The 144,179-nt window shown below is 41.5% G+C and overlaps 5 protein-coding genes and 1 long non-coding RNA gene across 17 annotated transcripts in view; 2 read left to right on the top strand and 4 right to left on the bottom strand.

Annotated features, from left to right (window-relative positions):
• dab2ipb (DAB2 interacting protein b) overlaps window positions 1-21,246 on the top strand; it is a 161,531-nt gene extending 140,285 nt beyond the window's left edge. For 8 of the 9 annotated variants that reach the window (XM_026173343.2, XM_080304153.1, XM_080304155.1 and 5 more), the window contains 8 exons: window positions 237-473; window positions 597-798; window positions 2,224-2,411; window positions 4,784-5,660; window positions 8,871-9,008; window positions 14,841-15,043; window positions 15,147-15,234; window positions 16,968-21,246. In XM_026173343.2, coding sequence (XP_026029128.1) covers window positions 237-473; window positions 597-798; window positions 2,224-2,411; window positions 4,784-5,660; window positions 8,871-9,008; window positions 14,841-15,043; window positions 15,147-15,234; window positions 16,968-17,135 — 2,101 coding nt within the window. In that variant the 3' untranslated portion in view covers window positions 17,136-21,246. The remainder of the gene's footprint in view (window positions 1-236; window positions 474-596; window positions 799-2,223; window positions 2,412-4,783; window positions 5,661-8,870; window positions 9,009-14,840; window positions 15,044-15,146; window positions 15,235-16,967) is intronic. The other variant, XM_080304154.1, reaches the window with a different exon arrangement.
• Window positions 21,247-24,643: 3,397 nt separating this feature from the next.
• ttll11 (tubulin tyrosine ligase-like family, member 11) lies at window positions 24,644-53,349 on the bottom strand. 3 transcript variants are annotated; one of them, XR_013910341.1, is made up of 11 exons: window positions 52,228-53,306; window positions 40,756-40,855; window positions 39,613-39,746; window positions 36,613-36,903; window positions 36,213-36,497; window positions 35,940-36,035; window positions 35,742-35,854; window positions 29,830-30,075; window positions 28,812-28,991; window positions 28,403-28,509; window positions 26,105-26,135 (listed from the first exon to the last, which is right to left on the bottom strand). XR_013910341.1 is itself a non-coding variant. In XM_080304157.1 (10 exons), the coding sequence occupies exons 3-10, from the start codon at window positions 39,742-39,744 to the stop codon at window positions 25,825-25,827; spliced, it is 1,581 nt and encodes a 526-aa protein (XP_080160283.1). In that variant the 5' UTR covers window positions 39,745-39,746; window positions 40,756-40,855; window positions 53,210-53,349; the 3' UTR covers window positions 24,644-25,824. The 3 variants fall into 3 exon arrangements, 2 of the variants coding, with proteins under 2 accessions (XP_080160283.1, XP_026029121.2); XM_080304157.1 differs by lacking the exon at window positions 28,812-28,991 and having other exon boundaries at window positions 24,644-26,135; window positions 53,210-53,349; XM_026173336.2 differs by lacking the exon at window positions 28,812-28,991 and having other exon boundaries at window positions 24,644-26,135; window positions 52,228-53,300.
• Window positions 53,350-60,975: 7,626 nt separating this feature from the next.
• Window positions 60,976-68,215, bottom strand: dipk1b (divergent protein kinase domain 1B). Its single transcript, XM_026173335.2, has 5 exons — window positions 67,707-68,215; window positions 65,521-65,655; window positions 63,615-63,722; window positions 62,356-62,532; window positions 60,976-62,108 (listed from the first exon to the last, which is right to left on the bottom strand). Exons 1-5 carry the CDS (start codon window positions 67,773-67,775, stop codon window positions 61,296-61,298), a joined length of 1,302 nt encoding a protein of 433 aa, XP_026029120.1. The 5' UTR covers window positions 67,776-68,215; the 3' UTR covers window positions 60,976-61,295.
• A 942-nt stretch (window positions 68,216-69,157) lies between these two features.
• On the bottom strand, window positions 69,158-75,912 carry LOC113025509 (small ribosomal subunit protein uS2m). The gene is made up of 9 exons (XM_080304158.1): window positions 75,268-75,912; window positions 74,873-74,989; window positions 74,651-74,771; window positions 72,556-73,901; window positions 71,824-71,922; window positions 71,539-71,596; window positions 71,272-71,358; window positions 70,711-70,777; window positions 69,158-69,691 (listed from the first exon to the last, which is right to left on the bottom strand). Exons 1-4 carry the CDS (start codon window positions 75,290-75,292, stop codon window positions 73,355-73,357), a joined length of 810 nt encoding a protein of 269 aa, XP_080160284.1. The 5' UTR covers window positions 75,293-75,912; the 3' UTR covers window positions 69,158-69,691; window positions 70,711-70,777; window positions 71,272-71,358; window positions 71,539-71,596; window positions 71,824-71,922; window positions 72,556-73,354.
• ppp1r26 (protein phosphatase 1, regulatory subunit 26) lies at window positions 75,410-91,335 on the bottom strand. Of its 2 annotated transcripts, XM_026173333.2 has the most exons (5): window positions 90,987-91,335; window positions 78,509-81,849; window positions 76,286-76,400; window positions 76,080-76,165; window positions 75,410-75,976 (listed from the first exon to the last, which is right to left on the bottom strand). In XM_026173333.2, exons 2-5 carry the CDS (start codon window positions 81,778-81,780, stop codon window positions 75,919-75,921), a joined length of 3,531 nt encoding a protein of 1,176 aa, XP_026029118.1. In that variant the 5' UTR covers window positions 81,781-81,849; window positions 90,987-91,335; the 3' UTR covers window positions 75,410-75,918. The 2 variants fall into 2 exon arrangements, with proteins under 2 accessions (XP_026029118.1, XP_080160282.1); XM_080304156.1 differs by lacking the exon at window positions 90,987-91,335 and having other exon boundaries at window positions 78,509-82,306.
• Window positions 90,191-92,281, top strand: LOC145429983 (uncharacterized). Its single transcript, XR_013910345.1, has 2 exons — window positions 90,191-90,722; window positions 91,825-92,281. It is a non-coding gene; the product is annotated as an uncharacterized LOC145429983 (long non-coding RNA).
• The last annotated feature ends 51,898 nt before the right edge of the window (window positions 92,282-144,179 follow it).

The raw sequence follows: 144,179 nt of genomic DNA, 5'->3' as shown, positions 1-144,179 counted from the left end.
TCTTTATATAACACCAGTTTAAAGTAAAGACCCTACAGTGTCAGAGTAAAAAACCCCGACAATCAGACGATTAGCTTTGAGCAGCACTTGGTGACAGCAGGAAGGAAGAACTCTCCTTTAACAGGAAGAAACCTCCAGGAGGACCAGGCTCAGGGAGAGGCAGCCATCTACCTTGTCTGAAAGTCTACATTTGGATCTCAGAGAGTAACTTCTCTCCTCTCTCTAATCGCCAACAGTGTCTTTCCACGAGAACTCAAAGAGGTTTTTGCATCGTGGCGGCAGGAATGCAGCAACCGAGGTCGACCGGACATCAGCGAGCGTTTGATCAGCGCTTCCTTGTTCCTGCGGTTTCTCTGTCCGGCCATTATGTCCCCCTCGCTTTTCAATTTGATGCAAGAGTATCCCGACGATCGCACGGCACGCACGCTCACGCTCATTGCTAAAGTCACGCAAAACCTGGCAAACTTCACCAAGTAAGTTTCTGCTTTTGTTGTGTGTTTTGAAAACACCTTCTATTGTTAGAGTAGAATTGTGGACTTAAAACTCTGCTACGTTGTTTTTCCCCCGTTTCTCTTTCCTGCCCCTGTTCCTAACAGATTTGGTAACAAGGAAGAATACATGTCCTTCATGAACCAGTTCCTGGAGCACGAGTGGACCAACATGCAGCGCTTTCTGCTAGAAATCTCAAACCCAGAGACAATCTCCAACACAGCGGGCTTTGAGGGCTACATTGACCTCGGCAGGGAGCTCTCTACATTGCACTCCCTTCTTTCAGAGGTGGTCTCCCAGATGGACCAGGTACTTAAAAATATGTTGGTCATTAGCTGTCCATCAAGATCTGTGTGTGGTCAGCCGTCTGCGCAAGAGAGACAAAGAAGAGAGTGCAGGCAGGGTGGCGTGAGCAAAGATGGGTGTCAGGGGTGATTTGTGACAGAAGCATAGCCGTGAAAGGGAAGGTTTTCAAGACAGTTGTGAGACCTGCTGTGATTTACGGTTTGGAGGCAATGGCGTTGACAAAAACACAGGCGGTGGAGCTGGAGGTGTTAAGACTTTCATTAGTAGTGGCCAGGATGGACATGATTAGAAACTGGACAAAGGACGTTGAACTGCCAGGGAGGAGGAAAACGGGAAGGACACAGACGGAAGAAGTGAAGGAGGACATGCAGATGGTCGGTGTAACAGAAGAGGATAGGGTGAGGTGATCTGCCTAAAGGGGAGCAAACGCAGCTGATGTGCCGCTGCCCCTTTCAGGAAGAGATCCGTGAGTGACAGGGAGAAGCGCTAATGGGAGCAGCGCAGCATATTGAGTTGGGGATGGCAGCTGATCAGACATGAATGAAACATTCTGTCACTTTGAAATTTCTTCCTGAGTGATGACTCTCCGATGTAAACATAAATCACAGCACGGCCATTGATTTAAACTTAAAATCAGGACTTTACCACAGCTGAGCAGGCGGCCTGAAAAATGGCTCGTGACGACAGGTTAACGCGCAGTTAATGGGCCACATTAGAGTCAATATTTCATAGTCCTTCTGTTGACTGACATGGAAAAATGTGTACATAAAAGCAGATTTATTGGAAATTTGGCTGTATTGAAAGACCAGCATATGTGAGCACAGAGAGAGGGAAGCAGATATAAAGCAGACGAGATTAGCTTGCGCTAAAACACAAGGGTGGAAGTAAAAACCCACAACAAAGCCGTATTTATTGGTTTATTGATTTTTTTTTAAATTATTTTTTTTTATTGATTGATTAAAGGTGAGATCCTGCTGCTCAGGATTTCATCTCTCTAGTGTAGATCAGTATGTTTATCCTACATCATCAGTAATTTATGATGGCATTACATAAACAGTGCGCCGGGGGAGAACACACTGAGGCCGGGGCGAGGCATGTTCTGGGCTTATAAGGACATTTCCATTAGCCGTGGTAGCAGATGGGAAGCTGGTGGTAGCAGATGTTTTTTTTTCTTACTGTAGATCATTCTACCTAACCCTTTCAATAATTCAGAAATCAAAGTCTGGTTGAACCCCACCCCCTGTCCATCAGACTGCAGTTTAATTATTCGATGTGGCGTGGGGGAAATAATGTCTCAGAAATATGCAAATTACAAACTCAAACAAACTGCACTTTAAATAAAATTGAATTAACGCTGCCACTGAAGTGGTCCGGAGCAATATTTAACATGGATTACATTTAATTCTGACTTCTTATTATTATTTGCAGAGTGCAGCCTCTAAGCTGGGTCCTCTGCCCAGGATCCTGCGAGAGGTGAACACAGCTCTGTCTAACCCGTCCAGTGTCCAGATGACACCCGGCCAGTCCTCCGAGCAAATGGGCTCGCCTCCTGCTGAGGCAGTCTGCAGCATTTCCACCGGCCTGCAGAAGATGGTCATAGACAATGACCTTTCCGGGTAAGACATTTTAAAATATAAATACACTCAAATTTCTAAAAAGAGAAATGCGAAAAAAGTGCTGAAAAAATACCATGTTTGTGCAGCTGAGGTATATTTCACCACACCGTTGTGGTATCCAAAGAGTCAGCTAGTACATGTTTAAATTGCTAGAAATAGAAAAATCACTCAACATCTATGCCGCAGAAAAAAACGAAGTGGTCCTGAAAGAGTCCTTTCATCACTGAACAATTAAAAATAAATAAATAAAAGGGATCTGCCAGTGACTCAGCCTTCTCCTAATGATATAGACTTGAAGCGTTTTGGAACATTTGTTCAATTTTTAGAGAGCTGAATACCCTTAAGTGTAACATATAGCGCAGACATGTCTGAGTTTGTTTACAGTTTTTAATAATGTACATCTTCTCCAGCTCCAACACTAGCAGCCAGCTCTGGGCATATTTGATTACAGGTCGGGTCTGGAATTGATTTGAGAGATGGGCTACTTGCAGGTAGTAGATGTGCTGGAAGGAAACTAATCTCTGTCACTTGCAGACTGATATCAGTCTGATATCAGTCTGCAATTTCTCGTAATGCAACAATTAACTGTAAAACATTTTTGTAAATCTTATATCTGTTGCCTTCTACAGAGGCAAGTTGCATTTAATAGAAATTCACATTTGCACTCAGTAACCTTTCTGTTCCACAGGAATATAACCACAATACAAGCAGCTAGCAGCCACTTGAGTCGAGTCCCCTCATGTTGTGCTTATTGACAAAGACTCATTCAGACTGATGGCAACATGTTGGTGATCTGCGTGCATTTATAAATGAAACAGCAGTTATTTGCAGTCGGTTCACGTCAGAGTGGGACTGTCTGCAGAAAGCCTCGTACCAGGTGACCTGTGCAACTGTCATGTGGTCACAGAATATAACAATGAAATATATTCACCAGCCAGAAGGTTGACATGTGTGTTTTTACTTGTGTGAGTAAGATATTAGCTTGCTCTGAATCAGGATGTAGTTTTATCAATGTGAGTGTGTGCACTAGTTTTACTTTGAGCCGATTTATTGCAAGTTTGCTTGGCTAATGTTATCACAGGACCCTGGTACATGAGATGAGCCATCTTTTTCATAGTATTTGAAGAGTATTTTCATTTATTTAATAAAATATCGATATTTGTGAGCCTTTCTCGATACAATATTGCAGAGAGGCTCTCTGTTGAATTGAAGTTGTCAAACCTACAAAAAACTAGTTGTTTTTTGGGCCATAACTCTCTAAGTGTTGGCCAGTTGTGACAAAATCGTACACAAATGTCTATGGATAGGACACAATTCCAAACTTCACTGATTTCCGGAGCCACGTAATCTTGAGGTGGTGATGAGAGTTGAGTGTCAGTGTCTTCTCGCGCTTGGCAGTTTTGCCGAGTGCTAATGTTTGCCAGGTGAGGCAGCGACACAGTGAAAAGTGTCACCTCTGCTTGTTTACATCAGCCCGATGAAATCCTGTTTACTTTCCAGTGGATGAATACTCACTCAGACGGCACCTTGTCTCGCTTATCCCCTTGTCCTCTCACTCGCTGCCAGAACAATGGCAAGGTGACACTTGAAAAGATTAACATAAAAGCAGAGGGACCATCACCAGAAAATGGCTCAAACAAATGAAAAAAATAAAAAATCCAGCGTCTCAGGCAAAGATGAGGAGCATGAAGTGTCAGAGAGACGGTATCATTACGCCTATCAGGCATCTGGATCAATAGAACTAATTAAGCGATGTCCCTGTATGACCTGATGTTAGAGCCCTGCTCTTGTTACTTTATCACAATAACTATTTGCTCGTGTGTGTGTGTGTGTGTGGTGTAACCTCACGAGCGAACTGTGAGACTGAAATTCAAACGAGCTCGCTGCCATTCTGTCTTAATTGCTTCTCATCCACCAAAAAATAGGATGAATGTGTCAAGGTTTAGAAAAGGAGAGCGAATGAGCAGAATGAAGAGGAGAAAGGAGTTAAGGGAGGGAAAGATAATGGAACGCTGGGAGAAGGACACCGAGAGCAGGAGAGGAGCGTGATGTGAATGATAGAGATTATTGGAAGATAAGTCACATCTGTCAAGGTAATGGTCTTCTGGCAGTGAAGCCTCCATCTGCTATCAGAAGAAATGTGAGGGGACGGCTGAAACAAATCGTGTTTTCCTAAAAGATTGATTTATTGGATTCTCTTTGATTAGATTACATTACATTTGTCTGTTGTGATTAGGTGGTTTTAGCCCATTTTAACACTTGGATCCACTTTTGTGGATACTTTAAGACACATTTTATTTTTGCTCTTTTTGACCTCATGTTGACGTAGATGGATGGTTATCGTTATGGCTTCTGATGTGCCTCTGTTTCAGATTGGTCGACTTCACTAGATTACCATCACCCACACCAGAAAATAAGGATCTGTTCTTCGTGACAAGGAACTCAGCTATCCAGCCTTCCCCTGCACGCAGTTCAAGCTACTCTGAGACGAATGAGCCAGACCTGGGCATGGCCAATGGCAGCAAGAGCTTGTCCATGGTAGACCTCCAGGACCCCCGCATTCTGGATGGTGGCACAGTTCCTGGCTCCTCAGATGCTCTGGGTGAAGGCCCAGCTTCCGGGGCAGGCTGGTCAGCCATAACCTCACAAGGCAACATCCCCGGAGGTCCCACCATAAGGCGGCCAGGCCAGACCCCCACCACCCCAGGCACGGAAAGCACTCCTGGCCGACCCGCCCAGCTGCTAGCCCCGCTGTCCTTCCAGAACCCTGTCTACCAGATGGCGGCCTGCTTGCCCGTGTCCCCGAGGGGACTGAACGACTCGGGTTCAGAGTGCCACAGCTCGGTGAGTTCCCATAGCAACAATGAGGACGGGCCAGCAGGAGGCAAGCACTCCTTCTTGAACCACGGCGGAGGGGGCGGGGGGAGCAGCGGGGACGAGTACACCAGGCGCTCTGGGGAGTTCAACCGCCGGCAGCTGTCCCTCACGGAAACACCGCACCAGCCCGGCGTCCCCAGGCAGAACAGCGCCGGCCCACAGAGGCGAATAGACCAACCGCCACCTCAGAACATTACTCGTGGCCGCACCCCACCGAATCCGCTCAACAGCGGACCCTACCCCCGGCCCTCCTCCGGCAGCATGATGACGTCATCGCCCGACTGGCCCGGCAGCGGGGCTCGATTACGGCAGCAGTCCTCCTCCTCCAAAGGCGACAGTCCTGAGACCAAGCAGAGGGCTCAGCACAAACAGGTACCGCTGCATGCAGCGCGAGCTGCAAACGTAAAATGCACAACTACTCGGTCATGTGAGCAATCTTCAGCACAGCCAGCTATAGCTGCCTCACTGTATTTAATCACTTTAAATTACAGTAATATACAAAGTTGCTGTTACAGAACACCCATTTATGTCATGCACGTCAAAACGGGCTGCGTGGGTGCTCGCAGACGCTGCACATTGTGCCCTAATGAACTATAGTCACTGTGCATGTAATAATAGTAATTTGCATACAGGCAGCTCATCACCTCACCACTGTTTTACTGGTTACGTTTAATGGGTTGAGAACGAGGGTGGCGGAGGCACAATTAGTATCTTATTAACGAGCAGTATGTGCTCAAACGTGCTCTCTCCAGACAACGGGAAACAGAGCTCGTGGATACAAACAGTTACAGTAAATTGCAAAGTCATTATTGGAAAGTCAGGACTTTGGGGTGTAATCAGAAACACTAATCAATTTTTGCCCCAGGCAAACTGGCTGAAGGGGAGAACATCTGCATAATAGCTGTAATGCTTTGCTCTCCCCAGTGTGCTAAAAGTCTACAGTATCGCCCCAAGACTGACTGAATTAATGAGAGCAGCAAAACAAAAACTAACAAATTGAATTTGTAGAGGGCTCACTCACAGCTATCATTAAGCAAGACGACTTTAATACCAGTGTGTGTAGATTGATGGATTGATGCATTAAGTTCCAGGCTGGGAGTGTAGCTCTAGGAATGCTAATATTTATCAGTCACTTTGCGACTGTGGTCCAGCTATAAATACACCGATCAGGCATAACATTATGACCATCTGCATTATGTCCACTTTTTGCTCCCAAAACAGCCCTGACCCTTCAAAGCTTGCACCCCTCTAGACTCCTGAAGGTGTGCTGTGGGATCTGGCACCAAGATGTTAGCAACAGATCTTTTGAGTCCCGTACACTGTGAGGTGGGACCTCTGTGGATACTTCTTTGTCCAGTTCTGGGGCGAGGTTTTGGAGGCCAAGACAACGCCTCAAAGTTGTTCCTGAACTATTTTTGCTTTGTAGAGGGCGCATTATTCATCTGAAAGAGTGCACATGGTCTGCAACAGTGCTTAGGTAGGTGGTAACATCCACATGGATGGCAGGACCCAAGGTGTCCCACACTGCCTCTTCCAGCTAGCCTTCTTCCCATAGTGCATCCTGGTGCCAGGTGTCTCCCCAGGTAAGCGATGCACACTCACCTGGGGATGTAAAAGAAAATGTTGACTCATCAGACCAGGCCATGTTCTTTTATTGCTCCGTGGTCCAGTTCTGATGCTCGCATCAGTGAGCCTTGGTCGCCCATGACCGTGTCACTGGATCACCACTGTTCCTTCACTGGAGCTCTTTTGATAGATACTGACCACCGCACACTGGGAACACCCAGTCCCCATGCTTGCCCATTTTTTTCTGCTGCTAACACATCAACAAAATGATGAAGACATAATCAGTGTTATTCACCCGTCAGTGGTCACAACGTTATGCCTGATCTGTGTTCCTCAATTATCTGACTTTTACACACATGGCACCAAAAGATGAATCCTTATGTTTTTCTTTCCTTAGCCATGCTAAATATCTGAAAATGGACTGCACAGTTTATAATAACATTACCGTATTTCCCGGACTACAAAGCGCACCTGAATATTAGCCGCACAAGCTAAAATCAGGGGAAAATCCTGTTTTGTACATACATTAGCCGCACCTGACTAAAAGCCGCAGGTGTTTCAATGTTGACTTATCATATGTAAGAGAATATGCACAAAGGGAATTGTCAGGAAAGAGATGGCTGTTTGGAGACACACCCCTTTTATTAATATTTTTGAAAAACAAGTTATGGGTACATATTTGCACATGTAGTACATAACAGTAACCTATAGCACACCAGGAAAATAGATTCGGCCTACCTTTTAGGCTCAGGTGCAGTGACACAGCTTTAACAAGAAGAAAAGTCAGTCATTCACCATCTTTCTCTTCTTCCTGCGCTCTAAAACCACCAAAGTCCTCTTCTCCAGTGTCGGATACTAACAGGCTCAGGATGGCTTCGTCATCCACTCTCCGCTTCTCTCCTTCGTTGTCACTTTCAAAACCAAAGAAATCCTCGTTGTCAGTGTCAGAGTCGAACACCCTCAGAAGGGCCGTGGCGGTGTCCTCCTCTCCATCATGCAGCAGTCCAGCCCTTCAAAATCCGTTGGTGATCGTGGATGTTTTCACACTTTTCCACGCTGTCAGAATCCACCGGTGGAGTTGAGCATAACTTGCTTTTTGCAAGTTTATCGCCGCTCATCATCCACGACTCCCGCTGAACGCGTAGCGCTACTTTGAAGTTTGTTTTTCGCGCTACTTCGTACGGCACTACGTTGCCTGGCGGACGGACATGTGACTAACATACCACTCTTGAATCCCGATCCTTCCGCCAGGCAACGTAGTGCCGTACAACAGCAGAACAAACAAAACAAATCGTCTTACGATATCACAAAAATCATGGAAAATCCATAGAAAAGCCGCACCTGACTAAAAGCCGCAGGGTTCAAAGCTTGTGCAAAAAGTAGCGGCTTATAGCCCGACATTTACGGTAGATGTTTTGTTGCTACTGCTGCTGTGGGACAGTATAGTGAAGAATCATTAATGAGAACACGAAAGCCAACAGCTTAGTAAAGTTTCACTCACATCACATGTATAAATATGTGCAGTTTGACGTGTTTAATTCAGATACGTTTTCTCTCAAACTGCTTAAATGCAAATGAGTGTCTGACTAAAATTATTATTATTATTATTTTTAAAAAGCAACAACAAACAAAAAACCTCAGCAGATAGTAATGTTACATGACTGCTAGCCTGTGCCTCAAGGTAGATTTCGGCGCAGGTATTGAATCTTACAGTGTTTACTTTCCCTCGCTGCCAGTGTGACACTATAGCTGCTCTCACTCCCACGTGTTTAAAAACCTGCTTCAGAGAGCGTGTGCTACAGGTTTGCGTGAGCCTGTATCCATTCCACCTGCTGCTTTCAGTCCAGATGAGTCGATGCATTTCAAGCTTCTTTTGTTTTTTTTGTTTTGTTTTTTTTCTGTTGTTTCTGTGGTGATATTGCAAACTCCCTCCTCCCCCTCTCCCCTCCTGCTCGTCACTTGCTCTCATGTATGTGTGTGTATGTGTGTGTGTGTGTTTTGTGTTGGTTTTACTAGGCCCCCTCCCCAGTGAACCCCAGTGCGTTGGACCGCACAGCAGCCTGGCTATTGAATATGAATGTGCAGTTTTTAGACCATGAGGGGATGGAGCCCGAGTCACTGAGAAACAGAGAGGATCTAACTCAGGTGGAGAAGGTAACCTGCCATCCGACCCCCTACCCCCAGCACCCCCCCTCCCCTCTCCTTTTTCACAAACCACCACAACCTTCAGCCCTGACACCCCCCACTGAACTGTCCTTTCTTTTCTTTATCACTCACACACACTTCCCTTCCTGAAAAGCCCCCCTTCTACACTCAATTACCTCACGATTTTTTTTCTTTATTTTGGGGGTTTTATTTTCTTATTTAAACTTTGCCCTTGTCTCTGAGCCAAATTGTCACAGCAAAAAGCCACAGTGTGCATATTTCCAACATAAAAGTAAGGGAAATGGCTTCATTTTGTGCAAAATAATACAATTGAAAAAAACTGACTTTTTGGTGATAGTCCAGCTGTTTATCTGCGATGTTTTTGGACATTTATGCAGCTGCGGGAAAATCATAGCTACAGCAGGAGGTAGTTATCATGAGCAAATAATTGTGAAGCTAAATATAGCAGGCAAGAATATCAACAAGCTCCAGTGCTGACAGCAGCGGCTTCATTAATCTCATTTTCTTGATGAATGCGTTAGGCTTTTTAGTAAAATCCGAAAAGCTGTGAATATTAGAGTATATATTATTATGCAGTTCTGTCACATTTAAAAAGCTAAACTTTGAAAATAACTAGAAATGAAGTGTGTGTGAGAGTTAAAATCTCCCTTCACCTCCAGAAAAAACCAAAAAAATGTCCCCTTAATCCTTTCTGGCTATGTTTAACACAGAATTTATTGTCCAAACCAGGTGTGTCCGTGTGCATGTGTGTGTATCCACATGCAGCATCCACACAGACGTCTTGCAGCTTGTGTGTGCTTGCATCGGTGTGAGAGACGGGGACATAAAGAGGCTTTTTGCTGCTTCCTCTGCCTACGTTCGCTGCTTCTCTGCTGAGCTACCTTTACAGCCGTTCACTCTCAGCTTCCATTCTTTGGTTGGCTTGTCGCATGTCCCACCCACCCTTCTTCTTTTTTCTTTTTCTTTATGTATTTTTTTGTAAATCCATGATGAATACAAACCTGTCATTCCGGCGTAGCTCGTGCGTTATGGAAGCCAGCAGCCCCGGCAGGGAGAGCGACCAAAGAAGGCAATAACTTCAGTGTTAACAAAGAAAGCCACAGCCACCTTAAAATAGCAGAGCCGCTAACAAGACAGGAATCGTTCGAGAGTGGCTTAGACGCTCCTGCAGCTAATGGTCTATACAGTCTTCACTATACGGACATAATAGACCCATGTAAAAAATAAATGCTACGTGTATTTTTACTTAAATAGAGCGTTTGCTGACTACCTGCACAGTGTGTGTTTCAATATAACAGATACGTTTACATTTTGTGCTCATTTTGTTCTCGATGGTTAATTTAATTTGTGTCAACGGTATCCTGGCAATCTAGTTAGTAGTGTGAGTATCTAATCAATTTGATTAATGAATCTCTCCTGTTAGGATCACTCAATGCTCACTCCCCCCAGCACCTGAAAATGATTTTGACACAGAAGGAAAAGTAGGTTAGAACATCAGCTTGGTCGAAAAATGTAGATTTAAAGTTTCACATGCTATAAGAATAAGAATAACTTTATTTATCCCGAGGGAAATTCTTTTGTCATGTACATGCTCAAAGCAGCAGGAGAGACAGAGGAACAGATGAATAAGATATACAATATATACAGTAAGAATAGTAGTATACGGTAATATACAGTAGGATAGTGCAAGACATAGTATCAAATAACTCTAACGAAGTAATATATATAACTATATCCTGGTGAATAAATAACTTAACTGTCAGTGCAGGCGATTCTACAAAGTGCCAAAGTATTGTGCAATAGAATAAAGGGAGTAGCAGCATATGATGGGGGATGAAACAAATATTCAATAAGGTACTGTTGGGTAATATTGAATTAGAATTAGAATTAGAATTCAACTTTATTGTCATTGCACATGCACAGGTACAGGGCAACGAAATGCAGTTTGCATCCATCCAGAAGTGCTTAGTGATATAGATATATTACAATATATATTAGCAATAATATAGATATGTGAGTATATTACAGAAATGGGTCTATTATGGTATGTTATAATGTACACGGTATGAAGTATGTTGTGAATATTCTATAACTATAAGTATGTACAGGCTGTAGTGAGTACAAGCTATGTACAGGCTATGAACAGGATATAAATATGAAAAACTATACAGAATATGAAATAAATAACTTTACAGAAATCTGAGATATACAGCTATACAGAAATGGGAACTGTGCAAGTTGTAAACAGTTGTAGGGTTAAAAATTATCGTATGTACAGAATGATTATTTACACAGAGCTATACAGTAGTGCAGTTAAGATAAGTGAGATATAATTCCTACAGAGGCTGTATAAAGTGCTAGTGGTGCACAGTCTGAAAGGGAACAGAATAACATTGGTAATAGTCTCAGGAAAATCACCTACAGAGTGAGGAAGAGTTATACAGTCTTATTGCCACTGGTACAAAGGATTTACTGTGGCGGTCAGTTCTGCATTTCGGGGCAATGAGGCTTTGGCTGCGTTTGCTCCGATGGTCCACCATGGGGGCATGCATGGGGTGGGAGGGGTTGTCCATGATAGAAAGAAGCTTTTTTAGCATTCTCCTTTCAGACACCACCTCCAGGTTCTCAAGTCTGACACCCAGGACAGAACCAGCCTTTTTAATCAGTTTGTTCAGCCTGTTGGCATCAGCTGTCTTCACCCCACTTCCCCAGCACACAGCTGCAAAGAACACGACGCTCTCCAACACCGAGTGATAGTTTACAGTCCAAGCGTACCCCCAGGTACCGGTAGTCCTCAACGATCTCCACATCAGCCCCTCTTATGGTGACAGGGTTAGGAGGAGGAGCCTGCTTCCTAAAGTCCATAATCAGTTATTTTGTCTTTGTGATGTTAAGTTGTAGGTGATTTAGCTCATACCACTCGACAAAGCTGTCCACCACACTCCTGTACTCCTCCTGTCCATCCCTGATACAGCCCACAATGGCAGAGTCATCCGAGAATCTCTATACAGTCGCGTGCAGAAGTCTTGAGGCATCCGTCACTTGTTTATATTTTGCTTCCAAACTGACCTATGACTCATTCAAGCATAAATACGCAGCCTGTTGCAAAAACACATCATTTTGTTCCAATTTCTTCAGTTTAATCTACATGAAATGCCAAAGACGATACAAATGGAATTTTTTTGCACCAACAGTGATTCCCACTAGCCCAAACCTGATCATATAACGACACGGTGTGCAATATGTTCCTAAAAAAATGAGCTAACTGGATGTGGAGGACAAGGCCTAAAAACTATCTACTAGCAGATATACAGTATCTGAAACTCCTTAAGAAATAGGGTGAAAAAACCCAGCAAAGACCTGACACAGGACCTGAGACCTTTACACAGTACTGTAAAACTGGTCTTGCCTAAGAAAGTACGGGGGCTCAAAGTTGCTGGAAGAAATGATGCAACGTTTTGACTCAGGGACTGAAAATATTTATAGTATGTATTTTTTTTCAGGGCTGCATTAATTATACTAAATTCAGTTCAATTCAGATTTATTTATATAGCTCCAAATTACAACAACAGTCACCTCATGCCACTTTATATTGCAAGATAAAGATACAGAGAGGACCCCAACAATCAGATGACCCTCTATGAGCAAGCACTTGGCGACAGTGGGAAGGAAAAACTCCCTTTTAACAGGAAGAAACCTCCTACAAAAACAGACTCTTGGTTTTTAACTATGCTGGTTAGTCTAAAAACCACAAAATTGAACAAACCTCCTTCCAGTGTTTTCCGTTGGGCTTCTATTTTGACTTAACTGTCCTGTGAGAGCTACACGGATGTCAGCAATAATAGAAATATAACCCAGGAATGCCATCAGGCGTAACATCAGGACAACACTTGCACAGATGCATCTGTCCAGATCGCCTTTGTTTCCCGAGCTCTCTCTTCTTCTGGTCTGTGTTATCAATATTCATATGTGTTAATTTTTTTTAGCCTGCTTGAATATCAGATGCACATCTGCAAAGGGAGACAGTATGACTGAAATAAGTCAGATCTTCTTTGTGTCTTTGGCTGAAATACATCAATATTTAGCGGCGCTTTGCGTTGCAAAGGCACAGGGTTATATTTTAGTAAAATCTTCATGGCGATAAATATTCAAAAACAAAACATTACGTGTCAAAATAGCTGCTTGAACAAATGTTCTAACCCTTTCGACACATACAGAGAGAGAAGAGGATGATGAAAGGAGGTGATTTTTTTCTTTTTTTTCTGTGGATAGCAGAAAAGGTTTGACAGCTGCTACAGCTGCTTGATTTTCTTTGGGTTCGATGGAAAGCGAGAACGCCGGTAAGAAGACAGCATAAGGAAAACATTGGGTCGATGTTTGCTGCATTTGAAGCAGACCAGTGCAGGGACCGAGGACAGAACAAAGGAACTTCAGATACAGCAGATGTCATTTGTTCTCAGGGGATCTAGTGACAAGAACATCTGGGATATCAGAGATGGAGAGAGAAGTGGAAAAAGGGTAGAGCAGCCGATGAATCTATGGAGGTCACTCGTACTGCTGGGAACAAGAGGGCTGATGGGGAAAATATCCCCATGGAAAGCAGTAGTGTGACATGGGTAAATAAGAGTGAACGGGTACAGAGTGAGCGAAGTCCTCGCTTTGTAATTGGATCTGATTGTGCTTGCACATAGGGGTTCATCTGATTGAGGGGTTTCTCTTTATTAATGTAGGGCCTTTCCTTATAATATAAACAAGGCGACTATTGTTGTGATACGGCATAATATAAATAAAATTATATTATTATAAATTAGCAGTGAGGCTTGAGGAATGGCAATGTCGGAGGTTCTGTCCACAGGGTTAGGTCGTGTTTGTAGTTGGTTTCTCAGTGTGTGATCTTTGATGTTTTAAGCGCACAGGCTTAAAGACTGGTTGGTGACTGCCTTGGCAACCGGCAATCATTAGACAAAAACGACTGGATGCAAGTCCAAGAATTAGTCACTAGCAGGTTGCCAAAAATGTTGCCCATCCCAGCTTTAGACTGTTTAGACATCAAAAAATGTTTGATTCCTCTACTTGTTTCCTTTTCTCTGACGCATAGGCTGTGTATTAAAGATGGCCATAGCTGCTGAGTCTTAAAGCCAATATAAGCCTTAAAACTGCAATCTTTCTAATCGCCAGCAGGGGGCGAATCCCACTTTGAGCATGTCTGATTTTAAAAATAAGTGTATGGGAAAACGGGCTTACAGCCCACTGTTAATTTTATGAAAAAGTTTCAGAGCTATATGATGTCATGGTGGCTACATCTGTCTTTTATATGCAGTCTACTTGCTGAAGAGAAGTCTCTGCTTCACTGGTTGCATCCTTTTCTTATCACCTCCTCTTTATTCAAAATTCCCTTTTTCCTCCCTTCTCTCTTGCTTTGATTTTTCTTTCTTTTTGCCAGTTACATGTCTCAGTAGGTCATTGGTTTCAGATCCAGAACAGAGGCTGCCTTTGGAAACCTTCTAACACCACTTAGTATTTTGGGGGGCAATAAAAGCTTAACTGGGCTCCTCAAATGCACCGTGATGTCAGTCAGTGTTTTTCAATGTGCTATCATGACATTCCATATAAAATGTCCCACAGTAATTCCCTCTAGACCAAAATTATACTCCATCTCAAACACAAAGCAGCACAGTCCCAGGTCTGATTGAGAGATTGCCGTTTTTTGTTCTCGTCTCGTGGTAATGAAGAAGGGGACCCCGCTGCTAGGGCTGATGATAACGTTGATAACAAAACGCGATGATGAGAGTGTCCTCAACGCTCCGCTTCTCTGTTCAGTACCAGCAGGAGATCGCGGTGCTGCAAGAGAAACTGCGGGCGTCGGTGCAGAAGCTGGAGGAGTACGAGGCCCGTCTGAAGGGTCAGGACGAGCAGGCCCAGAAGGTGCTGATGGAGTACCAGGCCCGGCTGGAGGAGTCAGAGGAGCGCTTGCGCAGACAGCAGGACGACAAAGACCTCCAGATGAAGAGCATCATCAGCAGGCAGGGGAAAAGAGGAAGAAGAGGCAGATTTGCTGAGATGTATTTTGGGATGCAGCGTTTCACAGCCCCTCTAACTCTGCCCTGTCTTTGTTTATCTTCCCAGGTTAATGTCGGTGGAGGAGGAGCTGAAGAAGGATCATTCTGACATGCAGGCGGTGGTAGACTCTAAACAGAAGATCATCGACGCACAGGTCAGTCCACTGTAGCGACCCCACCGTAGCGACCCCACCGCGGGCTGCGTATGGCTTTGTGGATACTTTTCATCTGCGCGTTTTAAATTTGTATGTGCTGTCACTTGCTTCTCCTACATGAGGAAACAAAGGGTCACTGAAATACAAAGAGATGTTTAATTCATAGCTGTCTAGCTGTGGCATTGACAAGCTTGGATGGCTGAGCAGAATTTCTCAGCTCCCTCCCACTCCTCCTTATAAAACAAAAGTGTCTTATCTGGTTGTCTGTCAGCATGTAGCACCTCTATAATCCACAGTGGTTCATATTTGTGTAAAATTGCATGAAAATCTAACTTAAAAGAAAAACTGTTCTTTTTGAGCATTTTTAAGGAATTTTGAATGTTTGTCGTTGGGTTTGTAACTGTCACCAGAGAATGATTGTGCAGGTATGAATTTTACCGGCTGTATAAAAGGATTAAACCGTCCTGCTTGTGTGTGTGTTAGAGCTGTAAGTGCAAACACCAGCACACAATTAAGAGCAAATCTGCATCTTTGTAGCTTAGGTGTTTCACAGCGTCTTTGACAAAGAAATGCAACTGATGTTTACACAGACGCAAACATGCATTGGCAAATAATCTCTGTCACACACACAGTAATGAGAGTTTGCATCTACAAACACGTGCGCTGCAGTAAGGCAATGAACTGTCAGCCTCGGTACACAAGCGCAGATAGAAGGCAAATAAAAAAGGTCATTGCAAAGACGGGGAGTGAAGACTGCTTTAGTGGACCGGGACAGGAAGTTGATGTATTTTTTAAAATGCAGTTTTTATCTGCGTTAAACTACACAGAGTACACTTAAAACTTCACCACAGGAGATCAGTCAGGCCTCGTGAACGGGGCGTGTTTGTAATTAGCCATTTACAACAAAAGACTGTATGTAAAAGATGGACATAATCACAGTGATTCTACCCACTGGTTTGTGGATTTGTGTTTTAAAGCCTCTAGCAGCATTAGCGTATTTGGCTGCTGGCAGGTTGGTCTTTTGGAGCCAAAGACCACCATATTTATAGACGAGGGTGTTAGTCAATGCTAGTTTAGTTAGCAAGCTGCATCCATAGTCTTCAGCTTCACAACACAAACACATGCTAATAAATGCTTAATAGCATACAAAAAACCAAACTAAAAAATTTCTACTAAAACTGAATGACAGTCTTGGTCTTTATAGCCAGTCTTCCTCCCCTCAGCCCCAACTGGTCGCCACAGACGGCTGCCCCTCCCCAAGCCTGGGTCTGTCAGAGGTTTCTTCCTGTTAAAAGGGAGTTTTTCCTTCCAACTGTTGCCAAATGCATTCTCACAGGGTGTAACCTGATTGTTGGGATTTTCTGTTATTTTGGAGTCTTTACCTTAAAATATAAAGCGCCTCGATCCAGATGGGAAGCCTACGCAGACAGTTAGCAGCCTAGTTAGCACGTAGCTGTCACTCAAAGCAGCCACACCCATGTCAATCTAACCCTAAACCTTAATAAAATATAAACATGACAGTTAGTTTGCAGTTTGTTTGCACATCAGTGTCAGCTTCACTTTACCGCTCATTTAAAACAAGCTCATGACATTAACAAAGCTTGGTTGTAGAGCAGATATCAGCAGGTTAGGATGGGGACGAATAAGAACGTCACGTTTCTCCTCCAACTGATGAGGAAGCTGTAATATTGGAATTTTTTCCCGGGTCTTACTGTGTTCATGTGCATTCACAGGAGAAGCGCATAGCATCACTGGATGCTGCCAACGCCCGTCTGATGAGCGCTCTCAGCCAGCTGAAGGAGCGCTACAACATGCAGACGCGCAACGGCATCTCCCCCACCAACCCCACCAAACTGCAGATCACGGAAAACGGAGAATTTAGGAACAGCAGCAACTGCTAAGAAAGACCCGGCGTCTGCCCCGAGCGAGAGTTGACCGCCCGAGCGTGTACAGCTGTTCAGCGCGTGGATGTCTACGTGCATACGTGGATGCATGTCTGTTTGAAAGACTGCGAGACTGCAGGCGTGTGCGTGCGTGAGTCTGTTTTATAAGCCAGACGTTTCCTTTTTTTCTTTTGTTTTGTTTTGTTGGAGACAGTGTAGGAGTGAGGGCGCCACTCTTTTGAGGGGCCAGCCAGAAAAGGCAGAACTTCAACGCTGACGGACAGATCACCAGACGGCCTTCATTTATGAGGGTGATGGCCAGAGGAGGTGGGGCGGAGCTTGTGTGTATATATAGAACTCGAAGCTGTTTGCCAATGGACGCACGTAGTTTGCTGGGACAATTCACGCCGCTGTCAAAGCCTGGGACGAACCACTATATACCCAAACACAGTGACGACCGCCAGACACGGTCACCCTCGCAACCCTCCTCTCTCGTTCTTCTTCTCGTCCTTCTTGATGACCAGGTGGATCCACTTCAAAACCAACAGCACGTACTGAGGATTATCACTTTAGTTTCTCGAGAGGATTACTAGTGCTTTATTTTAAAGAACCAAATAAGAGCTTATTAAAAGAAAATTGATATTTTTAATCCAAAACAATCTACGTTTCCCTTTCTGCTGCCGAGTGTGTGTTCCTGAGCATCCCCTGAACAACCCCCTCCCCACCCCCCTCCTTTCCCTATGTAGTGCACTTTGCGAACAGCTATTGGTACATGAAAGGCCTTAAGTAAGGAACACACCTCGACTTTCTCCCACATCTCCCCAGCAGCTTTTTTTCTGCAAAAAAACAAAAAAAAAAAAAAAGTTATACTGGCACAACTCATACTGTGGATTTGTAAAGAAACAAACGTGTTACAGATGTATTATAAACACTTAACTAAATGAATTCTATGTGATACTATATTCATGAAATTTTAAATAGATGTATGCAGTTTTTTTTCCTTCTATAGATTATACACACATATACCTATATTTGATAATCTCAAATATAAAAGCAGCCCTTTATTTCTGAGTTTTATTTTTCTTCTCTTCCGATGGAAAGACTGTCGCGTGTAGCTTGCTTTGGAGCCCTGGAGAGAGGGAGGCCACGCTGCCGAGCAGTCGCGAGCACCTCGGTCGTCCTTCAGAGTAATCCCACGACGCGTAACCCTTTACATACGGCGCGAGAGACGGGAGCGATCTGGTCTCACCCGGTGCTCATCGCTGCTCTTGAAGGCAAAGATTATCAATCACGAGTTCTGTGCGTGGTCTTTTTCTGATTTTCTCTAGTTGCACAAGAGCTATTGAGAGATGCGCTTAAACGCGCTCGCTCATACTATACACTGGACTGATGAGCCGTTACAAGGCGCGCCCCCTACACCCCCAGTCCTGACATTTTTTGCGCTCTCGATGCTTTATTTGTCCGTGGTTATGAAGTATGCTGCATCCAAACTGTGATCCCAGTGACATCATCGTTGTCTCGCTTTTTTTTTTTTTTCCTTCTCCCCCCTCTTACTCCCACCTTTCTTTATCTTGTTCTTCTGAATGTGAAGATGCTAACTCACAGTTGGTCTTAACACAGGGTTTGGTCCTTTTAATCCCTCCATCCATCCCAACCATCTCTGTATTTTGGATATTTTTGTAGCTGTTTTTCTCACTCTGTAACAAACTATACATCAAGCGTGAGGCCGCGCATGCTTCATCCTTGCTCTATAGCCAATAGTAGCGTCACCATTTGTTTTCTCTGATTGCTAGCTGAACGATGATGATGGTGATGATGATGATGACGAGAGGCTTTTTTCAGACATGACGTGAATATATGATGTGTAACTGAGTGTATTAAAAGGCTGGGCAGCCTGGGATAGTGTAAATAAAATGCTCACACTATTTTTACCTAATGTTAACAGAGCTTTTTGTAAATGTATCTTGTGCTCAGACTCTGCTGTACCATTATGGATACTGTAAATATGAAACAGCTCAGTCAAGTCATCTGTCCTCATTGGGTAGAACTATACAATCAAATTTAACCTTTCAGTGTTCTCTGTTTAAAGTTGTTGGTTTCTTTTGTATTTAGAGTGTGTTATTGCTAGCCAAAAAAAAAAAATAAGTCGGAGTTTGACTCTTGGGATGTACTTCTTCATTGGTTACAGGCCAAGTCGAGTCCAGTCTCGAGATTCAAAAGCACAATCCTGTATTTCTCATCAGTCTAGCTCTATGCACTTTTACGTTCAGTGGTTGATGTTTGTAATTAGCTTTTTTTTTTTTTTGGTTGTTGTTTTTTCAGGTGATTAAAAATGTGGCAAAGTTTAAAATTGAAGTAAGGGATTTTTATGATATGGCGAATTCACAACATTTTGTATGAGATTCTCAACGATGTGACCCCTCCTTGTGACCCCAAATTGCCTCAGACTGATGAGTTCACACGACTTTTCACATCTCACCCGACGTCTAACCGCCTGTAGAAATATCTGCATAGGTGAAAGTCAGACTGTGTCACTTTGACAAGTAGAAACAGCTCTTCAATTTAGATAGCAATAAATACGCTGCGTACTGTTTTCATTGGTAGCATTTGCTGACTGTTTGGTACCATTAGCAAATTTTTTGGCACATTTTACGGTTAAAGGCACATTAGTGAGTCTGTTTTCAGACTGTGGTGCACTGGTGTTACTGTTAGTACAGAGGTCAACAGTGGGGTTCTGGAAGTAAGAATCTCATTCATATTCTCCTCAGAGATTTTGATTATGAGATATATCATAACCCAATAAGTATTATCCATCAAGGAAGGAAGAAGGATCAAATTGTTTTTTAGTTGTTTTGTTTTAGTTTAGTTTTTTGTTTTTTTTGTTTTTTTAAAGCTCTTTGATGGGGAAGCTGAGATTTGGGAGTTCTTTCACTCTTAAAAGTAACTATGTACAGTCAGTCTTTTACAGTGTTTTTTGAGCCACATCATCTTTTTACAGTTATATGGCTTGGTTCAAGGCTTAAAACTCTTCATATAAGGATTTCCTGAAACATCACTGGAGAAAATGAATGGGAATTCACTTCTGGAACCAGAGCCATTAAAATCATGGGCGACACTGTTGCGCTCGATAGCTTAGCATTTCTGCTAAATGCTCGACTGTTTAAAACTCTACTATTTGGCTAATTACTTTACATGGAGCCCATTAAAGGGAAAAAAATAAATTTGATAATATGTCATTAAGGCAGATTTTATAGAGTAACTAAGAATAACTTTGATACAGTTTTTCTTTCATAGGTTTGGGCATTAGCATATATAAAAGATATAACACACAAGATTACAATTAGCTAATGTTTGCAGGTCAGTTTTACAAAAAAGGTACCGTACTGATCAGTAGCTTTGCACTGGCACTAAATCACCATGAAGTTGAGGGATATTTGTTATTTGACCAAATTATTTGGAATTTTGGTGTTAAAAAATATAGTATGTAGCTTAGCATTTTAGCAACTAGTAAGATATGTACCAGTAACTAGCTTAATAGCATTAGCTATTCTGAATTAAGAAATAGCTCATGCTTTTTAGCAAAAAAACAAACAAACGTATTTTAGCAGTTTACCTGTAGCTGTTAAACTATGAAAGTCACATAGTCTCACTTTGAAGTTTACAATAGTTACACTGATACAACCTTGCCACATTTATCCCACCAGTACTTCTTAAACAGATACAAGTAGAAGAGGCATTGCAGTTTTTGGTTTATAATTCGACTCCTCATGTTTCAGTTTTGTTTTGTGTTGGTTTTTTGTTGTTGTTGTTTTGTTTTTTTTATGGTCTACTTTTATAAATCAGGAAACCATGAGGTCTCTCTTCACACACAGTTCAGCCAATCCGACTAAAGATGAATTGAAATATAAAGCTATAAATAAAGTAAGAGATGTTGTATGTTTTCTATTATCTTGTAGAAAATACTTTTGTAAGTATGTTGAAAGTATAAAGTATTTGCTGGATTCTGCTTCCTTTGACGACAGTGACAAAACAATAATGTACAGAGGAGTTTGTGTTGACAAAATGTGGCTGTGCAATTTATGTACATTTGCAACTAGACCTATTAAAGTTTTATTTAGCTATTTTAAAATCGTGTGCCTTTCTGTCTTTTGTCTCATCGCCTCACACGTGCTGGTATCCATCACACTTATTCTGCTTCTCTGATAGAATAAATGGAGCTTAGTTTGACAGTGTAACAGATGAATCACGTGTTCATTAAATACTCAGGCAGGCTGTGATAGATGACAAACAGCTAGAGAGAACATATGCTCAGTAGCAGGGTCCAAAGGCAAAGGCAGCTTTTTTTTGTGGAAGTACAGTTTAAGTAGTGTCTGTTTCGCTCAGCAAGTCTGACCTACATACTGCCTGATTGTCATTCCCCACATCGGGTAAAAAATTAAAACAGGCCTGAAGCTTGTAGCAATTTTGTTGAAATTCCTGTAAAGTGAGCTGAAAATTATATTTTTTTTAAAAAACCTCATAACTGTTCTAAGTGCAACAGAAAGAAAATAGAAATGTACTTTGAAAATATTCAAATTGTATTAGGTTTATTTGTAACAGCCAACCACACGAACTGGTGTGTTTTACAGGAAAGGCCTTCTTGTTCTCTGTGAAGCTCACTTATTTCTTTGCCCAAGTGGAACAAGTGTCTCCCTGCAGCAAAGGCACATGTTTAGCATGTCAGGCTTCTAAAAACTCTAAACTACAAAAAAAAGCATTATTACTACTAATAACTAGAGATGGCACGATACCACTTTTTTTTTATGTCCGATACCGATATGAATCCGATATAGTGTTTTTTTTAATCAAAACGTTTTTTTAATATCTTGCTGCATTTTGTATAAGTTTATACCCAAGTTTAAATAAATAACAACACTAAAGCTATTCTGTTATACCTGTATGTAAAAAATACACTGTGTCCAAAATATGTCATAGTTCAGCAACACTGATCAATCTAATAAACTAAACCTGCACCATCCTCCCTATTCTGGTATTTTAAAGAGTACTTAGCAGAAATATTAAGCAACCTAACTAATAGGGTTGCAAACTCCCAGCAAAAAAAAAAATAGGGAACCACCCCCCACCCTCCACCTCATGATGCTTAATCGATGTAATCAAATTTAATTTGATGCAGGGGGGGAAATGCACAGAAATAAATTATTTTTCAAGAATAATTAAATAGATTCAACATCTTTCTTCAACAGAATTGCAGAATTCACAGATGGTACTTTCACAAAGGAAAAAGTACTATAGCTTACTAGGGTATATTAGACTTAACAGTTACTATATACAGTAATGGACTTCTATACATCAAATTAAAACTTTGGGTGTAAGAGTCAGATAATTATTTATTAAAAGCTAGACATTTTAAATGAGAATAAGAAAGAAAAGTATGTCTTTGGGTCCCCTTTTCCCTGTTCATGCCCCATCGGCCCCCCTGGCTAAACTTTGCTAGATCCGCCCCTGCACAGTTACCAGCCGTCAGCTACGCAGAAAATGATCCTGGTGTAGAAAGTAATATTAAATAAATTCTAACAACAGCTTATCAAGGTTAAATGTGCTGCTGTTGTTCAGCCGCTGGTTTCCTCTTTCTGGTGCAAAATGGGCCAAAAACAAAGAAGAGAGACGGACTCCGACAGAAAAGCCGATCAGCTGATCATTAAGCAGTTTCAGGATTGAAGTAGCAGCAGGAGAGAGAGAGAGAGAGAAGAGGCAGTCGCTCCACATGTCTGTTGTTAAGCTTAACATGGGAATGCTTTACAGACATTCAGAGATAATGTTATACACTTACTTTACTTCTCTCTGGGATCACTTTCTCTGAGATGAAATGCTGGTTTGGTAGCTACACTACAAATACACACAGCTGCTCTATCACGTGCTACAGTTATGAGCCGAGTTATGCTGTGTAGCAAGTTTTGTGAGGTCCTTTATTGATATTTAATGGATCGGATTACATTTTTTATTTCTCGCCGATATCCGATCCAGTAATTTGGGTCAGTATCGGACTGATACCGATAGGTAATATCGGATCGGTCCATCTACTAATGACTAGCCTTACCGGTGCCCAGTGGTCAGATTCAGGATTCAAAGATACCAAAAGTTGAAAAAACACAGTCACCTGCTTCAGATGAGATGGTTTCCCGTCCAATGCGGAGTGCATACATCATTTCCCCTTCAATCCAGTTTTGATCTAACTAAAATGCTTCATCAAAAAAAAAAAAAACAGACACTTCCTGGATATTGCACAGTGGATCAAAATCTGCCCAGATTTTTCTGTATTCATAATAACTTTAATTTTGAAAATCACAGCTAGGAGCTCGTGGAAGATCCTGAATCCAGCAACCAGCTGGGGCTTTTCTGTGTGGAGTTCTCCCTGCGTCTGTGGGGTTCTCTCCAGATACCTGGCTCTTTGCCACAGTCCAAAGACATGCACATTGAGCTAAACTGGTGTCTTTCTGTGTTCCTCACAATCATCTGGCAACCTAACCATACCCTATGCTAATGGCTGGGATTTCCTAGCTAATTAGCGCAACATACTGAAAATTGCCAAAGATAATACAGTTTGACAGACTTAAAATAGTACTGTTTCACCAACAAAGTGATTCCCAAAGAGCTATTAGCTGAAAATGTGGCATTTTCCAGCATGGTGTGCACTGTGTCATTAAAAACTTGAGGAAGTACAAGACAAAAAGAAGTAAAAGAAGTAGCTAACCTTAAAAAAACAACAAACAAACAAAGCTCCAATTGATGCATCTGGTGTTAAGGAAAGGAAATGGAGAAAAGGCTGAAGTTGTGTGATTATTTGTGTTTCATATACCATTACTTCCATTTATATTTGAACATTTGAATAATACCCTGCATCGATTCTCAATTTGTCTAGCAAAATATAAAAAAAAATGAGGGGTGCCACAAGATTTTTGCACGGTACTGTATGTGACGAGCCTTTTCATTTTATAAACGAGAAACCCACAGGCTGGTCTTAACACAGAACAACAACTAACAAAGCAAGCACAGAGTGATGAACTTGAATTTAAAGATATAATTGTAGTGACACTCTTCCAATCTGTGCTTTTACACACACCAACTGGGGTCATGAGCAAGCGCTTCGGAGCACCGCTGGTTATTAGCAGCAGCGACAAAAGAACCGTGATGACTAAAGATGGCGGAGCTGCAGCATCAGCTGGCACTGGCAGCCTCTGCAACAGAAGGTCGGGGAAACATTGGCAGATGGCTGTGCTGCGAAACAGATCTGCCGTCTTAAGGCGAGTAAAAAGCGAGCCGTTTTTAAATTCATCCATCAGCCTCGTTGAAGACGGCGGCGTAAACAACTCAGAGTGCCAACCCCGGTGCCATTATGTGCGACAAATGGTGCCCTTTAATGAGCTCACAGGTGAATTCGCTCATAGGTGCTATAACAATAGCGCACACACGAGTCGTACATTAATATCAGGTCGTTATCACGGCCGCACGAACCCACACATCTCCAGTTCAAAGAGCAAAATGTGTTTATTTCGTTTGATAGTGTTATCAATACATGTCATTCATGTTATGTGCCAGTGTTTAATAACTCATACATCTACTTCACATCATGAATACAGTAAATAAGTTAGCCCTACAGTATGTGTAGCAGAAATCTCTTAAATATTTAGTTCAGTCTGTTTTCCACAAGCTGCCACACTGCACTTCTTTCATTGGTTTAGTAATTTTAGCATAAAAGAAAAAGACAAGCGACCTTCCAGCAGCAGCTGCCATGTTACTCTGGAATTATGAGGCATTCGGCTTTCTAACCAAATCTCATTTAAGAATCTGTGAAACATTTTCGCCATGCAATTATTTCTAGACATCTACGTCCAATGGCAGTTGTGTGGCTACATTGTAAAGAACATAATGGCTGGAGGTCTTGCGGCTGCCTGACTGGAATAGCTGCTTGAACTGAAAGAGGATAAGTGGCCGCGCGGCCCTTTTTCCCTTTGAATACTTATTCACTTAACTCGTCGCTAATGGGCTCGTGGAAGGCGCACAGCTGAGCCGCTCACTGTCAACAGGCTTTCGCCGCTAAGCTAAATGCAAATAAATACAGCGGTGACCACACACGCGCACACACACAAGTTCAAACAGTGAGCGCACAAATGCCCAGTCACGTCCATTTCTGTGCAAAAGTAATATAGCTGAAATATTTGCTGTGCAAATTCAAGAACATAATACACTGAGGATTCTCCCTTTTCCTTATTTTATGTGTGATGTGTGGAGCGTCTAATGTTATCCCTGAAAAGAAAGTTTGTTTTACCATAAGGGTTACCAGACAAATGTGAAAGGGAGGCATATAGCTGCCTTCTAGAATCAGTAAGTCAATTAAAAGCAGCCATTTCCTCCTCCTGACCGGATCGTGTTCTTCATATATGATCCTACCGGGAGGATGGGAGGAAATGCACCGACCTCCTTATATCTTCTTCCATTTCCATTCCAACAACCCCCTGCGGGCATCTTCCTCCTCTGAAGAAAAAGCAATCAGTAAGAGAACAGTGCTCCTGCGAGTCAGCCAGCAGGGCATCGGCTCGTCCTTCTCTGGGGCTGCAGAGGAGGGGTGGACACCTAACTCCTCTGCTCCTGTGGAGAATGCTAAAGGCAGTGTTTGGGGGGGGGGGGTTGGATGACTAGTTCCCTCTCATCAGTTCTCCACATTTGCTCTGAGCGAGCGTGGCTTGAATCTTTGATGCCGGTAGTCCTGGCTGGCCGCCCTTCGGAGGGGAGCCGGAGAGCTGAGCTGAGGGTTGGCGAGGCACGGCGCCTGAGTTTTGACGGTTCGCGGCAGCGCCCTGCTGCAGCTCAGAGAGCGCCTCTCCTCGACGCCCGACTGAGGCCCGAGCTGAGACTCGCACAGCTCCAGCAGTGACACTACCTGCTCCCTCAGTGCCAGGGATTTGAACCTGCGAGCTGCCAAGTAGAAAAAGGCTTCGACGAACGCCTGCAAGCCCATCCCTGTGAAGCAGAAGGCCAGGTTCATTAAGTCAGTAATTTCATACTGCTACTAGGTGATAAACTAGCAATTCTAACACAAAGAAGAGCTTGACATTTCCCTAAAGAACCTTAGCAGCTTTATGAAGATCAAAGCATTTTTTTGTTCAGCAACTATGAAACCGCTGTGAGTTAGATTAGCTTAGCAAAAAGATGGGAATGAACTGAGGAAAGCTAGTCTGGATTTGTCCAAAGGTAACAAAATCTACCTGTCACCACCTCTAAAGGGCCCTAATTACCTTGGCTGTTATGTAAAGACCTGCCAGCGAAGTGGAACACATGGGCAGATGAAGAAGCTTCTAATGATCCAAACTGTTCTGACAAAAAATATCAAGCTGGGTTGTTAACAAGGCGTTTGATTGCACATTAGAACAGAGAGCGGGGCTTTGACCGAGGTCTGTGCTTCTGTTTAAGCCAGATAGAATTATAATTTTACACAACTTTCACTTTTCACTTTTTCAGTCGAGACCTTCGGCCCACAGTTAATGAATGTTGAAATGTTTGCTGTCACAGTCACAGTTCTTTAAAAAAAAATGGTTGACTCATTGTGTAATGTAACAGTCCTACAATGGTCTTATCGTTATGAAGGTTAGAGTATTCAGCGTTTGCTCCAATGACATTTTATAGTCTTACAGGCCTGGAGACTGGTTGCCGACCCCCTAGCAACCACCAATCTCTAGGTAAAAGTGTATTCCCTGACCTGGTGAGTGTTTGCTGGAAGGTTGCTGGGAGGTGTTAGTGTGAGGCTGGTTGAAAAGGCACAAAGGCTTGTAGTTGCTTTGCTCGCTGGCAGGTTGCCATGGTCGCCCTGGGTTTGTGTTAAAGACCCCAATGTGGTCTGCAAAGACTACTACTACTTGCCAAGCGGTAGCAAAGCTATGAAAAGTGGGAAATAAACTTGAAACAGAGATTGTTCGCCTTAAAAGTGAAACCTGCACCTTTTGAAAAGTGTTGACGCAACAAAGGGACAACTTTTACTTTGAAGGCACAGATTCTTCATTTCCAGTTTCTGCTGCACTTCTTTCAAGTTTCACTGCAGCTCAGAGAGAAAATGCTGAGGTTCTGCAGGCAAGTCAGCATCTTCCATGCAAACTATGGGCAACAGAGGCAATCTGCTAGCTACTATAGCACTCCCTTAGAGACCAATTTAACCTGGTGTAAACCCCTAGCAACCACCTGCTAACCAATCATGTAATACACATTTTAGCAACTGGAGGCTGCCAGGGGTCACCAGCCAGTGAGGCCTCACGCCTGAATTACGTTTCTACGGTGAATCTATGGCATAGCCTATGCAAGAGGATGACACCATTGCCACATTTATACTTCCACAGTTTTGTACTTGTAAGGATTTACAGTAAGTGTTGGGACATCTCTACGATCATTAACATTAACAGGGTGAACAAAGTGTATTAACAGTAATGCAATACAACGTCTGAATATCATTCTCTTAGATTTGAACGATATCATCTAAACCTTGAAAGTGGATATTTTACAGTAGTTTGTAGGTTGAGTAGAACAACTTATATATGTAATCATAACACATAAGAAATGTTTGTTGTACCCTTGAAGAGGCTGGCATCATTTTCTAAAGCATAACTCAGTTAAATGATTTAATGAGACGAGAGGAAAGTCCAACCTCCATCTCTGAAGACTCTCACTTGAATTTTAGGTTTTACAGATTTTTCTACTTTCTCTGTTCTCCACCTAGAAATCGAAGAGATCCATAGTGCAAGAAAACATTTAGATGTAATTTTTTTAATTTGTCGCATATCCCAAGTCTAACTGGAATAGATATATTTGTGAATTCTAAGTTTTATCCCAGTTCTTGGTCCATTATAAGTCCTCCAGTGCACCCACACACACACAATAACAGACGCTGACTCCAGCCTTCCTGAATACGTATGAGCTTATTCTAAATTCAGTCCACAATCTCCTCCGTACAGGCCCCTCCATGCTCGTCCATGTGATCTCCATCCATCCGCTCCGCCTCGCAAACATTCCTCGGAAGGTGCAACGTCTGAATAATTCATGTCGGGTAGTCTTCTCCATTGTCACAGTGTGATCTTTGCTCATTTCAATTACAGTGTCAGAGGAAATCTGACAAAGAATGACAAGCAATTATCTCCAAGCACAGTATTTGCGCCGAGTCTCGAGGACACCCGTGCTCTCTGTCCTCCACATATTTTTTCCCTTTGTGATAATTTATTGTGCGTTTGTGAGTATGGCATTACCTGCTTCTCTGGAGTCGGGCGTCGCGCCTGACCAGCGGCGTGTGATGTCTATGTAGAGGATGTCCACTGAAGCCATTGTGAAGTTGCTGCCACTTAGTTTACAAGTCCTGAAAAACATTACAGGAAATCTAAAATAAGCTCCATAATGCAATTCTTAGCTTACAAACACATCGTGTGGTTGCTCTGAAACCTGTAGAAAGCATTCAACATTCATGCTTCCTTTAAATAAATGAAGGGAGATTCAAAGACCACAACCACTGAATGTTAGATTCCAGCCTTGCTCCTTAGATATGGAAAAATATTGATCTCAAATTTATTTATATATATATATTTATATTATGTAAAGCATATCATCGAAATTCCAGATTTGCAGTTTTATGTTGAGAAGCATGAATTGTGCAAGATTTACCCTAAAGCAGTTTTCCACAGCACGGTGAACCCCCTTTGGCATCTTTCCTCCTGCATGACTCGCCTCTCTGGGATTCTCTCTTCATGTCACTTATTAACCTCTTTAGTTGGGAGATGTTCCACCAGGTTCTTTTGTTAGCACCACACAACTCTTCAGTCATTTGTTGCCCACGTTCCAACACTGCTGAATCACTGTATGTGACTTTATTTACATACAGCTTACATGGGCAGTTATGTATAAAGAAACACATGTACTTTTATAACAATAAGCACTGAGTGTGTTAACCTTCAGCAGCTCATTCTCTAGACAATCCTTTCTTTAAAGACAGAACAAATTTTGGGGTCAACTTAACCACAAGGCAGATATGTAATGTAAAAGCGAGGTCAGAGGTCAAATGTAAAAAGGTATTTAGATTGTGATATCAGAATCCCCATATACCCGTATCACTTCCTGTGTATTACCAATGCAAACAGAGGCAGCAGGACTGTAAGCATAGTTTTAAAGATGAAAGAGATTTTTGAAACTTTGCCTTATTTGACCTTAAAGAGGTCAGAAGTCCAAAGAAACATGATATTTAGATTCAACCATCCATCATTCCCTACATGCCTATATGCTGTCAATGCAAACAATGGCAGTGAGAAACAGTTTTAAATAGCTCTATATAGCATTATTATCACTCTGACCTTCAGATCGATCACTCTATTGATTTTGAAGGAGAGGTCAGAGGTTAAATGTCACATATTAATTTAAATCTTTATTCTGTACTTTATATAGCTTGACAATACACACCACGCTTGTAAGAATCATAAGTTATAAGGCCTTGTGTCAATTTTCTACCAATAAATCATTAAGGTGACTTTGAAGACGTTGGTGGATTTAAGACACATTTTAATGGATTGTAAGAGGTGCCCGCTGTACACCCCTACAAAGCTTCATGAGGATCAGAAAGAATGGCACACAATCAAACACCGCCAAAAACATAACCTCCTTGGTGGTAGTAATAAATAATAGTACCTACCTGATGAAGGTCCGAAAGGCAGTGGGGCCAAGGCGCATGTTGCCCTTCACACCAAGGAAGCGTATGAAGAGAGCTGCGATTCGCTCCACTAGCCGCAGGTAGTTGAACTGCTTGGAGTACTTTGGGTAGACCTGCTTCAGACACAGCGAAGGCAAAGTTCCCGTTTCATCTTGGCTCTTCTCTTGTGTTTCTTCTTCCATGGGAATCTCTTCTCCTTGTTCAAACCCACCGGCCCTCTGTTGGGGACTGTTGGTGTAGAGTAACAGGAAAAAAACAAAGAAAAGCAAAACAGCTTTAATTTAAATTAATGAACGGATTCATTTTCAAGCTTGGTGAACATTAAACCAACAAGGTGCAGATACAAGAAAGAGATTCAAAACGAAAAGGTTGATTTCATATTGACGAAAAAGTTGATACTTGTCACTAAATTTGGAAAAGCAAATAAGTTAAATGGTCCAGACAGGATTGGTCGTTTGATAGAAGCAACATGAGACTCATCCTCCACCGGGCTATACACTGTTCTCTATTACTCAGTAAAAACATCAACTCAATTTCAACCTTAGGTGATGGACGAGCTGTGCTTTTAGAAGTTCATTTATGATGCTTTGAATTAAGCAGACCAACATAAAAGCACTCATACCAGTTTACTTAAAGTGACCAAAAGAAGTCTGTGAACCTTTGATTCAGTCCATCGACCTCCTGTTACACAAAAGCTGGATCAGAAAACAGTGTACTGAAGTGCTTCCATGCAAGCAATGCAGTACCACCTTGTTATCAACATACAGACTAAAAACAGCCTGAATAGCCTGCATGTTGCTTTATAACACCGGTAATTAAGCTGCAATTCAATTTTATTTATACAGCGCCAAACCACAACAACAGTCCCCTCGAAGGTCTGTATATTGGAAGGTAAAGACTCTACAGAGAAAACACCAGCAATCAAACCACCCACAATGAACAAGCAGTTGGTGACAGTGGGAAGGAAAAACTCTTAACAGGAAGAAACCTCTGGCAGAAGCAGGCTCAGGGAGGAGCTGCCATCTCATTAGGGGTGAGGGGGGGAGACAGGAAAAAGACACACTGTGGAAAAATGGTCCATTAATGGTCAAAACTTTAAAAGAGCAGAATCCTGAACATGAGTTTTTTCCACTGCTAATGCACGTTCAAGGTGCCCAATATTTTATCAGATGAAAACAAAGCTGCCTTTTTTCAGAAAACAAGTGACACCAAGACTAATCCGTCTACTTTAAAATCTCACATCCTTCTGCTTGTCAGACGAAACAATGAATATATGAATATTAGATAAATGGAAAACTGTGATGGATAATAGTACTATTTTTTTAATTCTCTGTTATAAAGATAATCCTTAGGGAGAGAAAAAAGTCAGCTATGCTTCGTTACCATGCTGCAAATTCAAAATCCGTCATGTCATGTTTTCTCCATTTTACTGTCACTCTGTCCCTTCTACCAGCTATCCCACTGTAATATTCCTGAGGGACAGGATGCCTTTTACAGGGAATTAACGTAAACTGCAAGGATTCTGCGTTTCTGTCCTTGGGAGCTTTTTTGGGTGTGTACACACTGTGCTTGACTGACAACCTCCCTCCTCTCACCTGGCAGGTCAGAACAAATTATACCTTCATCATTCCTTTTTGGAACATGAAATGCTGCGACCTTAAAACACCCCTATAAAAGAAACTTAACTAAAAGCCAGAATAAGTAAAGAACACCTGTGCGAGTTTGCAGCAGGGGCTAAAAGCACAACTGCAATCGTGCACATGTGCATCAAGAAACGCATACAACAAAAGGCAACACTCAAGGGGATAAGAACACCGCCGACTTTTTATGAGGCCGCTTCGTTCTCCATGAATTAGTAAGCAGTGTGAATGGCACTGAGCGAGCGCTGCTGAATGTTTAATAGAATCAATCATCCCTCGAAGCCAGGACGCCACCCACATCTATTTAGACAGGACAGGCTCTGCTAAAAACGGACACGTCTTCAACAGAAGCTGACAAGCAGACAGACAGTGAGGCGAATGTCTACAAACATTCCTGCAGAGGGAGAGAAAAGCTGATGGGTGGTGAAGGAGAAAAGGTGAAGAATGGGAGGTTTTTAAAAAAAGACACACAGAAGGCAAAGCGTATGTACCCAATTTGTTGTCATTAACTGACAATGGGAACCTTTTTTATCTTGATGTGTGTGTGTGTGTGTGTGTGTGTGTGTGTGTGTGTGTGTGTGTGTGTCCGAGGTGTTCCCAGTAGGAAAGCTGGAGAAAAAGCCTAAACTTTAAACACAATTCACTTCCCTCATCTTTCTTTCCTTTTATGCAGATGATGCTTTTCTAATAATGTGCCTCGCCCGCTATTTTAGGTATGGCCACAGATCTCACTTTTTTTTTGTTCTCGCTGCACTCACCTTTCATAATGGCTCATAAATCACTCTCAGAGACATCATACATAGGATTAATGAGCTGGGGGAGAGAAGTGCATGTCTGAGAGTCACTGATAGCATCACCCAGTTCTTCTTAGAATTCCTCATTTATCTCCTCGCCCTTCTCTCCAAAATGCCATTTACCCCCCCTCCTCCCTCCACCGCCAACTATTCTGCCATTTCATATTTGCTTTATCTCTCTTCTATAAGCCTGCCTCAATCATTTAAACAGCAACACAGCTTTTGGGGTATTTTTTTAACTCAGCTGCTGCTCTTTAGCGCGTGTGCCTGGTCAGCTCCCCCCGTCATTTCACTTCATTTTAAACCAGTAAAATTCATACTTGGCTGAATTCAGTCTGAACTCTGTGTTCTGACTGACTGGATCTCATCCATCCCACTGCAGACCAGCTGTCAGCAAACACAATGCACGTATTTTCTTATTGGCAGACCATCTGTGCAGTAAACAGATTACTTAACCTGCCATAACAATGTTTGTGCTCCAGAAAGACTGCTTGTTAATAAATCTCAAATTCTGCAGAATTTTAGAAAAAGAGAAAGAGAGCGAGTTCCCTCTGCTAAAACACCAAATCTGTATGAAGCAGAAAGGATTTCTCTAACAAACCTATAATCCACTAGATCCCTGAGATTTTTAATTTTGAGTAACTGTGACTTCAAAAACTACAAAATACCAGCCAAACCATGATTAATTCCTAGTTCTTAATGTCCATAAGTATATTACTCCTAATGCCGCTTTAGACTTTTTATCCAGCATCATAAATAACAGTTTAACTGGGTTCTGGCAAAAGCACTGGAATAAGTATTATCGGATACTGGAGCACCTGCATAGTCAGTGTACAGTCATAGATCAGATTTGACCCGTTCAATGCATTTTACTTTAGCAGGACTTTCTCCTGTTACACTGACTAACTGTTTAGTTCCACATCTGTCCACTCGAGTAGCTCGAGACACCAACCGTCTGCCACCTACAATCCACATCTTGCGTCAGTTGATCTCAATAGGTCACATGATAGGGTGAGACAAGGTCACAGCAGTTTCAACCGAAACCTCTGCAGATAATGACCCACACCCTTTGTCACAGCTTGGTTCATGATCAATAGTGAATCAACGTCTGCCTTAAGGGACAACTTCCACTAGGGTTTAAATACGTGGGACTTTCCACCATTTGGTCTTAGAAGCGTCTCGGATGAGAGCTGAAACATCTTCAAGAAATGTAAAGAAGTTCAGTCGCTTTTCTTTCCAAGCTTCTTAGACTACCATGACCTGGATGACTGAGAACCTACACAGACATACTGCCATTTAATGTGTTTGTTTAGTTTGTTTAAATCACAGCAATCGCACTGTGTGGAGCTGAATGATTAAAGAGTTCCGTTTTTGCAGCTGTGTTGTTGGCTGATGATTACATTTTTCGGCGCTGAGCCAATCTAACGGCTAATTTAATAAACATTAGCAATGGCTAGTTGGGACATGCTTACCATTACTCTCTTCAACCACAAGACTTTGTCACCATTTGCACAGCTGACAGAACAATTCCCTGTAATCACAACGTAACTTAAAGATACTCTGAATCTTCTTGCTTCCTTTTAATTATGCACCATGGTTGGATAACTGCTGTTAAAATAATCACGTGCTTAAATAAAATATCAGGATCATTTTATTACGTTTTCTTTGGTGCTGATTTGAGATATCTTTTCTGAGATGTACTTAATAATTTACTTACAACTTTGTTACTGGTACCCAGCTGCATGCACATACTATTATGTGAAGTTCTAAGGGTTCTGAGCCAATATAAAACAAGCAATAATGTGCAAAAGTCTTGACCCACCCCTCTCTTTTCTTTGCTAGGAAAATGGGAAGTATGTGCAGCACTTTACTGAAGTGGAAATACAGCATATAAGGCAAAAACAGCACAATTCTAACAATATTAATCAATATTTGGTATGACCACCTTTACTCTTGAGCACAGGCACATACGCGTCTCTTAGGCAAATTTTCTTCTCTTTTCTTTTAGTCTTCAGGAATATCCCACACTGCTACAATAGTGCTCCATTTCATTATTTTTGTATCCAGGTATGCTTTTACTGCACTCACAGTATATTTGGGATCATTGCTGCACTAAGGGATGAAGTGGATTCATAACTCCATTAGATCTGTTGCCACTGATTTTCAGTCCAGTTCTCATCTAATTTGGCGTAACCTCAGCCAAGGACATGACTTTCAGATACTGCTCATCTTCTGCAGATAGTCTTTTATTCCCCCAACTTCTTTTGTCCTTCACTTTTCCAGTTTCCTCAAATTCTTTAAGGACACACTGAACACCATGCTGAGATATGCCACATTATTAGCTGATAGCTCTTTGGAAATCACCTTGTTGGTGCTTTTTATACTTAAATGTTTCATAAATTAGTGTTCAGTGACCTAACAAAAAAAAAGAGAGTAAAAAAAGCATTCCTTCGGAGCTGGTCAGGTACAAAGACTCGACTGAAAATGAGTGATGAAGCAGCCAAAGTCCAAAGAAAAACTTTGCAAGATCTTCAAAAAGCCTGGAGAACTATTGCTCAAGAGTACTCTAAAAATAACATAGTCTGGATCCTTGGAAGCACAATATGAAGACACGAGGGTTGACTGAGACTTTTGCACAGTATTGTGTAAGGGACTTTAGATTAAATGATCAGGGGTCTTTGGCTTTTCAATATATAATAATGTGTATGGTAGTGTATTAGCTCAATGAATGAGTTAAGAACACAGATGCACAAAAATAGAGCAATGCATGGGAATCTAAGATTAAATTTAAAATAGGCAAATCACATTAACATGTTAGTGGTCATGACTTTAGTAGTTATGTGGGCAATGTGCCTAACCAGATCTTTTTAACGTGCACAACAAAGCAGAATTTCCGATAAAGAAAATAATCTGAGGAGGAGAGTAAAGAAAAAAAGGTGATGGAAGGATGGGCAAAGTGAGAAAAAACGGAAGAAATTGAGATGGTGGCCGAACAGAAGCTGTAAATCCTATTGTCATAAAAGAAAAACAGACTGAGGGTGAGAAAACAAAAAAAAAATAAAAACCTAATGTAGGAGGAGATTTATTGTCAGGCACCACACAGGGCCAGTCAGCCAGAGAGAGATTGAGCCACCAGACTTGTACAGTAATGTGTGAATTTCCACCACGGCTCAGCTGAATTTAATTTTTCCATTTAACAAGCTTAGGGAGAGCTGTTGAGCAGTGCAGAGCAGGACTCCGAGGAGGGATGGGAAGAGTGAGATATCATGTCCTTAAAAAGTGAACATGCAGACAAGAATGCAAGGACTTCAGGCTTTGCATGCGTCTGTATGTGTGTGTGTGTGTGTGTGTGTGTGTGTGTGTGTGTGTGTGTGTGTGTCCGAGGTGTTCCCAGTAGGAAAGCTGGAGAAAAAGCCTCAACTTTAAACACAATTAACTTCAGGCAAGTCTATATATTTACACTGTGGGTTTCTTGTGGCCTGGATCCATTAGACGCAGAGTGTCCCTGATCACGCCCACTTTGACCTCTTCATCCACCGGACTGGGAACATATTCAAAAACTCCGGGTGCCACCTAAAAAATGCAAGTACTGCTTACAGCAAAAAGAAATAAGAGGCTTTAAAATATGATGATGTTGCTGCTGACATTTCACTCTTACCTCCTGCTCATGCTCGATTCTCATACTAGGGTTGGAGTTGACTTCTAACAGTACGGGCTTTAGGTTCTTCATGAGCAAGATGTCAAAGCCTAATATCTGAAACACACCCACAGAATGTCAGCAACATACTTTCTATACCGTATATATTTAAAATTCTCAAATATATACAAATAATGAGGATTGATGAAAAGGTCATTAAGGCTTAAGAAAATATCTACGTGTGATCAATATAAAGTGGATCTTATCTGATTATTTTATTTATTGTATAATTACTTGGAAGCACGTGGGTCCTGGTTTGCCGGGTGGTATGTCAGCCTGGTAGTAGACTCTAAGTTCAGGCACCACGGCGATGACAGTCTTGATGACAAGGGCGATGATGTCCGACCACACCCTCTTGATGTCGACACCTTTAGCTGCTAATCTGTACAGCACGCTGGAGAGAGTGCGCTTGCTGCCGGTGCTCTGGCTGTCTGAGTGCACGAAGTTGCCGCTGTGGACGTTGAGCGAGTAGTTTGTCAGGTGCATGAAGACGTGGCTAAGATTCTTCTGACTTGGCTCCTTCACAGAAACACACAAAAAGACGAAACAAAGAAAAACAAAAAGAAAAGAACAAAATTTGTTACCTTTAAGGTCACGGCTTCACAGCACAGTTTGCTGACACCATCGTGGCTACCTGATACAGCTCGGTGCAAAAACGTGTCAGTCCCTCTTTGGCAATGTAGATCTCCAACGGCTCCAAGGACTTTATAAGAACGTAGAGCCGGATATCGAACTTAAGTTTGTCAATAAGTAACGGCTTTTGGATGTACTCCTGGACTACGCCCTGTTTGGCCTGCGAACCCGTCATGAGCTTGAGGTCACTAGGGTCACGGATGAGGTAGATACCGTCCCCCTGAGAGCCCCCATCTGGTTTGACAATGAAAGTGGGATTCACTGTAGCATCCTTCTCTTTCACCATGTGAATCTGCAGCAGAGGGAAAAGGTACACCAGTGAGTGTGAGTCAAGGAAGTTTAAACATGTTTCTATTGTTGATGTTGTATCAAAACAGCCTGTTGAAAGACCACACGAACTGGGAACGTAACAACTTGTTATGAAACACATAGAACCTGTAGAAAATGGTTATTGTTCACCGTCTCAGCAGCAGTAGCAACAGATAGGTGGAGAAAAGTTGTAAATTATTCAGGTGTTTCTTTTTGTGAAATATACACTGCTCACAAATTTTAGAAAAAATATTTGTCTTTTCTATACTGATATGGACTGGTTAATGAGTCGGGAATGAAAGGATTGCACATTGTTTCTTCATCCTCTAAGAACTGCCTACATAATCTCACCACACTGCCGTGCACCAGCAGGAACCCGGGATCCAGTGCACCAACCTTACAATGGGCCAAAAGATTTCATTCCTGTCCCTGGTAGAGGTCTGTGAGTTCCACCATGGATATGCCTCCCCAGACCATCACTGTCCCACCACCAAACATGCTGTTACAGGCAGCATCACGTTCTCTATCGCTTCAACAGACCCTTTCGCGTCTGTCAGATGGGCTCAGGGGGAACCTACACTCATCTGTGAAAAGTACAGGGCACCAGTGTTGGACCTGCCAATTCTGGTACTCTATGCAAATACCAATCGGGCTCCATGATGTTGGGCTATGGCACTATAGGACATCGGGCCCTCAGGCCACCTTCATGAAGTCTGTTTCTGATTGACTGTTCAAAGACATTCACACCAATGGTCTGCTGGAGGTCATTTGTTCTTCCTGGCATAAAGGAGCAGATACCCGTCCTGCTCATGGGTTAAGGACCTTCTACGACCATGTCCAGCTTCCTGGAAACCCTTGAGGCAATGGTACGTATTGCTAGGATGTGCCATCCTCTGTGGGGTTCATGTTACCAGTAGTGATACTGGCCCTGGCCAAATGCAAAATTCATGGAAAAAACATAAAACACAGTCAGAAAAGATGAAGAGGGGGAAAATATCAGTGGCCTCCACTGTCTCATTGTTGCCCCTCTAGTGCATCTGTTGTTAATTTCATTAGCACCAAAGCAGCTCAAACTGATTAATAACCCCCCTCTGCTACTTAAATGACCAGATCAATACTCCACAAGTTTAACTGACCTGATGCTATACTCTGATTAAACAGTGTTCCCTTAATTTTCTATAAGCAGTGCAGTTAAATAAATTCATTATCTTAACTTGCAGCTGCACAGGAAGTAGCAATCAAAGATTTGGTTAATCTGAGGTTTACAAACAACTCACATTTCACTCGCTGGGCCCACGTCCTCATTTTAGGTTTGACACCGTTTTAGTAGATAAAGGTGGATGGCTTAAACATGAATTGAGCTGTGGTTTGGGGAAGGCCTCGAAGGGGACTGGCGGCGGCAGTCCCCTTCGAGATCCCCGTGTACCAAATAGAAGTGAAGAAGTGGAAGAAGTGAAAAGGGGAGGGAAGGTGGGGCATGTAAACAAGAACGAACACCTTGTAGAACTGGGGGATCATATATAGATAAAAACCGGAAGGAACGTGTTTGGAGGCGTGGTCCCACTCGTGAAATTCAGATACTTTATCTCCATTTACCTGCATTACCGATCCTTTCACCTCCACCTAAAAGATGAATATTCAGTCTTTCAGTGAATTATTATTTGTCTTCACTATACATTTGTCTTCAGCCTGATTTGTTTTATAATACTGAGTCATGGCCTAAAGGTTTTACAATAAGATAAAAAGCAATATTCTGGTGCCCTCTGCTGGACATAACATACAGTTGCAATCAAATCTCAATTAGAAGAACTGACCACGTATTCATCTGAATACATCATCAATCTATTTTAATATTTTGGAAGAAAATACAACTTTTTTGTAATTAGATATTCCTGTAAATCTTAATATTGCATAAACAGTACATGCAGATAATAAAACACACATTTTTATTTACAAAACCAATAAAAATATGAGTAGACTACATAAGATCAGCATCTGTGTTCATCATTTGGACTAACTTGGAGAACTTGAAAGAAACACTGAGTCATCCATGAGTGAACCAATCATCTATATTTGTATTTTAAAGCCATTCCCAAAAGGTAAATAAGACTCATTTCAATAAATTTATTGAGGTCATTGCTGCTGTGTTTGGACTCACTTTGTAGGACACCTGGTGCACTAAAATTAATACAGCTACTGCTACACTTATCACTGGTATGCTTCTACAAGGCCTGCTGTGGTCTGCCTTTGCAGCTGACTCAACCTACCCATTTAACAATTTGACTTGCTCTCATTTTGACCAACATCTAGTTTTGGTTTATGGTAATAACAGCTCATCTGTCTCTTTTAGCTTTATTATTAACACAAGCAAACTAAATTGCCCCCTTGCTTCTTATTTCAAACAAGACACTATTATTGCTGCTTCCCCACATGAGAAGAGGTTTCTGGACTCAATTTACCAGATTAAAGTATAAACATTATATCTTGGAAGAACTCCAATTTCCATTTCTCACCTTTTGTCATCATATTCACATGACTTTAGCTCACTGAAATAAGCTAGCCACACATAGCTTTCATGTTTCCCCATCAATAGTTACACAGAAAAACAGTTAAAGACGCTTAACAAGGGTTTTCATATCCAGTGTCATCATTTTTATTTGTGTCAATTTTCTTTAATTTATTTTGAACGTACCTGTGTGGTAAACTGTTGGTACTCCTCAGGCAGGATCCAGGAACGGGGATAGAAGTCGTATTCTTCTGGGAACAACTCCTGCATAGTCCGAACTGCTCTGCTGAGGTTGATCTTTCGCAGCATTTCGATCATTCCTGCACGGACAGTTTTACATAAGAAACTGAATACACGATTGGCACGATTTACACTCACTGGTCACTTTGTTAGGTGCACCTCCTCAACTGCTCATTAACACCAATATCTAACTAGCCAATCGCATGGGAGCAAATCAGTGCATTCAGTCATATAGACAGCCAGGTAAAGAAAGGTGATTTTAATCATTTTCCAACACAGTTTTGAGCTGATCGGAAGGCAATGAACTCAAATCACTAGTTACAACCAAGGTATGCAGAAGAACATCCCTGTACGCACTAAATGCAGCAGAAGACCACAACATGTGGCATTTGTGTAAGCTAAGAACACGAAACTGAAGCTAAAATTGCGTTCAACAAAATTGGACAACAGTAGGTTGAAAAAACGTCGCCTGGTCTGATGAGTCAAAGACATCCACCCCAGTGACCTGCTGGAGGTCAGAATTTGGTGTAAACACCATGAAAACACGTATCAATCCTGGTTCATATCAAGTTCAAGCTGTTGCTGGTGGTGTAATGGTGTGGGGAATATTTTCTTAGCACTCTTTGGGCACCACAGCCTACCTGAGTATTCTCGCTGACCATGTCCAGCCTGTTATTACCACCATTTACCCACCTTCTGGTGCCTGCTTCCAGCAGGATAAAGCTTCATGTCATAAACCTCAAATATCCTCAAACTGGTTTCTTGAACGAGAAAATGAGTTCAGTGTACTCAAACAGCAATGTGGACCAATCTCTCTGAGGAGTATTTCCAGCACGTTGTTGACAGTGAGTGTAAACTGTTCAGTAAATGTAGCCAGTTTCACAATAAGCAGAATGATTGCAGAGAAGGACTATTAACCATTTTAACAACCCTTGTTGGCTCAGAATAAAGTGCCTGGGGTAATGTAGGACAACCTTATAACCTGGTTATGATAACAGAATCCTGAATCCATACTGCAATAAATAATATGCGATTTGCTGCAGGTGGTAGCAAGATAAGAAGAGGTGAGAGGAAGAATCTGTGAAATACCTGGGAACTTGTTGACCTGCCCTGAGACGATATTTTCATTGTCATGAAAGGAAACGCCGTGCCAGTAGATATCACAGGCTGTTCGCCTTCCTAAAGGAAACTGAGGGGGGGGGGAAAGCAAGAAAGAACAGTGAAAGGGAGACATAGCAGAGGGCTGAAAACATACAGAATGATGAGAACAGTTCATTAAGGAACTCGTGTTTGCAAACAAGAACAAAGGCTAATCTACTCAGGACATTAGGAAGGTGTTTTGTCCTCGCAGTGAACCGAGAAAACAGGGCTAATCTTGCCCAAAGATGGCAGGTAAGTGCGTGTTATGTTGTGAAGAGCTGGGAAAGAGGAGGAGAAGTGATACTATAAAGAGGATTTACACAGCGAGGAAATCCTGCTGGCACAGGGTAAAGGACAGTTTAGTCCTTTACACCTCATCTGCTCACTCTCACGCACACACTCCAAACCACACAGAAGCCACCCAGCAGAGGTGTGGGGAATCCATCCAGATATTAATAATAGTAGATAGTAGCAGTATTAGTACACACCAGTGCTGGTATTGGTATTGGATTGACGCTAACATGATAGATTGATACTTTGTTTGTATCCTCAGTATGTAGCCCACTGAATTGTGTTACATAAATAGTTTTTTTGGAAATGAAAAAATACACCTCAAACATGCACTATGAAAAATGTCTAAAACCTTTTGTATTGACTTGACAAAAGCCAACTTTATAAGTTAAAAGTATCGGTATTGACAGTGGTATCAGCAATACTGGCCATGTATTTATTTTTATATAAAATCTGCAGTATCGCACAGCACTACCTAAAAAAGCTACATAAAAGCAATATAAACAAACAATCAGTCTGAGAATGAATTATGTGCACAATCTTTAGTTTTTCAGCCCTTAAACTCTCAGCTTTTTATACTTGTGATACAACTTTAGTTAATAGGAGAGTTATTCTCTCACCACTATTAAATGTGAATTAAAAAAATAAAGCTGTACAAAAACTGTAGATAAACTTAAAATCTTAGAATTATCCAAAAGTCATCTGCCATATTATCCATGTAGACAACAGCACGACTCAACACTGAATTTGCTCTCCACTGTCTGCGTCCTACATTCAGGAACGCTCAAATAAATAGTTTATTGTAAAGATTCCTCACAGCTGTTAAATCAAACACACATTTTAGAGCTGGCAAGTTCAAAGTATTGTAACGATGGTTAAGTGTTATTGTACATGTTGGTTATCTTTGCACACTGTTGTTGTTCCTTTAAGATTCATGTTTGGTTGTGCTGCAGGAAGTAGGGAGGGTGGTGTGGAGGAAGGGGTGGGGGGACCTGGGTTCTGTGTTGTGTGGGTGCCAGGCTGAAGAGAGGTGTAGCACGAGGGCGCTCTCCCCTGAGTTAGCAACCCGCTTGCTTATGTGCCGAATAAACGGACAAACTGAGACCCAACCGTCTGGTTCTTGTGAACGTTACATTGGTGTCAGAAGTGAAGAAAGAAAAAAGAACCCCAGAACGCCCGACACCCTGTTGCTGGCGACGCTTGCCGTTACGAGACGAGGATGTTGCCGGGCAGGATTAAGAAGGAGACGGAGGAGAGGGAGGTTCGTCCGCGCTCGCCCGCCCATGGAGTGAGGGAAACGGCGCTGCGGCTGTCTGCCGAGGCTGGATTTTCTCCAGGTTTGACTAGGCTCGGGAACTGTTCGCACAGCGGCCGCGATTCCGGCGGGAAGGAGTCGACCTCGCTTGGCGCGCCGTCACGTGATGTAAACAAACATGGCGGCGCCCAGCAAGCTGCAGCGCATATAAAAACGCCTAAGTTCAGCGGCAAGACGCCATGGGAAGTGTTTATCGCACAGTTCGAGCTGTTAGCTGTTGCAGCTGGCTGGTCTGAGGAACATAAAGCTCTCCAGTTGGCTTTGTGCCTGTGTGAGGATGCAGCTGCATGCCTGCTGCTGCTAACCGAGGAGCAGAGGGGAGATTATAATGCTCTGGTCGGAGCACTTCAGAGGCGCTTCGGGCAGTATAACCAACCAGTGCTGCTGAGGTCGGAGTTCCACAACAGACGCAGATTGCCAGGTGAGCCCCTCCGCATTTTGGCCCATGAAGTCGAGTGCCTTTGCCGGAGGGCGTATGACAGCATGCCACCATCAGTGCAGGCGGAGTTAGCTCGGGACCAGTTCCTGCAGGCCCTGAGCCCTAAAGAGCTCCGTATGCAAACTCAGCTTGCTCGGCCGGCCACACTCAGTGCAGCCCTGGAGCTAGCGTTGGAGAGGGAGATGCTTGCGGGATCCTCTGGGGGCGCTGATGACGCACACGTGGTGAGGGCTGTGTCAGCACCTGTGGAACAGACGGAGACGCCAGCGGGCCTGTGCAGTTTGGTGCAGGCGGCTTTGCTGCAGTCGCCTTCCCCTCGGGCTGGCCCACACCGCCGACCGCAGAGCTGCTGGGGATGTGGACAAGTCGGACACCTCATCAGGCAGTGCCCCAAGCTTGCAGCGGTTCAGGGAAACGCCCATGGGCCCGTGTAGGCGGGAGTACACGGGCCTGGGAGAACGACATCCCCACTCCACCGCCACCCCCACCTGGTGCGGCCATCGCTGTGGGCTGGACCCAGGTTGGCGGCTTTTGCCATGTTCCAGTGACGATTGCGGGGGTGTCCTGTACGGCCCTGCTGGACACGGGGTCCAATGCAACGCTGGTCCGACCCGATGTTGTCCCACCCGGAGCTGCTGTGCAACCGACTAATGTGCAACTTAAGACTGTGACCGGTGATCTGGCCCCAATGAGAGGGAGGGGAGTGTTCCAGTTCAAGGTGGGGGACCTCGGTGTGTCTTATGCTGCCTGGGTGGCTGACGTGCAGGACGCCTGCATCCTTGGGCTGGATTTTTTACGAGCCATTGGTGGTGTACTGGACTTAGGCAAAGGCTTCCTCGCACTCCCTGATGGGAAGAAGGTGCCGCTTATTCCCCCCCCGGTCTGCACAGCATCTGCCACGGCGTCCACCTCCACCGCAGAGACCCCTGCAGACCCGCCAGCAGAACAGCGAGCGGAGGAGGAGGAGAGGCTCTCAGCAGTGAGGAGTATCTGGTCAAAGAACTGTGAGGGGCTGACTCCACAGCAGCAAGAGAGTCTATGGCAGGTACTAAAAGAGTTTAGTGACATTTTTGCCCTGAAAGAAAGTGATGTTGGCTTGACACACTTGGTAGAGCACGTCATTGAGACCGGGGATGCCCAGCCTATTAAAGTGCGCCCCCGCCGCCTGCCCCTGGCTCATCAGGAGGCTGCAGACAGAGAGTTGTGTGAAATGATAAAGGCGGGCATCATAGAGCCATCTGATAGCCCGTGGGCCTCCGCGGTGGTGATGGTGCCTAAGAAAAAAAGTCCTAGGATGCGTTTCTGTGTGGACTACAGACCACTCAACAAAGTGACGAAGAAGGACTCTTACCCCCTTCCCAGGATTGATGAGTCTCTCGACTTAGTAGCCGGGTCCTCCTGGTTCTCCACCCTGGACCTGCGGAGTGGCTACTGGCAGGTGCCACTGTCCCCGGAATCCAGACCGAAGACAGCCTTCTGCACTAACAGGGGACTATGGCAGTTCAAAGTCCTGAGCTTTGGTCTTTGCAACGCTCCTGCGACCTTCGAGAGGCTTATGGACAGTGTGCTGGCTGGCGTCCCACGGCAACGGTGTCTGGTTTACCTGGATGATCTTCTAGTGCACGGGAGCTCCTTTGATGCTGCCCTGGATGCCCTGAGACAAGTGTTGGAGAGGGTGGCGGCTGCAGGCCTGAAGCTGCATCCCGACAAGTGCCACTTCATGAGGAGGGAGGTGGAGTTTCTGGGCCACAAGCTGGGTCGTGAGGGCATCAGCACTTTGGAGGAAAAAATTCACACCATTACCGAGTGGCCCACACCAGCAGACCAGAAACAGCTCAAAAGCTTCCTAGGACTGGCGTCTTATTACAGGAGGTTTGTGAAGGGCTTTTCCTCCATAGCCGCACCACTCTTCCACCTGCTGCAGAAGGACCGTGACTTCATCTGGACCCAGGACTGTCAGCAGGCGTTCAACACCCTCCGCAAATCGCTGACAGAGTCCCCAGTCCTCGCCCCCCCTGACCCCACCCTGCCTTTTGTCCTGGACACTGACGCAAGTAATGTGGGGCTGGGAGCTGTGTTGTCGCAGGTTGGGCCGGAAGGTGAGAAGGTGGTGGCGTACTTCAGTCGGGTCCTGAACAGGAGTGAGCGGCGCTACTGTGTCACACGACGAGAGCTGCTGGCTGTGGTGGCAGGGGTGAGACACTTTAAGTACTACCTGTGCGGCACAGCATTTGTTATCAGAACTGATCATGCTGCCCTTCAGTGGCTGATGTCCTTCAGGGAGCCAGAGGGACAGGTGGCTCGCTGGCTGGAGGAGCTCCAAGCCTTCAATTTCACTGTGGAGCACAGAGCAGGGACGCACCATTCTAACGCAGACGCCCTCTCTCGCCGCCCATGTGCTGCAGCTGGCTGCCGTTACTGTGAGAAGCGAGAGGAAATAGAGCGGGAACTCACGACAATAGACGGAGCAGCACAGCTCGCCTGCAGGGCTCTTCTGGTGGTGGATGCAGCGGAGTGGAGGGCACAGACCTGCTGCCGGTCCTGCAGTGGCTGGAGAAGGGGGAGCAACCCCTTTGGGATGAGGTCACTGGGTTTTCCATCTGTACCAGGGGGCTATGGGCCAAGTTTGCAGCTCTCAGGCTGAAGGAGGGGGTGTTGGAGCGTGCCTGGAAGGATCCTGCCACGGGGGAGGAGAGGTGGCAGGTTGTGGTGCCAAGGTCGCTGAGGTCAGCGGTGCTGGAAGCCTGCCATGGGAGCACTGGCTCCGGCCACTTTGGGGTCTCTAAGACTCTCCGCCGCCTCCGCCAGGGCTATTACTGGGGTCAACAGCGGAGGGATGTGGAGGACTTTTGCCGCAGCTGTGATGCATGTTCCTCACACAAAGGGCCACAGGACCAGTCCCGGGCTCAGCTTCAGCAGCAACCAGCAGGGGCTCCAATGGAGCGAGTAGCTGTGGACGTCATGGGCCCATTTCCTCGCACAGACAGAGGAAACCGCTATGTTCTTGTGGCCATGGACTATTTTACCAAGTGGCCGGAAGCATACGCCATCCCAGATCAGGAGGCTGAGACTGTCGCTGATGTATTAGTGGAGGGGATGTTCAGCCGCTTTGGAACAGCAGAGACCCTCCACAGTGACCAGGGGCGTAACTTTGAGTCCAAGGTATTTGCTGCCATGTGTGAACGCCTTGGGATTAAGAAGACCCGCACCACCCCACTTCACCCCCAAAGCGATGGACTGGTGGAAAGGTTTAACAGGACGCTGGCCCAGCAGCTAGCCATCCTTACCTCAGAACACCAACGGGACTGGGACTACCATCTTCCCCTTATCCTCATGGCCTACAGGTCGGCAGTGCAAGACTCCACCCAATGTACGCCTGCCCTGCTCATGTTAGGGAGAGAGCTGAGAACTCCTGCAGAGTTGGCTTTTGGGAAGCCCCCGGACGCGCCAGAAGCACCACCAGGCCGGGACTACGCAAGGAAGCTGCAGGACCGGCTGGATTCTGCACATTCCTACGCCCGGGAGCAGCTGGCGAAGGCAGGCCTGCGCCAAAAGAGGAATTATGACATCACCACTAAGGGGAGGCACTTCCGTGCTGGGGAGCTGGTGTGGGTCTACAGCCCAAAGAGAAAGAAGGGACGGTGTCCTAAACTGGATAGCAGCTGGGTGGGGCCTTGCAGCGTCCTAGAGCGAGTGGGGGAGGTTGTTTACAGGGTGCAGTTGCCTCCTAGGGGGAGGATAGTAGCGCTGCACAGAGACCGGATGGCCCCCTACAGAGGGCAGTCCCTCCCCTCCTTTCCAGAGGGACGTGTACAGAGCGTCCATGACCCTGCTCAGAGGGGCCCCCAACCGGGGCTGCGTTCCCCTCCCTCGGACTCTTCACCCCAAAGCCCCGACGCTCCGCGCCCACCTCAGGGGCTCAGGAGGTCAAGGAGGGAACGTAGGCTACCACCCCGCCTCAGAGACTGTGTCGTTCCCTCGGGGACGAGGAACTTATTGCTGGGGGGGCAGTGTAACGATGGTTAAGTGTTATTGTACATGTTGGTTATCTTTGCACACTGTTGTTGTTCCTTTAAGATTCATGTTTGGTTGTGCTGCAGGAAGTAGGGAGGGTGGTGTGGAGGAAGGGGTGGGGGGACCTGGGTTCTGTGTTGTGTGGGTGCCAGGCTGAAGAGAGGTGTAGCACGAGGGCGCTCTCCCCTGAGTTAGCAACCCGCTTGCTTATGTGCTGAATAAACGGACAAACTGAGACCCAACCGTCTGGTTCTTGTGAACGTTACAGTATCAACATGGAGCTGGGAAGAACTCAGTCACAGAGGCTGTGACTTTATTACATCATATGGGCTTTAACAGATTACACTGGTAAGTAGCAGCACACCATCGCGAGCCTAAATTCAACTTTGACTCGACCCACTCTGCTGCCTCGCTGCAAGATAAACATCTAATTAATGACTTAGTGAGAAACAGAGTGACCAGTTCTAAACCCTGCCACACAGATGCCAGGGGAGTGAGGTCAAATTATTTAGAGCAGGGATCACACCATAAAAATAGCCCTGTTGTGTTTGCATGGACTGGTTAGCATGTGACGTATGGGAAAAGTTAGCTTTCAGAGCCACTTTTTAATGGGGGAAAAATAAACTTGGCTTATAGGTTGCTGCAACATAGATATTTCAAGTTGCACCCAATCTGTTATGCCTCGAGTAAACAGCATTTATAGTTTCAAACAGAAGCTCCAAGGAAGCCTTTAGGTGTGAAGTATTTTGAAATCCATACGCATCGATTCAGAACGTCAGCTTAGTCTGCGGCATCCTCATGAAAATCCCACGCATATGTTGACATACACTGTCATTAGTCTAATATTCCAAGCTGACCCTCACGCTGCCATCCTCTCTCCCACAAAGAGGACTAAAAGTTGATTGGATTAGAGGAGCTTTAAGGCTAATGATTTCCCACTGTTTAAGAGAATGCCATATGCTGAAAATCAGCTGACAGTGATGTAGAGACGTGGCAATCTGGATGCACCTTAAAAGCCTCATCAGTCTCTAAAATGTTGACAAACTTCATGAAATTTATTTCAACGTGTTGCTGAAACAAATTTCATAAAGTTACGTGTCTTACAACTCACTGAAAGGGTATTTATTCAATAATGGCAAAACCAGCCTGCCTGCTTCAGTTTCAGCCCCTTCAGAGTGGTTGACAGCTACTTTCAAAATGACACAAGATCTAAAGCACCACCGGCTTACGGGCTACGGTGCGGACCAGGTGTGGTAATGTATAGGCCTTCTGTCTGTCATTTTCTGCAGGAGCTGTAAGCGTCGCCGCTCGGTTGCCGTGGCTAAGGGGAGCGTTTATTTCGCCTGTCTCATCAAATTGTCTTTTTTCACCTCTCATGCATAATGAAAGATGGGTAATAATGCCTGATAGCAGGTATTAATTGCATCACATTCAAAATTAACAGATGGTGTTTACAGCTCAGATTAAGAAGAATGGGATCAAGTAGGCTGCGCATAAATGTTTGAAAGGTGTCGATTAGAACACATCAACAGCCATCCCCTGTAATTTCATACATCGGACCCATGTGGACTGAAATTCTCAGGCTCCTGGCAAAATTGATGGCAATCCTGTCTTGTAGCATCTTGATTAGGGATGGGTACCGGTGTCCGGTGCCATGATGGCACCGGTTCTGACATAAACGGTAGTAACCAGACCGAAAAGCAGCGCACATTTCGGTGCTTTATTTCGGTGCTTTTTTTTCCCTGAGCTGTGATACACTTCTAGCCAATCGTTTTACGTTTCCGAGAATAGTAGGCGGGGCCAGGTACGTACGTTCTGTTAGCGCAGAGCTACAGATTAAAAATGCCCAAGGCGAAGCGGTTAAAAGTCTGGCTGTACTTCACAGCAAAATATGCAAACTCAGCAGCCTGCAACAAGTGCTTTAAACTGATACTGTGATACTGTCAAAGGAGGTAACACCAAGAATCCGATGAAACACCTGGCGACGCATAGCGTTTTTTTAAAAGCCGAGAAATGCGCCGTATTTGATGGCAGCAGAAGCCGTTCTTCTCTGCGTGAGTAGCTTAATGTTGTTCTTGTGTGATTTACGTTGAGTAGGCTAACCACGTTATTACATTAATGCATGTAAGGTGAACTAGCAAACATCATCATAGCTACATGCGGCTGTCTTCTTGTTTGATGGCAGATGCTCCCTTCACCCTGGCCAAAAAGGCTAAAATGACCAAAGAAAAAGTGGAAAACAGTTAAACATGAGAGGTTTTTGGACAAAGTTTGTGTTTTTTCCATTGATTAAGCACTGCTTCCAGCCAAGAGTGATACCATATATGCCCCATAGCTGCAGAAAAGGCTAACATTGTTATCTTTTTACAGAAAAACAGCTGAACATGAGAGGTTTTTGGACCAATTTTGTGTTCTCCATTCTTTAAGCACCGGTTCGAGCACCGTTTAAGCACCAGCACCGTTTCAAAAGTACCGATTTGGCACCGGTATCGGATAAAACCTAAACGATACCCATCCCTAATCTTGATAGTTAAAGGATAAAAAGTGATTATACTTTGCAGCTACCAGTTAGCCAATTTACTGATTTTGGTCCACGAAACAACTGAAAAAAGTGGCTGTCAGGCAACAAGCTGTGATAAAAGCATTAAACCTTTCATTCAAGTTAGGCTCTTCGGGCAGAACTGCACCACTTGATGCTCAAGTTTTTTCACTTTCCAAGATCTCTACAGTGGCAAAATGAGGACCAGTCAACTTGAATTTCTTTTTGGTGAATTGGACAAAGTCACAGGGAACCAGATGTAACAACAGGGTGGGTGGAGTTGGTAAACGCCTGCTCTATTAAATGTGGTGCATCTGTCTGCCTCTGAATTTTATCACAGTATAGAAAGTAAGTAGAAAACCGCCAATAATGTTTATAGAGATATAAGAAGGAAAAAAATAAGAAGTATATTCTTCCTCCCCTCTAGCCACTCACAGATGGCTGCCCCTCCCTGATCCTAGTCCAGAGATTTCTTCCTGTAAAAAGGGAGGAGACTGAATCAGATTCTGATACATTTTGGCAGTTTAAAACTGGTTCTTAATTCACTTCAGTTTTATTTCTGTAGTGCTAAATCACAAAAACAGTCACTTTAAGGTGCTTTTTCATTGGAAGGTGAGGACCCTATGATAATAAAGAGAAAATCCCAACAAACAAACCCCCTATCAGCAAGCACTTGGAAGAAAAACTCCCTTTTAACAGGAAGAAATCTCTGACAGAACCAAGCTCAGGGAGGGACAGCCATCTTCCGCAACCAGTTGGGTTGAGGTGAGGGAGGCAGGACAAAAGAAATCCACTGAAAGACAGCATTATATTAATAATAACTAATGATTAAATGCAGACTGGTGTGTAAGCACAGCATTGAAAAGGTGAGTGAACAAGAAACACTCAGTGCATCATGGGAAACCCCCAGCAGCCTAGCATAACTAAGGAAAGGTTCAGGGTCACCTGATCCAGCACCAACTACAAGCTTTTTCAAAAAGGAAAGTTTCAAGCCTAATTTTAAAAGAAGAGAGGGTGTCTCTCTCCCAAATCCAAACTGGGAGCTGGTTCCAGTGAAGAGGGGCCTGAAAGCTGAAGGCTCTGCCTCCCCTTCTACTTTTAAATACTCTACAATGACAAGTAAGCCTGCAGTCTTAGAGCAAAGAACTCTATAGGGATGATGCATTGCAATAAGGTCCTTAAGGTCCCTGGATTTAACAGGGAGCCAACGAAGGGAAGCCAATAGGGGAGAAATATGCTCTCTGTTTCTAGTCCCTGTCAGCACTCTTGCTGCAGCATTTTGGATCAACTGAAGGCTTTTCAGTAAGTTTTTAGGGGAGTCTGATAATAATGTGGTTAGCACCGTTGCCTCACAGCAAGACGCTCCTGAGTTCAACTCCACCACCTGGCTGGGGCCTTTTTGTGTGGAGTCTGCATGTTCTCCCCGTATTTGCATGGGTTCTCTCCGGGTACTCCTGCTTCCTCCCACAATCCAAAGTCATGCAGTTATTGGGGTTGGGTTAACTGATGATTGTAAATTGCTCATAGGTGTGAATATGAGACTGAATGGTTGTCTGTCTCTTTGTGTTAGCCCTGCAACAGACTGGTGACCTGCCCAGGGTGTACCCTGCCTCTCCCATTATGACAGTTGGGATAAGCTCCACCCCCCCCCCCCACCCCCACCCCCCCCCCCACGACCCTGAATTAAATTACAGTAGTCCAGCCTAGAAGTAAAAAAAAATAAAAAATGCATGAACTAGTTTTTCAGCATCACTCTAGGCAGGATGTTTCTAATTTTAGAGATATTGCGCAAATACAAGAAAGCATTCCTACATATTTGTCTAATATGCACACTGAACTACATATCCTGGTCTAAAGCAACTCTCCGCTACCCACCTCATCAGATCTCTGAGTTTATCTTGTGCTTTTGTAACATGTTTATGTTACCGATTATAACCATAAATAGAAGTATAAATACAAGCCAAATTACTGAATACCATCTTCATAGTTCCTGGTACAGTAAGTGCCTCCAGGAGTACATTTTGCCATGATGACACACGCACACAGGCAGGGAGACATGACTCAGAAAAGGAAAAACAACACAAGCCTTGTTGTCGCCGTTGGTAAAAAATCCACATGACATTTCTTTTTTTAAAAAGTGCATTTAGCAGTGAAAAACATACAGCAGCACCAGCACTGACAACAGTCGCCTGTCTTTAGGAATCCACTCATTCCTGCATCAGTTCTGCTGTTGTCATGTGTTTCCTCAGTTTTTTTACAACCTCAAACACTCCTACACAGATTCAGTCCATCATCTGAATATATATAAGTTTTGTGACTTATATTTATTCATAGAGGTACGCCCTGTAATAAAATGGCAGAGGTGGAAAAGTGAAGAGAAGACTGTCCACTGCGGTAATGGTTATAAGCAGCAGTAGTTACAATTATAGGATTCTTTTGGGACAGCTATTAAACAGAGAGTAAAATAAAGTATTCTAACTTGTAGTGGTTCAGCACAAAGTGAAACCCAGAAGCCTCAGTTAAAGGATCCACCAGTCACACCAGTTCTGGCACAACTAAGAAGTGACTAGAGATGCCAGGCGGTGGATTAAGGTAGAACTAAATACTTCAGACATGGTTCTTGTTGGCTCGTGCTTACACAACAGTAAGAAACCAGTTGTTACACATGGGCAGCCACCTAAATGAAGCTGATGTTTGGGCTTCCCTCTGGATGTTTCCATTAACTGGTGCTTGGCTACACCAGCTGTCCTGTTACCACAAGAGTAAAACTTACACAGCACATAGGTACAGAAGCCATAAGAAGACAGTCCATTTGTAACACACCTCTTTCCACTTTAGCTGCTTGATGCTTATCTTCAGTGCCTCCAGAGAGGTTTTGGCTTTTGAAGTGTCTACCGTCACAGGTCTCCTCTTCTTTGCAAGCTTGAATCCCTCCTCTCTGCGCATCTCTTCGATGTTTTTGGATGTGTGGATGGTGACATAGTTGCCATTGGGCTCTGACTTCCGCTGCAGTATCTTTCCAGTTCCCTTGACTTGAAGTGTCCGCTCATACCCCAGTCTGTTTAAGTTTTTCTCAGAGGAAACTACAGAGCCTTGCGATGCCACATCAGAAGTGTGTCTCTTGTCCTCTCTGCCGGGCTTACTGCGACTTTTACCTGTTTGTTTGCAGGGAAGAGAGGTGCTGGATGCATCTGTGCCGGTGGGATGATCTGGTGAGACAGAGGCAGAAGGAGAGGAGCCCGGCACCTGCTCTTCTGTATCCACTCCCTCCTTCTCTGCATCTTCGCCAAATGATTTCATTTGCTCGACTTGAACCTTGACATACTGATCACTCATTATGCGAAACGCGATGTGTGACGCCTCTGGCCAGGGCACCGCTGTGCCACAGGGTGCAGTAATCCGACGCCGGCGAGCTAACGGTGTTCAGATACAATGAAGTACGCATTGCTGGCTTAAACGGCCAATTAACAAATGAAAGCCATTTCTCTGCGGTCAGCTCGCTTACCAAATAGAGCAAAGGGATGCCCTCAGACGTACACGTTACTGAGCAAGATAACGCTTGACCATCCCAGGCTTGACAGCTAGCGTGTTAACCGGCTGGTCACAATATTTAACTATCAGCTTCGAGAAGCTAGCGGTTCTCTCGAGCTGGCAGCTAGAGGCAGGCGGCACTTGTAGCCAACACTGCTAGCTCCTTAAAGGGAGCTAAACCCGACGTTAGCCTGTCAAACTTCATTCGGCTAACGCATGGCTCGGAGCCCGGTTAGAGACACTAAGCCTCAACTCATGATAGACTTTATCTTACCAGCAACGATATCTACTTAGCATAGCAGCGCCCAGCGTTACGACGGAGCCCACAGTCCACTGCTCTACGGTATGTGTGTGTGTTGTCCTCCCTGTGTTGTTAAGCAGCAGAAGCCAGTGTACAGCGCGTCGCCCAGCCTCCATCTGGTTTGGAACCCAGCTGATGCTGCCTTTGGGGTTCCTCGTAATTCCCTGTATTCCCATAACGCTCATCACCGTATTATTTGATCAAATGAGAAACGGTCGCCTTTCCCACACCAAGTGGTTTACAATCTGTAGCTTTAATTACGGTGAGTATGTGTGTTTAATAATCTATTAATTCAATTTGGTGATATTGCAAAGCCAGGGGAAAATGCTCTGACAAAGAAAGTCTAAATTCCATTCATAGCGAGGATAATCTGTGCACCTTGAAGCAGGTGCCTTTCCCATGTATTTATCTAGTCTAAAAACCATGTATAGTTGTAAAGCTATGCAGTGACTGTGTGCACTGTGAATAACCTCTTCTTCGATATCAGCACACTTATACACTGACAAATGCTCTGGTTATTCTAGAGCTCGGTCATCTCTCTCCATGACAATAGCAAAAACTCTGCTCCTAACACAAGCGCAACACATTTCCGGAGCACTAGTTTTCCCCAAACTGTTTTCGGAAAAGATACCACTATCTATCAAGAATGGACGCAAGTAATTCCACACCTCATGGATTAAAAAGTTTGCTGGAGAGTTTATCCAGAGCAGCTCTCCTGGCGCAGCCAGATGACATCCCACGGTTCCTGTGTGCACATGTGGAGAACATGATCAAATTCAGCGACGATCAACAGTTAAAAGACATCATCGAGGTCATCTTCCGGTATCAGTGCCAGTGGGGTAAATGCGATGTTTTTAATGTTAAGAAGGAGTGCCCTAATGGAAGTCCTTCTTGTAGAGACAAACTTGGAAGCTTTCTTTCATCGGCTCAGGGCACCTATGTTAAGTTAACTGTATTTCAGTTTATTACTGGGAAATAAACACTACAGAATTGTCAGTCAAATTTACTATGACTGAGAGTGTAATTCCTCTGTAATTAAATGGAATTTCAATGCATTTCATTTGAAATTACAACGTAATTATATTTAACCACACATATCTAAAAGGGCTACACTAGAATAAGAGGGTGACAGTTTTTATTTTTTTTTATTTTTTTTTCTTACAAAAAACAAAGAATACTACTGTAAGTACATGTAAGTACTTTTAAAAACTGCATAAAAGGAATTGTAAACACTGCATAACTTTACATATTTTATAGGAAACAAGAAGTACTTACATTGTAGGTAAATAGTGGATAAATTATTTTAAATAGTGCCTAAACTGTGGGTGTTTTACAGGAAAAGGACGCACAAAGTATTCTGTAGGTATTTTTAAGTAGTAAATTTATAAATTTATGTGGTTTATGGGAAAGAAGAAATAATGCACAGTAAGTCTCTCCCTCATATATATATATATATATATATATATATATATATATATATATATATATATATATATATATATATATATATATATATATATATATATATATATAAACACATATATATTTTATATATATATATAAACACATATATATTTTATATTTATATATATATATATATATATATATATATATATATATATATATATATATATATATATATATATATATATATATATATATATATATATATATAAACACATATATATTTTATATATATATATAAACACATATATATTTTATATTTATATATATATAAACACATATATATTTTATATATATATATATAATTTTAAGTACTGCAAGATTTCTTTGCAAAAAAAAAAAAAAAATTTCCCCTAGCTTACATTATAAGTTTGTTGCAGAGCTGTATTGTGGAATGGTTTAATATTTCCTAACTTCCAGGTATTTTATAGAAAAGGAGACACTCCTTTCCTGTGCACCCCTTTTAAAAGTTACATTTGAACAGGGATTGTGAGAGAAAAATAATAATTAGACTTGGCTCAATTATTATAAAGTAACATGGGCCTGCAAATTCTGGCGATATTTATTTATTTTTTTTGCAAGTTGATAAGGGAGAACAGTCTTCATCACAATTTTATAGGTAAATCAAAGGACAGTTGAATAACAGAAAATGTACCGGCATAATGAATGTTAAATAAAGATGTAAAAGGGCAAGTGTTATCCATTCCATAATATTGCTCACACTCCAAAAAGTTTACGCCCCAACATTCCCAGATTTACGGTTTAAATTGTTAGTTTTTCTGCAAAATTACCATGAAATTACTTACACAGTTCTTACATTTACATGCAGTTTAATTAGTTCTTTGTATCTAAAAGCCTGACTTGTTACACCCTTATTCTAGTATGTATTTGTAGGTAAATATAATTACATTATAATTTCAAATAATTATACATTGAAATTCCATTTATTTACAGGAGAATTACATCTTTGGGCCCCTTGGTGGTAGTATTATAACGTGTTACCAAACTTCTATTAAAGTTTTAAGTCTTTATACAAAAAGTAAGGTTTGAAAACACTTTTTTCCTCAGGATTCTTTAAGTGCCATGTCCCTGCCTAAACATACACTAGTGTAATATAATGCTTTCAAAAGCTCTCACTCATGTTTTAGGATATATGGGTTACTTTCTTTGCTTTAATTAATCTTTCCTGACCTTTGCAGAGCAAACCTTCTTCAAAGATAAAAGGAACTGGACAGAAACCCCAAGACCATGTTCAGAGAAGTTTCCTATATCCACATCCAGTGCATTCTCTGTGTTCCCCGTGTCATCACCCCCCAGGAAGAATAGCAAGTCTTTAGTTGATGCTCCAAGCCATCATGAGAGTGTGTGTCCAAGTACTAAAGAAGATCAGCTCCACTCCAGAAAGCAGATTCAAAGACCATCTGTTCTGCCAGTACTCCCCACTCAGAAGCCTTCAAAAGGGTCAGGGACAGAAATCAACCAAAGAGTATATCTGCTCTCTGGCTGATTTTCATTACCATAATAAAGACACACATAGCTCACCAGCTGACCAGAGCTTGGGGTCAGTTAGCACCGACAAAGGGCCAACACCACAAAAGGATCTGGGCCTACAAAATTTAAAAGCAATGCCCGGACCATCTGTGATACAAGTTCCTTACAGACCTAAAGGAGGGTATATAGTAGATCCAGAACTAGAGCCAAAGAGAGGCAGGGCAGGGCCTTTTACAAATAGGGGGGCCTTGCTTTTTGGCAGAAAGAGCAATGTGCTGGACGGCCTAAATGTCCAGAACAATCCTGAGTTGTTATTCGTCAGTCAGTCAGTCAGTCAGTCCTCTGAGGAGCATCGATTCTCCCCTGGTTGAGGTGTCTTTACCAAGAGGGATTGACGTGACTTCAGTGTAGCAACTTACATGGCCTTACCTTGTGTATTAAATATGATGCATTCAGTGATGCAGGTGTTTACATCCTTTTTCTTCAACTATATTTCTTTGTCATATCATATTATTTTTTCCTCCCAGATTACAACCTCTGAGTTTTTATGCAAGTCATCCTTCAGCTTTTTCTGAATTATTTCCCTGTGTGTAAAAATGTTTATATTTCGACTTCACCTGCAAAAAATGCCTTTATTTTAAACTCAAACTTAAACTCAAAGAACTTTATTGTCATTGTAGTTATACAACGAAATTTGTTTGGTAGCTCACAGAGGCCAGCAGCAATAAAACAAGAAGCAGCATTGTAACATAATAACCAAGTAAATGTAGTAAAAGTATAAAATATAAAGTAAAAAGAAGGCACTTAGCACAGTAAATAAAAAAAAATAAATAATAAAAAAAAATACTAGTATTTACAATATGATTTGATATGATATTTGAGTGCAAACAGTATAATATAATATAACAGTATTTACAATGTGGTAGTTGAGTGCAACGTGAATGTCCCATAAAGTGTCTAAGATAATAAGTATAACAGTATTTACAGTGTGGTAATTTAGTGCAAACATTAATGCCCAGTAAATGACTTTGTACATTAGCAGCAGACATGACATGGGGTAAAGGAGAGAGAGGGAGAGTTACAGTAGCTATTGTGTGTTGGGGGAGGGGTGACACAGGCTACAGCTCTGGGGAAAAAGCTGTTCTTTAGTCTGTTTGTGCGGGTTCTGATTGCCCTATATCTCTTCCCTGATGGGAGGGGTACAAAAAGTCTGTGACCTGGATGGGTTGGGTCCTTGATGATGCAGCTAGCTCGCTTCTGTAAACAGCTAGCATAGGCCGTGTCGAGATTCGGGAGTTTGGTTCCAATGATCCCCTGGGCAGTTTGGATGGTCCAGGTCAGAGCTCGACGATTTTCTGCAGTGCAGCTGAAGTACCACACTGTGATGCAGTAACAGAGGATGCTCTCTATTGTGCTCCTGTAAAAGTTTACTAAGCGCCGGATTGGCACATTTGCTTTTTTAAGTTTTCTTAGGAATAAAAGTCTCTGCTGTGCTTTCTTCACTAAGTGGGATGTGTTAATAGTCCATGTGAGATCTTTTGTTATGTGTAGGCCCAGGAATTTAATGTCATTCACCCTCTCAACTTCCTCACCATTTATGTGGAGGGGTGGTAGTGTTGTTTTCTTGGCTCTTCTGTAGTCTACAATGACCTCCTTTGTTTTGACAGTGTTCAGAATCAGGTTGTTGTTTCTGCACCATTTGATTAGATGTTGGACATCCTCTCTGATTGAGACTTGTTGTTGTCTGATATCCTTCCACTATTGTGGGAATAACTCTCTTAAAAATGGTTTGGGAGTTTTAAATTGAAATGTAGCATCTGTCTCGTTTGATCACTGAACCTCCTTAACCAGTGCAGTAACTGTGCAAAATAATCTGTGACACTTTGATCTTCTAGAAAGCTGCAGATCATTTGGTGTGTAACGCATCATCAAAAATATTCAGTAGCTTCGCTCATCTGTCTGTGATGTTGAAGCGGTCACACCTCACTTTCATCTTTGCTGTGAATACCATTAACATTTCACATGCAGGGAAAGCCACAGCACTGAGCCAGGGGCAAGTGCTACTCTTTATCATACACTGCTAAAAAAAATAAATAAATCAAAGGAACATTTTTTAAATCAGCTTGTAGCATCAAGTCAATTAAACTTGTGCTAGTACCTTTGCTTTGTGTCCCAGCACAGTCCCAAAAACATAGAGGAGACTCCAGGAGACAGGCAGTTACTCTAGGAGAGCTGGTTGCTGATTGGCATTTGCCATAGAATACCAGAATTATCATGTCCACCACTAGTGTCCTGTGTTTTTTACAGATGACTCCAGGTTTACCCTGAGCACATGTGAAAGGGTCTGGAGAAGCCATGGAGGGCGTTACACTACCTGTAACAACAGCAACACCAGTTTGGTGGTCGTTCAGTGATGGTTCAGGAAGGCATATCCAAGGAGGGATGCCCAGACAAAGGCAGCCTTACAATAGAATAGAATAGAATACTTTTTATTTGTCAATTTCTTCAAATGTACTTGCCATACAAAGGAATTGAAATTACGTTTCACACTGTCCCATGCGTAGACATTGACAACAATAAGGTGCAGATGCACAACAAAAACAGCCCTAACAATAAGGTAATAAATAGTAATATAATAATATAAATAGTGCTAAAAGAAATACTAAAATATATATATATAGCAGCAGGTGTGTGCAATTGCAATGCAAGTCAGGAATGTTTCAGTTCTTGGTTCAGAGAGTGTTTCCTTGTTGGAGAGTGTGCGTGGGGGGGGGGGGGGGGGGGGTGTAGAGTCCAATCTGTCTACTATACTTCTGCCAATCTGGTGATTCTGCTGGCTGGGAGCCGGGAGGGAAGAGAGTTCAGCAGTCTCACAGCCTGGTGGATGAAGCTGTTGGTGAGCCTGGTAGTGCGGGAGCGGAGACTTCTGTATCTCTTTCCAGAGGGCAGGAGGCTGAACAGACAGTGCGCGGGGTGGGTTGCATCGTTGACAATTGTGATGGCTTTGCGGGTGAGGCGAGTGGTGTAAATGTCTTGCAGGGAGGGGAGTGGTGCACCAACTATCCTCTCAGCTGTTCTCACAATGCGTTGTAGAGCTTTTCTGTTATAGTCAGTGCAGCTACCGCCCCACACAGTGATGCAGCTGGAGAGGATACTTTCAATAGTGCCTCTGTAGAATGTAGTCAGGATGGGTGGTGGAGCACTTGCCCGCTTGAGTTTGCGCAGGAAGTAGAGGCGCTGTTGTGCTTTCTTGGCCAGTGATGCTGTGTTGGTGGTCCAAGAGAGGTCCTCACTGATGTGCACCCCCAGGAACTTGGTGCTGCTCACCCTCTCCACCGCAGCGCCGTCGATGGTCAATGGGGGGTGACAGGTGTGGCCTCTCTGGAAGTTGACAATAATCTCCTTGGTCTTACTGACATTTAGCAGGAGGTTGTTGTCTCTGCACCACGTGGTCAGGAGCTCAACCTCTTTCCTGTAGTGGGTCTCATCGCCCTTGGTGATGAGCCCCACCAGCGTTGTGTCGTCCGCAAACTTCACAAGGTGGTTGGAGCTGTAGGTTGGTGTGCAGTCATGTGTCAACAGGGTGAAGAGCAGAGGACTGAGCACACAGCCTTGTGGAGCCCCCGTACTCAGGGTGATGCTGTTTGAGACCTTGTTGCCCACACGCACCGCTTGAGGCCTCTGGCTGAGGAAATCCAGCAGCCAGTTGCAGAGGGAGGTGCTGAGGCCCAGTCTGTCCAGTTTACAGATGAGTTGTTGTGGTATTATGGTGTTGAATGCTGAGCTAAAGTCTATGAACAGCATTCTCACATATGAGTCTTTCTTGTCCAGATGAGTTAGGGCTGGGTGGAGGGCAGAGCAGATTGCATCTGGGACCAAAATGAACATTTTGAACCCATTATCAGACTCTATGCTTGTGCCATGGGTTCTGGGTGTCATGGGTCCCATTCACTGGCTCCCACACCCACCTAACCTAAATCCAATAGAACATGTCTAGGGCGTTATGTAGTGGTCCATCCCATGCTGCCAGGATGCACTCAGGCTGTTCAGAGGCTCAGTGATGTCCTGGTGTAAACCCTCAGGACACTATCTACCATCTTATTAGGAGCATGCTCTGATGTTGTCAGACATTCACACATGCACGTGCGGGTCATACAAACTACCGAACATTTAGAGCTGCTGCAATTACATTTTTGTCAAATGCACTAGCCTGCCACATATTTTTTTCACTTTTACTTTGAATTCAGCCCTCAGTGGGTTAATCATTTTCATTTCCATAAAATGATCCAGCATCCTTTCATTCCTAACATGTTACCCTGTCCATATCAGTATAGATATCCAACATAATTGTTTTTCCCATTGAGATCTGATGTGTTTTCAAAGCGTTCCTTTCATTTTTTGAGCAGTATATATATATATATATATATATATATATATATATATTCTGCAACCTTTTAAGAAACCAAGTCTAGGCACAAGTCCTGAGATCATAGACTTGGTACTCAGAAGACCAATGAACAAGTCACTTGAAATTGATGTTATTACATCTGCAAACATTTATGTGAACAACAATTTTGTGGCATGATCAGGGACACCTAATGTCAACGATGTCTGCAGTTCAAGTGTCATCCTTTCAGAAAGATTCTACACGTGGTAACTCTCTGATTGAGATGCAAACTGATTTATACAAAAGAAGCTGCGATATTCTTCTGATATTTCTAGCTGTACCACTCCCAATTGCACGTTACCAAGGACAGAAAAAAGCAATTCTATGAAACCACAAATAATCCAACATGTTGCTTCATTTATTTTAAAAATGGATTATTTACATCCAGAATCTTAGAAACAACGTTACAGGCAGTGTCCTGAGAATATTATGTGCAAACAGACCCATTGGAACACAAAAGCATGATAGGGATTATAGTGGGAATAAAGCCTGCTTCACATTGTATATTCAGTAGTTCACAGTTTCCTGTTATTCACAGTCAGTGTAGAGTGAAAATACATGATTAAACACGACCCTCTAAAACATTTACTGCAAGCGTCATAACCAAAAACCACCTGTCTTCATGTAACAATTCATTTATAGTAGAGCATCCGTTTTTCAGGAGTACTGAGTGTTTGAAATCTTCTTCCACAGTAACGTCTTCAGGTTGTTGAGCACTAGTGAGTGGTGAACCTCCATTTGGCTTGCCAACCCGCTGAGTGTCACACAGGTGCGCAGCTGTTTTTCCAGATCCCCACGAAGGTCTGAAGGCGCTCCGAAAAGCAGATAGTCCTGCAGCAGCACGCACACTTTAGCGAGATTAGGCTGCACAACCTCTGTGTTACACTGCTTCACCAGCCGATCGCAGGTGGCCGTGCAGTCCCGCCCATACGTGCAGTCTGCATTCGTCTCACATCGCCGTCCCTTCAAAAATCCCCGCACAACAGCTTCTGATGCCACGCTGCGAAGGTTGGCCATCTTGCAGTCGTACTTTGAATTGTAGCCAACGTGGTAAGGATTGGCGTCACATATTAGGAAGCTCCCGTAGGAGCCGTGGAAGACCTCTTCCACAAATTCCAGCAGGCCAATGGTGATGCGAGCTCGGCGGGGCCAAGCTGGCGCGAGCCAGTGGTTCAGGCTGGAGCTCAAGGCCTCTGGGACGATAGACTGCAGGGAATTTGGCACCTCGAGCCTGTAGAGTGAGTTGTGGCTTACACGCTCCGTCACATACAAATCTCCACAGAAGCCCAACAGTTTCGGGGTGTGCTCCTTCTCCTGCAGCGCCACCATCAGGAGGAACTCGTTGATCTGGAGGAGAGCCCAGATAGACTTGGCCTCTGCTAGTGACACTTTGCCATCTTGGTTGACATCAGCAAGCGTGATGACTCTGTCCACCAAGGTGCTCAAAGATGACTGTTCACCGAGGTTAACCTGCAGGAAGGAGGTGAATGCATGTTATAAATGTGTTGTAGATACAAATATAAAAAAAACCTTGACAATAAGATCTTGGCCTGTATAAACACGTAACATAAAAAAGATCTCTAGATCTGAGCTCATTTGGATGCACTAATGCATAACCAATGTTTCCTAATAGGCATGTGTAGTTTTCTATTAGCATGTGACTTCTGTGGTGACAGTTGTTCACTGTTATTATAAAATAGTCTATCGGCCTGGAAACCTTAAGGAAACTGTGCAGCATCTCTTTAAATTCATCCATCGAGGTTCCACGTGTGGGTTTGTCAAACAGGCTCATCTCCTGTCGCAGCATGGCGTCGGGCGCTCCGTCAGTTTTCACCGGATCTTCAACGCCACATTTAATTACCACAGGCTTCTCCTTCCACAGTCCATTGTATACCTGCAAATATGAAAATATGACTTTAGTTAGATGAGGAAGAATATGTCCAAAATAGGTCCAGAAGGAATTTTTAAATTTTGTTATGTTTTTTGTTTGAGTGTGTGCCACTCTGTCTGTGAACACAATAGCTGGGAGGGTTATTGGTATTATACAGTTCATGTACTGCTAATACTACAATTCCCAGAATGCTCTGTTCGTGTTTTGGCACGTCAGTCACGACAGGACCCATTAGCACCCTCTCCTCTGTTGACCATAGTCATAGCAACCATGCAAATACTGCCATGCTAACTATCCCAAAATGGCAAAAAGAAAGGCAGAAAACAGGAGCTTTCTGGACAGGTGGGAGAATATGATGAAAATCTGATAAATGATAAAATGATCAAATTTAATTCAGAAGGCTGCAAATACAATTTTTATTTAAGAAATGAATTCCACTGATGTGTTATCTAATTGGAATTTCGATTTTGCATGTGTGCAATATTAAGTTATATATACATTTATATAAGTTATATATATTGTTTAGTATTAAGCTTTGCTTGTTCCAGACTCAGTTTTTCAGCAAAACTTGTTTGAGTCCATAAGAAAAGATTCCTTGTTATATTTGGATTATATATTATATTTATCCTGGACCAACACTATTATGATGACACAGGAACAACACCAATATGGTATATCAGATACACCCACTACCCATACAGTCACTGGATGTACCTTGCTAACCAAGATTGCCACTGTTAGCTGGTGACTCAGCTTTAGAGCCAAATATGGAATGGCCCTGAAAAAACCCCAACTGTGTGTGACAATCTAGTGGCTGCAGTATGTTTTTTATAGACATCCTTTAACACTGACAGTCATATCGATACTATAATTAGTATCAAATATGTCAAATCATTTACTTTTTATTTGTTACTACAATTGCTGTTATGTTTTTTTCATGTTCCAGTAAAAATTATGAGGCAATCTATAATAAAATTATTGATTAAATTTAAAAAAACAGATGTGCACTAACATGAATTTGGAAATATATTGTTCTCTCAAAGGCTATTCTTCACGCATGTGTAAGTTGTGAGTGTTTGTTTTACCTGATGTGTGGAGGAGGTGGACATGCAGCGCTGCAGAGTTAGCGTTCTCTGGTCACATAGTGCCTTGCAGGATGAACCTGATATTATGCCTCTTCTATAATGATCACACTGCAGAAACCAAAACAGAAATTGCAGGAAACAGAAATAAGCCTCTATTTATGCATCCAGTACTTGAGCTCTCTATATTTAGCCCTCCAATGTCTGTTTACTTAAAGGGAAAATATCTTTGCTAGAGGTCAGGTGAATCTAACCAGATTTGCCTAACCTGACACACTGTTCTCCATGCTCCTTCTTGCCTTTACGTACCCTTTTGACTTTGAGAGACGTGCATTTCTAACACGTCATTGCAGAGCTTCTACTTTGTGCGTGTCCAGTAGCATTTTAGTGTGGTTGTACTGCTCAGACTGACATAGATCAGGGGCTTCAAACTCACTTTACATTGTGGGCCAGATGCATCCCACTTTGATCTTAAGTGGTCTGGACCAGTGAAATGCTTGAAGTCTGTGTGACTGTGTCTTAAACATTTAAGTTCAATGTTTCTGTTATGGATTAATGAATCAGAGAGAATGCACGATTTCAACAGGTATGTTTACAGAAAAAAAAGAAAGGCTCATCGAGAAATATGAAGCTTCTTTCAGTTACACTGGATGGTTTCGCTTACCCTTCCTGATGCAAACCGCCCATTTATCCAAGCTTGGGACCGACGCTGGGAATACAATAACTTGTGACCTCCTGAGGCTGGGTCTGTGTCTCTAAATATGGACCTGACACCAGGAAAAACACTAGGACATGTGACTTGGGTTCAGGTGGTTAGTTAGCAATCTCAGTGGAATTCCTGGCTTTTCCCATCCACATACCAGAGGTGTATTGGACTAAAGAAACATTGATCTTGACGACCAGTAAATGAGTCTTAAGTTTATCTTAAACTGCTACATTAGTTTAAAAATTGCATGCTGACTATGAAGTTTTGTACCTTTTATAATTAGCAGACAAGAAAGAAAAAAATCCCATTTCCAGCTATGTCCTTTGAGATTTTTCATGGATATGGAATCAGAGAGTGCCAGTTTTACTTCTTTCCTAGAAGGATGCTATACTTACTCATGTAAAGTGGTGTGCATGAAATTCATCAGAATGGAGTAACCCACTGAGTTATATTCAGTATGTTGTCACAAAGCAGCAAAGAGCCCAGCACCATGTGCAGTTTACCTGACATCACCTGACCGAGGAGACACATTTCTCCCAAGTCCCCAACACAGAACGCAACAGAGGGGAACTAGACATCTGTGGGTCTCACCTCAGCAGCACAAAACTAGTATGGTATGAAATCATTTTCTTCATTTATGTAAATACAAACAGTCACATGTTGTCTGTTATGTGGTTAGTGAAACTGTAGTCAAATGAGCTAAGACCAAACAGCTAAACTGATGTTACAATCCTACAGGTGGGTAGTGGGGTTGTGTCCTGTAAGAGCACCCTGGTACCACAAGTTTAAGACACTGGCCATGCACTCTTCCTCAAAACACAGACCTCGTGTCCCTCTGTTCCACTGTCTTGCCATGTACTTTTTAAAACATATGAAATTATTATTTATACTGTTGTTTTTATTCTGAATTCTTTAGTTTTTGTCTTGGGAAAAGCAAAAGATCTGCTCTTTCCAGTGATTGTGTTATGATTTGAATTAATGTGATTGTAGTTTTTGTCTTGGTTACCCTGAAAGCTACCTTTATTGTCGTGCAGTAGTTTGGAAAGCCTGTAATCTGTGGTTAGGACTTTACTCACTGCCACAGTCAGTATTTTTATGCCACATTCACAGATATCCCACACTATCAAATTTATCTTGATTTATAGGCTTGAATTCGATTAAACCATGTAACTGAGTTTTATTTAACTCAAAGATAATACTTACGATGACCATGTGGCAAACATGCCCACGGCACAGCTCAGAGTAGGAGGCATACTGCATGTAGACGATCCAGCTGATGACGAGGATGCCCAGCCATGCCAGCAGAAGGTACTTCACTTTAATAGCTGGAAGGCGACTCTGTGGAGGTTGGTAGAAAATGGGCGCATGGCAGGAAGAAAAGAAGTCTAATTAAACCCAGGCTGTGAATGAATGAATGAACAGCTGGTCACCCAACCTTAAGGTGGAATTGAGACACTCAACTACATGAAACTAAGGACTTCCTGATTTTTTGTATTTTGCACATTTATATTTGCAGATTTGTCACACTTGCATGTTTCAGATCATTAAACAATTTCTAATATTAGACAAAGACAAACCGAGGAAATACAAAATGCAGTTTTTAAATGTGGATTTCAATTGTTAAGAGAAAAATACTGTCCAAGCCTCCCTGGATCTGTGCGAGAAAGCAATTACCCCTTAAAACTAATAACTGGCTGTTTCACCCTTGGCAGAAAGAACTGCAATCAGGCGTTTGCCATAACTGGCAATGATTATTTCACAGCACGTCACTGTGGAGAAAACTGAAGAATTGTTTTAATTCAGCCACATTTGAGAGTCTTTGAACATGAATAGCTTGTTGAAGGTCAAAGTTTCTCAATTTTGACTTTAACAAGGCAACTCCAAAGCTACATTTTTTTCTTTTTTCTTTTTGAGCCTTTCACAGGTGCTCTTAAGCTTCAAGGCACGAACCAATGGCTGGAAATTCTCCTTCAGGATTTTCTGGCCGAGAGTAGAATTTATGGTTCCATCACTTATAGAAAGTCGTCCAAGTCCTGGAGCAGCCCCAGACCATCACACTACCACCACCATGTTTGAATATTTATCTCCTTGGAACTCACCAACGGACGCCATTTTTCCTCAATCTCTGATTGTCGAATCAAGAACTTTGACCTTAACTGAGTTAAGTGAGGCCTGCAGTTCTGTTTTTGCTGGTCTGTATTCTTTTGTGACCGCCTGGATGAGTCGCTGATGTGTTCTTGGAGTAATTTTGGTAGGCTGGACACAAGTCCCAAAGCCTTAGAAATAGCTTTACAATGCTTTCCTCAAAGCTTTGACTTTGTTCCTCACCTGTTGTTGTTTCTTTAGATTGTAGCATCTAAATATAGTCATTTTTTACCTTAATGAATAAAATCATCATTTAAAAAACTGCATTTTGTATTTACTTGGGTTATCTTTGCCTAAAATTAAAAACTGTTGATGGATCTAAAACACTTAAGTCTGAGAAATATGCAAAAAAAAAAAAAAAAAAAAAAAAACAAGAACCAAGGGCAAATACTTCTTCATAGCACCGGCATAGGAAATAGTTTAGTAATTGATACTTATCTCTTTGATTTTCTGTAAATACTGAATAGTTTCCACTCCTAAAAGAAACAAGTAAATTAGAATAGAAGAGACTTCCTATTGTAGATCTAGAGATGTACCAGTATACAGCCAATCACTGGTATTTTTTAGACTGATAAATAAGATGACATTTAGACTGATGTTTGTGTGTTTGTTGTCACATCTCTGTCTAATGTCCGAAATAGAAGATGGAAATGTCTGGGAGAAAAGGGAGGATAAATAAGAAAATAAACAGCAATAAACTGTATCAGAACAATGAGTTAAATTCTTCTTTTAAATATCAACATCAGCCTAGACTTATCACTATTTGTGCATCTCTATTTACTGATTTTTGTATAATGGGCTACAAACAGCAGCTGGGAACCACTGATTTGAATGCTCTGCAATAGGATAGCTGCGGGAAGAGCGGGCATCACATGCATTAACACAAAATGTAATGCTACACAAAAGTGTAGTACTAAGCAGAATTAGCATAAGCAGAATGTTTATGATCCAACTTGTACTGTTATTAAATCATGCTTTTACAGTCGTGTATGCACTGCAAACCTGTGAACCCGTGGCTGCAAAATTCTGGGGTATCTAGGTAAACAATGAATGAACCAGCAGCCTGTCACCTGACTATAGGATAACGCAGAGATAACTACCATACATTGCGCTGCACTTGTATTCGTTACGGGGGGTTTCATGCATGCATGTGAAGTGAACTGACGGTTTGGTCAGTGGTCGTGCATGCTGCTGGTGGATAGTTAGTGACAAAAAGACTGACATTGTGCAGTCCATTAGCCTACCTGCAGGCCTTTGGATAAAGGGCAGAACAGCATCAAATGGACCAGTCTCCGCAAAGCCCGGGGCATCATGAGCGACTCTTTTTCGGAGGCAGCAGAGCGAGAAACCAGAGTCCCGTCTGATCACATTCTCGCAGCAAACCACGATACGCGTCGCATATTTACTGGTTATTACAACGAGCTGCTTTTCGAGCTGTTTTCTTCTCTTTGCTTGCCTTGATCACAGCGTGTGTTTTCAATAGAAATCATTCAGCCGCTCAAAAAATATGATGAAGAGTGTGTCCTTGAAGCTGAGCGATATTTCAGCTCCATCGGGGCCACAGAACGACCGACGCGGCCCAGAATCAGAGATCCTCAGCTATGATCCCCGATATTTTCCGAATATTAGACCAGCAGCACCTTCACCGTCCAATCAGATCAAAGAAGGCATCAGTGTGACAAAGAAATAAGCGCTGCTTGGACCCGACGAGCGCACAGCCTCAGTTTCCCAGAGACTCGCTGCTGCGCATCTTAAAGGGAGAGGCGTCAGAGCTGACGGGATTTTATCTGCCGACGGGAAATCTTACCGCGCCTCCTTCCTTGCAACCTGCGGCTGACAAATTGAAGGAAAGCCCCGAGAAGGGATAGTGCTGTCCATACTGCATTTTGCATTTTTGGAGGTGCGTGTCAGGTTACCTCGTAGGGTTAAAATGAGTTTATGCGTACATCACAAGTCATGGCATAGATTTCCTGCCGAAGGGATAAGATGATAGAAACAAAGATTCGATCCATTCATGCTAGGCTTGATCCAAAACCAATAACGGTGTTGGTATCGGCACTATCGTTATTTGGATTGCTTGGCTCACATCTACTGAGGGGATTCAATGACTCTTTCATATTGTGGAGGGCATGGCATGGATCCACTTGTCGCTTTTTGTGCTGCATGAGTCCAGAACTTGTAGTGAAACCTCCTCAAAGAAAACCAAAGTCAAAAGAATTGATTTCTTTGCAGTGGGTAGAGCTAAAGTGCTAAAATCACTACCTGCCGGAAGAACAGGTGGATCATCTAAGTGTGGTCTGGGTGAAAAAACAGTGGAAGCAACTCTCAGAGGTGGGGAAATGACATTTGCTGCCGAACCATAACATAACTGAACAACTCGCAGGCAATCTTTCCTACATAACGCAAAACCTTTCTGATCTTGCCTCAAGTTCAGCACTGATCCCACATTAGTCTGTGTGCAGTCATTTTTGCCCCATGTGCTACACTTCACACTGAGCCACTTCAATGCATGATGACATTTGCTTTCCTTGTTTTTTACTACAATGAATTCTATTTAATTTTGCAGTCTTTTGCTAGTGCTCCTAATTTTTACATACCTCTGTAATTAAGTCTTTTCATCAGTAATTCTTTGAACTTTGTTTGTTTTGCTCTTCCCTATTAAGCTATATTGTTTTTAAAACAGACATTTTACAACTTTCAGGAAAATAATTTTATTTCATGTCAATTTATTTTATTACATTTTCTGTTTCATGCATGTCAAATTCTACACCAGCTAAGTAGTCAAGTAAAAGCTCCCATTACATATTTTCCGTTTGTAAATGTGAGCAAACAGGAAAGGAAATCATCATTTCCTAGGGAATGGATCGACACACACAAACACTTGCCTTTATCATATGATCATCAGAGTGATTTGATTGTGGGAAAAGCTGATATAGCACTCACCACAAATGCAATTGCCAAAGTAATCTTTCATATGTGATTACGCGCAACGAGGACATTACGCTTCATATGCACGTAATCAAAATGAAAAATACAACTGAAAAAACAATGTCTTCAACAGTTAAGCAAAAGAAAAACAAACTAATGGAAGTAAGGCGGATGAAATGCTCGAACAGGAAATCAAGAAATGAAGAGAGAGCAAGCTGAATGGAGGAGTCAGGTGGTGAGGAATCGTTAGAGCTCCTGGAAATAACATCGTCTCCAACCCTGAGGCACACTGGGTAGTCACCTGCGAAGACAAATCATGTAGGAGTTTGTTTATGTCCATTTCAAGTTTCAACAAGCATTTCATCACTTCTCAGGTTGCAAAAAACCTGTATGTTGTACTTCACAAAGGGAAAATGTTTGTCTCTTTGGTGGTTGGTGGCTGGAGGTTATTGGTTGCTGTTAAGTGAAATTGGCTGCAAAGAGGGTTGTGCAAAAAACCCCTCCTTGCGACTGTTTTGGCTAATTACCAAAGCAATAGGCTACCCGTAGTTTTTGTGAAAGACACAAAGAGCAGTAAGGAAACTGTGACAAGTGAAACACAAACTAGAAACAGAAAGTATTCCCCTTCAAAGTAAAAGCTGTGCCTTACTGCAGCAACTGACACATTTCACTAACACACTTTTACTTTGAAGGTGAGTGTTTTCTGTTTCTAGTTTGTTTCACTTTTCACAGTTCACTGCTGCTTAGTGAGTACTAGGTGTTTGCAAACAAGTTGGCATCTTGCACGCAAACAAACTACTGGCAACTGACATAACCTGCTAGCAACTGAAGCAAATTTCACCCAGCAACTATTCACAGAATAGAGACATTTCCCTCACTAGTGCTGGTTGGATGATCTGATATCCTCGTGTTGGTGTTGTTCCCACATCATCATAATAAATGTTGTTCCAGGTTCAACATTGCAAGTGACCAATCACATTGTTGTGACATCATACTTTTGCAAGCCAAGCGATTCATTCATTTATGAAATTCCAGTGTTGCAAGCACAATATCTATAATTCTTATCGTTTATTAACCCTCTGGGGTCGCCAGCGCATCCGGCGACCCCAGAGGGTTAAAGAACAGTATCCTGAAATGTAAAGAATTCAAATTGCTGGATCGGCTTCGTGTTGGTTACCCAGGGGGTTTATCAGTGTGACTGAAGCCTAAGATGATGCAGACATTTGGACTCCTAGTCCCACTATGTCACAGGGTCAAGAAATGTTGGACAGCAATGCCTCAATGGGCAGACTGAATGAGAGCAAAAGTATTAATTCGTACCTTCCTGAAGCCAAGCCGCTGCTGCTCCACAAGCGTGTCTGAACCATTAAAGTGCAAACCTTGACATCTATATAATGGAAACATTCACATTGACATTTGAATCCAATTAACTGTAAAGGCAATTCAAAATTGTATGCCAAAAACTGTCATGTAGTCCTCTTTGTCATTTATGGACAATGAGGACTACATACATACATTTGTTACATTCAAAATATATTCATTATATACTAAGTAGCCACTTTGTTAGATACACAGCTATAAATCTGACTGAATGTATCCATAATGAGACCATGTATACAAAAAATAAGCTTTAGAAAGGTAGAGTTGTTAAATTGATTTAAATAGCACACAACTACTGACTGGCAGGAACACAACACCTTCATGGTAGATTGAGAGTAAGTATCTGGCCCGGTTCCATACCCAAAGCCCACGAAAGAGTGGATTTGAGCTATCGAGAGCCCGTTACTTTCTGCCGACTTACTGCGCAACAGAGGCACTGGAGCCAGGGTTGCGTCTCAAGGGGCAATAAAGAGTCAAAAGCTTTTTAACAAAACCTGTTACCATCCTGTGAACGGCCTTCACTTCAGCTCAACCGCCTTCATCTGCATGAAGGTAAAGCAATGGCACCTCTTCTCTCCTCATATTTATCTATATAAACAAAAAAAAAAAAAATAAAATAAGATATGCTTCATTTATCCCAGATCTGCAAAATTCTTGTATCACAGCAGTTAAAAAATTAAGTTGGACACAACATACATAAAACAAATATGAAACAACACACGAAACTATTCCATTTAAAATCACAGCGATGCAAATATTTTTACATACCAATGGAAGTTTTTCGTTGCTTCATTAAAATCTGTTTTCCAAGAGCTGGACGGTACATCTGCAAATAAGAAATAAGTCATTCGTTCAAATGACAATTAGCTGAAACATTTTTGGTGAGTATTTATTAATTTTTTAGTTCATTTCATAACTTCCTTGACTAACAAATGTTAGTCACTTACCATTAATGTACAGGAAGATTACAAGCCTGGGCTAGTGTTAAAATCCCTATCTCCTACCACTCTTCTCCATCATACTAACCTGATAAAAAAAGAAAAAAACACTTACCCTGACCAGCCCCCTCTGTCTGTGGCCTTAACGTTTTCGTTCCTCTTAGTAAGACTCATGTGAACATTTGCCTCGCCTTCAAAAAGTTGACTGGAAGAACTTACACACAAAAAAGCGGAACTTATTTAAATTATTTATTTAAACAGTAACTTATTTAATATGTTACTGTTACCCATACATCTAGTTACAGTTTCACAAGAATTGTGAGACCGACAAGCCCGCCATCAGCTGCAAAAGGACGAGCCCTACATATCGTATGAGTTCGAATCTCAGACACTCATTTTATTTTACCCCGATTAGCTTAAAAATCTTACTTCAGCAAACAAAATAATGCTTACTTAGCAGAATCAAACGATGGCAATTAAGCTTTAAATATTTGGGATAAAGGCTGCAAGTTGTATTAGAGTGTAGGATTTGTGTTTCACAGCGTGCGAGAAAAATAACCGACTTTAAACAGCAGTAATGATATAAGTAATAAGGCTTTGAAAGGAAATAAGCTTTGCTATTGTGATTGCTCTTGACGTCTCCAACAGTCAGTCTGCAGGTTTGTTAAACATGTCGGCGCTCGCGAGCGTCAGCCTGAAACCTTGAAACTGCTTGTTGCGGACCGCGGTTACAAACAACCGAACAACTGAAATATGACTGTATATGCAGGAACACGTCGACCGTTGTGGTAGTACATCATAAAATGCAAGCTAATAAACTTCTTCCCACTCACATACACCCACTCACCGTTTTGACGTGACAGCTACTTATCCACCTCGTGGCCATAGAAGGTCGCTACAGGATACAACTACGGAAGCTGGGAGAAACTAAACTTAACCAACTGCCGCAAACGTCACATGAAATAGGATACACTATACAGCTGATGAGCTACACATTAAAGACTCAAGGCTTCAGATTAGTTCATTCAATATCCATGTATACTCTTCTTTAAATGATGCTGCATCCCTCCAGTGTATGTATATATGTATTAATCCTGCTTGTTTCATTCCTAACTAGATGAACAGGCATTACTTCAGTGTACACTTTCAGAAACTGCTTTTAATTAATGTTCATGTGTAGTTCATAGGTTGCTTATGTTCTGCATCACTTGGCTGACTTTCTGCAGAGGTATTTTTGTTTACAGAAACACATTTCATGGCCTAAACACTTACATAGACCGCAAGAGAGCAAATACAGTTGTGAAAATGACTCAGATACTTTTCTTTCAGTCTGCAACTGCAAATGATCATCACTCTCCCACGCCAGGATTTCAACAATGGATCACCACTTTGTTATTTCAGCGATTTACAGCTGTGATATTCACATAAATTTGCACCATTGTTAACTTTGAGCCATATTTTACTGACTGTTAAACCAGATGTTTTCCAAGTGCAGATGTGTAATGGAAGGAGGAAGCCAAAATTTATTTCAAATTTGTAGTGTATCAACATAAAACAGGATACACTACACAGTTGATGAGCTTCAGATTAAAGAATGTAGGCTTTTCAACGTCTCTTGTTTTTTTGTTTAAATTTAAGTATTAATATCATGAGATCTGCGAGGTGGGCGCTGACAGACCATGAATGAGCTCCATCTGTTTCCTTCTGTCTTTGGCACGGTTGATGGTCATCTTAAACAAACGACAATAGAGCTCGACGGCAGCTGGAGTGTCGTCGTTCCCGGGCACGGGGTACGTCACCAGGCTGGGGTTGCAGTTTGAGTCCACCACACCCACTGTGGGAATGTTCATCTTGGCTGCGTCTCTGATGCCCACGTGCTGCTGAAAGACGTTGTTGAGAGTTGAAAGGAATATGATGAGATCCGGTAGGCGGACTCCTGGGCCGTACTGGATGTTGGCGTTGGTGAGGAGGCCGCCCTGCCAGTACCGCGTGTGCGCATACTCTCCACAATCTTTGGCCGTGGTCTCTACCAGATGGCCAAACTGACGCCGCCTGCTGACAAACAGGATGATGCCACCGCGATACGCTATGTGGGCGGTGAAGTTGAGGGCTAGCTGAAGGTGCTCCATAGTCTGGTCCAGATTGATAATGTCATGATCCAAACGACAGCCGTAGAGATACGGCTCCATGAGCCTAGAAACACGGAATTATAATTTAGAAAAATGTCACTTGAATCACTACTGCTGAATAAAATAACATAGCTCTAATAGCTACATTCCTGATGAAATGATCGACCAAGTAACCAAAACATTTCCTGCTGCTGGAGCTTTCTGTTAGAAGCATTTAATGACAATAGGTTAGTTATGGAATAGTTAAAAGAAATGCCATCTGTATTAAAACAACAAGTTTGTATCTCTTCCTTCAAGGTTCTAGGACCTGTGGTATTTATGCTTGCTGTTACCATTAATAACCAGAAGTGTTACCAAACAGAAACTTCCAATTTAATAAAGAGGGGTTTAAAGCATGAAGATTTATGGCATTTTTTATTATTATTAATAACTCCCCACTTTTTATCCACAGGAGACTACCACTAGGAGTTCTGGGCAAATGACACTGTTCAAGATAAAAAAGTTATACTTTATTCAGCCATTGCATAATATGCAGACAGACTAAGCAATAGACAGAAGGTCTAAAATCTAACATGTGCCAAGTAGTGACTGAACACGCCTCTATCATGTGAGATTAGTTTCACATGTTGGGAATACCTAAACCCCACAGGACCCCGACCCCCCCCCCCCCCCAAACACTAAGGTAGAAGTTATAAAGCCTTGACCCACAAAGAAAGACAAGTGTCTCCAGCTTATTTAATTACAGACTACAAACAATTTGTAAATATACGGGGGTGCAGCGCACTAAAACGCTGAGATAAATATCACACCAACCTGTGCCTGCAACCTTTTTTGTGACCAAGATGCACTCTGGCGTCGAATAAGTCTTTCAAGGAGAAAAGCTCAGCCACACGAAAAAAGTCTGCTTTCTCGAGGGGCTGGTTTAATATTTTTTCTGTTAAACAACAACAACAACAAATGACAAGTAGTAACATAAATAAAATTCTTGAAAAAAACAAAAACCAAGTGTTGACGCCCTTGCGTTATTTAGCTCACCTGTAACATCGCCAGCCTGGGGTTGAGGTGGCTTCGCAGACGGTGCTGTCACATAGTGATGTCCACCACAGGGGGATGCTACGGTGGCAGCCCGTGAGTATCGGAACCCTAAAAGGCCTAAATATGGAAAAAAAAAAGTTAAAACATCGGTAGTTAACTATCATGAAGCGAATAATGCTTGCCAATAACCTAGCGCAGGCGTTCAATTATTGCCATTAATTGTAATACAGCATTTAGCTGTGGGCTAACATGCTAAACTGTAGCGTAGCGTACACGAAACTCAAAACTAAACGCAGAAATAAACACAAGGTAAAATGTTGGATTGGCTCTAAATCTTCTGAATATTTTCCTTGAACTATTTTCTAAATAAAAAACTGTAAACGGTTTTCAGTTACCTCTCGTAAGTGCCCGGACAGCCATGCTTGCAGAACCATGGAAGGTCAGCAAACTGCGACTGCGCAACTGTAGTTCACAGAATGCCGCAAAGTAGAAGCTTGTCGTGATGTGCTTGTGTAAAAACTACAATACCCATTAACCCACCTTTTCTCGGCTCAACTTTATTGAAAGAGTTGGAGCGTCACAGGCAGTACCGTTCTTGTGTCATTTAGCTATGAAACGTATTCAAGAACATAAGCCAATGCTTGTTGTAAGAAGAAAAACTGTTAATATAAAACAAATGTTTGTAAATATAGACGCCACTTCTAACAAAAAACAACAGTGGCATCATGAGGATAAGAACAAATATATGGTACCTCAAACAATATAACCCCAAATCAAATTTACTGTGCATTCGAGAAAAAAATAGAAGAATTCAGCTAAGATAAATGCTGAAATACTCAAGGTATCCCTGAGTTCAGGATCCATATTTAATCCAAAATTAAAATTTAATGCCCTTAGTACTGTTATAGAACTTACCAAAACTTTACATACTTACTAAATACTTTAAAAAACAACAACAACTGTAATACATAAACACTTGGGTCCATAATAGTTTTTCAACAATCCATACACGCGCTAACAGCAGGCAGCATCTTCCAGGTGCATCTTTAAAAGCCAGCTTTTATCTCACTGTGTATGCTGAGCTTGCTGAGCGCGTCCAGTTTCCTGCAAAAAACCAAACAAACAAGGAAACTCAAGTTGCAGATGAGTTTTCTTTGCGTTTGATCGTTCACTGTTGAGACAAAACCATTTGGGTGCGATCACATACCCGCTTACTGGAACAAACTGAAGTTTCCTTTTGACGTGCTGCACAGCCTTGCCGTGCACAGAAGAGTTAATGAGGGAAGTTTTCTCCTGCAAGCATTGCATAATACACACTTCACACTGTGGATTTGAACTGTTTTTTATAAAGAACTGAAATCATGATGTTTGTAACTGACAAACAAACGCTGTCGTGTTTCCACATAATTGTACCTTCTTGCACTTTTCAGCCAAGTATCTCCTGTTGAACATGCTGCCTCTCTCCTCTGAGGTAAGAGCTATGCAAGGCCTGAAGGTAATGCCGGGATCAATGGCACTGGATAAAGACCTGGTAAAGGCAGAGTAGGATATGCATCAGACTACTCCTGCAGTAATCTTTAATAATTCTGTAAATTATAAAATTTAAGTCAAGAGGCCCACTGTTGCTCAGATTCCAATCTTTATTACACAGATGCACTTAAAAGACACGGCAAACATTTCTGTCATCAGAAAGAGTAAAAGAAAGAAGAAGAAGAAAAAAAACACTTCTTACAAAATATTTACAGAAAAACTGGATATGCACAGCATGTTCAGTAATGCCTTTTTTATTTCATAAAGAAAAATAAATAGCCTTTTTCAAACAGGAAATCCAGGAAAACTTTAACATGACAAAAAAACCCCCAAAAACAAGCCACACAAAATATCAACTTTAGCAAGACAGCGAGGGGGAAATGTGGTACTTATGGAATCTGGAGCAAGACTTTATCCGAGACTACTAGAAGATCTATCACCAGCAACTCGGCTTTAAATTTTCTTTCATGAAAATCAATTATAGAACAGACAAAGACAAGAAGAGCGCTGTGTGTGAAAAGCAAAAGGTTGGTGGTAACTTGGTTCCTGTACCCATGATATTTATCTTAAAAATAAAACAACCCCCTACCCAAAAAAAGTGGCTCACAAGAGTCAAAGTAATAATTGAAACATAGTGGCTGTTTCTGCTTTATACTTAAAAAGTAGAAACTGACTGAAATGATCATCATTCAGAGTGCACAGAATTAGTCTGAGGTAAGGGATTAAAAGAATAAGACAAATGTGAGAAGGAAAAAAGAAAGGAAGGAGACTTTTCAAGATGGTGCTGACAGTATAAAAACACTTGCTGCACTTGAGTGAAAAGGTTGTGAAAGTGTCAAAAGATCTAATGATATACACTGTGCAGAGTGCAGCACATGCTGGACAAAGTAAATTGTGTCATTGCAGACACAGATGAGAAAATTCAGAGGAATAATAAACCAATAAACCAAAAAGTTCACTTACTTTGTATTTTAGTCTAAATATATTTTAAGGTTTGTTTAAACAGTATTGAAATCTGATTGGTCTTTTTTTTTTTTTTTTTTTTACATTAGATACACAATTATGCCCTTAATTTCATGTTAAAAATATTGTTTGGGGCTACAACTAAAACTTATTTTCAGTACTGACTGCTCAGCTCAGGTAAAGTGATTCTATTTGACATTGAAGAGGAAAAAACCCCACTTACCTAACACACAAAGAAATGAAATGCAGCAAATAACCCTATTTTAGGAAGTTTTGGCATTTTTGCTCAAAAAAATGATTGTTTTGGGGTTTTCTCTCACTTATGTTTTCACCCTAACCACTGCAGCTTTAGCACCCAGACGTTTAACTTTGTGCCATTTTGATTTCCTGCACATGTAAAATAAATGAAAACCATAATCTAGGCAGTGATGGAAACCTACTACAATAAATAAGAATGCACAGTGAGATTTCAAACCAATACCAGGACCACTGTTTAAAAAAAATCTAGCCAATGTCCAGGTTATATATATATTTTTTAAACAGTTTATACAAACCTGATGAGACACAAACAATAACCACTGACCAATGCCATCTGTGTCATTTGATTTGTACTGGCTTATTCAATGGTCCATCCCTAAATTTGATGTTGGAAATTACTTTTAAAGTCTTAATAAGGTAACTAATGTAACTATTCAGGGCTCTGGGTTTCCTACTGGAAGATGGGAAAAGATGCAACCTAAATTTAAACATTTTGGACTCAAACCTAAATCGTTATTCTGCCAAACTGAGACTTCTTTTCCTTGTCACGTCTTCTTTTTTGTTTTTTAGCAAAAATATTTAGGAACATGTAATTTTCTACCGCTCATTCGTTTCTGCACGAAAGTGTCACTGTATTGCTTTTCAAACGATCAACAACAGATAACTTATGAGCACATATAAAGTTTTCATTGTGGTTCCACAACTGTGAAATTGTAAAAATACATAAAAAAAAGTCAGTTTTATGATAAAAAAAAAAAAAATCAATAAACATTCCCTTATAAATCAATGAGCTCGATCAGAATCTATAATATTTGACAGGACACCATTAGAGAAATCAGAAAATGATGACACTATGGTTTATAGTGGTCAAAGAAAAATACTTACAATGTGGAAAAGCCCTGCTTCTTTTCTGGATTTCTCTTCTGGCCTGATTCACAATCTGTCTCATCTATAAACTCTTCCTCTTTTCTTCCTAGATGCACTTCTTTATTATCTATCTTCATACCCTCGCCTTCGCTCTTCTTCTCCCTTAGTAAGTTTGCTCTCTCCTTAACCTCGCTTCTTTCCCTGCATTGAACCTGGACGTGATTTGTCCTATTAGCTTCCAGTTCCACAAACACACTCTTGTCCTTGGGCATATGCACCGTACTCTCCTTCTCCCCTTCGATGGAGCACTGGGACCTCTGGCCGGCAGGTAGATCCCGTGTAAAGGACATCCTCGGATGCTGTCTGGCAGCAGAAAAAAAATTCAAAACAGGAGATGTGAATGTAGTATTTCCAGCAGTGTCTTTAGAACAGGGGAATGGTGATTTACTGGTCCTTGCAGAGGACCAAACAGTAACAGGGGTCTGTAATTTGTGGGCCATTCCTCCACTCTGATGTGTTACCGAGCCACCCTCGCTGATTTCAGATGAGGTGATGTGGAACGGAGTCCGACTGAGAGTCCTCGCGTCGTGAGTAGGTAGTCCGAGGCTCTGGCGCCATTTGATTGCCTCCGAGCGAGAATGAGCGACGCTAGGACTCAAAATTGGTCGAGCCCTCTTCGTCTGTGAGGTGGCGTTGTGGACATCACCTTTATCAATATACGGTCTCCTTTCCTCAGTTCTAGCTGCCCCTGCCCCATCTGCTGGTTCCAAAAGACTGGGACTGCAGGATCCGGCTGAGGGATGTGATTGTGCACCGACCGCAGAGATGTCTGGAAAAACAGTCTGTGGTGTCTGAAGTCTATTATGAGCTGGACTACTAATATGAGACTTTTCAGAGAGAGGACTGATACTTTTCGTTGGAATCTCAGCCAGCTGATTTTCCTGTTTAATGTCTTTATCTTGAAATGAGCTACAAATAGTGACAGTACCATTCCTGGCTATATTTCCATCTTTAATTTTGTCTGCGGTAGAAACCTTGGCCTTTTCAGCCAGAAATCTTCGGATCTCTTGCTCAATACTGTCATCGCTGTCTACTGAGCTGCTGTCTTCCTTAATCTGAGGTGCGGCTTCCGCAGTGTGCACAAACTGGATGCCTGGACGCTCAGCTCCCTTCAGGATCTCCGTTTCACCTTCATGCAGCTCGTGATTCTTACCTTTATAAACTTGCTTATGTTGTGAAATGCTCTTTTTCCCCAGCCCAGGCTTGTCTTTCTTGTCATTCTTACTTTTCTGCACCTTTTTCAAATCACTACACTTGGAAAGAAAGTCAATGTGTAACTTTTTGGTCTGAAATGCATTTCCTAACAGCGGGTCTTCGTCTTTGAGGCACTTCCTTGATTTCCGCTTTAAGTCTCTCATCTTTTTCTTTGATTTCTTTTTCGTTTTCAGAAGGTCTTTTATTGCCGTGTCTAGGTCCTCATCGCTGTCAAGAGAGCTGCTTTTGTCTCCACTTTGGTCTGACTTGTGTAATCCAGTGGCAGGGTGTGTTTGACTTCTCTGGGGCAATGCCAAGAGCTTTGATTCTTTTGTATGGTCAGGTAAAGGCTTAGAGGCGGTTTCTTTAACGCTGTCCTCTGCCCCTGCCATGGTGGAAACACAAATGTTTTTCTCTTTGTGTTTTCTTCGTTGCTTTAAAGACAGTTTCGATGGTTTCTTTTCGATCTGTGGTTCATTTGCTTTTACCTTCTCCATTTCATTTGTACCCTGAGCGTCTTGAGTCACAGCAGAGCTGGGTGCCTGTTTGTGCACTTGGGCCTTCTGCTCGAGAAATTTCCTGATTTCTTGCTCAATCCCATCTTCACTATCAATGGAGCTGTCATTGCTTTCTTCACAGGGGCAGTTTTCAGGAAGAGAAGACTGGAAGGAAGATTCAGTGGTGACACAACCACTAAGGCCAACGCTATGATGGAAGGGCCCAGGCATGACAGTCTTTGAAATGTCCAGTATTGCCTCAGCACACATGAGCTCTGCAGTTGTATTGGCCTTTGGAGGGGCAGGGGTTGCCTGCTCCTTCAAACTCTCTACTTTATATGACAAAAATACATTTTCTTTACATTTCAAGCTGTCTGAAAGTGTAGGTTTGGGTATAGAAACAGATGGAGTAGGCTGGAAAGATTTCACTTCTTTTTCTGTCGTGCTCATCTTTTTCCTCAGCTTCTGTCTTTTGATATTCTCTGCGCTTGTACTTGCAACATTGTGTATTATCGACTTACTGAAAGGTTTCTGCTTGTGCAGCGATGGCGTCAGGACGCTCTTCTCCTTGAGTTGTTCAAGCTGGTAGCAGCGAATCGCTTCTTCAATCCCGTCATCGCTACTCGAGTCAGACTCCTCTTTGAATGCACGTGGATCGAAAGCTTCTGCTGTGTTCTGCTGCTCCTTTTTCTCCAGCTGATATCTCTGAATGGCCTCCTCGATGCCGTCGTCGCTACTGGAATCATTCGAGTCTTCCACCTTAGCCGTGACGGGGTAACTGACAGTTTTGTTGATGAGACTCACTGGTTTAGAGGGATTTCTTGCTTGCTCTTTTGAACACTCCAAACTTTTGTTTGTGCTTTTATTCAAATCGAAGTTCTTAACTATATTTTCATTTAGAGATGCCTTGTTTTTAATACACTTTTTTATAGGTATGACAGTGGGTACTGCTGGGGTCTCGACTTTGAGGCTTTTTGAAAAATTGCTACCCGCAATCAAGAATGCATCGCTGTTGCTGTGCTGTTTGGACACCTCGGGAATGGATGGGTTTCTTCTCTGAATTTTAGATGATGGGAGAAAAGTCGAGCACGGTTCTGCTTTGCGTTTGTGATCATCCTTTTCTTTCAGGTATTCCAGTATTGCCTCCTCGATTCCTCTGTCCACAGAATCGTCGCTATCCGAGTCACTGCTTTCACGGATGTTTGGCGAGGAAATGTCAACATGTGGGTTTTCACTGGGGCTTTTAGTTTTGGACTTGACTCCCACATAAGAACCTGCTGCAACCTTGCAGACTTGGGGATGACCCTCCTGTCCTGATAGCACATTACCCTCGATCTCGTCGCCCATCTCGAGTGAGGACTGGGTGCTTCTAAGACTCTCTATGATCATCTGGACCTTGTCTGAGATAGGTGTGCCTCTTGTGGACAACTCTGTGTCAGAGTCATTGAAGCAAACTGGAGGGCTATAGCCTCCAGGCGGGCCACATGTTCTCCATTCTGTTTGCGTCACTGCGACAGGAGGTACATTCATCAAGTACATTCTAGTGAAGTAGGGTGAGGTCCTCGACCACTGGAGCGCAGCGGACTCCGTTCAGTTACATTTTTCACTCTGTAATGAAGAAAAGAAAAAAAAAAAACACAGAAAGAAAAAATGTCACTAAAGTGATGATTATTAAAACTACAATTAGACTTCATCCAACCAAACTGCTGTTACTCAAATTTTACAGTCTGTAAGAGCTGAAAATCAGGTCCTTCATGCCCAATATTGCTGTCATGATTTATTGTAGCTTTAATACATACACACAGATAGCCTCAGATTACTTAAGCGTGGCTGAACCATGAGAGCATGCCAAGAAAAATGCCAAACTGCTCATGATGGGATTAATCCGATAGTAGGCCAGATCATCTGAAGGGTCTTCTGTGATTGGTTGTTGTTTTATGGCCCACTCTGCTGTTGGTATTACACTTTAACTGGGTCCAAATGAACACTTAGAACAACCAGTGGCCAGTTGAGTCAAGTCCACTCGAATTGTTATCATTTAAGACTCATGTAGGCTGATGGCAACATGATGACAATCTGCCTGCATTCATTATTTGGAAAGCAATTATTTGCAACAATTTTGACAATTTATCTGAGAGTGATTAGACTGGAACTTTTTGTAGAACGGTTGCCTACTATCAGGCAATCTGTGCAATGGTCTTGCAATCAAAAGTGGTCATGAGTGTGCAACACCCTCAATCTCTGGCAAACCATTTAGAAACCCCATGTTGAAATCGGTTGCACTATATGAAAAATTCATTTAAAATTTCTTTTCTTTTTTTGTTTATGGAAGGAGGTTGCTGTCCTGTTTTCACTGTGTCACTGAGCTATCAGCCTGCTCTGAATAGGAGGCAACTTTGTCAAATAAGTGTGTTGGAAGGTTTTTCAGGTGAGCCTGTAAAAATACATCACAGCCACACGAAACAAGCAATATCATGCCATACTGATTTCTTTCCCCTTACCCCGAGTAGTAGTAATCAGCTAATAGACATTGAGCTGAAAAACCATTTGATCTATTTTAAATGTGCATTTTTTCTGCTTTTTGTTATTTTTTTGATAATTCAGGCATTAAAGCTGTTTGGTGGACAAAGCAAAAATTACTATTCCGTCACTTTAAGCACAGAGATTTTACAGACCACTTTTTCTCCTTCAAGTCTGGTACCACACATCATAGCTCGAAGGTTTCTGAAAATAATTAAGTCTACCCATCAACGGCAAAGCACTTTAAAAGCAAACAAAAAGACCCCAACAAAACTGAGTCTACAGCTGACACATTAAGCCACTGCGCAGCCTTCTAAAATGCCTAGAGCATCATCAGTTGCCGGACAGAAAAACAACCAATTGTAATCGATCCAATCTTACACCAACCCGAGTGGCATGCTCATCTATTTTAACAATTAACACCCCCGCCGCCCCCCCACAAACCAGAATATTAAAAAAAAAAAAGTTCAATATAAAACAGGCTGCAAAGATTTGATAACAATCCAGAGGCCACCATTTAATCAAGGCACATCCAGAGTGTAAGTGAAATGTTGGCAGCTGTGTTTTAATACTTCTGTGGCTCCCAATTACTGAATTCATTTCCTCAAATTAACAGCATGAAAAATACTTTCTAATTTATTTTCCATTCAATAATGGGCGCGGTATATTTTTTTCCCTACTTGTGTCATTTTTTGTACATTTGCAATGTAAAGAATACTTGTCAAGACCAGTGTGTTGGATGGTTGTTTGGTTGATCCAATTTAATACAAGTTTGCTAGGCTAACGTTGTCTCAGGATGGTGGTGCATGAGACGAGTCATCTTGTCATCATTGTATTTTAATTTATTTAATAAACCCCCCAACTAGAGCTGGGCGATATGAGATTTTTTCATATCACGATTAGAGCTGGGCGATAGAACGATAACGATATGTATCGCGATATAACTTTTACTCGATAGAGAAATTAAGCTATCGCGATAGACCTCGCCGCTCTTGTCCTCTTAAAAAAAAAAAAAAAAAAAAAGGTCAGCCAATCCAAATTAAGTAGCGCAGAGCTGAACCAATCACAGCCGCAGCGTCACGTCGCGTGACTTGCTACGTACAGCACAAGTGCCAAGCCGCACGTGTGTTTGTTTGTGAAGCAGCCAGCGCGTAATGGAGGAAATGAGTGTGCCGACTAGAAAAATCAACCGAGCGTGACCGAAGAGAAAACCGATGATGGTTCCAATGCCGGAGAGATTGTCGAACGGAAGAGCCATAGAAGTTCCGTAGTGTGAAGGTATTTCGGCTATTTCAAGTCTGACAAAAAACAGAGTAGCGTGCACTGTAAATTGTGCCGAAAGCAAGTCTGGAAATACAATAAACTGGTGCATGCGTCACACTGTGCGCCACGTTATTGTTTCGGTGAAATGAATTTCTACAATACTGTTACTGTTAATTCTACTCTCTGCAGTGTTTAAATGCTTACATATACACACAGTTACTGTCCCTCCACACATACGACTCGGTTCTGCTTCTATGCCCCAGCTTTGTTTACTTTTTCCCACCGAGGCTTCTAGACTTCTGATTGGCCAACATTTCTGCACGGTTAGGAATCTAGCGCCACCTGCTGCTTTGGCATGTTCATAGCAGCGTTTTCCTTCATTTCTGCCTTTACGTGTGGACGGGATTATTTTTTAAAACGAAAACGGAAAATCTCCGTTTTCAAAAATACCCGTGTACGTGTGGACGTAGCCTCAGTCTCTGACTGGAAGCGCTAATTCGTCATTCGGCTTTTGTCAGACTAAAGTAACTGTTAAAACTGTTTGAAAAGCTCAGCTATACAACAAGGAGAGATTGAGAATTTCCTTTTAGTTCTCAGTTTATTTGATATTGACAAAAGTTAGTCAGTTTTGTCTGTTCTTCTGTAAAACAAACTAAGATTTATTTTTAGAATTAATATTTTGTTTCTAAGTGGAATTGACAATTTAGTCGTCTGTTTCGTTTGTTCTATTTTGAAACTTAAACGCTTTAGTGGCTGCCTTTTGTGTAGTTTGCAATATTTGCCTTTATTTATCTGAAAAAGTCTCATGTTCCTTAAGTACATCTACCCTGTTGAACTTAGGACGCCACACACACCGAGCCGACAGGCTAGCAGATGACTCCGGCAAGACCAGAGGTGGAGGTTTGTGCATTTATATTAACAATGCTTGGTGCATGAACTCCACTACTACTGAGAGTCACTGCTCACCTTAATGCGGAGTTTTTAATGGTCAAATGCAGAGCTTATTATCTCCCCAGAGAATTCACTTCGATCATACTCACTGCCGTGTATATACCCCCCGACGCTAATGCTAGGTTGGCCATGAAAGAACTTTCTGCAGCCATTAACAAACACCAGAATAAACACCCCGAGGCTGCTTTTATTGTTGCTGGCGACTTCAACCACACCAACTTAAAGACAGTCCTCCCCAGATTCCACCAACATGTCTCCTGCCACACCAGAGGAGACAAGACTTTAGACCATGTGTATTCCAACCTGGCTGGAGCCTACAAAGCAACACCCCTCCCCCACATTGGACAATCGGACCATCTCTCCCTGTTCCTCACACCTCGGTATTCACCACTCATCCAACGTGTGAAACCTGCTGTGAGGACAATTAAAGTGTGGCCAGAGGGGACAGACGCAGTGCTCCAGGACAGATTTAAAAACACAGACTGGAATATGTTCACCCACACAGACCTGGACCAGTACGCCTCATCTGTACTGGATTACATCTCCAAAACCACAGACAGTGTCACCACCCAGAAACGGATCACCATGTACCCCAACCAGAAGCCTTGGATGAACCGGGATGTTCGTCTCCTCCTGAAGGCCCGCAACACTGCCTTTAGGTCAGGAGATGCACACGCCTACAGTACAGCCAGGGCTAATCTAAAGAAGGGCATCAAAAAAGCCAAACACCATTACAAAAAGAAGGTAGAAGAACACTTCTCCAACTCCAACCCCCGACGCATGTGGCAAGGACTCCAGACCATCACAGACTACAGGACCACCAAACCCTCCCCCGCATCCTCTGATGTCTCCTTCCTCAACGAGCTCAACAACGTTTATGCTCGTTTTGAGCGAGGGAACCCCACAACCACAACCAAAGCAGACATGACGCCAGACCACCAACCTATGACTCTCTCCCCCACCGATGTAGGAGCGGTGCTGAGCAGGATCAATGTCCACAAGGCTGCAGGCCCTGATGGCATCCCCGGGCGTGTTCTCAGAGCGTGTTCTGGGGAGCTTGCAGGAGTGCTCACAGACATATTCAATCTGTCCTTGGCCCACGCTGTGGTACCGGCCTGCTTCAAATCCACCTCCATCGTCCCGATACCCAAAAACTCCAACCCATCTTGCCTCAATGATTACCGCCCAGTAGCACTCACCCCCATCATCACTAAGTGCTTAGAGCGACTGGTCCTAGCACACTTCAAATCCTGTCTCCCCCCCACCCTGGACCCCCACCAATTCGCATACCGCCGGAACAGGAGCACAGAGGATGCAGTCTCCATCGCAATGCACTCTGTCCTCTCACACCTGGACAACAACAACACCTACGCCAGAATGCTGTTTATAGACTTCAGTTCAGCGTTCAATACAATCCACCCCTCACAACTCATCAGGAAACTGACAGACCTGGGTATCAGTTCCCTCATCTGCAAATGGTTACTAGACTTCCTGACCAACCGCCCCCAACATGTCCGGCTGGATAACCGCTGCTCATCTACCATCACAATGAACGCCGGTGTACCACAAGGCTGTGTGATGAGCCCTTTCCTCTACTCCCTCTTCACCCACGACTGCAGACCTGCTGATGGTTCCAACACCATCATTAAGTTTGCAGATGACACCACGGTGATTGGCCTCATCAGTGACAACGATGAGGCCGCCTACAGGGAGGAGGTGGATCGTCTGGCTGAGTGGTGCGACAGAAACAACCTGCTGCTTAACACCGAGAAGACCAAGGAGCTCATCGTGGACTACAGGAGGAATGCTGACCCACATCCACCCATCCACATTAAGGGGACGGCTGTGGAGCGTGTGAGCAGCTTCAAGTTCCTGGGAGTCCACATCTCCGAGGATCTCACCTGGACGACAAACTGCTCCAAGCTGGTCAAGAAGGCTCACCAGCGCCTCTTCTTCTTGAGGACTCTGAGGAAGAACCACCTGTCCTCAGACATCCTGGTGAACTTCTATCGCTGCACCATCGAGAGCATCCTGACCAACTGTATAACAGTCTGGTACGGGAACTGCTCTGCCTCGGACCGGAAGGCGTTGCAGAGGGTCGTGAAAACTGCCCAGCGCATCGCCGGAGCACCACTTCCTGCCATAAAAGACATCTACAGGAAGCGGTGTCTGAAAAGGGCTGGGAAAATCATCAAAGACCCCAGTCACCCATCACATGGACTCTTGACCCTCCTGCCCTCTGGGAGGCGCCACAGGAGCCTCCGGACTAAGACCACCAGGTACCGGAACAGCTTCTTCCCCACAGCTGTCAGACTCCTGAACTCTGCCTCCTGACATCTGACCCACGTTAAACTCATGGACTGAACATACACACGCCCACAATGGACAACTGTACCCTCAAACACATAATAATAACATGGAGTGAACCACCACTCACAACCACTAGCACTTTATATAGCCTCTGTAGAAACTATCTACACCCTCACTTATCTTAACTGCACTACTGTATAGCTCTGTGTAAATAATCATTCTGTACATTCGATAATTTTTAATCCTACAACTGTTTACAACTTGCATAGTTCCCATTTCTGTATAGCTGTATATCCCAGATTCTGTAAAGTTATTTATTTCATATTCTGTATAGTTTTTCATATTTATATTCATATCCTGTACATAGCTTGTACTCACTACAGCCTGTACATACTTATAGTTATAGAATATTCACAACATACTTCATACCGTGTACTAGAGCTGGGCGATATGAGATTTTTTCATATCACGATATGTTTTTTTCATTTCAGGCGATAACGATATCTATCACGATATAAGCCAAATAACTATATTTGTAAGATTTAAATGTGCCGTTGCTCACAAGTAAAATGTGAAATAATCAGCAGCTTGTTTTTAAATATTTATTTCCCATAATAAGTTCAACAGGGTAGATGTACTTAAGGAACATGAGACTTTTTCAGATAAATAAAGGCAAATATTGCAAACTACACAAAAGGCAGCCACTAAACCGTTTAAGTTTCAAAATAGAACAAACGAAACAGACTAAATTGTCAATTCCACTTAGAAACAAAATATTAATTCTAAAAATAAATCTTAGTTTGTTTTACAGAAGAACAGACAAAACTGACTAACTTTTGTCAATATCAAATAAACTGAGAACTAAAAGGAAATTCTCAATCTCTCCTTGTTGTATAGCTGAGCTTTTCAAACAGTTTTAACAGTTACTTTAGTCTGACAAAAGCCGAATGACGAATTAGCGCTTCCAGTCAGAGACTGAGGCTACGTCCACACGTACACGGGTATTTTTGAAAACGGAGATTTTCCGTTTTCGTTTTAAAAAATAATCCCGTCCACACGTAAAGGCAGAAATGAAGGAAAACGCTGCTATGAACATGCCAAAGCAGCAGGTGGCGCTAGATTCCTAACCGTGCAGAAATGTTGGCCAATCAGAAGTCTAGAAGCCTCGGTGGGAAAAAGTAAACAAAGCTGGGGCATAGAAGCAGAACAGAGTCGTACGTGTGGAGGGACAGTAACTGTGTGTATATGTAAGCATTTAAACACTGCAGAGAGTAGAATTAACAGTATTGTAGAAATTCATTTCACCGAAACAATAACGTGGCGCACAGTGTGATGCATGCACCAGTTTATTGTATTTCCAGACTTGCTTTCGGCACAATTTACAGTGCACGCTACTCTATTTTTTGTCAGACTTGAAATAGCCGAAATACCTTCACACTACGGAACTTCTATGGCTCTTCCGTTCGACAATCTCTCCGGCATTGGAACCATCATCTGTTTTCTCTTCGGTCACGCTCGGTTGATTTTTCTAGTCGGCACACTCATTTCCTCCATTACCCGCTGGCTCCATTACCCGCTGGCTGCTTCCCAAACAAACACACGTGCGGCTTGGCACTTGTGCTGTACGTAACAAGTCACGCGACGTGACGCTGCGGCTGTGATTGGTTCGGCTCTGCGCTACTTAATTTGGATTGGCTGACCTTTTTTTTTTTTTTTTTTTTTAAGAGGACAAGAGCGGCGAGGTCTATCGCGATAGCTTAATTTCTCTATCGAGTAAAAGTTATATCGCAATACATATCGTTATCGTTCTATCGCCCAGCTCTACCCCCAACACCCAGGATAAGCTGAAGAGAATGCATGGATGGATATTTGGTGTCCCTGTATCAATACATTGCAAAAATACTGCAACACTATGCTACTAGTTACTTTACAGAAATATTTCCATTAGATCAAAGACCCTATGTGCTTATTAAAGTAGGAGTTCTCACCACTTTTGATGTGGGATCCTTTTTCCATTTTCTTGTTTTACCAGGAATTACCTAGATGCTGGTTCTTGTCACATCAAAGATATCTCAGTTGTTAGCGATAAATTTGCCTTTCTAAAATTTTTCCATTTTAGAAAAAATGTGTCCTAAAAACAGGAAACAGGCCGGTGTAGCTGACTTTTGTTCTCAAATGGCTATGGAAGTGCACTAAACTGCAGTTTCTGGAATGGCCACTTGAGGCTCGCTCCAAAAGCGAGTCAATTTTTGTAGAATGCACAGCTTTACAGCAGAAATAAACATCTTTATGACTTTGATCAGTATAGCAGTCTTTCACCACTCTTCATGCCGCATCTCTGGCATGCACATTTTTAGAAACACTCATTGATATTAAGGCTTAAAGTTAGGGTTGTGCCTGTTTCGAGTGACAGGTGAGTGTTATTTTATCTGGTTTAGGCTGGAGTGCACTAAAGGTCCCTCCAAGAAGTCAGCTGTTGAGTTTTTCTGGTGTGTACTTAGTGCATTAGAAATGCACCTTTCTAATTAAACAAGGTATCTTAGGAAACTCCTTTGCTCTGATAGGGCGGTATCTGATCTGGACCTATCATAAGTGTAGTACAGGTGTAGTTACAATAAAGTTATGACGTTTTTGATATGTTACTTAAAGACATTACAGGTTGTTTGCATTCTGTTAAAAATGCAAACACATTTGAGAGGACAGAATATTAAAACTGACACACTAATAAACAGTGGCTGTCCGGACAAGTGTCAGGTTCCACAGTTATAGGATGGGACCTTGGCCCTTCTATATATGGAGGGATAAACTAGGCTAAAACTAGAGATAAACGTTGCAGGGTCCCGTCACCATCAAGTAGCCTTCGGGCATCAACCTGCTGGATGAGTCGCGGAGCCCGAGCCTAGCCTGCTTGCACAAATTGGAAATCCGCCCTTCCAGCTCAGTCTGCAGCCTACAGGGGTGCACAGCCAGCCCCCCTATAGCCCAGCTACGAGGCTAAACTCGTAACCATCCCGATTACTGCGTTTAACTCGCTGAACCCGGTAGAAAGTACAAGTAACACTACGTAACCAGAATGGGTCAATAAAGACGCGAAAAAAAAGCCTATAAACCGAGCCAAATACGCCTCATACCGGAGTCTTACGCCAACTTTGTTTCATGTATTATGTATACAAAGAAACTTTCGCCAGACATACCAACAATTCACGAACAACATTTTCCGTGTTTCATAAGTAAACGTGCCGTTGTCAGTATTTTCGCTACGGGACGGTTTCCTGGTTTCAGCAGACCAACCCCGGCTGTCCCCGTAACCCTATAGCGGCGCGGAGTGCACAGCTGCCCGGCTTGCATCGTTAGGAGACTCCGCAGAGCAACCATGTTTCTTCGCACCGGCCACGGTTGTCAAAACCCACAGCACTCGGTCCACAACCCGCTAGAACGTAAGTAATGCCACTAAATGCGTTTAGACTGAGCAGAAACGCGTCGTTTGGCCGAGAAATGAAGGAAGCGATGTGAAACATTGGGAGAGTTAAGCAGGGCTAGTCGGTGACTTGAAAGACACAAGCGGGCCTCCCGGCTGCTGCAGCCCCGGCATTTTCTCCGGCAAAGAAAGCCTTTGTACTGAGCCACAGCGTACACTCCTAGCCTGGGCTATCTTCACACAAATTGAGCCACAAAGAAGGCAATTTTCAAGTTTTACTCACCTGAATATGACACAGAACGAGAGTTACGGCGACAATATGCACATTGCTGCGCTGGTTTAAGATGCTCGGAAAGCCGTCGCGAAGCTATTTCGGTGTCCGTCAGCAGCTAACACCGCGCCTGAAGCTTCTCGCCGTCGAGTGCCCCTCCGCTCCGACTGCCGGGCGGACAAGCTTCCTTAAACCGGAGTCCAACCAAGCATGGATCCATTCAAATAGGGTATCGGCTTTTCTCCCGGAAAATGTTTGCGCTTACATTTTATGTATATTACACTGCAAAAACAATCGGTACGTCTAATATAACGATGGCGCATTTATAAAGTTAAACACTTTGCCGCCAGGAACCCTAAAGAAAATCTAGAGCATGACAGAGGACTAATACGCCTCCAAAGTTTTATCTCCTCAAACAACTCCCAGTCTATGCTCCACACTGATATCGACTCTAGTTCTCAGGGTGGTATAATGCAGTTTTTAGTGGCATGTGTTTGTTTTACTTGACACTTAAAAAAACTGTAATATTTGTATTACACTATATTTACTTTTTACATGAAAATTACATATAATGGTGGAAATGCATACGTCTTTTATTAGTATTATTATTATTTCTTGATCTTTTGAAGAGTCAAGTGAACATAAACTAGCATGCATAGCTGTGGGACTAACTCAGTGGAGCTCTGGTCTTGAATTTACCAGGGGAGATTTAAAATTACTTTAAAAGGCACGTTTATACAGGGATCCCTATACAAACAAGCAAAATAGGAATGGATACCTCTCTAAACACCGATCAAAAGGTTTTCTGTCAAAAAGTCACGTTGTGATTTAGACTTTTTTTTTTTTACAGCTCACAAAGCCCCCTTTCCTCTTTCAGAAGGAACACCGAAGGAAGAATGGGAGGAAAGCACAACTACTGTTGCTCAGCTTCTGCCAAGCTGACTCTACAACACTTAAACCTCCTTTAGAGTGCTTAGATTTCCAGAAAGGTTGCACAATTACAAAATCCTAATCATCACTTCCTTAGGGGCCCACATAGTAGAAAGTTTACACCATGTCATTACAGGCGTGCTAATGTTCTTTAATTTTAGATTGTTATAGCTTAGATTTAATTCCAGTTCTCATTCAAGGGTGGAAAAAAACAAACAAACAAACAAAAACCCTTTGCTTTTAAAGTTAATCAATCAATCACAGCTTCTGGGCATTTGCCCTCTGCAAGTAAGCGCAATGTATTTTGTTTGCCAAGACCATTTCAAGCCCAAAACCTAAAGATAATAAGACTACAATAAATGTTAACAATAGTGCTATAACTCTTCTCACTTTAGATGCAGATGCCTTTACAGTTTTTACATTGTATTTACTAATGTTTTCTCCAAGCTGTTGGTTACGTCATGCCTTTCATTCATATTATTAATGATCCTGTAATTCTATACCACTTTTTAGGTATACACACTGGTGAAAATTTCCAGGTATCTGTCTTTTAGGAGTTCATTTGGTTAGCATTCTTCAGGTTTGCTTGCCATGACACTGTAATATATATATATATATATATATATATATATATATATATAAACAGTGTAATGTAATGCATATCCCTTCCTGCAACACGTAATGTTGAAAATACACTTTCCTATGTATTAATATTCCACAGAGTAAGAAATTATTTCAAAATATTTCCCCTTTGGCATTTTACTAGACTCTTCCAAGAAAGAATTGAGCTTTTTACCATCTATCATTGTTTGCTTTCTCTGAACTTTCCACCCGATCCTCATCTTGTGTCTTGGCTTTTGGCTGGGACCAAGTTTTTATTACTCTCTGCCACTCACTTTTTAAAACTTTAAAATCAGTTTTCCTGAAGATATGGAAAAATATGTCTAAATAGGTCAAAATGACAGAGGTGCTGTTACACCAAATGTCTTAAAAGTGGATGTTTTAATTAACATAAACACTGGTAGTTGAGTTTTATGATGAATACAGAATTCATTCTGTTTTGCACTGAAAGCTACACACAAAACATAGTGTATTTAATGTGTTTTACATTTTAAATGTATCTGTATTCAATTTATTTTAATAATAGATCGCAAACCCAACTAAAATACCAAATAAAAGAGGGTGGTACAGTGGTGGTACAAGAAATAAAAGCAGTGGGATAAAATCAGTAGGGGTTCTCAAAAAAAAAAAATCTTAAAAAGAGATGTAAAAGATGTCACTGGCCCCATTTCCTGAGGCAGTTTATTCCATAGCTCCAGGGCTCTGGCAGGAAATTCTCTGTTACTTTTAGGTTTTAGGCTCTAGCCTCAGGACTCAGCCTTTGTATAGGCTCAGGTACTGTATATAGCAGAAGAGAGGCCATGAAAAGCCTTTAAGGTCAACTCTAATCTGTGGTCACTTAATGGATTTTTCATCAAGGCAGGTGAAGCTGGATGTATCAACAATCTAACCTCAGGTAGAGGGAGACATGGAAAATGCTGCCACCATCTTTTAGAGATCTTATTAGGTGATCAGAACAAACTGAGGCTACAACTGAGTGAGTACAGATAGTCAGGATAAGCTTTACTATTGTTCCCATAATACTAATGGAAAATTGGTTGAGTTCTTTTCTTACTCTTCTTCTCTCCCCATTCAGCTAAACTCCTCAATATAAATGAGCACTGATGAAAAAAAGGCCTTTGAAAGGTGCAGGTACTGCACTTGAACATTTGCTGCCATTAGATATGAGTCAGTACATCTCACCGGAAGACGCATTTTCATGTTAATTCAGTCAGGTTTGAAAATGTAAAATCTCTGACTGTGACTGCTCTATTGCCCTTTAAGAGTTGGAAATGTCTATGTAAAAAGAAGCACATTTGAGAAGTATTTTCTCTTTATTAGAGAGGCAAAGTCTTGTGGGACAATGAGAAAGTATTAGTGCTAGAAGATGTCATACTGTAACTACACAGCTCTGAGTAAGGCGTGCATATTAAAACACTCACTTTGCATAATTTTCCTGCAGAAAAAGAATAAAAGAAGAAGCCATTTGAGTTGTTCCAGCAGTAATTGGGTCTATTGTCATCTAGGCACCTAGATTGGCACAAGCAGCAGCAGCATGTTGGTGTACAGCGCTGACCTTGAAATGCAGTTTGCCCGGCCGTGTGGTGGTTTCATCTGCATGCAAATGAGGAAGTGGGAAGCCAGTTCTCGATGTTAGTTGATAACTGAGACTGAGACAACGGCTCACCGAGAAAAGACGTCAGAGGGCCGTGCAAATAGTTCAGACTCATTCATCTGATAACAAAACAAAAAGCCATGATGGAAAGACAAAAAAAACCCCCAAAACTGCCTCTTTGACTTTGCTTCTTGTTCTCTGTCTCTGCTCATTTTCCAAATTGCGTTTTTAATGTGGATGCGTTGGCACGCAGGAAGTAAAAAAAGATCTTCAGCACCATGGACAGCAACTTGCTCACTCCTTAAACCCAGCCATGCCATTTCACCAAACTTGTCAAATGAAAATAAATAACAAAAAAGAAAGGATTAATATGAGCAACAATCCGGGGGATTTTCATTGTGATACCTGTTAGTTAAAGGTTTTCCCTGCTCACCTGTAGTGGGCTGCCCTGAAGACTACGAAGACTAGAGCATTTACTTATTTGAAAAAAAGATTGTGAACTGAGGCAGGCGAACAGAAACCAACATTTAAATTCTTTATGCTCATTTGTATTTCTCTTTGTTGGCAGCTAGCCTGCTCTTTTTGCGCGCTTTGCAATGCTTCATGTCTTGTTAAAGACCAAAGGATGATCCGATGTGTCCACTGACCAAATGAACTGAGCGACCGTGCGGTTTATTTAATCTGGACTGCAAATCCATCACGTTCTCAAGGTGCACTATAAAAATAAAATGAGCAGTCATCCGTTTATGCAAATGATTAAGTGCAGATGATGTTTGAACTAAGACTTTTTGGTCTTCTGTCTCTATCTGGGCTTCTTATTAAATTGAACCAGTGCTCACATATCCAGCAACTGTGATATTCTATTTGAATTAACTAGTGTGGCATCTCACAAATGTGAACCCGCATGCATTTGTTCAAACTTTCTCTGTGCTCATTAGTGAGTAAGCCTGCGGGTGCTTATAAAAGTTGGAATGGATAACTTGAAGCCCACAGCTTGGCTGGATTATAGGGGTGAAAACAGGCAAGCAGAATATATAGGATGTGTTTTCTAAAATGGAACAATTGGTGCAGTTTATATTGCACTGGTATCTCCTGTGGGTCAATATGCCGATCTCCTTTGAAAAGGCAAATGCTGCTGTCCAGAGGTCACATTTTAAATGAGTGAATGCTGTGAAAGTCATGACAGTCTGCTTAAATATTTGGTTGTTTAAACATTCTGTGGACCTACTGTATACAAAGAATAAGAAGCCCTCTTGAGGAGAGCTCATAGCTAGCAGAAATAATTGTTTCAGGTATGCCCTGCTTGCAAGACACTGATTGTAACCACAGTACATTGCAAAAGTCTTGAGCCATGCCTCATTCCTTTATATTTTGCCAGGAAAATAGGAAATCGGTGCAGTGACTTGTTGAAGCATGCAAACATCAATGGAAATACAGTACATGTATAATTCTAATGAGCCTGAGAGTTAATATTTGGTATGAGAACCTTTATTCTTAGGTAGGCGGCACGGTGGTTAGCACTGTTGCCGCACAGCAAGAAGGTCCTGAGTTCAATTCCACCATCAGGCCGGGGTCTTTCTGTGTGGAGTTTGCATGTTCTCCCCGTGTTTGCGTGGGTTCTCTCCGGGTACTCCGGCTTCCTCCCACCGTCCAAAGACATGCAGCTTGTGGGGATAGGTTAATTGATTAATCCAAATTGTCACTAGGTGTGAATGTGAGTGTGAATGGTTGTCTGTCCCTATGTGTTAGCCCTGCGACAGACTGGCGACCTGTCCAGGGTGTACCCCGCCTTTCGCCCTATGACAGCTGGGATAGGCGACCCTGAAAAGGATAAGCGGAAGCGAATGGATGGATGGATGAACCTTTATTCTTCTTCACAGGCTGAACTCTCTCAGGCAAGTTTTCTTGTAAATTTGTTAAGTAGTACTCAGGAATAGTTTTCCAGGTTTCTTGAAGGACATTTCAAATCCGTCTTTGGATGGTGGCCGCCTTTTGTTCTGTTCTCTATCAAGATCATCCAACACTGCTTGAATAATGTTGGGATCTAGGGTGGGCAGTCCATGACTGATAGCATTCCACTGGCTGTTTTTTAATCCAGGTAAGATTTTTCTGCGTTGGCAGTGCGTTTTGGGTCATTGTCATGCTGAATAACTAAGCTGTTGCCAATCAGAAAGTTTCCAGATGGTATTACATTGTGGATCAAAATCTCACCGTACTTTTGTCTATTTATAATTCCATCAATTTTGACAATATCTCCAACAGCACTGGCTGAAAAACAGCCCCGAACCTTGACAGAGCCTCTATCGTGATTTACAGATGGCTGTAGACATTCATCGTTTCACCAAAAATCACTCCAAAAGACTTGTTTCCAATGATTAACAGTTATGCAATAACTCCAAAGGCAATCTAAATCTGACAGTATTTTTGTCTCCAGCTACTTGCAAGTCACACATCATACACAAATTTTGCTCATCCTTTACTGTTACAACTTTATGTTAAAGCGAGTTTTATCTAATCTACCACCAGATGGCAGTGTGGACCTGTGTAAAAGTTCCACTAGCCTCTGTGGTTTGTGCTTATTTACAGAGAGTAATTACTGTTTTATAGATGCATGACCTAAGGATAGATAAGATAAAACCGGCAAAAAAAGACAAATAAATAAATAAATCTAGACTACAATATGTTTAACCTAATGTTTCTTGCAGTATATGAGACACTATCTATCATTAGGACTGATGGTGCACTTTTCTCCCATTTCTTACACACAAACACACACAGAAAAGAAAAAAAACAACTTGTTTTTCATATATTAGTAATGACATCTGATTGACCTAATGCTTTCCTTAGCCGCTTACTCTAACTATCAACCATCAAAAGATTAAATTTATATAAAAGATCCACAAGCAAAAAACACAATATCCCAAATTAAATGATAAAAAGGCAGCATATTCTTTATGTTACACAAAGCGGATTTTGGAATTGAAATGTGTTCATATAACTCATAATCATTCAGAAACATTCCGATTTTTTTTAGAATTTGACTTGGAACCCTCAATGGAAATGTTTAGCTTTTAATAGCTCTCAAAATCCATGCTACAGGTGGCAGCAGAGAGCCACTGTGGGCACTTCTATTTGTACTATTGGAATGAGCAAAAAGGTAGTACTGTAATAGGATTAATTATAATTCAAAGTTCATTTTAATTTGTCTCTTCTTATTCTGAATCATCCCCTTAGAGGAGCTTGACAGCCTGAATGGATGGTTGATGTTTAACAGGCTAGAATTAAACTGATCTAGAGCTTGAAATGCCACTTGGCAGGGCCATTATTTTTTTCCTAATGTAGCTGTCAAGTAGCAGAAGTGCACATGTCTTGCTGACATGCGAATTCAGAGTCTGACAAATGGAGAGTTCAAAACATTTTCACTAGCTTACATAGGTAAGGCTAAGAAATACAAGTCATGATATTAGGAAAATGGACTAAGCAGTATCAATCAAATTCTTTTTTTAATCACTGTGCAGGTCATTGCAAGCAAGACCAACAATGGTACTATTATCAATAGAAAGAATTGGTGAATATAAATACATTTATAGTACATATGTGTATAAATATTTGCTCATATTGAGAGATAATTGTGTTTTCTACTCATCTTATTTAGTAATCGAATTGCCTGTGGAATAAAGCCAAGAATTCTGTTTGTTTTGCAAGCTGGAGATTTCCTCCTCCTGCAGGAGTCATCACAAACTCGTTATGGGTAATCAGTGAGGGCACACAATTTACTAAGAACTGTTCTCAGAATCTTTAATCTTCCCTCATAAATTTTGAATCCATGCAAAAATTCTTTGTGGCCTGTTTTTATAAAATGTTAAAGGTATTCTTTGTTTAATCTCATAGGTGCAGAAACACAAGATGTAATGCACCTTTGTACCATCAGTAACATCTCAGCGAACCCCCAAATACGCTTCAGACAGTTTCAAAATATTCATATGTTTTCCCACCCTCAACAGTACGAGGAGACACTGGAAAAGAAAAAAGAGAGCGCTTGAGCCCGACACAGAGGTACTTTACAGAGATGAGAAGCTTTTTGGCTCCTACCTCAAAGCACACTGTGTTCTGTTGATCTTATGTGCTGCACAATAATGTTTAACATTTAGTATTTACTGTCATATTCCCATATATCATTGTGATGTTGTTTATTCTATTACTCTTGTTCTCTTCTGCTTGCTTTCTTTTTTCTTTCTCAGCAGGTGATCCAGGTGATTGATATATGCATTTTTTTTCTCTGCCCGTTCTGTTGGTTTTTGTCTTTTGCCCTTCTCCCCCGTCCCTCTTCTCAGCTGTTTCTCTTTCCCTCTTTCTTTCTCCCCTTCTTTCCCCCAGTCAAGTCTGTCCCGTATTCAGTAAGTGAAAATAAAATAAACAATAAAAGGTGAATCAAATGGACCATTACGGCAAGGCTGGGATGGTCAGTTTGGTAAAGTAAATCCGTTGGGCATCTTTCTTTGCCTTTAGACAACAATTCTGATGGCAAAAGAGCCAAACGGGACAGGCCAAAAAAAAAAAAAAAAAAGAGAAGCTTAGGAGTTTGGTAAGGAGAGGTTTTACAATGAGACGTAAAAAAGGATGAAGACGGTGTTCAGAGAGAAAGCCAAGACCCCAGCTGTGCCCCTGCTCCCACTCAGCACACATGTATGCACATATGCAACTCCGCCCACACACAAAGAGAGTGGGCCAGTGCTGCGTTTGTGTTTAAAGTGGCAGATTTTTGCCAACCAGATCCACCCGCAATGGTTCTTACAAGCAAAGATGTGAAATTCAATCTAAGTGGAAAAAACACCCAAACAATTTTCACAAATTTGTAATAGCGACGATATAAACTGGAAAACACTGTGACTGTCAAATAAACCAGGTCAAACTAAATAATTCAATTTATATTCTTCCAGTCGAGATGAGCCACCTCATTGGTGCTTTTCAACACACAGCAAATTACATATTCAAGCAAAAAAAACCATTTATAAATATATTTTTTGGCTGAACATGGAATTTATGCAGTTTCCAAAGACTTTAATAATAATGTTTCCATGCAGCTTACTTTCTCCTGGATGTATCTGTCACCACGGTGAATGTAAAGCCTCTCAGGAACAAAACAATGCATTAGCAACTCAGGTTTTGACGTACGATGATTCACTGGTTCTTTGATCTCTGACATCCTATTCATGTGAATGCTTCCAAACACTCACAGCAGGTGTGAAGCATGATGGCAAAGGGGATGTATCATGTTTTGGATAAAAAGGCAAACTGTCTCTTAAATAATTTAGAAGGCTTTTTTTCCTTTAACCATTTGCAGCTAGTATTTTGAGTTCTTTTCTGTGGCAGCAGCAGATGCGTTAGTACAAAAAATCCCAACATAATCAAGGAGCTAAATCTGATTAATTCAGCTCTGGGTTTGTGCCATGTTTAATTTGTTCTTGTATCCCACTCAGGGGAGAGTAGTGTTTGTCAGCATGTTTGCTATTGACCAACAAATGAACATGAGCAGTTATCCCATTGCGTTAGGCTCTTCTGTTGTTGCAGCCTTTTCAGGTATTCAGTGCAGTACCCCTGTTTGATGTCACAAGTTTATGTCCTTGTTTTTTTTGCCCACAGTCATTGGATAGTGATGATCTACAATGTCATTCAGAGACCATGCTGCATAACCACTTTGATGATCCAGTAAAATAGTGAGTTTTCTGGCAGATTCTGTAGATTTTTTTCAATTTAATTTATATATTTTAATATTTGTTCATTCATTTTACGTTATTTACATCATACAATATGAGGCACTCTTTCAGTTTTAGTTAGTTTTGAGTTACATATACTTATCATGTGCACCAGTTTCACTGAGAGGAGGCCGACCAAGGAAGAAGTCCAAGCTACAAAACCCACACCATCAAGCCTAACTGAAATTTTAAGATGCCTACACGGAAAAGCCAAATGTGTTTTGGAGAAAAGTTTTATTTTTAGATAAGACAAAGATTTAACTATTTTGTTACAAGAGGTTTTGTTAAGGACAGTTTAACAAGCATGGTGGTAGCAGCATCATACTCTTCGGGTGTTCTTCTGGCAGTGGTACTGGTACACTGCACAAAGTGGATAGAATGATAAAGAAAGACTCCCTCCAAATTCTTCAACTTCACCTCAAATCAACAGCTAGATGGTTGAAACCTGACTGCGAATTGTGTTCCAAGGACAATGGTCCCAAACCCATATCAGAGCTGATTTTATAACAAGCTAACAGCTTTTGAAATAGACTTCTAATATCTTGATCTCAACCCTACTGAAAATATGTGGACTATCCTTAGAAGCAGGTTTTTCGCCAGAACACCGACAAATCATATATCTGGCTATGTTTATATAGCCTGGCTATATTTATACTAGAAGCTTGTTGATGGCTACCAAAAGTGATGCAATTTGCTAAAGAACATTTAACCAAATATTACTAGGAGTGTATGTAGATATTTGAGCCTTTATATGTACCAGTGGTTGCTGGCAGTTTCTGTGAAATCATCTGCTTTTTTCATGCTGGCAGTCGCTACCATGAAGTTGCAAGGAGTTGAAGTGACACCTTGCTATTGCTTTGATTGCTAGCTGGTTGTCACAGTTTCCAGCAATACTGCCTTTTCTGTGAAATGTGTGATGCAAACCAGAGACGGAAACTGTTTGCCTTTAAAGCAAAGGTTGTCCCTTTTGAAATGTGTTAGAGGCAGCAGTATGGCACAAATTTGACTTTGAGAGTGAATAGTCTCCATTTCTAGTTTGCATTGCTACAGCTTAGCGTAATTTACCTGGTTGGCACGGAGTCACCACCTGGTCAGGGGGACTCGGGCCTTAGACAATATTTACCCCTGTTTGTAGGTTTGTTTCTTAGTCCGCAAACTCCTTGTAGACCATTATCTGTTTAAGATAATGGTCTATTGTGTCATTGTGTAGCAACCACCTAGCATAAAGCTAAATTAACCCAATAATCTACCAATAACACTTGATTAAAACATTATATTGTTTTAATTTTCAACATTAACATCTTATTGTTATCCACAAAAGTTGAATTATGCATGATATATTATGATGACACATTGCGTAGGAAGTGACTAGCATTTTAGCCCTTTTTTTTTTTTTTTTTTTTTTTACAGTGCAAGTAAGAATGTCAATTTGCCAAAAGCAAGAATAGTCCAAAGAATATTGTAGCATGGGCATGTTCTAGTATGTCAAATTTGTCCAACCAGCCATTGTCACTCTGACAGCTAACAGTTGCTGACATTATAACATTCCTTCATGGGCCTTTGTTGGTCACATGAGTACCTTTTTTTTTAAGGACTTAATAAAATTTTCACCTACGGGTAAAGTCATGTGTTAGTCATAACACATGACTTTAAGGGGATTTTTCATTGCAGTTATGCCCATACTGCAGATTTATAAAGAGAACATTTGGAATATCAACAGGAATTCTCTTATGGTTCCCTGATAGTGACATGTGTATGTTTTATTTGGGACTGTTGGGGAAACCACACAGAACGCTTTTTGGAAAAATGTTCTCATATGGTCCTCTTGACGACATAAACATCAAAAAATGTCTGCAAACAGAACCAGATGACTGAAATTGGCAAACAACAAAAGACATCCGATTCTCGGTTGGTCCCATTACAGCATTATACCAGAATACACAATATGATATGACTATTTTTTATTTCTTTACATTACATAACACTCCAGCTTAAAGAAGAAATATGATTTCAGAATGTTCTGAGTTTGGAGTTAAGGATGTCACTCTTTGTAAGATTAATACAACATTTGTGGACAGTCAAGACATGGTGTTCTTTAAAGGGCAAGGGGATGTTATATGGCAGACATCCATAAATGCTCTGGGAAACTTTAGGCCATCATTATTGGCCTCTATAGTACATTCTCACTATGTGTATGTCAGAATATTCTGAGACCATAAACCTGTAGCTTGGTGATGTACGGGAATGTGATAGTTAGTAGGCATGCATAGTTGAAAATGTGCGGAGGGGGATGAAGGCTGTAACTATTTTAGTATACTGTTTCTGCTGCAAAGGCAGCTAAGCACTCCAGAATACTTTGACATTTCAAATTAATTTTCAGAATGGATGAAAATGAGTTGCATGAAAAGATAAATGATGGTGTGAGCACCACGGGCTGTATAAGAACAACTTTTGTTTCATTATTATACACTTAAAATTCCTTCCTTCCGGGGAAAATCAATAAATTTATCAGCTTATGAAAAAAATTGAATGAATTTATTATAGATCACTCAGGGGCAGATGAGATAAAGGCTGATTTAATGAGATATCTAATGGTTTTAGCTAATGTTTGCACATGCAGTGTGTGTGATGACCCTGGCAGCTCTAAGGACAATGTCATGTCAGATAAACACACTATTTCTTACCCCAACAACCTTCTATCATCGCCACACAGTGGGGTATTGATTGCTGAAGAAAGTACATTTAATTTCTCTCTCAGCAGGTTGGCCATGCCCAGCTGTCCTTCAGACCCCCTTTTTTCTGCTTCATGGAATATTCTAGAGAACGATAGGGACTTACACGCAGACACAAAGATAGAACGTGTGAGTGGATGTGCCTTCAACACCTCCACTCCACGGGGAATATGATTTGATGAGTTCCTGTCGTGAAAATTGCAGGGCAGTTACGCATTTGGGACTTTTTCCAACAATCATTCATTTTGCCATTTGAATTTGATTAATCTTCTGTGTAGGATGAGATTCGTAGTAGATCATCTCAATCGTTGCACCAAAAAAGGCATTTTCTCTCACCGCACGGAGGAGGGGCATTTCACAAGCTCAGATATCAGCACTACAGGCAGCAATGTGTTCCTTTCTTTCAGTAGCACCTTTTCATTTCTAGACAAAAGCTGGTCTTTTTTTTGAATATTTAGCAGAAAAAAACCCCTGAAATGCACAATCATTGGTATGAGGAATTTTGTCTAGAAAACACACCGTCTGTTTTTAATATGATTTATAATATGAACTGCTGGACACAATGCCGTGTTTTGTGACTAATTGTAAATAATATGCAGAAATAGATGTAAAATTCAAGGAGAAATCTGAATAAATCAGTCTTCATACACTAACAAATGCAAATTCTTCCATGCAGGGCACAAGAGGTCAAATGAATTGTTTGATGAGTATGAAAATAATGCAAATCATATGCTATGGCCTTCACAGAGCCAAGGCCCGATGCGTAAAACTCAGCACAACAAAAACTGAGTATATGGAGAAATGTGAACAGGCATTCCTTTTAGTCAGAAATGTAATGCCTTGTGTACATTTGAAGTAGTTCACAATCACGACCTGCTCGTCTTCTTTTACAAAGGCCAGTTTATGTGAGAGGGAAAGGCTTCAAAAATCTCTCATGTGCAGTTTTGGTCCTAGGTTTACATACACTCATCATGGGAATGAATTGCTATGGTATTTTGTTCTTTTTATGTTTTCCTTGAACTCTTCTTTTTCCAGAATGTAATACTTGTACAGCTTAAATTGGGTGCACAAGTTTGAATTTATTGTCGACATCAACTGGGTCCCTGCAGGAGCTCCAGTATCAATGTCTACAAGTGATGCAAGTTTTACATCACCATGGACTGAGAGGCTGCTAACTAAGAAGTCGCTGGCCCAAAAGTGACACCTTCAAGCTTGAGTAAAAATTACAGCTGCCCCAATGGACAAGCCAAATGTGTTTTGGATAAAAGTTTTTTTTATCTTCAGACGAGATAAAGATTAAGTTATTTGGCCACAATGACAAGAAGTATGTTTGGAAGTATGTAACTGTAAGGCTTTCAAACCTAAGAAAACTGTAACAGCTGTCAGGCATGGTGGTGGTAGTATCATGCTCAGGGGCTGTTTTGCTGCCAGTGGTACTGGTACACTCCACCAAGTGTACTGAATAATGAAATAGGGGAACCACGTCCAAATTCTTTAACATTGCCTGAAATCAACAGCTAGATTATTTAAACTTGAACACAACTCCAATGAGATCAGTGATCCCAGACAGGCATCAATTTTCAGAACTGAAGAAACCTCTTTGATGAGAGGTGAAATGTCTTCTTGAAACTTATCAGAAGGCCAAGCTTTCCAAGCTTCTCAGGCTACCATGACTAGGCTAAAATTAACTTTCTGGGATTACTTCCAAAAGTTCTGACCTCAACCTTATTGAAAATTTGTGCATTATGCTTTGAAGCTTAGTCTGTGCCAGGAAAACAACCAATTTAAATGAACTGTACCAATACTGCCACATATCCTGCCAGAATTATGCCAGAAGACCGTTGTTGGGTACCAAGAGCATCTGGTTCGAGGTGCATCTTGTTAAGGTACATTTAACCAATCACAAGTGGGGGTGTATGTATGCTTTTGAGCCAGTAATATTTTCTGAAATGATGCAGTTTCCTCAAGCACAGGATGCAAAATTTTCTCTGCATTTAAGGATGTTCTCAAAGGTCTATGTGCTCAACAGGATCAGGATATCTGATTATAGTGATCTAGAGTGTCTGAGCTAGCCTGTGTTTTACTAGCTTCACGAACCCAACGTAATCCATAGCATTTCTTTCATCCTCTCCCTTAGTATGCACGTAATAGAAAAATATATTTTATAAAATTAGTTTTTTTTAAAGAGGTCACTAAGGTATCTCATCTGTTTCTCTGAGGCGTGTTATTCCACAGTTTTGAAGTCCTCAAGGCAAATGCTTTACCACCCTACGTCTCAAGTTTTGCCCTGGGGCCCGACATCAAGAGCTCATCTGGAGATCTGAGCGTAACAGCAGGGTGTGAGAGGTGAGAAGGTTGAAGATGTAAGAAAACAAGCAATAAAATTTTAAAAGTTTTGAACACCACTGGTAACCAATCCAAGGAGGCAAGAATCTTGGAAATGCGCTCACAATTTTCTAGTTTTCCTTGAGGTTTTTCATGGTGGATGACCCTGGGATAGACTGGCAACTCAGACACAATAATGAGGATGTCTGCAGACTAGCATAAAAGACTTTTCACTTCAGTTTTTTTTAGAGATTGTCAGACACCCAGGATTAGTGGGTTTAGTGTTTTTTTTTTCCTGTTTGCGTTTCATGGTCTCTCTATATCTATTCACACTTCTCTTTCCCCTCACGTCTAACTGGTTGCACCAGGTGGTTGCACCTCCCTGAGTCAGGAAGCTTCTCCCAGTACTTGCTCATTGGGGATAATTTGATTGGGCTCTTCTTTCTAACATTGTAGAGCCTAGAGCTGTACAGTCCCATGTCAAGCGCCTTGAGGTAACCGTGAATCGGTCATAGTCAATGGACTGTTAAATAAGTGCCCAAGATTTTAAAAAAAGGAGCTAGAAATGAGCACAATAGATCCTCTTTACATTTTCTAAGCTTTAAGAAGTCTTGTTAATTTGGTAGTGTTTGTGAATTTCAAGGTTTAATCACATGTCTCCTAAGGGGATGGTATTCCCATGTATGCTTTTTTTTTCTCCATTCACTTCTACCTCTGGGGCTTTTACAATAACATCCAACCTAATTATAAGCATGGCAGACATCATGTGCGCTCTCTGTCCTTTCTCCCTAAAGACCCAGTGTGGAACAGCATTGGACCAAGTTTAACGCCAGGAACACTAATAAACACGGATACGTTGGCTGTGTTGGATGGCCCATCCTCATTTGTTTTGATGGAAATAATCTATTATGTAACAAAATTACTCAACACTGACCTAAAAATCACAGGCTGCTGTCATTCAGTAACATTTACATCGTCTAAAGCAATATAGAATATAGCATTGTTAAATAGTTAGAAACTATATAGACCTTATTTATCAAGGATTTAGTTTTAAGACTGCATGTTGTCAACAGCAAATTGTATCCAAAAATACCAGTACTGCTATTTGAGCAGCACTGCATGCACATTTACACAAATGATCCAACCAGTTATCACACATCCTGTTTAGTTCTTGGCAGCCAGGAGGAAAATGTTTGCCTAGTCGATGTGACTTTTAACCAGAATGCCCCCTCGGGTTCAGGAATAGGATTGGAGTGAAAGGTTGTCTATAAAATATGCATGTCACGTTAGAGACTAGTGGTGATCTAAGTGTGGGTGTGTGTGTTTTCTCCCTCTGTGTATCCTTGTGATGGCTTTGGCACTGGGGATTACTTGAAAAGGAGGAGAGACATGGAGGTGTAATGTAAAATAAACTCACACTGTGAGTAGATTTATTCCTTGCCTGTGTGGAAATGGCAAATTCAAATGAAAATGCAAACTTGAAAGCATTTTGTTTTCATTTGGTGGGCACAAAACCCCAAATGCCTTTCAACGCCTTGCTTTGTATTTTCATGATCAAATGCATATTAATGCCTTTATAGATATAAGACAAGGGACACTTCAAACACAATCACACCCTTTGTCTTCTGCCATTTCTATGTCTCTCTCTCTCTCTCTCTCTCACACACACACACACACACACACACACACACACACACACACACACACACACACACACACACACACACACACACACACACACACACACACACACGCAGCATGCCGATGTACTTATGGTCTATTCAATGATGAAAACTATAATTTAATTTATGAAGTCATGGTAAAAATAAACACACATTTTTACACGTATTATATGTCAGGATGTAATAAAATAATCTACCAAAATGTGCTTAATTGTGTAAGATTAGGTAAATAAAACCTTCTACAAATCATGACACATTACACCATGTCGTGATTTCTTTTACAAAAAATACGCCAAACTGCAGAAGCTGTGGGTGAAAGACTAAGTACACCCTCACTGCTTCAATAGGAATAACTCCCACTTGAATAACTGATCATCAGCAAGTGTGAGCACCTCTATAGAAGCTGGGGCTTTAACAGTTTTATGGGGTTGTCCCAGGAGTAGACAACCCATCATATTCACCTCAAGATCAGATGATGCAGTTCTCAGAGAACATGCAGAAAAAAACCTCAACAGCTACATCTCTGACTCAACACCACTCTGCATTGAATCATTAGTTATTATTAATCTCTGGCTCTCTTCCACAGTGGGTCTTTGTCCTGTCTTCCTCCCCTAACCCCCAGCCGGTCACAGCAGATGGTTGCCTCTTCCTGAGCCTGGTTCTGCTGGAGGTTTCTTCCTGTTGAAAGGGTTTTTTTTTACTTCTCACTGTCGCCAAAGCACTTGCTCATAGGGGGTAACATAATGGTTGGAGTTTTCCCTGTTTTCTCTGTATTACTGTAGGATCTTTACCTCACAATTAAAAGTGCCCTGAGGGAACTACATAAATAAAATTGAATTGAAGAGTTTCCAGGATAAAGCCTCTTCTCTCTCAAGTGAACATGGCAACTTGTTGAATCTAAATAAACCACAAAACATCTGGAACAATGTCCTTTGAATAGCTAAGACCAAGCAGAAGAGATGTTTGGCTACAGCACACAGCGCCACATTTGGTGACAACCCAACACAGCACATTAGCACCAACATTTTATACCAACTGATACCAACCGTCCGGCACGGTGGTGGAAGGGATGATGATTTGGGCTTGTTTTGTAGACACAGCACGTTAGCTCCTTGCAGTCATTGAGTTGACCATGAACTTCTTTGTATAACAAGTATTTTAGAGTCAGATAGGAGGCCATGTGTCCAATAGCTAAAGTTCAGCCAAAATGTCATAAAACAGCAAGATGTTCTCAAACAGAGTAACAAATCTACAACAGAGTGGCTGAAAAACAAGCATTAAGAAATCCACATCTCAAGCTGATTGAAATGGTGTGGTGGGAGAGCTGTGCATAAACTAATGCTCAAACTTCGACGAACGGAAACAACATTGCAAAATCTCTCACAAAGGGGGAGACAAAAATCCCCCTCTGTGAGAGACTGATAAAGACATACAGTAAATTATTACATCAGGTTTTTGCTGCTAAAAATGATTCTACAAGCTATTCAGTCATGGCATGTACTTAGTTTTCCACACACTGCTTCTGCATTTTGGCTTAGCTTTTGTATAACAAATCAATCCCAGGGTAGTATCTGAAGTGTTGCTGATCATCTGAGGTTGTATTTACATTTATTTATTTAAGACCTGGTAAAGATTTGATTTTTTTATGTTGTCCTGAAATGAAAAACCTTAGAAATCACAGAGCATGTACTTTCTTTTTACCATGACTGTAGTCAGTAAACCTAATGTAAACATTTCTATAGTTAGCAGTGTGTGTATAAGATGAAATCGTCTAGGAATTGAACTTATTTTTTCAGGATTTCCGGTGCAGTGTGCATGAAGTCAGCCTCTATTTGCCACACAGCAGATCAATTTCATACATCACATCATATCATAATCACTTTGGAGAGTTGAATGTCAGCTTGCTGTAAGGTTGTTACTTGGACTAGAATTTTATTTGCCCCAGTGACCCTGAGAATTGCTAGATATCACAGGCTCTTGGGAGGGTTTGTCCAAAAGCTAACTGAGTTACTACGGCCCCTATAATTATAACATAGTTCATGGGGCCAATTAAGGCTCACAAACAGTGTTGGTCAAGTTACTTGAAAAAAGTAATCAGTAACTAATTACTGATTACTTCCCCAAAAAAGTAATCCCGTTACTTTACTGATTACTTATTTTCAAAAGTAATTAATTACTTAGTTACTTTTTAAAAACACGATTTACAATCTGAATAGGTGATAAAGAGATAGATCTCTCAGCCCAATTCTACTTTTTCCATCATACAAAATGTAATCAAATGGAAAAGTCTCTTTTTAAAACTTGTTTTATTAGTTTTAATCTTTTAACTTTATGCATCAAGCAAAAATATAATTATATGCAACATTCTCTGACTGGAAGAAATTTGTTTAATATTTAAACCTATTTTCTGCACATTCCAGCACAATTTTTTTTTTTTGTGTGTTTACAATCAGTCTTTCAAATAGATGCAAGTAAAACACAGCAGAAAATAAATAAAATCAAAGACTCAGCGGTCCTTTTGCTCTATTTTCACCTGTAAAGCAGGAGTTGGGTAGGCGGAGGTTTACCCTGGTGCAGGTGTGCCGCAGCGGTCAGTGGAAGGATACGGCGGCAGTTTCTCTGTGAATTTCCCATTACGTGGTAGCGCACTCGGAGCTTGCTCGGAAGTTTAGGGGGGTTTTTCGCTGTAAAAAGGAGTTTTCTTCCCACGCACGATGCTAATGGACGCTAATGTTTTTGTCACTTCTTATGGAATCAAACTCAAAGTAAGGTCAGTACTTCCACGCTTTAAACGCTGCACGCTCATACTCGCCGTACTCGATATATGATCCATTGTTGATCTGCACACAGCTGTTGTCACAACTTTGCACTTGCTTACCTCACTGTCATGAGACATTCTCGCAAAAAAAATCACGGTTTTAGTAACGCAGTAACGCAGCGTTCCTACGGGAAAGTAACGGTAATCTAATTACCGTTTTTGCGATAGTAATCCCTTACTTTACTCGTTACTCGAAAAAAGTAATCGGATTACAGTAACGCGTTACAAGTAACGCGTTACTGCCCATCTCTGCTCACAAACCATTTATTAAACATGGGTGTCGTCACTGTGATGTCACATAATAGTTTGTTGAATCTCCTTTGGAAACCTTTACATTTACCATTGCAGCAGCTCCTATGATGCTAACTCTAGTGAGAACAGTTATTAATGTGTACCCATAGTCTGTCCGGGTGCATTACATAGACAGAGGGCTTTTCTCAATTCACTAATTTGTGCCTCCTTGTCTCATATGTCCTCCTGCCTGTGACCCTGAAATCAATCTCAGTACGCCTTACTGAAAGATGTCTCAATTATTAAAATGTATTTGGAGGACAGAGGAGCGAGGAGGACTGGCATAATCTTTGCTAAGGTGTTTTTTGGGTTTTTTTTTACCTTCAGCATATAAAAGAAGCTTGACATGCAACTGTTTTATAGGAACCATGGCCGAAGAACGACTCTTCAAGCAGCTAGTCTTTTATATTTGCAAGTTATAAGCCCGTAAGACCATAAAATATAGCCTGTAGTGAACTGTGAAATATTACAATTGTGTCAAATCTCATATTTAACTGACATCATTTTAAAAGGGGGTGCCAGGGTGAGAATGTTTCCTACCTCAGCTCCTCTGTCCTTGTGTTTGTTCCTTGCCTCTTTGCCTTTTATTGTTGGTAGGAGGGGCTAAGACACAAGGAGAAAAGTTGAGGAGAGGTACTGATTATGTGCATTTGTGGAAATGAGAAAAGGGAGAGATTACTGCTAAATAGACCAAGAATGTCACTCGCCAAACAGAGCAGACAGTTCTAAACATGACCGTGAGGTCCAGCTCAAACACTCAAATCAAACTGAGGTGATGCCTTTCAGGCAGTTTACTGCTTACCTCTTACTTGAAGCAGCCATGCTAACGGCACATACCTGTGGCCTGCGATAGAATGAAGGCGTGACGTGAGGGGGCAAATTAGCCAAAAGTTAAATCAAAATGTTCTTTTATGTGGGTTTTCACTCACTTTTGTAGCAAGCCTCATGTGGTTATTCAAGGAACTGCAGTTTTTTGGCTCCTCTGCATCGGCTTCATTTTTCAGCCCCAGAGACTGCCGGTAAAAATAGCATGTGGCTATTTGACTTCCAAGAATTCCCTTTAGTCCACTGTACCACAGGGGAATGAGGGGGCTTTAGTGGACTGATCTGGATTAGAAACTGACTGATAGGTAGATGCTCTGGGAACCTATTAAGCTTGCCTCCTGGAACCAAACTCCCAGATAAAGGTGAACTCTCACCCCCCCGCTGAGCTGAACTGCTCTGCACTGTTTCCACATTTATCCTACTGCGTTACAACACCAAGCCAACTCATCCTTTCTTCAAGGCACAAAAGAAATGTAAGGATATTACAGTGCCAGAGCAGTGCAAATCTGACATGACTAAGATTCAGTGCATCTCTCCAGGACTGCAGCAGGCATAAAATACAGCTTAAGCTGCTTTACCGGTTCAAAATACTTATTCCTTGTATCCCATCCCTCTTCTAAGTGAGAGTATAATACATCCATGTGGACTCCAAGGTAAGCTGCTAAAGGTTCATCTGCTTCTGTAGATACTGAAGGGAAAAAAATACAGTCATCAGCATCAGAGGACACCAGGATAAAGTTTTTGTTTCATTGCATTTTCTTAATCTTGTTATTTGGCAACTTTTTATGATCTCCTTGCCCAGCTTGGTAAAATAGTCCATCTCTCAACCATTTTGTGTCATTTAAGGACCACTTATGTGGCAGGTCTAAGCAAATTTAACCGCTCCTCTGTGGCCTTCAGCCACATATTCCTTGCAGTAAAGAGACATGCAAATACTTCACTATACAGATGGAATCGCTGGATGGTGGTTTGGGATAATGTCACCTCACTCTGCACTGCCAACCCTTTTTGTTGGTTGCTAGGAGACAACACTGTAGTGCCTGAAGGTTTCAGACATAGTGTAATGTACGAGAGCCCCACTTTTTCAGCTAAAAGTGTGAGCAGCGTGTTAGCAAAGATGGAGGACCGTTGGATTTATCAGCCAAAGTTAGCTTGGCAACAAATGAAAATGTTATGAGCAGGAACCATTCAGTCAACGTGGCACAAATAGTGTTCAGCTAAAAGATTCAACAGCAGTGAAAACAGCAGTTTTCAGTGGATATTGCATCGTCAAAAGATTAGAAAGGACTCTAGCAAAAATAATGATTATATAAACTATATGAAAAAAGAGGTGTGCATGTTCCTGTCGGATGAAGCGGATGAAGATGGATGGATGGATGGATGTTCCTGTCTTCCTGGCAGCATTTCATTGTAAAAGAAGTCCACCAATGGGGGGCAGTAAAGGTCTTTATCAGGCTGATATTCACTGGCAGCTTGTTCTCTCTCTTTTTTTCTATCTTGCTTTTCTCCTCATTATGTTTCAATTTTCTGTCTGTCCACTCAAACTGAGTTCCCACAGCAGTAACATGGAAGCGGACTAACCAGTCTCTTGAAGAACACCAATTTGGAGTAAAAGGTATTTCCCAGGAGGCCTTTTGGGCTTCATGAAATCCCAGACCGCTTCCATTCACCTCCTAAAGATCATATGTGCATAATAAACTGTCGATTCAATCAGCTCATATATTGGGATTGTTTGTCCACAGGGAAAATCTCACTGCAATGCAGGCTTCGTTTCCTTGTTTTTCAAAGAAAATAGCACACTAATCTGAAAAAAGGCATTTAAAGCCTTTTTGGGAGCTAGACTACAGAGGATATTAAGTCTCTGAGCATGTGATCAGTGATAATTCAAGTGTAAGCAAGAAAAAGGTGCTTTTTTGACAAACTGACAGGAGTTTTGGCCATTAGTGTGAGTGTTTTTGTATTCTCATATTAAACATTGCCAGGGTTTTAAATAATGAGGTCAGTACATGTGAAAGCAATCCCTACAAGCAAAAAAGATCAACATTGGTACTGCTTTAAGGGTTCAGTTTTAGACACAGTTTTAACAGGGCCATCTTAGGCTCTGTGAGGGGCAGCCAGTCACAAGAAATTTCAATCCACTTTCGAGATCCTCCATAAATTGCACTTGTGAAATGTTTTTGTCCTTTTAAGCTTCTCTTGTGTTAAATAAGATAAAAATAATTAAACCAACAATAAAATGGAAATTGCAAGCTGCATCTTCAGTAATTTGGAATTTAAATGACTGAACTCATATTCACATGCAACACTTTTGTGTGTAGGCTACAAAGAAATCTCAGTGTGATTCACAATGTTGCCCACCACTGTTGTTTCTTTAAGCTTGGCATACAGATGCTTTGCTTCTGCTATGAAATATTCTTTGAAGTCGGACTATGCCAGCACTCGTAGTTGCATAGTAATGAGAATTATTTACCTTGTGCGGGAAAATACATATGCATATGTTTTCTCCCACAACACAGATATTCCCATGCTGCTCTCGTTCATTGTATCCGCTTTTTTAAAATTTTTTCCAGGGTATGTACTGGCTCAGAATTTAAAGCCTGGGAGAGAGAGAGAGAGATGCAGTGTGAACCACCAGAAGTACAATTTAATATCAGCTTTGTAAACTGACAAACCTGCCTGGAAGGAGTACACAGCATGAACCAGCACTGTAAGCAGTTACCATACGGTCGCATATCTGCTTCTGAGCCTGTCTGACAAGCCAGAATAAAAGGAACAGAGTGTGCATACAAGCTTTACATGGTCAAAAAAAGTCCAGAATCTGGATATATTCTCAGACTTGATATAAGAATTACAGATATGAAGATGTTTCTTTATTATTTGTGAAAACCCTTTACAATTATTTATTGTATCAGTATCTTTTCTAGGAAAACAAAGACTATAACAGGCTTTTGGACAAACAACTAATTCATTTTTACAAGTCTTTTAACCCGTTAGCGTTCTGCTCAACCAATTGGTAGAGCACATTTTCAGGGCCTATATCTAACTGAGGCTTTCACTGAAATTAACCTACCTATTGAGCCTTTTCTACCAATTGGTTTACATCTGTAATGCCAAAAAAATCCACCAGAAGACACTGTGAAGGTAAACGGTTGGCTCTTCTTATCCCTCTCCCAACCAGGAAGTCAGAAATAAAAAACCATCCAACATATTTTGAGTGTTTTTGATGAAACTAAGGCAGGAAGATATAATTTTTTGATATATGATAGTGTTAGAGGACTTACTAAACAGATGTATGTCACTTGACAGCATTAAAAAAAGTGAAATTAAACGTTTAATAAAATTTTTTTAAAAAGTGGTCAACCAAACAGTTGATTTGTCACTTTATGATGCTACTGCTAACATAACCTAAATGTTATTAAAATTGATTATTTGCCATAAAATCAGACCACTAGACCCATTTTGTTTATCCATTGCTGTTGATAAATAACATTAAGTGTTAGCACAGCAAGAATATGCTGAAATAATTTCCTCAGTAAATCATTTTTGTAACTTTCTGAGTTGTCTAAGGAGCTTGCAAAGAAAAGCGTCTGGACTTCTTTAAGTTGCTTGAAGACGTTTCACCTCTCATCCGAGAAGCTTCTTCAGTTCTAAGGTCAAATGGTGGAGAGTCCCAGATTTAAACCCAGTGGGAGTTTCCCCCCAAAGAGGCACAAAGGACCCCCTGATGATCCTCTACCTAATCACATGAGCCAAGGTGTGAAAGCGGGTGTGGGTCACAATCAGCCAGGGTTTCGGGTGTGTTCATTGTGAAACCTAGCCCCACCCTATCATGTGATTTCCTGAGGTCACTACTCTACACAGGATGGCTCAGGATGTGAGTGGGCGTTAAGGCGTCTGGGAACGGATCTCAAAACTGGATTATAGATGGCAGAGAGTTGGTGTCGTAAACCCCCGCCTCTGTTCAAAGACAGTCGCTCACAGTGGACATAAATGGCTTCTTTCACTCCTCTTTTAAACCATCTGTCCTCTCTGTCCAAAATGTGAACATTGGCATCCTCGAAAGAGTGTCCTTTATCCTTAAGATGCAGATGGACAGCTGAGTCTTGTCCTGTGGAGGTGGCTCTTCTGTGTTGTGCCATGCACTTGTGAAGTGGCTGTTTGGTCTCTCCAATGTAGAGGTCTGGGCATTCCTCGCTGCACTGTACAGCATACACCACATTGTTAAGTCTGTGTTTTGGAGTTTTGTCTTTTGGGTGAACCAGTTTCTGTCTGAGCGTGTTGCTGGGTCTGAAGTACTGAAGAACTTTCTGAGTTAATATTAGTAATATTAGTAATATTAATATTATTATTATTATTAGTAATATTCAGCAATATTACTAATTAGTAATATAATTCAATAATTAGTAATATTAATAATATTAGAGTTAATATTAGTAAATATTGTAAAATCAAGAATAACATGGAAATCACAAATATCACAACTGATTAGCTTTTAATCAAATTACAGTAGCTGGTAAATTAATAATACTAAGTTGTCAAAATTATAATTTCATGTTTAACAAGTACTATATTGGTGCAAAGCAATTATATGTCCAAAAATCACATGGTCCTGTGGCATGATACTCATGATACCATCCATCTTCAACCACAGTGTGTTTGAGGTCATGGTGGTTTCCTATGAAGCCACTAGGGCTGGCACTCTCCACCAGTATATTGCCAACAAACCAGATGAGTGTGGCTTTAAATTGTTCTGCCAAGCAAGTTCATCTGGCATCATCCATGACTTGCTGCTGTATCAAGGGGGATCTACATTCTTCAATGCTCCCCTCAGTGAAAAGGAACAGAAGCTACCGCTAAGGGGCCAAAGTTGTAAAAAACACTATGCAACCCCATAAAAGAACCTCAGCTCTTCACAAGTTTCAGCTTGGTCCAGAACTTGCACACCTCCTTGGGTGTCAGGTGCATTGGTACTGTATGACCAAACTGCACCGGTGGAGCTCCCCTGATGGCAGACAAAGACCTGATGAAGAAGGGCCAGGGAGCCTGTTATTACAGGTCTGATGAAGGTCTGATTGCAATAAAATGGTGTGACACCAAATATGTCAATCTTCTAAACCAGGGGTGGGCAACTCCAGGCCTCGAGTGCCGGTGTCCTGCAGGTTTTAGATGTGTCCTTGATCAAACACAGCTGATTCAAATGGCTAAATTACCTCCTCAACATGTCTTGAAGTTTTCCAGGGGGCTGGTAATGAACTAATCATTTGATTCAGGTGTGTTGACACAGGGTGAGATCTAAAACCTGCAGGACACCGGCACTCGAGGCCTGGCGTTGCCTACCCCTGTTCTAAACAATGCCTGTGGGTTCATGCCTCTTTCATCGGTCAAACGGTGGAGCAAAGAGTCCAATGCAAAGATCACCATTCCATGCCCATCACTCATCATTGTATATAATTAGCATATGGGAGGAATTAAGCTTTCTGATATGATATTACACCTGTATAAGACAAGTTATAAGTTACATGTTAAGGAGATGGCATATTCCACTGTTTGGATACATCCTTGACATGAATACCTGGTCTACAACTACGACTGTGCTCTACTGGACCAGAAACCGATGGCTCTCAAAAGGTTTCCACCTCCTGGCTGTGTCTGAACCAAGTTAACAAGCCAGCATCTAGAGTTGGACAACCATGAGTCAGCTCTCCAAGACCACAGAATAAATGCTACATCCTAAAACCCCAACGACCAAAACCACAAGCAGATGTGCTTGATTTGCACTGTTTTTATTTTATTTTATTTTTTAAACAAAGGATTTTGCACAGTAGCATTCAATCAGAAGTTGCCTGAATGTGAGTATTTTGTGCTGTTGCACATTTTTCACATTTGCAGATTAAAAAATATGTATTTTGTTGTTTGATATAATACTTTCCTTTGATGGAATGAAAACAGCAATGTTCACTGGCATGCTGCTAGAAATAAACTGTATCCAATGCCCTGGATAGTTTATGTTATTATTTAATTATAATTTGGCCCTTTATTTGATTTTTTCAACTGTATTATCTACTTTGCATGACATTTCATACTTTTACCAAGTGACATCTCAACCATTTGGTAGAGATTAATATTTTAAAAACTGCAGGCTCTATTGAAAAAAAAATGATTGTGTTTATTACTCACCCAAGTCAATAAGAAATACAAACAAAAACAATTTCTACTGCTTTTTTCTTGCTGTGGACCTCAAAGGTTAAGAAGATTATTAAGAGATTAATAATAAACAATTACATGCAAAGTGGTGTATAAACACACAGAAAGTGAAAAAAAGGTGAGTGAAGAAGAAACACTTGGGCATCACTACATCACGGGAAGTTGCTAGCAGCCTAGGCCTAATGTAAGAGAGGGTTCAGCGTCACATAATCCAACCCTAACTACAAGCTTTATTGAGTGGACCGTGACCATCTGCACTTTATTTATCCGATGTTTGTCAAATTATTTTGTGACAACAGATGAAGTGATAAATCTGTGCTTGTGGCAGCAGCACTGAATCAGTTGGTTAGAGAATGTGTTCTGCTGCCTGCTGATTAAGTGCTGCAGAGGGTGGTCAGGGATTTTCCATGATGGATAACAGTTTGCTCAATGACCAGTCACCAGGTCTGATGCTGCTCCCGATGCTTGGATCATCAAGTTACAGACCCCTAGACACCAATGTAAATGTTTGGTGGTTCCCAGTGTTGAGTGTTCTTGGTCTTCCAAGCAGGGAATGTTGTTGATGTGGTTTCCTCAAATACAAATTGCTCCTTCACATTAAGATAATGATACAGGTTATGTAGCCATCCTCTTCTTTCTGAAGCCAATCAGCATCTCTTTGGCCTTACTCACATTACACATCAACACCAGCTGGGTTTTGGGGTTAAAAAAAGTACTGTTGCTATTTACAAAGAGCGCAGTGACATGATGTAAGAGGTGGGAAATAGATTTTTGTGTCTGAACCTGTTGCTTATGTATTTCTCAGTTCCTTTCTTAAGGCGCAAAATTTAGGGAAGAATATTTAAATCAAAACTGTTTTATTAACATTAGCAACATGCAATTTACTGCTAATTGTGAGAATATTTAATGCAGAAAATAAGCACTTCTCATTCTTTTGCACACATTTAGAAAACAGCACAACTTAAAAAAAATCAAATCCTCTCTGAAACTAATCACACCTATGAGCGCTATCTGAGGATTTTTCTCACACACTATTTCGCTCTGTTTACTAAATCTGGACCTAAAAAGCAGATCATTCTTCCATGTCTCTCCACAAAATCATCCACTGGTGCTCTGCACTCCTCCTCCTTACCTCACTTCCACACCTCCAACTGCTGCAGAATGTTCAGAGTATTTCAGTAAGTGGCATGACCTTGCAGTGAAAGTTTGAGGTGTATAAGGTGAACAGGAATGGAGACAACACAGAGCCCTGCAAAACCCATGGCAAACCTTGGTAGAACATGATTGCTTATACAGCAGACGCTGCTAAGAAGGAACACATTTGTGCGTAGCTCTATGCAACCATCAGCAATGTTCACTTCATTGTTTTGGATGGTATTGTTCAGTTTTCACAGATCCCACACGTAGCCCCTACCAGCTAACAAGCCCACACAATCTGACAGTACACTGCCTGCCTAGAGCAAGTGAGGAGAAGTAGTGCACACAGTTGAGCTATAATTACAAAGTAAGCAAGGATATCAAAAAAGTGATTTCAATTAGAAAGGTGTTCCATGGGGCTTGCAGGACATTAGGATTGTGTTAGTTTATGTGGCAGCCATAAATATTTGGTGCTTGGCATATTTTTCTGGAGATAGTCACCAAAGTTACTAAAGGAAAAAAAGGGAGGATTTCACTTCTTTTCTGCCCAAGCTTGGTTTCGTAAACCACGCAGTAAATGACAAAGTACCAGCTCCCACAAACAAAACAAATTCTTAATAGGACTTATGAATAAATCAAACAATTGCATAACCCATTCCCCTGCTTGGTGCAAAATTATGGCTCTGTTTGTTGGTATGTGATTTGTGTCTCGACATCTGCCGCGATTTTTTATTAGAGGAGTTTACAGATACTGAATATAAATGGCAATTTAAAAAAAAAACATTTCCAAGTCTTTTGAGCTGGCATCATGTAACTGAAATGAGAATCCTGTCAGCATATTTCGAGATTAAACATAATAACTTCCTGCGTGATATGTGAGGGCAAATCAACAATCAGAAAAAAGAAAACATGTTTTTCCTCACTGGCATTTCCTCTGTGTTCTACGTATATGGTGTGGTTTTCTCCCAGTTGTGCGACACACAGTGCTCCTTCTGATGTGATCCCCGTCTTTAGGGACTCCGTGTAGAGCACTACCTTCAGCTGAGAAAGGCTTCGAGTTTCTTGGCATGCCTGGAGGCCCAAGTACCTTTGGTGATTTGGGATTTGTTGCAAGAGACTTTTTCCTGTTGTGGCAGCATATGGGAGGTGAAGAAGCTGCACTGAGCTAATGACCCATTCATTTCTGTTGATAGGATGCTGCTGAATCTGGACTTAGGCCATATGCTCGGGTTTTGTGTGGTCTTTTGCAGCCACGCTCTTAGCAAGGGTAGTTTCATCCTCAGTGGATCAAACTGATTTGTTGAAGAAGGGCAATTTGTTTAGCAGTCTGCTCAGTCTCCCGAGAAAGCTCAACAATTGAAAAAACACGAGGTGGAAGTCTGCACTCTGAATAAAATTGGAAAATTATCTGTCAGATACAATATAAGGCGCCAGGATTCAAAAAGAAAATATAAATAAATAAAAGAAACAGTCTCGTAAAAACACTCATCTGAAAGAAAAGAAAAAGTCTGAAAGACAAAACCCACACATATCCTGTGGGAATGGAATATATTCATTGTAGATGGATGGATGGAATAAGTGGACATTTGGCATGTGGATATATCACACCTTTGGGCGAGCTGGTAATAAAACTAATGCTCTTTAATTCACCTTGGACTGTCACCTTGCTGCTTCCCAGCTTTCAAGTTAGAAAATCTTGAAATATTAAAAAAGGAAACACTGAAACATTGCAAATGGGTTTAATACTTGAATAATAATGAAGTTGGTATAGCAGTAAAAATGAAACCATTGAACCACAACTCCATCTGGAGTATGCAACTTAATCAGGTGTTGTTCCTTACTCTATATATTAAAGTTACAGAGTGTACAATTTTCACCGCTGGATCTCAGTAGATTGCAGATTGCAGTCAGCCAATCTCTGTTTTCCTACCCCTCCCAATTCAAGTGCATAATTCTTGCAAAAAATTATTGATATTGCATGCTCAATCATCCAGGTAAGTAAATCCCAAAAAGTTGATTCTGGTCATCTGGAGGTAAGTAATATCAGTACTTAAATAAATTGGGAAATAAAAAATGGACATTTGTGTGCAAATATTTTGTGGTATTCTTTGGTATTCTTGAACCCTAAGTCACATCAAAAATCCTGGCGACCGTTCATCAGTGGTGAGTGTACCCAGACAGCAAAGTAACTCTACATTGGCTGGAGTTGTTTAGCTGTCCTTATAGACTCTCAGTCTGCTGTTTACCTCAGCGGGCAGGAAACATCCGCGTCTATATACTCAGTGAAGCTCACTTCTGTTCGCTAACAGCGATACTGAGGTACGTTGCTAAGGATATGAGCTGCTGTTAGCCGGAATTATGAAACTTTCTTTGAAATGGATCTAAGTTGTTGAACTTGGATCATAAGATGTGAGACTGTAATCAAACAATTTATAAGAGGAAAAGCCTGATTTTGAGGATTGATTTTGTGTAGTGTTAGCTGGCATAACGTTAGCTTATAACCAGCTGTTGTTTAGCTGGCTCATTGTCAGCTCTCTAGAGTCAGGAGGGTCGCATGTCTAATCGGCTTACAACAAGTTGTCGCTTGACTTCATGTTTTCATTGCTATGAACCTTCATATCTTGAGTCTGAAGGTGCAGGCATGAATTAAAAATTGCCCTCAATGCATGCATACAAATGCTTACGAGTTCTCTTTTCTCCTCCACCTTTGGCATATTACGTATTTGGCCCATCTCTAGCCACATATGTAAGATGAGATAAGGCAGAACTGTCTCAAAGGTGGCAGGGCAACATGGTGGTTTCCAAAAAATGACGCCTGCTCCTATGTATTTTTAATGGATTAATTCTAAATGTAAAAGAATGCATCAATTTGTTGTATGACTTAATATAAATTTTTTTAGTGTGCAATTATAAGTTTTTTTTTCGGTTAAATAAATGATTTAATGTACCTTAAACACAAGCAATTATTTTGATCATGTTTTCCATTACTTTTTCCCCATTATTTTAGGTTTTAGTGGTGCTTTTTAAAATTTGTCATGTCTAATTGGTTTCCTTCTTTTGGCTGCTCCCTTTAGGGGGTAGCCACGACAGGCCATCTCAGCCTATCCCTTGCATTCTGTTTCTTCAGATAAACCTTGTGATTAATCTTTGGTCTTCCTCTTTTCCTTCATATTCAACATCCTTTGTCCAGTACATCGTATTATCACTACTCTACACAAGTCCACCTTACCTCTCTGACACTGTCTCCAAACAGCTCAAACTGAGGTGTCATGCTGATTTCTAATCCTAAAGTTCATACTGCTAACAATGTAGTAGTATGTAGTAATGTAGTAGCCTGCATTTGACATCAAAATGAAGGTCATGTTTGACTATGGCTACCATCTGAGCCTAATTATCCAAATCCTGTCCAACTCTACAAAGCGCTACAGAGCACTACATACACTACAAAGTAGTGTATTTTTATCTAATATTTAAATATATATATATTTTTAAAGTATTGTTTGAGAACTCACTGGTGTCCTCACTCGCTTCTAGTTATTCTAACTTTCTGATGGTATATTACCAAAACCAGGTGTTTTTTTGTTTTATGCGAAATGCCCAGTGAGACAGACAGCCTCCCATCCTGAGTCTACTTTAGTTTGAAGTTTCTTCTTGCTCAGAGCGAGTTTTTCCTTCCCGTTCTTGCCAAGCGCTTGTTTGCACAAGGAGACATTGTTGGGTTTCTCCAAATAATTCTGTAAGGTCTTGACCTTACTATGCATGCATCATACGCTGAGATGACTTATGGTTTAGCGCTACATAAATAAAGCAGAATTGAATTATTTATAGCAGCCGAGGGAATTTGAAGCAAGAAAAATGGTCGAAAATAAATACTGAAATAAAATGTAGCCGGCATGGTACTTTTGCTGTGTAAATGTTAATGCTGCGGTGCTCCACATGACTATCAATTTCACTCTTACATTGGAACTAGATGCCTTAGCGATTTGTGTGCAGGAGACGAGGAATCTGTCCACTGGCAAGAGACAGATGTAGAATACGTGGCTGTAACAACTGAACAAAACTGCAGATGAATTATTAATGCACATTTGTAAGCTTGGATAGGCAATGTTTATGTGGTCACATCAAATGCACGTCACCTCTGATGCCTTTCGAACATGGTGTCAGTTCATAGGTTGTGTTTTTGTGAACTGTGTGACCTTTTGTGTATGTTACCCATGGTATAGTTTACACTCTCGTTTTACACGGCAGATGCGTGCACTGATGTGGGTTCAATGTCCACACAGGTTGTGGCCCGTCCTCACGGCAGAGCACTGATGAAGGTGGTCAGGTGGAGGCTGAGCTGTCAAACACAGAAACAGTTTAGAGGCTACATCTGTCACACTTGTGTCAGAGCACTCAATGCGCAGCGGGCGAGAGGGAAATAAGGGCGAGAAGCCATTTTACAGCACAATGCCCCGCTGTTTATACACCACCCAGAAGCCGTTCAGCTGGATTGTGACTGGATTTTGACAAAATTATCAAGGACCAATGACTACAGCTCTGAACATTTATTTTAACCCCACATGCTTTGTTCAGTGCCAGAAGCCACTGAGTTGAAAAGGAGAACCATAAATCAGAGGCTACTGAGGTGAGATGTTAGCTAAGAAAACCCAAGAGTAACAAATGGGGAAGATATTAAATGTCAGCTGGTGTCTCTTGAAAAAACACAAATGCTGGAAAATTCCCTCAGTTTACACATCTGTCTGTATAATAGCTTTTGATGACACTACTGTATATCTGATAGTAAACACTCTAGTGCAGTTGACAATATATATATATATATATATATATATATATATACACTCGTACACATGAGCACATGAATTTCCCAATGCACCTCTTACACTTGTTGCAATGTTTTTTCCCCAAAACTGAACTGATAAAAAAAAAAAAAAGAAACTGAATTGAAACAATTATAATTAATTAATTAATTATATAATAAATTTTTTAAACGCACACACACAGTCTTCTGTACCTGAAATTTCCTAAGATACAAGAAAGACATCCCCCTGTCTTACTAGTTGGGAGTTAGTTACTAGCACTTTTAATAATGGTTAGGGTTAGGAAACTGTTTCCAAAACTCCAGCAGATTTAGGAGGTGTGTGAATTTATTTATTTTTGTTATATATTTGAAGTTCTATGTCCAGGAAACAGGAGCTGTGAGAGTTACAAGCTAATAGACTGTCCTGAGATCTTGCAAAATACTTTGAAATGCAAAGTTTATTATTGTTTTCAAATATCACGAGAATCATCAACTTATAATAAAAATATGCAATATGAATTTTCATTTAAATCTTTACATGTTTATAAACACTTTGTATAAACTAATCTCTCGGAGTGCGTTCTAACACCCCGTGTGTCAAATAGAGTTCATACCGACTGCACAATGACTGCATTCTCTGTGATTCAGTGTTTTTGTCTGTGTTTTAATAAAACTCATCTTGTGATGTTTTATTCTAAGAACACTGATGTGCTGTTAAAATCTAAAGGCTTGTTATGTTTTTTTCCCCCTACACTGGATTGATATGAAACTTTAATGATCTCTGTGTCGGAAACTGGGTCATTGCAGCAACTGTGACTACACTATAGAAACCGGCAATCAGAGTACTGTGAAGAGTAAAACCTGAACATATAGCATATAATGCACATTATAAGCAAGATACGCATTAATTAGCATAGACTGTGCAGTATGTGCAAATCACGTGTTAATACCCATTTAGCCTGTTACAGATTGTACAATTAGTAAGTAGAATTTTTGTTCTTGTTCATTATTTGTATTTATTTATATTTTCTTTCGCTTCTCTGTTCAGACTTTTGCCGTCTCAAACATTCACATCTTTTCCACCTCTGCCTCTCTCAGATCTGCATGAGATGTCAACCCTCCCACAAGCTGTGAGGTGCTCTCTATCTGTCTTTCTTTTTTGGCTTGTTACTTCTTTTGATTTGGCTAATCTCTTTCATATGGCTTAATGGATTCATTGCTGCTGAATATGGATCCAGGACCTTCCCGACATGTGCTGTCAAACTTGTATACCTTTACATGCATATGAACTTGAATGACATCCCATTCTTAATCCGTAGGGTTTAATCTCATGCTGACCTACTCTTCTGCAGCTATAACAGCTTCAACTCTTTAGTGAAGGCTTTCCACAAGGTTTAGGAGTGTTTATGACATTCTTATTATTTTGACCATTCCTCCAGAGGTGCATTCCTGAGGTCAGACACTCAGTCTCTGTTCCAATTCATCCCAGAGGTGTTATGCTGGATTTAGGTCGGAACTTTGTGCAGGCCAGTCAAGTTCTTCTATACCAAACTTGATTATGCATGTCTTGTCTGTCCATGACATGTGTGTCTGGGACACGCTCATGTTGGAACAGGAAGGGGCCATGCCCAAACCTGTTCCCACGAAGTTGGAAGCATGAAATGTTCAAAATGTCTTGGTATTCTGAAGAATTAAGAGTTTATTTCTCTGGAACTAAGAAGCCAAACCCAGCTCTTGAAAAACACCCCCACTCCACCAAACTTTACACTTGGCACAATGCAGTCAAATAAGTGCTGTTCTCCTGGCAACCACCAAATCCAGACTCATCTATCAGATTGCCAGATGGAGCAGTGTGATTCATCACTCCAGAGAGCACATTTCCACTGCTCTGCTCTAGAGGCCAGTGGCAGTGTACTTTACACCACTGCACCCAAAACTTTGCATTGCACTTGATGATGTAATGCTTGGATGCAGCTGCTTGGACATAGAAACCCATTCCATGAAGCCCTCTACGCTTGGAGGTCTTCAGAGATTGACTGCAGAAAGCTGGCAACCTCTGGGGCACTATATGCATCAGCATCTGCTGAAGCCACTCTATGATTCTATGTGGTGGAGTTTCTGTCATTCCCAATTGCTTCCACTTTTTTATAATACCACTAACAATTGAGTGTAGAATACCTGGAAGGAAATGCCACAATTGAACTTGTTGCACAAGTGGTATCCTACCACACTGGAGCTCCTGAGAGCAACACAGAGGAGTCTGCATGCCTAAATGCTTGATTTTATACACCTTTGGTCATGAAAGTGATTAGATTAGTGAATATTTATGTGATGAGTGAATATTTCTGTCAGTATAGTTTATATAAAATCAGGGCTTGACCATCTTGCTAGATGCTTAGAGATGTGTAACTATATTTTAGGTCTTATATCAGAATCATGAAGAGCCTGTGGACAGGTGCTGTGTGTCAGGAGATAGACTGGATCATCTGTGAGTGTATGAAAAGCATGATGAATGATGCATGCAGTGATAAAGCACTTTAGAACTCAAACTGAATAGAACAGCACTGTATAAGTAACAGTTCATTCACCATCTTGTGGACGTATATGAAAGCACGCCTGACTGTGAATTACCCACTATTTTGTGGACCACCGTTATGAAGCTTCAATATTTTTGACCGTAGCATCATGTTTTTCTTTTAAAGACAGGTCACAAGCAAACAGAGAGAACACTCCACTTCATTTCATTCACTCTGGGCCTCAGTCACAGAGGCCTAAACCAATTCAATTCAGTCACAACAACAGTCACCTCAAGGCACTTTATATTGTAAGTTAGACTCTACAATAATACACGGAGAGAAAAATCCAACAATCATATGATCCATTATGAGCAAGCACTTTGGTGACAGGGGGAAGGAAAAACTCCAGCAGAACCAGGCTCAGGGAGAGGCAGCCATCTGCCATGACTGGTTGGGGTGAGGACAAAAGACAAGACATGCTGTGGAAGAGAGCCAGTGATTAATAACAAGTAATGATTCAATGCAGAGAGGTCTATTAACACATAGTGAGTGAGAAAAGTGACTGAGGAAGAAATACTCATGGGAATTCCCCAGCAGCCTAGACCTATTGCAGCATTACTCCTGGAGAATTCAGGGTCACCTGATTCAGCCCTAACTATATGTTTAGCAAAAGGAAAGTTTTAAGCCTAATCTTAAAAGTAGAGAGGCTGTCTGTCTCCTGAATCCAAACTGGAAGCTGGTTCCACAGAAGAGGGGCCTGAAAACTGAAGGCTCTGCCTCCCATTCTACTTTTAAAAACTCCAGGCATAGCCAGTGATCTTCTGGCAAACATCGATCGCTAAGAAAAAATGTATATTCCTAAAAAGTTTGGCGACCGGTTGCTGGAGGCTGTTGTCAGTTGCTTGGTGAAACTGGTCACAAAGAGCTATACATACAAAAGACATCTTTGAGACTGCTTTGACGACCAGTAGATTGCCATAGTCGCCCACAGTTTGCATGGAAGACACCAACTTATCTGAAAACACTTGCCAACTGAATGGTAGTGAAACTCTGAAGAGTACTATGTAAACCGGGAACAGAGAATGTTCACCTTCATTGTAAAAGCTGCACTTTTTGAAACAAGTAAGATGCAGCAGTATGGCTCAGCCTTTACTTTTTCAAGTTTCTGTACTGCTCTTCACACCGTACACATTTTTCCCTGGCAACCAGAGGTTGCTATTGTGGCTCCAAAGAAAAAATTAAAATTTGTCTGACTGAGGCCTTAATCCAAATTAGTCAGATTAAATTAATCATGCTGTATTTATTAAAACTACAGACTAATAGATTAGATCATCGACTCTTTAGGAGTGTTTGCTAAGCTATTAAATCAATTGAGAAATCTTTTGGCCACCAGAAGATTCGTCCCTTGCTGTCCATTAGAAAAACGCTGGTTTAAGGGACTTCTTGATTGGCTACTTCCATCTTTTATGCACAGTCTTCAGTGGCAAAACTGAAATGGAGCAACAAAACCCAGTAGACAGAGACAGTAGTTAGGTTAAATGCTCAGTTTTCTTTAAATAGAACTTTGAATGATCTCTCCATTGTTACAAACCAGACAGAATGGAAATCACAAAGAGGTAAGAGACAGAATATGGCAAGCTGTAAAGAGTTGTTTCTACATGCCTTCCCCTGCTGATTTTTGAATGATTATTGTGGATTCTGTTTTATTTCTTTTTTTGTGAATAAAAAATATAAGCACAGGCAGTTGCAGGTAAGCACAGTGTGTTCCAGTAACCATGTTTTTTTAATGTATTCCATGGCCTTTTCTCACATGCCAGAGCTGCATCCCATTTGTGCTCCGGGACTTCCCTATTGACAAAATAAACATTAGGTACTGATTTCAGGCTTGGGTTCCATTCAGACCCCAGTCGACTGGTTCAAGATCCCACTGGTATAAGGAAAAACAAAAACAGAAAAACACTCGATAGCCTTCCAGGACAAATGGATTATTTTTGCCAAAAGGAGGAGCAAACTACCAGTTAGGATTTGAAACGTTTTTTTGTTTTTTCTTACTTATCCTTTTCTCGTTATCTAAACTTATTTAAGGGTTACAAGCCCAACAGGAGAAATATGCTGTGATCAGCTGAACTCAGGGTAAAAGAAGTGAAGGGTCTGACCTTCTGTGGGAAAAAGAACATGGAATGATAGACAGGTTTTTTTCCCCTCCTGTACGCTGATTGTAATGACTGCAGAGTTTTCTCAGAATATTAACACAGTCAACAAAGATATGACCTTTTGCAAAACTTCAACAGCAACTGGATTTCCTGTTGGCAGTTCAAAGCAAAGGTATAGCTGCTGATGTTTCCTAGCAACCATTTTTTCAAAGTCTCAACTAACTAAGACATTTCAGGTTATAACGCTGCAACCCAATTAAGCTGATTGGAAATAGCCATCGCTTAAAACTTAAAAGGACCTAGAAGTTCAAAGTTAGCAATGGATTTGTCAGAGGCTGGAACAACTGTTTGGAGAGTTTCTGTCATTAGTGTCGGGCAGCAGCTTAACCGGAAAGGATTTGAAAGTTTGAGGCAGGATTTTTAAAAGCTCCGGAACTGGGTGAGGAGGGGAAAAAGTTATTTGATTGAACTTGAGAAAAGAGAGAATTGCACTGCCTGCTAGATATAAATAATTAAAATGGTCTTTGCAGCAGATATAATATCATAGCACTCTATTATACACACACAGGCTGCTGCTGGCGCTTTGGCACAAGCACCTCAGACATGGTAAATAGTCTGAACTTACACTACACTTCTTATTAGCTTCTAGAAAGCTCTTTACATTGTGCGTCACCCAGGGACAGTTCAGCATGTGGAGGAGATCAAAGGGCTAACAATCCAACCCAACACTGAAGCCATAGTTTCTCCATGTTGGGTTGCTGTATCACTCTCTCACACACCTTTGCTTTTCCCTGCATCATCTCCTCCTTTTATTGTTTTCTGTTCAGTTGTATTTGTATGTAGAGTCCTAAGCAAAAGTCTTGACTCACCCTTCTTTTCTTTATGCTGGGAAATAGCTGCTGCGATTTATTGAAACATATGAAAACATGAAAGCAAAAATGATTTTTGGATCATTATAATGAGTTTTTGACTTTCCTTTCTTAGCAAAAGTTTTCTAACAGCCAGCCAGCAAACAACAGATGGATCAACTGAAGGGCCAGATGCATCTCTCAGGCCTTTTTTGATCTATTTTTTCTTAAGGTCATGACTTTTGGATATACTGTTTATGTGCGGTAAACAGTTTTTAAGCTTTCCACGTCATATTTGTCCGGCACTTACCCAGTTTCCTCAGTTTTTTTAATTTCACGCTGCACACCATGCTGAGATAAGGCAACCTTTCAGCTAATAGTTGTTTGGGAATTACCTCGTTGGTACAAAAATGCTACGTAACTAGTGATTTAATTAAAGAAATGGGAACAAAAGATTTGCAGTTTCTTTTAACTTGATGAAGCCAAGGCCTATTGACTTCTTGTTAGTTATTATGGTAAACATCAGTTGGGTGTTTCTGTTTGCCATCATAAAAATAAATTGTTTGACAACACTCAGACCTAAACATTCAGATGGGATCTCAGTTGGTAGGATGCTCACTAAGGCTACCAACCACTGAGGCTCAAACCTGCACTGGAGGAGTAAAGGTAAGGCTTTAGATCCTAAGAAAGCTGTGCTACTTGCTAAGCATGGCGGTGGTAGCATCATGCTCTGGGGATGTTTTGCTGCCAATGGTACTCGTGTGTTACACAAAGCGGATGGAATAATAAGCAGGACTACCTCCACATTCTTTAACTTCACCTCAAATCAGCAGATGACTTAATTGGGTGCTCTGACAGCACAATATTCCAAAAAAAACACCAAAACGTGTTTTGGAGTGGACAAAGCAACTAACATTACGAAAAAACCCCGACCTAAAGCCTATCTAAAATTTGTGGGCTATGCTAAAAGCTGCGTCCTTACCAGGAAACAAGCCAATTTAAATGAAGCCAACCAATTCTGCCAAGATGAGTAGTCACATATCACATATCCAGCCAGAATGATGCCAGAAGCTCGTTGTGTCAGGGTTCTGGGTTTTCTCTTTGTTAGTCTATAGTTTATTTCTACAGGGTCTAGTTTCTTGTGGTCCTGGTTTAATTTCCCTCTCCCCTGTGTCTTCCTCTGTGTGTTTAAGTTTATGATGTGAGTTCTTGTGCCTTGTGTCCACTCCTTACGTTCCGTGTTTCCCTCATCCCGTCATGTCTGTGCTTCCTCTCGTGCCCCTCTGTGCTCTCTCACTCACCCTCTCTCTGTCTCACCCTCCAGTCTGTCTCTCTGTCCTCCCCGTTTTGTCACGTGTGTAATTGCCCTCAGCTGTGTCTCCCAGCTGTTCCCTGTTCTCCTTGTGTATTTATTGTCTGTGCTCACCTCCGTTCGTTGTCGCGTCGTCTCCTCACACTGTGTGTTTCCTCCGCGCTCCTAGTTCCCTGTGTTCCCAGCGTAGCGCCCTCGTGTCTCTGGTTTTTGATTCGAGTTTCTTGTTTATGGCTCCTTGTGTTTAGTGTGTTTTTCCAGCAATAAAGCTGCCGTTTTGAGTTCATCCCTCCCCACGTATGAGTCCTGCGTTTGGGTTCTCTTTCCTGCCAGCCACACAGTGAAACATAACATGCTGATGGTTACCAGAAGTGTCCAGTCAAGGTGCAACTTGTTAAGGGACTTTTAACCAAATATTAGTGGGAGTGTGTGTATATATTTGAGCCTCTATGTATACTTTGGACCCTGTGTGGTTTAGAAAAAAAAGAGAGCCAACTCAAAAGTGCTAAAGTTACTTTACTCACTATTTGAGGCTAGGTGTAAAATAATCCAGTCTCTATAGACTCTAATGTTAAAATTTCATACCTCAGCCATGAAAGGAATGTTTACAGGGTGTTTTGGGTCACTGAAGCTAATTTCCTCCTTTGTAACAACCCAACTGATCTAGACATAAATATTAAGACTTCAAATTGAGTTCTTGAACCAATGAGTGATGTTGCACTGGCCGTCTCCATCGTTTACAAGAAGTTTATGATGATTACATTAAACACAGTTCACATATAACAGCCAATTGAATCCCAAATTTTCTGTGCCCATGGTATATTTTCCTTAGCCTGGCACTGCAAGACAAAACAACAAATACAGATTCATCTGCAGATTTGTCTATAACCTCTGAGTTACGTTTCAATATTCAACGGGCGTTATCAATGGGTGCAGCTGCTCCGGATGCAATAAGAAAAACCTTCAGTCATGACATATGACGTAGTAAGACTGCTGTCAGATTTGTTTGGTTATCAGGCTGCCTGTTCCTTTGAGATTGAGTAAAATATTGCCTTTTTTTGTATGTGTTTAAGCTCTATTGTTAAGCTGTAAATCTGAACACAAACACACACACAAAAAACAATCTAAATTGCTCATCTTTAAAATGTTACTGCAGTCACTTAAAGCGGCTCCAGGACAGCAGTAGGACTTTTTTCCAGTTAAATTTAGCTCTAATACAACTTGTAATTTAATTTTCCAGGGAAGCATTATGTGTTGTCGGCTCCTCGCAGAAAGTGAGCTGATAACAACTTCTCATCAGCCTTTCTTTCTTTCTTGCAAGCTTTATTTGGTTTCTACATCCCACAGCTAAGTGCTTCTGCTGTTAAGATCTCAGACTTGGCCTCGTGTTTCCTGCCATTTCTATAGGATCTCCACTTGCAGCTGTTGCACTGTAGTAATGGAAACGTACTAGTATAGCTGCTCCACTCAGTCCCTGCTGGCTGCAGGCCTCATTAGAGCTACGGAAGGCTCAATGGTCTGTCACACCACATCTCTCTGCCAATTTATCGAGGAGGTAGGGGTGGCCTTTGCTGCATTGTTGTGGGTGAGAGAATGTGTGCTAGGGTATCAGTGGGTCACTGTGTTAGAGATGTTCATTGTCTGTCTCTCTTTACTGTCTTCATTTCATCTTGTATCAGATCCTTTGGGCTTCATTCACACACAGAAGCTCAACAGCATCATCACACTAAATATTTCTGCGTGTTCACCAATGTTATGTGAAAGCTTTAATGGGGAAAAAATGGGCTGAAATTGCCAGTGAAGTTTTACTTATGGCGAGCATAGTTTATTCAGTCTCCCCATCCATGATCACAATAGATGGTAATTTATGCTGTGGGTAAATAAACTGTTGACTTTTTACTTTCGTCTCTTTTGCAGCCTGTCAGAAAGTCCTTGCATTTTTTGGGGGGCATTTTTTATCTTATTAGAATTCCCTGCAGGCATTATCCAAGGACGCTCTTGTTCTCCAGGTGGATCATTTCAGCTGTCAGACCACATTCCTGCAGGAAACATTGTAAACAACACGTGAGTGGAGTGACAGAGAGAACTGCTTCCGTGACAGTCAGGAAAAGAAGGAAGTGTTTGTTGTTTAAAATTAGAAAAGCCCAGAATGCATAAAGGACAATGCAGCATGCATGCATGCACTGGTATACATATACTATGCTTAGAATTCATATCATCCTACTAACTAAACAAATCTCTGAAACTTGTGAAATTTTAAGACTACAATGACTGAGATGGCTCCTGGCTTCTAGCAAGAGCGTAGATATTTTTAAAGACACAAATGCAAGATGGTGACGCTTGAAACACTACGCATTATTGCACGTTATTAGGGCTCATTTTCACTCGATGACTGCTTTTATATGTCTAGACTACCTTGTTTTGATTACCAAGGATAAAACAGGTCATCATCATCAGCCAGCATGCATTATCTTGCCAACCTATTTAGATCTTACCTTACAAAAAAGAGAGAGACCGGGCTAAGGCATTATAATGACAGTCATCACAGCCTATGGAACAGGTATCTAACGTGAGAAATCCTTTCATCCTTTGCCTGAGTGTATAACCTCCGAAGAAAGCTGGGGCACTAACATATAAAAAAACAACAGCAAAAAAAAAAAAAAAACTGTAAACAAAGGACCCGATACTTTACAAATATTAAAACAGAGAGCTCAACTAGTTTAAGCTCTTTGCAAGTGTTAAAATGAGGTAAATATAACCTCAGATGAACTACAAAACATGACGTTTTTACACAGTCTCATTATTTATTTGACTAAAACTAAGCCTAAATAGAGAAGCAGTGTGTAAAATCTGTCCAGCAAAGCTTGGCCCAAATTGGATCATAAAACAGGACAATGAGGAAACGTACAACATGATGGCTTATGAAAAAAAAGAACCAAAGTGACCTATTTTGTAGGGGTGCAACGATACTCGTATCGATATTGAACCGTTCGATACAGTGCTTTCGGTTCGGTACGCATATGTATCGAACAATACAAAATTTTTTATTTATTTTATCAACTTTCCTTCTGACGATGCTGTCTGTGTTGAGCACTCAGTGGATCTGCGCTCGACAGTGCAGCCTAGGCGGAGTAGTCGAACGCAGATTCATTGAGCGCAGGGCAAGCTAGCGAGACAGAAGTTAAGCTCTCCTTGCAACATGGCAAATTGAACCTCCCCCACCTTCATTCAGATCTGGCGTTTGGAACTATTTTGGTTTTCATGTGACATACGACCCTGAAGGTAAGCGCATCATGGACAAAAATAAAACAGTATGCCGGATGTGTCACATAATGCTCAATTACATTGGTGGGAACTAGTGTGTTAGTTTGCTCGTTAACGTGTTGACACCGTCCAGCCGCACGCATGAGGCGATCCGCGGTAGCTCGTTAACGGAGATTTGCCATGTTGTGGCGTTAACGTCATTTCAACGAGATTAACGCTGACAGCACTAGTGGGAACACAACGAATATGACTGCACATTTACGCCAACTTCATCGTGCAAAGACAAGTGGAAGCTGACAAAAACAACAAGCACGCATGCTACAAACTTTACCCGAGTAATTTAGACAGCCGTTAGCACACGATTCTCCTTATGGGGACCTGATATGTTTAATATGCTGCTGAGAATATAGCCCAGAAGAAGCGTATAGTATAGCTTTTATTTTGGAAAGAGCCATTTCTCTGTAATAAAATCTCTTTTCCAAAGATGAGTGATTTCTCGATCAGATAGATTTTTTTTTATTACTTTGTTGTTTCAGCAACGTTAAATTTAAAAACTGTACTTTTGAGTTAAAATATATATTTAGAATTTTAATAAATGACAAATTAAAAAGGCATGAACATTTTTTTGTATCGAAAAAATATCGAACCGTGACACCAAAGTATCGAACCGAACCGTGAATTTTGTGTATCGTTGCACCCCTACTGTTTTGAGATGTGGCTGCTTTCTTTTTCTTGAAAAAATGTATAAGTTTGGCCATTATCAGCAAAGATCTGTAGAATACTGTTGAATACTATACAAATGGCCAGTGTTTCTCACTTTTCATAGAATGTATTAAGATACAACAAAACAAAAAACAAAAAAAACCCAGCCAGGTACAACAAATAGTTTATAGTAGGCCTATTCTACAGCTAAGTCTTTGCTGTATTATTCAGCACAACTAATACATTGTCAGCCATGTGTAATGTAGTTAGATTCACCCTTTAATCATTGCATTTTTCTTTTGGAACACTATTCTGTGAACATATTTCTACTTTAGCTAAAGAGATTTGATGACCCGACGAGCAGTCACGAGATTATAGTGTCATGGTGGTAATGATTTACTTTAATGTGGGGAGAGACAAATCAGAAAAAGCATATTTAAATATTTTTTTCTCCCCTTCTCCCGGGTTATTCCTGTAACACAGCAAAACACCCACAGCTGCCTTATAATATCATTTGAAGTGTTCCGTTTATTTCTGAGGAGGAAATTTGTTTTCGTTTTTCATGGTGTTGCCCCTGGTTAAATGTGAAGGAAATGACTGTCACATCCAGCGTTTTTTGATCTTACGGGAATATTTTTATGTTGGTATCCCGTGTTTCAAGTGCAGAAAGCAGAAAATAAATAGAGTGACTCTGGGTAGGAAGTTGTGCATACACTGATGGAGAAAAAAAGGTCAAATACAACCAGGAAATCAGGATTTAATAAAGTGTGTTTAATTGTTTACGGCTATCGGTGAGTTTGCTGGGCGGTAAAAAATTACGTCACTTATATATATATATATATGTATATATATATATATATATATATATATATATATATATATATATGTATGTATTAGTGACGTAATAATACATATAACGTAATAATGCGTTGTGTTTCAAGCGTCACCATCTTGCATTTGTGTCTTTAAAAATATCTACGCTCTTGCTAGAAGCCAGGAGCCATCTCAGTCATTGTAGTCTTAAAATTGCAAACTAAACTACATAATAATTCACAATCTTTAATTAGGGATATAACATGGCATAAAATAACACTACAATCCAACAATTCCCCCTGATGAGGTCATTAAAATAATGACCTCACAAACACCCTTCAATGCAGTGTTGCCGGGTTCATCTCTTTTCACTCCTGAGGTCCTTTTGTCCCCCTGAGGGGCGAACCATATGTGGGATGACCTCTGTGTTTGCGCAATTCAGATGCAAGAAAAACTATGATTCCAACAGTAGCAGGTCCAGATGACACTCCCCAGGTCTCCCACAGCTTTATTTGGTGCTACCTTATACCCTTCAGACGTACTCAGACTAGAACCTCTGTCCAAAGAGCTTTTAGCCTTTATTTCATTGCTGCAGCTACCAGTGTCGTCCAGTTGGGTGATCCTCTGCTCTTCATTCTTCAACCTTAGGGGTTAGACAACCCTTCAGTCGTGGCACAGATCAGGGGATTATTCTGCCCCGATTTCAAACAATGATCTGTGTATCCTCCAGAAAAGGAACAGGAAGGTGTCCCCCTTTTTTGCCCAAGAGCCTCTCGAACTTCGTTGGTCTGGTGTTCCCGGATTTCCGCCAACCCCTTCATGGTTATTGCTGTGTTTATGGGATCCATCCTTTCGTGGTGACTAGCTGGAGCCCAAACGCCATGACCCTTGGACCCAGTTGATGTCTCGGCAGTCACTGTGTCTGTCTCTGCTACGGAGGATCCTTGCATCTCTGTGACCTCGTCTGGTGTCTGTTCCTTGCTCTGTAAGAGACAGAAAACCAAAACACCTCTCTCCCTAACCCTAATAATCTAATGTTGTTATCTATTGACCTTCTAGTGATTCAGAATTGGTCTAAAACATTCAGAATGTCCCAGGGACTTATTCTAATCATATCTTATGTGTGTGTAAGCGTGTTTGCATTTAGCCCTCAGCACTCAAAGTCAATACCTACAATATATCAGTCCGGACAGTCACGCCGAACGAAGCTTATGACCTTCAAAAGACCAAGTGCCAACTCGTTATAAGCACATTTGCAAGGTGTGTCTGAAAATTATTGAAACCCCTCTTTTTAACAAAAGACAAAGAAATTAACAAATCTTCTAAACGCTATTCAGTTCATTTCAATGAGTAATGATTAAACATGAAAGTGATAGTTTATGCTTTTTTCACTGATTCTCTAAAAGGTCCGTCTTCTCGGACCGCTATTAGCTTAAGCTTTACCATTCCTAGGGTATTAAAGACACAAATGAAGTTATAAAATGTTCAAATAATCCTTGTTTGATGCCAAAGCTCAACTTTCCCCCCCTTTTTCTCCCCTTTTTGACCACAGCAGGGGGATCTTAGTTTTGAATCAGCCATGAATCCAGCTCACCTGATTCATCAGTGAGCTCCACCGTCACTGGCGTCTGACAGGGTGGCGCTGCATACTCTTCCTTTAATGTCACTATTTTCAACCTGTTAATTAGAGTGTTTAAACCTGAAGTCGACTACGTCCACAACAAGTCAATACAGCTGTAAATGTGGCCAATTATCAATCTATTACCAATCAATAACAACAGATAACTTCTATTTTATGCATGCTTTTAATCAACCACTCACCCAGAGGATCTCCAATCCCAGGAAGTTACTTCTCCTCCTTTAATGAGTCTGTCCTCCTTCCATGCCCTGGTAACTGGTCCATCCAGAGCCATATGATCTCAAATATACATACAACAAGCCAAACCACACCCTGGTCACACCAACCCTCTCCCACCCCGAAGATGTCCAATGCCATCCTAGTATGGACTGTCAAAAGTGGCTTTAACGCTGACTATCCTGACAATCCATCTTATAACATTTCCTGGTCAGATTTGCCAATCTCTGCACCAGGGTTTTAAACTTTTCGCCATTTCCATTAGTTGTTATTTTTATTTAGTTTCGATTTTCAATTTTTACCAGTTGTAATGAGTTTTTACCAATTCTTTGCTAGTTTAGTCTAGTTTTTGATTTTCTGAAAATCCTTAGTTTCAATTTAGTTTTATTTGTGTTTTGCAAAAATTAAGTGTAACAAAATCCCAGTTCCATCATATCAGTCATGCTCTTCTGGTTATCCTTGGGTGTTGAGACTAATAACTATTTACTCTTGCCGCACCGAGTGGTCCTAATTTTGGTTGAAGTGAATTGATAACCTTTTGAAGGCGATTGTTTCACACCTTTATTTAGATGTCCCAGTCCTGTTGTCTCGGGATACATCACGCTGCCTTATCTGGGGTTAATTGTTTTCTGGGGATGCGGGTTGAGTGGGTGAGCTCTTCAAGGAGGGGGAGTGTGCTCCCCCTGATGAGGTCTTCTAGGTAAGCTAGGTTAACCTTCTTGTGTGAGCTTTTCAAGTGCACTTTAAGGAGCATGAAAATTGATTTACTTATATACAGACTGTTAATATATTGGGTACTCTATTATTGTCTATAAATGTCAACTGTACTTTATTGTTTTAAATGTTTGAAATAGAAAGATGCCTATCCATCTATGTAACTGCAACTATGTATCACACTTGAATCTCCAGCTGAATGTCTGTGGACGAGCTGATTGTGGGAAATGTAGGTATCACATTTTGACACGAAGGAAGAATGTGGAGTTGAAAAAACAAAGAAATACAAAAAAATCAATATTTCTGGTTCTGCTGCATTTATTTATTTTTTTTCTTTTTTCCACCTGTCGGCTACGAGTCCACTAAGCGCAATGCTAAATTGGTCGAGTGCACCCACACTCACAACAACACCCACAGTTTACAGTACGATACTACCTTGTCTCATTAAAAAAATATATCTTTGCAATAAAGCTGTTAGTGGTCGTTCTTTACATAGTGATGAAAATCAGTGGCTTGAGAATATGCGCAAACAAATCACAAAAATAAATGAGAGTATTTTCAAAGACATTCTGTTTACATCAGGCAGGATATCAGAATCACGCGGGTGCCACTGAGAGCACAAACAGTGTTGTAGCTGAGGTGCAAGTCTCTCTGTATGTAGGTCAGAAGGAGAGCACAGTCTGGAGAACAACTACAGCGCAGACTTTTTCTCACCTGTAGGGAGTTCCTTCTTTCCAAGATAAATAGGAAAGTGGAGGACAGAAGAGATGCCATGATCAATTATATATTAAATGCTGATTTACAAGGCTGGCTTCAGCAAAAATCTTATTTGAAAACATGCTTTTGTGTTGCTGCAAGGTAAGTTCAATAAGGAAGATCTGTAATCAGTCATCTGCTTGCTTTCCTGGATGTTTGGCTGATTTTCTGTTCTGTACATCACTGCTGCTTTCCCACACTGTCAATCTCATTACTGACATCATTATTTTAGTCCAGTCATCTTTCTGCACGCCTTCTTTGGGCCAATCAGCCATCACTTTGCATGATTTACATCTGTGCCATCTGTCATGCAACCCACCTCCTCCCCATCTCCACCTCACAGACACCTTAGTCAGTGCTCCATCCAAGCCTTGGTCTTCATCTTCACCACCACTAGCCTCTAGACTCTGCGGCGTCCTATCCTAAAATCCTATTACCGCTGGGATTCCATTCTGCCACCCTGGGTCATTGCAGTCTAATCGCCAGACATTAATTTCTCTTTCTAAATAAATCATGTTCAGTTCTTCCAAGTGATCTCTCCTTACTGAAATGCCTGGATCATTGTTAGTGTTCAGGGTAGTACAAAAGGCTTCAACAGAAGTTTTCTGCTGTCTGAAACAGACATCATGATATATAGGACAATAGGATTGTAGACGTGTCTCTTGAAAAGAAAGGAAAAGCTTGTTTTATATGTTCTAACATGTGGTTAATATACTTAAGGGGTTAACTTAAACAAAGGCATTTTTTCCTTAACCTAACCTGCTAAAATCAAAATGTCTGAAATTAAAGTGTAATAGCTGTTTTACGCAGGACACGAGTGCCTGGTCCTCGTGAGAAAGCTGTAATTTCAAAGTTGAGCCATTGTTGGTAGATAAAGAATGGCTCTGGGTATTGGTTAGATCTCACCCATTTCACAAAAGGCGACTATTTTTGCTCACTCTTTGTCTTTCTTGCTTATCAGCATCCCCTACGAGGCCATAAATTGGTAATAGCAGCAGGTAACCAAGTTGCAGAGAGAAAATTGCTAGCTAAAAAGGAGACATGCTAGTTTCCTTTTAGTCACTGTAATTTATTTTTAAAAGCAGACACAACAGCACGTAAACTATGTTTTTTGTGTGTTTTTTTTAGCAAAGAAAAAATGATAAAGTCCACTTGACTATACAGGTAGTCAGGAAAACACTGGCAACTTTTCCCCTCACTTCAGGTCAAGAGTCTGGTTTCATCTCCAAAAGTTGATTCTGTTCATCTGGACATAGCGTTTTGTGGGAGAAATGTTTCGTCAGTCATCAGGTTTCCCCAAATCTTATAAACAATAAATTTGCATAATGACTGAATGACTGAATGACTAAAAAGAAGTCACTTGGATGAGTGACGAAACGTTTCTCCCACAAAACTCTACGTCCAGATGAACAGAATCAACTTTTGGAGATTTACTTTCCTGGATGATTGAGAATGCATCAAGAAGTCTGGTTTCTTTTTTGAAAGTATGCTTTCTTTTCAAGCTCACATCAGTAACATCACTAAGTCCTCATACTTCAATCTTTGTAACAATGATTGCCTCAGTCCATCTCTCTCACAGTACTGACATCCTTATTCACACCTTGTTTATGTCCTGCATTCCTCTCAAGTCCATACATAAACTTCAGCTGGACCAGAACTCTGCTGCTGGCATCATCACCAAATGATCAAACCTGTCCTTCAGATGCTTCAGAAATATTGTACTCATTTAAAGATTCTGTTTATCACCTTTAAGGCAATCCATAACTTTGCAGTGCATTAAATCTCTGATATGCTGCATGTCAGCGCACTCGCTCGTACTCTCAAGTCTATCCCTTCCCCCTGTTTGGCTACCATGGACCATACACCCTCTCAGCTGCCCTCCCACCAGATACTGGCAGCAATCACTCTCTCCATTTTCAAATCCCGTCTCAAAATGTCCCTCTTTAAATTTATTGTTATAATTATTGTTAATAGTAAAGGACAATGCATTATAATCAGTGTTGGGACTAACGCGTTATTAAGTAACGCGTTACAGTAACTACGTTATTATTGTGGTAACGAGCACGGTAACTAGTTATTATGCCAAAATCAGGAACGCGTTAGTCGTTACTGGGATTTAGATAGGGTCGTTACTCGTTACTTCGTGTGGTGGCTATCGCGGAGCTTCCACAGATTCAGTAACATTAGCAAGTGGTGGAGGCCAGCAGGTGGATGAAGGAAAGGGGACGCAGAAGGAAAAGAGACCCAAGGCGGCCGCCGGTCCAAGTGTGAACTGAACTTCAGGTAAGAAGTTATGACCTGCAGTCTCTCTGGGTCAGATATGAACCAAGTTTAGGTGGAGTTTATTTTCGTTATTCTGACTTTTTCCGTACTGCATGCTAGCTAGCATGACGGAGTTTCTATACAGCTGGGTGGTGCTATGAAGTTAATGATGTTGAACTTTATTTTGTTCATAAGTTATTAGAGTTGCCAACCGTCCCGTCTGGTATTCAGAGAAAATATTACGCGTTTCTTATTGAGGTGAAAGGAACAGTTTGTCCCGTAATTCAGCTACAATGAAAAAGACACAAAGCTGGAGTTATTCTGTGTTTACGCTGCACACCTGCCTCTTCTTCTCTAATTCTCCCCCCTCCCTCTCCTGTTTCTACTTCAGTCATGAAAACTGATCAATGATCAGCTGATCGGCTCTCTTGTTTGTTTATCGCTCACTTTGCGCCGAAAGAGGAAACCAGCGGATGTCGCGCTAAACAACAGCAGCACGTTTAAGCTTGATCAGCTGTTGTTAGAATTTATTTAATATTACTCTCTAGTATCAGCTGATGTTTGCTGGAGCCACAGCTGCAAACCTGCTGGTCATGATATGGTTTGGTTATCTGGTGAGAGGGAAACATGAAGATGAAACCAGGAGATGTCCTTACTGGATCATCAGAGCTGTGATGGAGAAACAGGTTTACCTTTTAGGTGACATGAATGAGTTGAAGGGAAGTTATGAACTGTTTCTGAGAGACAAATAACCCCAGGATCCTTTTTTATGTAGCTGACAGCTGGTAACTGTGCAGGTGCGGATCTAGCAAAGTGTGGCCAGGGGGGCCAGGTAGGGCATTAACAGGGAATGGGGGGCACAAAGACATACTTTTCTTTCTTTTTCCCATTTAAAATGTCTCGCTTTTAAAAAATAATTATCTGAATCTTACAACAAACGATTGATAGATTGATGCATATATACCATCAAAACAGTGTACATCACTGTCACAACAGTGTTTATTTTCATTCAAAGGCTTTATGATTTTTCCTATAATGGTGGGCCAGTCTCTAGTCAAAATGCCCGGGACGATTTTCTGTCCCAGTCCAGCCCTGTATGCAGCTCATCTGCAGTCTGGTGTTGCCTACATCTTCCTATTCAGAAGGCAGAATTTCTGAGTTCTGAGTACAATCGAAAGCACCACGACTGCAGTTTTTGTGTTGGATGTAAAAGGCGCACATGACGCTGTGACGTAGGCTAGAATCATGGCGGCAGTCAATGACGGTCCAGGCGTGGGATTTCTCTCGTGGAAATATGCACATTATCTTTTCCTTTCTATTGGTAGGTGGCACAGTGCACTTGTGGCAAGTAAGCAAGCTAGAAGACTGGCAAAGTTATGGAAGCAACACATTAACAAGAGAATTCTGAGTAAAACCAAAGTTACTTTCCCTAGTAACTAGTTACTTTGAAAGTAACGAGTAACTTGAAGTAACTGAGTTACTTTTGAGAGAAGTAACTAGTAATCTAACTAAGTTACTATTTTAAAGTAACTTACCCAACACTGATTATAATATTAATATTGTTAATATTATAAGTATTATTATTGCTATTATTGGTACATTTATAAGTATAATCTTTTAAGAATGGCAAAACCACCATGATATTGCCCATTCCCATATGGAAAAGATATATACAAATCTTATAAAGTTTGTATCTGTCTTGTGTGGAACTTGTATGAAAAGCATACAAGAGTGAAAACAGATGTAAGATCCCTTGAAAAATTATATAAATGAAACTTGTATGTTTTGGATACTTACTAAAACAATGTATGAAAGTAATGAGAAAGTGGCCACTTTCACGAGTAAATCATATAAGCCTTATATGATTCACTATATGAAGTAGGCCACACCTTATGCAAGTCTTTACTGTTTCTTTTCCATATGGGTTAGCTTGTGTACTACCATTCTGAGACCCTGAATTTTTGCATTTTGATGGTCGCCTATGTTTACAGCACGATCACAATGTTGTGTGCTGTCATCAAACCTTGAACTATATCAAAGCTATATGGGAATGTGTTTTGCATGCATGGACACATTATAAGTATTGGTACGTACGCTGATGGTATTATTAAAGTCTGGCTCTCTTCCACAGTGTGTCTTTTGTCCCGTTTACCTCTCTTCTTTTCCCCTCCCTCCAACCCGTAGTGGCAGTTGGCTGCCCATCCCTGAGTGTGGTTATGCTGGGGATTTCTTCCTGTTAAAAGGGAGTTTTTCTTCCCCACTGTCACTGAGTGCAACATGACACCCCTGAACAAACACAAGGGTTCATCTGATTGTTGGAGTTTTCCCTCACAGGATCTTTACTTAACCATGTAAAGTGTCTTGACGTGACCACTGCTGTGATTTATAAATTGAACTGAACTGAAGTAGAATGTGTGCAGTTACTTCCAGTTACCTCATGCGTTATATAGTCACCATTTGAACCAGTTTAAAAGACACAGATAGATTGCTTTTGTGAAATTTATAACCGGCATGTTTCAGTGAAAGCAGGACATTCTATTTATTTAGCAATAATTCAGCATACGACTGCCGATCCTAACAATTGCCTGCACTGAGGAATGGTAGCCAAGTCAGATCACATGCTGGCATAAAAACAGTTTGCCTTTTTGCTAGCTGACATCACCTGAAGGAGTTCAGTTCAGATGAATGTTTTCCTGCTGTGAATAGAGTTTGCTGTGCCCAGTCTGGATTCTGCTCATTATGCCTTTGTCTCTTCTAATAATCCCCATGTTTCTTGATTTTAAGCCAGTTTTATTTTGTACTCAGTATAAAGGCCTTCATGTTGTACTTTTGTCCAAGTTAAGTTGCCACTGTTTGTTTATCTGTTTCCATTTAATACTTTTTCCGATACCGATTTTTCTGATACCTGAAGGTGTTCTGCATTTCTCACCTTAAAGCCAAGGCTCAGTAAAAAAAGGAGCGCCACCTGAGGAATATACTAGGAAGAAAATTCAATATAGCATTGCTTTCAAAGACAATGGCTATCAAGGCAATGGTCAGCTTTCTCTGTCGATGTCCTCGCAATGTTCAACCAGGCTCTCTGCTTCAGACTCTGGTTGCACTCACACAAAAAGGTGTTTGACGCATCATTTCACTCTTCTTTCAGACAAAATGGACAAAATGAATGCCGCCTACTCCAATCAGCGACATTGTCAGATGAACAGGTCATAAAGATATATAACAAAAAAAAAAAATTACATCAATATGAAAGGCTGCTGCTGCAAATAGGACAAGTTAATATATTTATTTCACCAGTCAATACGCTCTCAGCACTGCAGTTTATTTCTGATGTGAGAGCTGCACTTGCGAGCTCTGAAGACATTAAAGGATACTGAATGTGTTCAGGTCTGACGCTCTCCCATAGTTTCATGAAGATGTGGAAATCACATGTTTGTTGGAGAGATCAAAGTGAAAATAAACTATAAAATATTGTGAGCAGAGTTGAATATCTTTGGTGACAAACAGTGTTGGGAAGGTTACTTTTAAAAAGTATTCCACTACAGATTACAGAATGCCCCAAAATGTATTTTGTAACGTATTCCGTTACGTTACTCCAGGGGTCGGCAACCCTGGGCACACGTGCCACAGCTGGCATGCGTGCCGAGTGACAGGTGAACTGAGCTTCAGGTAAGAAATTATGACCTGCAGTCTATCTGGGTCAGATATAAACCAAGTTTAGGTGGAGTTTATTTTTGTTGTGCTGACTTTTTACAGTCAGTTACAATAACTCGTACTGCATACTAGCTAGCATGACGGAGTTTCTATATGATGTTACTGATACTGAACTTTATTTTATTCACAAGGTTAAATATTAGAGTTTCCAACCGTCCCGTAAAAAACAGAATCATCCTGCATTCAGAGGGGGTCGCGAGATTGACACACAGGCATTAAAGCCTGTTAATGCAAATTTTGTTTAGGTTTCCTCCGGAGTGGAATTACTAAAAATAGAGAGGGCATAGCCTAATACATGAAACAGGAAAAAACAGCTGTGTAATCCCTTTATTTCAACAAAGTAACTGTATTCTGAATACCACCCTTTTAAACGGTAACTGTAACAGAATACAGTTACTCATATTTTGTATTTTAAATACGTAACGGCGGCACATGTATTCTATTACTCCCCAACACTGGTGATAAATAGTCTACAAATGTAAATGATCAATTTGCTAATCTTGTGTTCCAGCAGCTGCAATTCCCCGAGTGTAAGAAAGACTTAGAAGCAGATTAGGACCAAGCAGAAAAATATTTATGCATT

This window comes from Astatotilapia calliptera, chromosome 7 (genome assembly GCF_964374335.1).
Source record: "Astatotilapia calliptera chromosome 7, fAstCal68.1, whole genome shotgun sequence".
NCBI classification, from domain to species: domain Eukaryota; kingdom Metazoa; phylum Chordata; class Actinopteri; order Cichliformes; family Cichlidae; genus Astatotilapia; species Astatotilapia calliptera.
Note: the sequence above shows the minus strand (reverse complement) of the source record. Positions and strands in the feature narration are given on the sequence as shown.

Coding starts and splice junctions, on each gene's coding strand:
- ttll11 (XM_026173336.2), bottom strand. CDS start 52,740: ATGAGTGATCAGTATGTCAAGGTTCAAGTCGAGCAAATGAAATCATTT. Junction 36,904..39,612: donor ACCAACAGTTTACCACACAG/GTACGTTCAAAA, acceptor CCTCTGCTGCAG/ATTCACATGGTGAAAGAGAA. Junction 36,036..36,212: donor CAGGACCCACGTGCTTCCAA/GTAATTATACAA, acceptor GGTGTGTTTCAG/ATATTAGGCTTTGACATCTT.
- ppp1r26 (XM_026173333.2), bottom strand. CDS start 81,780: ATGTACTTGATGAATGTACCTCCTGTCGCAGTGACGCAAACAGAATGG. Junction 76,401..78,508: donor AAGCAGGGCTTTTCCACATT/GTAAGTATTTTT, acceptor TGCCTTTACCAG/GTCTTTATCCAGTGCCATTG. Junction 76,166..76,285: donor TGGCTGAAAAGTGCAAGAAG/GTACAATTATGT, acceptor CAATGCTTGCAG/GAGAAAACTTCCCTCATTAA.
- LOC113025509 (XM_080304158.1), bottom strand. CDS start 75,292: ATGGCTGTCCGGGCACTTACGAGAG. Junction 74,990..75,267: donor TGTCCGGGCACTTACGAGAG/GTAACTGAAAAC, acceptor TTCCATATTTAG/GCCTTTTAGGGTTCCGATAC. Junction 73,902..74,650: donor AAAAAAGGTTGCAGGCACAG/GTTGGTGTGATA, acceptor CCGTGTTTCTAG/GCTCATGGAGCCGTATCTCT.
- dipk1b (XM_026173335.2), bottom strand. CDS start 67,775: ATGATGCCCCGGGCTTTGCGGAGACTGGTCCATTTGATGCTGTTCTGC. Junction 62,533..63,614: donor CCACCTCCTCCACACATCAG/GTAAAACAAACA, acceptor TCATATTTGCAG/GTATACAATGGACTGTGGAA. Junction 62,109..62,355: donor TGCTGCACAGTTTCCTTAAG/GTTTCCAGGCCG, acceptor TCCTTCCTGCAG/GTTAACCTCGGTGAACAGTC.